General features: G+C 42.8%; 2 protein-coding genes across 2 annotated transcripts; both read left to right on the plus strand.

Moving 5' to 3' along the window:
• Positions 1-3,016: 3,016 nt before the first annotated feature.
• On the plus strand, positions 3,017-69,264 carry LOC112255785 (endoribonuclease Dicer-like). Its single transcript, XM_042326251.1, has 36 exons — positions 3,017-3,239; positions 24,486-24,543; positions 24,684-24,751; positions 25,584-25,787; positions 26,044-26,206; positions 26,511-26,641; positions 27,071-27,205; positions 27,557-27,717; positions 28,033-28,201; positions 28,753-28,911; positions 33,248-33,561; positions 33,771-33,903; positions 34,257-34,378; positions 34,569-34,689; positions 34,960-35,114; positions 35,281-35,413; positions 35,733-35,808; positions 36,091-36,230; positions 37,349-37,528; positions 38,986-39,199; positions 39,697-39,850; positions 40,191-40,373; positions 41,222-41,327; positions 41,523-41,698; positions 43,708-44,658; positions 44,716-45,133; positions 45,480-45,632; positions 45,988-46,140; positions 49,379-49,528; positions 51,559-51,809; positions 60,600-60,855; positions 61,184-61,436; positions 61,659-61,927; positions 63,714-63,876; positions 64,077-64,152; positions 66,987-69,264. The coding sequence occupies exons 4-36, from the start codon at positions 25,674-25,676 to the stop codon at positions 67,150-67,152; spliced, it is 6,498 nt and encodes a 2,165-aa protein (XP_042182185.1). The 5' UTR covers positions 3,017-3,239; positions 24,486-24,543; positions 24,684-24,751; positions 25,584-25,673; the 3' UTR covers positions 67,153-69,264.
• A 71,261-nt stretch (positions 69,265-140,525) lies between these two features.
• Positions 140,526-142,949, plus strand: LOC112256883 (homeobox protein goosecoid). Its single transcript, XM_024430438.2, has 3 exons — positions 140,526-141,063; positions 141,604-141,863; positions 142,206-142,949. The coding sequence occupies exons 1-3, from the start codon at positions 140,748-140,750 to the stop codon at positions 142,353-142,355; spliced, it is 726 nt and encodes a 241-aa protein (XP_024286206.1). The 5' UTR covers positions 140,526-140,747; the 3' UTR covers positions 142,356-142,949.
• The last annotated feature ends 1,230 nt before the right edge of the window (positions 142,950-144,179 follow it).

Here is a 144,179-nt window from a genome sequence, read left to right on the forward strand (position 1 = left end):
GGGGGGGAAGGCACCTTGGGAGTGTTTAGGCAAGATACCTGTAGTATGTACTCTGTCTATGCACACTAGGTTAGACCTGGGCGGTTCACCCCCTGTACTTTGGTTGGCGCGCCAGGTCGTAAGAATAGGTAAGTAGGACTCTGAAGCATTTATTTGTGCTGCAATTTGAGGTTGGTAACTAATTTATCCCCTGCAGAGCTAACTCTGGGTCTTCCTTTCTTGTGGAGCACCTCATGAGAGCCAGTTACATCATAGCACTTCGTTTCTGTGACTGCACTTGAAGAAACTTTCAAAGTTCTTTAATTTTCTGAATTGACTGACCATGTCTTAAGTTAATGGACTGACCATGTCTTAAGTTAATGGACTGCCATTTTCTCTTTCCTTATTTGAGCTGTTCTTGCCATATTATGGACTTGGTCTTTTACCAAATAGGGCTATTTTCTCTACCACCCCTACCTTGTCATAACTGATTGGCTCAAATGGAAAATTTGTGACACCTGTTAATTGAAATGCATTCCAGGTGACTACCTCATGAAGCTGGTTGAGAGCATGTCAAGGCAAAAGGTGGGAATTTTGAAGAATCTCAAATATATTGATTTGTGGAACACTTACTACATGATCCCATATGTGATATTTCATAGCTTTGTCTTCAATATTGTACAATAAAGAAACCCTGGAATGAGTAGCTGTTAACTTAACTGGTACTGTAAATGGTATCCTATTTCCTACGTAGTGCCCTACTTTTGACTAAGGCTCCGGTCAAACGTAGAGTACAACAAAGGAAATAAGTTGCCATAACCATGGTTACAGGACGTACCGTGTCTTCAAGATGGATTATTCTCAGGGTGTAGGTGTGCTTGACCTTGCTTCCTCCAGGTTGTGTTGGTCGAAGGAACTCATGTCGTACTCCCAGACCATCCTGCTGTGGCTCTCTACTGGACCATAAATTACGAACTTTACTACTAGGTAATGTCCCAAATGGCACCGTATTCCCCATTTAGTGCACAATGTTTGACCAGGACTCATAGGGTTCTACTCAAAAGTAATGCCTTTATATAGGTGTCACGTCTCCTCCCCGGTGCTCGACATAATCACATTTATTTATATAGCCCTTCGTACATCAGCTGATATCTCAAAATGCTGTACAGAAACCCAGCCTAAAACCAAGCAATGCAGGTGTAGAAGCTCGGTGGCTAGGAAAAACTCCCTAGAAAAGTCCAAACCTAGAGAGGAACCAGGCTATGAGGGGTGGCCAGTCTTCTTCTGGCTGTGCCGGGTGGCGACTATAACAGAACTTTTTTTTCTTATCAGGACATGTAAGGGTCTGCATTACCTTGGCATAGTGTTTGTCATGTTGGGTTTTCCAGTCCTCCCAGACACCATTTGTCTCAGAACTCACTGGTTTGTTCAGAGCTGGATTAGGGGCCATCGGCAACAGAGTCACCTTCAACATGCAGTGTGCATACAGATACATACATAGTAGTGGAGGCTTTTGAGGGTAGGACAGCTTATAATAATGGCTGGAGCGACTGGAATTGCAAATGCATGGAAACCGTATGTTTGATATATTTGATACCATTCTGCCCACCCATTATTACAAGCCCGTCTTCCCCAATTAAGATGATACACAGTAAATGGCAAAATAACAATGAGCATATTAATCAGGTAAGAACAGTTACTAAATGGTAATTATTGTGAGTTTCTGTAAGTGAAAACAACCTAGTGAATACTTGGAGAACAAAAACTAAATATTTTAAATTAAAAAAATAATCAAGTACCTGTCTGTTTCAATAAGCCAGTCGCAGTATCCTGAGTAATGGGACAAGACCAGATTTATCAATCACACCACTCAATGAAAATGTATTAAATGTGCATTGGAACTTCTGCTTTTGAGAGGTGGACCACACAGGAGGCTGAGGTTGTACTCAGGATACCTACAATCAGTGGTGCAACTTTCACTGTGGGTGGGGGGGACACCCCACATTCTGAAATTAGATGTTTGTCAGTTTTATACTTGGAATGTGATATAAAACGAGGCAATGGTGTGGTTTAGGATCATGTGGACGCCTCCGAGCGGCAGGTAGGCTGTTTGGAGTGTTTGTCCGGAAAAAAAAAGAATACTTCTAATACCAACGTTGCACTCCTGTCTCCAATCAACACCTTACCACAACACAGAGACTTGATAGATAACTGTGAAGGCACACTGCTATTGGTGTGGGACTATGGAGACAGCAGGTGCTCTGTCCTGTCTCTCCATCTCCAGGCTGGAGAATTAACCAGCATGGCAGTGAAAACAGGTAGATGTGTGGTGCATTACCCAGAGCGACAGCTATTAATTAAAATGGACTAATCAGCTCATATTGTACAACCGCATGGCTACCATAAATAATATAATTCATTTAATAGATGCACCTTTACCCTGTTACACTACCTATTTCAGGGACTGGCATACTCATACAGCATAGGTGTAAAATAAAAAATAAAAAAGGGATTTATGTGATACTCAGTTGATGGATATAATATTTAAATTGTTTAAGAAATAACAAGTCAGTTCCTCTTCAGGCCTTGGTCACACATCTATTCTTGTCAAACCACTGATACAGTTATAATGTATATAGTGCTATTTCTATTGCTATTTTTTATTACTATTTTCATGATTTTATTTCACTTAGTCCTGAATGATTTTCACTGTACCCTGCAATCACAACTGCAACCCTGTATATGTGACTATTAAACACTGAATCTCCAAATGTCCCTAGGTGGAACACTGCTGTTGCCCTTTTGCTTAAAAACATTTGTTTCAAGCAGGCTACAAAGTTGTGGAAACAAAATAACACGAATAAAGTTGGACAGCTCTTAAAGTTTCAGTCAATGTTATAGCTATTTTCCCGTTTCTTTGTTATGCACAAATCAGAATTTGACATTTACTTACTTTAACATGAGGGGCCAATGTTGGGAGTGGGGGAGTCGTTTTATTTGCGTAGTTGCTCTTTGGTTTTGAGGGGATTTGTATTCTCGACCACCACTCGCATGTCATCCAGGCTATGAAAAATATTTTTTTTACGTAGCTAGCTACTTTACGCAAAAGTGTTGCATTTCGAAGGCCCAGGTGAAAGGAAGTCTTGACGGTGGTGGATTAGTTCCTGACAGCAGCAGCAGGAGGGAATGGTGGAAAGGGGTATCAGACGAAATAACAGGACCATTTCCTATCAAGACGGCCCAATAAAAATATTTTATAGGTGAGGAAGTTTAACCGAAACACCCTGAATGCATGCTATTCCTTACTGGTGGCTATGTGCATGCCATGTCACATCCAACTATGTTAACTAGCAAGCTAAGCTAGTCAATAATGCTAGCAAACTAGCTAGTTAGCATGGCTAACTTTGTTTCCACATGATTATTGCAACTTTGCATGTAGCCATCTCCATTAGACGTGTCAGACAAAACAATTGTTAATACTTATCTGTATTGTATCTATATTGATTATATCTAGTCAATCAGCCAGTTACTAGCTACTTCGCTAGCCTGTTTCAAGTTCGGTAGCAAAGTTAGCTAGCTGCACGCGTGGGATTTTGACGTTTTGTTTGACTAGAACGCCATTGCATCAGCTATCAACTCCTTTACTAGTTATCAAACGACCAAATAATAAACATATTGTATGATTTGTCATGTATTTAGACATTTCCCAATGTATACACGTGTTCTCGTGGACGTGGTTGTTTGCCACCAGCTTGTTGTAGCTAGCTAGTTAGCCAGTAGCCACCTGTGCTTAGCTAGCTTGCTAAATGCTACTGCAACAGACAGTTTTGTTATCATTCACTCGCCAGTTAGCTATTTCCTTTCAATGAAAGGCCAAGGTCGCCTTGAGGCCTAATTTAGAATAGCTCGGTCGCTAGTGTTTTTCTAAATTATGTCCCTAATTTCTGGTCGTAGTTTGGAATGTGTTGGTTGATGATTCTAAACGAAAGTCGTCAGTTGCTAGTAAATTGTGCATAAATGTAGCTAACTATGTGCTATGTACACTTATGTTGATCAGTTAACTTTTGGAAAATCAGTGGACTGGTTATGATGGCTCATTCATTGATACAAATGTCCCCAGTCATATTGCCACAGTATGATTAGCTGGGGTTGTGGCATTGAGTAACACCGAATCAAGTCGTTTCACCACAGAGCTAGTTACCAGTATATTTGGTTTCACTGTCTGATCAAAGAGTTCAGTTGCTCATGTGAATTTGACTTGTTTAAAGTCAATTTTATATACCACAGGCCTATACCCACCCACCCCTGCTCAGTTTCAATATTAGCCCATGTTCCCGAATGTGAAAGCGGGTTTTGAGGTGGAGGGGGTTGTCACGTCACCATTTCCCCACATGTGCTTAGCAAATGTTTCTTCACACAAAACTGTTCTCTCTGTCACTAACCCCAAATGTGAGTTTCGGCAGAGTAACTTTTGACCAGGCCCCATTGGGTAGGGATGAGCTTTCCCAGGGTACTTAGGTACCAATACCATATGTTGGTAGTTGCCATATGGCCAAAACAAAAGTGAAAAAATAATTTCCTCTAAAATTAAAGTGAAAACACAACAAACTACATTTAGTCACAAACTGTCTCAACAATTCAAAATGTTACATGGCCACCTTCAATTTAGAATTTATATCCAATTTAATGAACCATTTCATATATTAGAGCCTTGAATTTGGCCTCTGGTGTGACAACAATTGTTAATATCAAGTTTTAATGATTCCCAAATAGACTAGATAATTATTTTTACTCATTAATTATATTATTGCATTTAAAATGAAAAACATTTCATTGGATAATAATGATAACCAAGTGTCTCACAATTACATTAAGATTCACTGGCATTAAACTAAACCTTGATTAAAAAAAACAATTATCATACTTGTGTATTATGTTACCTGCCCCATGCTTAACAATAATTAATGACACTTACAGAAGTTTCTGACACCTGTAAAAATGCTTCTAAACATCAGTAATGGATCCTCATTAAATCATTTGAAGTGTACTCATTCAAATTTAGGGCTGGCCCCGAGAAGAAGAAAAAATCAGGTCTTCTATTCTTTCGACCAATCGAAACAGGTGCTGTTAGATTACAATATAATTTTTTATGACCGTTTGGGACAATGTAAACAACACCAAATCAATTATAAGTGTACCAGAGTCTGTTGTAATGTTTTTTTGTTAAGCCTTTATTACAACAAAGACTAAAAACAGTCACATTCATTTGTGAATGGAATTACATAATGGAACGGTTTATTTATTGTGTAAGCTAATTATTCAAGACTCGCTTTATTTTAACACATAATGCTTGATTGCATTTCAAATCATGAATGACTTAGGCTGTGTGATTACATAAACGAATGATTGATACAGTAGCCTATATAAGTATTGAAATATAGGCCTAAGTTACGGTATTAAGACTAAACAGGATGCACTCTTAGGCCTACAGCTCAATGGTGATTATACTAGGCTGCTATACGAAGCCGATTAATGACATGTACTATTATAATGAACAAAATAATTGATGTAATAACAATAAGTAGATCAATAAAAAGTAGGGTTATTATTATAAATATAATTTATATATATATATTATATATTTTTTAATGACACGGAATCAGTAAGCTATTAAACACACACTCAAACAGGCCACAGAAGCGGGATATGTCGTATGTCTGTGTAAAAATTCCCTGTCTTCGGTCAGTTAGGATCACCACTTTATTTTAAGAATGTGAAATGTCAGAATAATAGTAGAGTGATTTATTTCAGCTTTTATTTCTTTCATCATATTCCCAGTGGGTCAGAAGTTTACATACACTCAATCAGTATTTGGTAGCATTGCCTTTAAATTGTTTAACTTGGGTCAAACGTGTTGGGTAGCCTTCCCACAATAAATTGGGGGAATTTTGGCCCATTCCTCCTGACAGAGCTGGTGTAACTGAGTCAGGCCTCCTTGCTCGCACACGCTTTTTCAGTTCTGCCTACACGTTTTTTTCTATGGGATTGAGGTCAGGGCTTTGTGATGGCCACTCCAATACCTCAACTTTGTTGACCTTAAGCCATTTTTCCACTACTTTGGAAGTATGCTTGGGGTCATTGTCCATTTGGAAGAACCATTTGCGACCAAGCTTTAACTTCCTGACTGATGTCTTGAGATGTTGCTTCAATTTAGCAACATAATTTTCCTTCTCATGATGCCATCTATTTTGTGAAGTGCACAAGTCCCTCCTGCAGCAAGGCGCTGCCACCTCCGTGCTTCACGGTCGAGATGGTGTTCTTCGGCTTGCAAGCCTCCCCCTTTTTCCTCCAAACATAACATTGGTCATTATAGCCAAACAGTTCTATTTTTGTTTCATCAGACCAGAGGATATTTTTCCAAAAAGCACTGTCTTTGTCCCCATGTGCAGTTGCAAACCGTAACCTGGCTTTTTTTATGGCAGTTTTGGAGCAGTGGCTTCTTCCTTGCTGAGCGGCCTTTCAGGTTATGTTGATATAGGACTTGTTGTACCCTGGATATGGATACATTTGTACCTGTTTCCTCCATCTTCACAAGGTCCTTTGCTGTTGTTCTGGGATTGATTTGCACTTTTCGCACCAATGTACGCTCATTTCTAGGAGACAGAACAGATCTCCTTCCTGAGTGGTATGATTGCTGCGTGGTCCCATGGGGTTTACACTTGCGGTGTGGTACCTTCAAGTGTTTGAAAATTGCTCCCAAGGATGAACCAGATTGTGGAGGTCTACATTTTTCTTTCTGAGGTCTTGGCTGATTTCTTTTGCTTTTCACCTGATGTCAAGCAAAGAGGCACTGAGTTTGAAGGGAGGCCTTGAAAGACATCCACAGGTACACCTCCAATTGACTCAAATTATGTCAATTAGCCCATCAGAAGCTTCTAAAGCCATGACATAATTTTCTGGAATTTTCCAAGCTGTTTAAAGGCACAGTCAACTTAGTGTATGTAAGCTTCTGACCCACTGGAATTGTGATACAGTGAATTATAAGTGAAATAATCTGTTTGTAAACAATTGTTTGAAAAATGACTTGTGTCATGCACAAAGTAGATGTCCTAACCCTCTTGCCAAAACTATAGTTTGTTAACAAGACATTTGTGGAGTGGTTGAAAAACAAGTGTTAATGACTCCAACCTAAGTGTATGTAAACTTCAGACGTCAACTATTTATATATATGGTTGATTTCTAAAGCCAGATACATTTAACAGTTAAGCTATTGATTAGACTTAAGTTGGGGTTTTCTCTCCTCAATTTTCTTAGACAATAAGACAAGGTCTCCTTATTCTGCTGCTATCTCCACCGCATTGTTCTCAACAATATGCTGGTTAACTTTGTTATTATGCACATGGTCTAGGCAAAGGCGTCAATTCAACAGCGCACTGATGTGTTTCAGAACCTCGGACAGTGACCGCTATCCAATGCGGGAGAAAGCGCGTTTGTTATATTATTTTTTATTCGTGTTGCACCATTGTTATGGAATATAACCATATACAATTTCAGAAACACATGTTTTAGGGTGATGGACAGTGTCATCCCCACGGCCTCCACGTTGGATCAGTCCACTCAGACAGGCGAGAATCAGTGTCTTGTATTTCCTCTGGTGTGACACGGTCTTCATGTCACACCAAGGGAAATAAAGCTGTCACACTGTTGGAAATCTCAGGCTGTATGGTCCAGTTTGGGCCTTATTGTTAACAGTAGGCCTTCAGTATGATTTCACCACATGTTTTTGTTGCTTTTTATACTTTAATTGTCAACAAATATTGTTTTCATATATACATTCAAAAAGCATCACACCAAAGAACTAAGAAACTGACACCTTTTATGGCAATGGCAGAAAAGTGCAATATTTTGGTACATGTTTCAGATACAATCTGTTCAGGCCATGTGCTCCAGCCATGTCTTCTGTACTTCCTCATTGCAAGAGAACCCTCCCCAGCGCAATGGTGTCCAAATGCTGGGTCGTTATCTAATCCCATAATTGTCCCACCAAGTGGACTTTGCTTTAGGGACAAAATGTAATCAATCAAAACTATTTGGAAATGTCATGAATAGACTTGGACTATTGTTAAAAAAAAAAAAAAAACTTCTGTGTATTCACTAAAAGCATAGGTAAAGGGAAGTGTTATTCATTTTTTCATGAATTTACTTAAGTTCAAAGTTCCATACCTTTACCTCAGACAGTCACACCATTGGACAATTGTCAAGTTTGGTTCAAAACTGTAAGAAAACATATAATACACTTCATGAATTTACTCGTGATCAAAGTAAAAAATCAAACCCATTTAAAAAGATGGAGAAAAAGCTATCAAGGCTAAATACTGGAGTTTTGGTGCAGGGTACTGCCAACTAGCGCAAAAATCATTTTCATATATTGTCAAAATGATACGATACAGTCAAAAATAATATCCCGAAATGTAACTGCAGTGTTGTGTTTGAGACCACCTAAAGTGAGACCAATTCAAGACCAGAGCGAATTGAGTCAGTCAAGACCAAGCCCGGAGGGGAGGCGATGGGTTCGAGACCAAGAGTCATAAGCAAGACCAGAAAAATGAGAGTCCAATTCAAGACCATGATTGTAATTTTGTCAAATTGCTATCATAATAAATGTCCAGTACTTCTGTGGTCATATGTCAGAAGAACATATGGGTTCTTTAGATATTTAGAAAAAAATGCATGCTGAGGGCAAGTAGGCATAGATATAAGGCAATTGCCATTCAACTGTATGACAGTGGAATCAACCAATCACATTTTGATTTGTCGTTTGTGGGAATGTTTTTACAAAAACGTATAGAAACTTCTCTTCTCGAAGGCCAACAGGTCACTGCGCAATAGCGAGCAGGAGTTTTACCACAGTTTTGCTAGCTAGCTTTTGTTGTAGTCTAGTTTGCTCCAGCTGCAGCAGGTGTTAGATGTTGTTGCCAATTTGTTAGCTTCAAGTGATCATCATCTGGTGAGTAGGACTGCTTTTTTTTTTATTGCAGCTCGCTTACTGTTAGCTATCTCTTCCAAAATAACTTATGTTGGTTTAGATCACCTAAAGTTTAAATTCATGTGATAGTTTTTTTTGTTGTACATTTCGATTGGGAAATGCTTAGCCTAATGGTTGTGTTTTTGTGTTCTTATCATTGGGACCTGCTGGCCTTTTATGTCTGAGTGAATGGGCTGCTTATCCTTTAACATCATGCTGCGTGTGATGGCTGTCTTTCTATCAGCCCTATGTGTTTTACAAAAAGTGCAGTCTCCAACATAGAGTGCGCTGGTATTACAGTCGCTGTCCTTTCAGAGTCACAAGCTTGTCACATCATTTTGATGTGTCACTCATAGTGTGATGGTGATGCTGTTAGGCTACCATAGGTTGTGTGGTTGTTGTCGTTGGTAGCGTTATCTGTGTGAGTGCTATTGATGTGAGTGGCAACCTGAAGCTCGTCTCAGTCTCAGGCTTGTTTGTTTCATTTGAGTGCATTTAAGTTATGCTATGTCAGGGCTTGACATTTTTTTGCCACTTGTCCTTCAGACATATAGGACTGACAAGTCCTGTGGTGTTGTGTGATGCAAGAAATCACGTCACAAAACAACAAATTATTATCATTGGTATTGACAAAGGATGGCTGCTGCTGTCTGATCCCATGTGTTATACAGTATCTTTTGCCTTTGTGGCCTTAAGCAAGGCACTTAAACCTCTACAAAGTAAAATATTGCACTGATAGGATACTGTATAAAACACGTGGTCCGTCAACCCTCTATCTGGAGAGCTACTGGGTGTTCAGGCTTTTGATCAAACCCTGCTTGAACACACCGTAGTCAGCTTAAGGTCCTGTTGAACAGCCGATTGTAAAAGAAATATATATATTTTTTTATAAATGTGGTGTATTTGCGCAGGGTTGGTTGGCTACCCTGCACGCCAGTAGCTCTCCTGGAATCTCCTGGAGGATGGTTGGCTAACCTGCACTCCCAGTAGCTCTACTGGAATCTCCTGGAGGATGGTTCGCTACCCTGCACTCCCAGTAGCTCTCCTGGAATCTCCTGGAGGATGGTATGCTACCCTGCACGCCCAGTAGCTCTCCTGGAGGATGGTTTGGAGGATGGTATGCTACCCTGCACGCCCAGTAGTTCTCCTGGAGGATGGTTTGCTACCCTGCACGCCCAGTAGTTCTCCTGGAATCTCCTGGAGGATGGTTGGCTACCCTGCACGCCCAGTAGCTCTCCTGGAATCTCCTGGAGGATGGTTGGCTACCCTGCACGCCCAGTAGCTCTCCTGGAGGATGGTTGGCTACCCTGCATGCCCAGTAGCTCTCCTGGAATCTCCTGGAGGATGGTTGGCTAACCTGCATGCCCAGTAGCTCTCCTGGAATCTCCTGGAGGATGGTTGCTACCCTGCACTCCCAGTAGCTCTGCTGGTATCTCCTGGAGGATGGTTTGCTACCCTGCACGCCCAGTAGCTCTCCTGGAGGATGGTTTGCTACCCTGCACGCCCAGTAGCTCTCCTGGAATCTCCTGGAGGATGGTTGGCTACCCTGCACACCCAGTAGCTCTCCTGGAATCTCCTGGAGGATGGTTGGCTACCCTGCACGCCCAGTAGCTCTCCTGGAATCTCCTGGAGGATGGTTGGCTAACCTGCACGCCCAGTAGCTCTCCTGGAATCTCCTGGAGGATGGTTGGCTAACCTGCACGCCCAGTAGCTCTCCTGGAATCTCCTGGAGGATGGTTGGCTAACCTGCACGCCCAGTAGCTCTCCTGGAATCTCCTGGAGGATGGTTGGCTACCCTGCACGCCCAGTAGCTCTCCTGGAATCTCCTGGAGGATGGTTGGCTAACCTGCACGCCCAGTAGCTCTCCTGGAATCTCCTGGAGGATGGTTGGCTAACCTGCACACCCAGTAGCTCTCCTGGAATCTCCTGGAGGATGGTTGGCTAACCTGCACTCCCAGTAGCTCTCCTGGAATCTCCTGGAGGATGGTTGGCTAACCTGCACACCCAGTAGCTCTCCTGGAATCTCCTGGAGGATGGTTGGCTAACCTGCATGCCCAGTAGCTCTCCTGGAATCTCCTGGAGGATGGTTGGCTAACCTGCACACCCAGTAGCTCTCCTGGAATCTCCTGGAGGATGGTTGGCTACCCTGCAACATTACAATTATAACCACATGTTTTTTTAATGTCTTTATAAAATATATTCCCTCATTCAATGAACCAGAGATCAAATGGCAACTGTTTGCGAGGTAGTTAATCTAAGATGTTTATCTATTTGTAAGGTTAAAATATTCAGTGTTCAGGGGAGATCTTGACAGCGTAGGAGTTACTTGTCAATTAGGCTATTCTAAGAACATATATATATATATGAACTTTGTCAGAATGTCATGGCAAGTATTGAATCCTAGCCAATTTTGAGCGTTTTACATCCGGAGTATGCAGCATTGGTTTCATCAACTCTGCACCTGTATCAACTGCGTTGGCTGTTTTCAGATTATACACGAGTACCAGTGGAAAGTTATTTTACGACATGGGACATGACAATGACATTAATACATGCTAATAGTTAACTAGCGAGAGAACCAGCCAAACTACACTATGTTTTGAATTGGCTATCTAGTTAGTTTGAATGTCATTATTATACCTACTGTGCGATGTCTCTCTCTTTCTCACTGCCTCTCTCTCTCCCCCCCTGGCAACGGCCTACTGGTACACACAGGTGATGCACACACCATGACTTTTCCAGGATTTTCATTGCTGCTCAAAAATGAGCTATAACTGTGCAAGTAACTCGCTAGCTAGCAATGAATATCAACAAATGAGGCTTTGATCTCAAAAAACGTGTCTAGCAACTGCATGATTGAAAGACCGCTTGTGCCTGTCAATGCAGGCCTACAATAATTCTACTCCATTACGCTCTGTAGAGATTGGGAGGACAGTGTGCAACACATTGCATCCGGAGGACACTGATTCAATTCGGATTGGAGTAACCTAATTGTTTGATATTGGGATTCTGGCAACTTAAATCTATATTTTTGTTGTCCGAGAATTTACACCCCCCCCCGGGCAAGCAGACAAGCGCTGATGTCGAGCTCTTTATATTTGTTATTTTTGAATTTGGTACAACTTGTTGGAAGATTTTTTTCCCCCACTGAAGGCCACGGTTCACCACTGAGCAAACATGTCTATAATAGATATAAAGACTGTTATAATCCCGTCCCCCCTTACCAATAGTGAGCGTGTAACTTTCAAACAACCCCCCCGTCTCCCCTTACTAATAGTGAGCGCGTAACTTTCAAACAATCCCCCGTCTCCCCTTACTAATAGTGAACGCGCAACTTTCAAACAATCCCCCCGTCCCCCTTACTAATAGTGAACGCGCAACTTTCAAACAATCCCCCCCCGTCTCCCTTTACTAATAGTGAGCGCGCAACTTTCAAACCATTCCCCCCACTCTCACCCCAATCTAGGAAATTCTGACGATCATGGCAAAGTTTAAAGATTGTTCTTCACTTTCATAAAAAAATGTAATGTTAAGAGTAAAGTAGGACGCCCAGGTTTCAACTAGGCGATAAGATAGTTTCATGAAAGGAGTGTATACAGTGCCTTGCAAAAGTATTCATCCCCCTTTGCGTTTTTCCTAGTTTGTTGCATTACAAGATGAAATTTAAATGGATTTTTATTTGGAATACAAGTAATGGACATACACAAAATAGTCCAAATTGGTGAATTGAAATGAAAAAACAAAAACAAAAGAGTGGTGTGTGCATATGTATTTGCCCCCTTTGCTAAGAAGCCCCTAAATAAGAGCGGGTGCAACCAATTACCTTCAGACGTCACATAATTAGTTTAAAGTCCACCTGTGTGCAATCTGTCACATGATCTCAGTATATATACACCAGTTCTGAAAGGCCCCAGAGTCTGCAACACCACTAAGCAAGGGGCACAGCCAAGCAAGCGGCACCATGAAGACCAAGGAGCTCTCCAAACAGGTCAGGGACAAAGTTGTGGAGATGTACAGATCAGGGTTGGGTTATAAAAAAATATCTGAAACTTTGAACATCCCACGGAGCACCATTAAATCCATTATTAAATAATGGAAAGAATATGGCACCACAATAAGCCTGCCAAGAGAGGGCCACCCACAAACTCACAGACCAGGCAAGGAGGGCATTAATCAGAGAGGCAACAAAGAGACTAAAGACAACCCTGAAGGAGCTGCAAAGCTCCACAGTGGAGATTGGCGTGTCTCTCCATAGGACCACTTTAGGCCGTGCACTCCACAGAGCTGGGCTTTACGGAAGAGTGGACAGAAAAAAGCCATTGCTTAAAGAAAAAAATAAGAGAACACGTTTGGTGTTTGCCAAAAGGCATGTGGAAGACTCCAAACATATGGAAGAAGGTACTCTGGTCAGATGAGACTAAAATTGAGCTTTTTGGCCATCAAGGAAAATGTTATGTATGGCGCAAACCCAACACCTCCATCACCCCGCGAAGACCATCCCCACAGTGAAGCATGGTGGTGGCGGCGACATCATGCTGTGGGGATATTTGTCATCGGCAGGGACTGGGAAACTGGTCAGAATTGAAGGAATGATGGATGGCGCTAAATACAGGGAAATTCTTGAGGGAAACCTGTTTATCTTCCAGAGATTTGAGACTGGGATGGAGCTTCTCCTTCCAGCAGGACAATGACCCTAAGCGTGATGTGCAAGTAAAGATACTGGGGTGCAAAAGAGCAAAACAAATAAAAAATAAAATAACAATATTGGGATGAGGTAGTTGGGTGGGCTATTTACAGATGGGCTGTGTACAGGTGCAGTAATCGGTAAGCTGCTCTGACAGCTGATGCTTATAGTTAGTGAGGGAGATATGTCTGCAGCTTCAGTGATTTTTGCAATTTGTTTGTCATTGGCAGCAGAGAACTGGAAGGAAAGGCGGCCGAAGAAGGTGTTGGCTTTGGGATGACCAGTGAAATATACCTGGAGTGTGTGCTACGGGTGGGTGTAGCTATGGTGACCAGTGGGCTAAGATAAGGCAGAGCTTTACCTAGCAAAGACTTTTATAGATGACCTGGAGCCAGTGGGTTTGACGACGGATCTGTAGCGAGGGCCAGCCAATGAGAGCATACAGGTCGCAGTGTTGGGTAGTATATGGGGCTTTATTGACAAAACGAATGGCACTATGATTGACTACATCCAATTTTCTGAGTAGGGTGTTGGCTATTTTGTAAATGACATCGACGAAGTCGAGGAATGGTAGGATAGTCAGTTTTACGAGGGTATGTTTGGCAGCATAAGCGAAGGAGGCTTTGTTTCGAAATAGGAAGCCGGTTCTAGATTTAATTTTGGATTGGAGATGCTTAATGTGAGTCTGGAAGGAGAGTTTACAGTCCACAGTCCGTAGCATTTGATATTTTTCCGCATTGACATTACCAGAGAATTTAAGACCTTTTTTGTAATAACATAGTATATGGGATTGATTTTATGAAATTTGGCTTAATTCATTTGATTAATATTATGTTTCTATTCAGAGAAAATCGAAACCCTCACGGTTTCTATGGCGCTGTACAATGTGACGTCAGGAGGATTCTAAATAGTTTGCCTTCATTAGCCAACTTTGTTCCAATATTTCTGTAAATCAGTGATATTTATTCCCATAGCAATTCGTTATGGAATGGATCCATAACTAAATCAACATCTGTATTTTGAAAGAGGATTTTTTTTTAACAAAATGTGTTTTTGTTTGTTAGGCTTCTGTGCAGTCGACAATAAATACTGTAGTAAACATGGGTAAGTGCCTAATTCCTTACATAAGGGAGAGCAGGCCATGTCTGTAATACAGAATGCAGGACATGCATTATTTCATAGTTCATAGTGATGTCTTCACTATTATTCTGCAATGTAGAAAATAGTAAAAATAAAGAAAAATCCTGGAATGAGTAGGTGAGTCTGAACGTTTGACTGGTACTTCCTTATATAATTTGATTCTTTCCATGAAAAAGAATGGAGAGGAAAATATGGCGTCCTACAATATGATTCCATATGTGTTATTTCATTGTTGTGATGTCTTCACAGCATAGTTGTGATGTCTACTACAGAATTATATATTAGACATTAATCAACACTAGTGAGACTCATTTCGCCTATGGTAGGCCTACAGTATATTGAAAAAAAAAAATTAAATGCCGCGACTCTCCGCCAATAATTACATTTAGAGGATTGGAGGACTCTATATTAATATCTAAGGGGCATTTTCCGTTAGGATCTGTGAGAATATCTGACAATATCTAAGGGTCTTTTATATAATTCTAAATTAATTTATTATAATAACCACTTTGTTAAAGGGTAATGATAGGAGAGTTTGTTTTCATTTAACCTAGAGTGAGCAAGAAAAAGGCTTCTATTCAGTCAACACACATCTCAGGAATATGGCATATTTGAACAAGTAATTCGTTATGGATCCATAACTAAATAAACATCAGCATTTGAAAGAGTATTTTTATCATTATTCTATTTACGAAAGCATAGTTGCTGATGAAGAAATACAATACTGTACAGTATTGGGGTGGCAAGGTGGCCTAGTGGTTAGAGCATTGGACTAGTAACTGGAAGGTTGCAAGTTCAAACCCCCGAGCTGACAAGGTAACATTTCTGTCGTTCTGCCCCTGAACAGGCAGTTAACCCACTGTTCCTAGGCCGTCATTGAAAATAAGAATTTGTTCTTAACTGACTTGCCTAGTTAAATAAATATGGATAGTACAGCATTTTGAAGATATAAGCCAGCTGCATTTGTTTTTTAGGCTACTGTGCAGTCTGACAAATAAACATAGAATACAGTACTGTAATTTCCGGACTATAAGCCTCTACTTTTTCCCCACGCTTTGAACCTCGCGGTTTATACAATGACAAGATTCATGCCGCCAATAAACTGAGCACCGTCACATAATGTGACGTAAATCGAGCGCGCTCAAACTTCCCATCATTCTGATTACGGTAGTCATTTTGTCACCCTCATCATGGCAAAGACACGGAGAAATGCATATGATGCAGCTTTCAAGTTGAAGGCGATCGATCTGGCTGTTGGAAAAGGAAATAGAGCTGCTGACAGCGTGGAGCATTGTCAAAAAATCCACTATCATCAACGGGTTTCGAAAGGCTGGACTGCTGCGTGTTGAAGAGGGCAGCGATCCAACATCGGATGAAGCAATTCTGAGGCTATTCATCTCCGACACCGAAGGAGATGACTTCAGTGGTTTCAGTGCACAGGAGGAGGAAGATAGTGACCAATGACTTTCTTGGTAGGCTACTGTTTACTGCTATTTTTTAAATTTTTGTTACAAGCCGTGTTTCGTTTAAAGGCTGTGTAAAGTTAATTTGTTTCAATGTACCGGTAGGCACCTGCGGCTTATAGACATGTGCGGCTTATTTATGTACAAAATGCATTTTTTTATTTTTTATTCAGTGGGTGCGGTTTATATTCAGGTGCGCTTAATAGTCCAGAAATTACGGTACATACTGTAGTAAACATGGGAAATGCCTAATTCCTTACATAAGGGAGAGCAGGCCATGTCCAGACTTTCTCGGTGACCACAAGTACTCATTAACTCTGTCTTTTAATGCTTTTTCGGGTTGCATCAGTCATGGAAGGAAACTCCTGAGACACAGTATTAACGATGATCACCCGGAGGTTCACTGGTAAGCTACATTTGCCTCGAGATCCATCCGTTTGTATTCTGTGCCCAGTCGAGGTAACTCTCTTCGATTACACATCCTTGGAATAGCAGAACAGCATAACGGTCTGGGCGGCCCTTGCTGTGCCTGGTGAGCAGTTGGTCAAGTTCTGTTGTCAGGGCTTTCAGCAGGAACGGAAAATCTACTGGAGACATTTAAAAAATACTGGTAGACTTGGGGATTTTGGTCACGGACAGTGCCATTCACAAACACTATCATCAGATGCCTGTTTTACGCCGAACTCGAAAGCCCAGGAAAATTCACAGGTACAGTAGACTACCATATTTTAATGTAGGCCTAATAATGCTAAAAAATAATGCTTAAATAAATCGACTGCTGATCTTTACTGTATGCTGCACATTTTCACATTGTATTTCATTTCCAGTGAGACTATTCAAGCCATCAACTCACTGTTGAATGAAAATGACGAGCGATCGGCAATCTGTAATCTGCTGGCATCACGGCACGACATCAACATCGCTCTAATTACAGTCAGAAGACAGTTGAAGAAACTTGGGTGGACTTACAGAAAGGCTTAGTAAGAAAATATATATATATATTCTTTTAATTATCAGAACATTAACCAGGTGTGTTCACTTGTTTTGTACTGTTCTGTAGTTTCGACCCAATGATTCGTCTGACAAAGAACTTTGCGCTCTGCAGGCCCAGGCATGGATCAAAGCTGCCGAGACGTTCAATAATGTCATCGTCACAGACTAATCAACCGTGGCCCTTGAGCAATTTGCTCAAAATTGCTACAAAAAAAAGGAAGATCAAACGAGCCGAGTCCCAAGCATCTGCTCAAACTCCATGTGTGAGGGGCAATTTCTCGCCAGGGACCAGGCCCATATTTGACTTTTGATGGTGAGTTTGGCTATTTACAAAGCAAAAGGTACATCAAATATTGTAGGCTACAACTCAGTCTGTTATGTGTTCCACAATAATTCACCTTGCCTCCTTTTTCAGGTATGGCTCAAGATTTATTTTTCTTTCTTTGAGGAAGAAAACCTTAGGAGATATGGACCCTATGTCAGAGAGGTGTTTCTGGGACCACATTGTTTCTTTCAAAGTAGGATTATAGCCATTTTTAATTACATTTAGGCCTATTTACATGTATATTTCTATTAATGTACCTAATTTTGGCTAAGGGCATAAACTAGGTCAGGACGCCAGCAGAGTAAGTAGTTCACAACACATGTAGTAAAATAAAGGTTAAATAAAAATGTAAAAATAAGACCTACAACACATTCGGTAGGCCTACAGTATATCTAAAAATATATTTTTCATCTCTACATGTAGGTCTCCTGATTTTTAAACCCGGTCAAACTGGTTTGGCATCAACTGAAAACATTCATCCGTAACTCTGCCAAGCCGACAAGCACAGATGAACTGGTCAAGGCCATCAAGATGTTTTTGGCTTGAGAAATTGACCATACAACAATGCAACAAATACATTGATAATCTCAGCAAGGTTTTACCTGTGGTTTTGGAGCTGGGTGGAAGTGCGACTAAAATGTAGTTTATATAAACATCCGCATTTGAATGTATTTTTCTCGTTTATTTTATTTTTATTAACAAAAGCATAAAGATGTTGCGGAATAAATACTGTACTGCTGTTTGTTAGAAATGTAACACTTTAGAGTACTTAAGCATCAAACGTTGATGGATTTTCACAACAGTAGCAGGTGGTTATAGGTTAGTAGGTTATACAAAGGTAGGTTATACAAAAAGTCTATTGTTCTGCTAATAGGAAACATTAGCATGATGGACATCACCTGCTACAGTTGTGAAAAACAAGTGTTTGCAAACCGGTTTTCAAAATGCCTCCAGTTGTCCATCACTACTGTAAATAAAAACACATTTTGTTTCCATTCTTTATTGTGTCACACATCATTTATCTACCTTTCCAATAACTTTTAGAGTTTGGGATTTACAAATGTGCGCTGTTTAATTATTTATTTATTTCACCTTTATTTAACCAGGTAGGCTAGTTGAGAACACGTTCTCATTTACAACTGTGACCTGTCCAAGAATAAAGCGAAGCAGTTTGACACATACCACAACACAGAATTACACACGGAATAAACTGAAATAGTCAAAAATACAGTAGAAAAAAAATCTATATACAGGCTTTTTTTTCTTTAAATTATTGTTTTACGTAGGATGCTACATTTTTGACCAATTGTAAGTAGGCCCAATAAAGCCTCATAGCCTCCCTCAGCCAGTTATGTTATTTTATATAGGTCTAGGCTCTGAAGAAATCGACTCTAATTAAGCACACTTGGTGTTTGTAAAGTCAAATTAAAATGAAGATTATTGTTGAAATGAATTGCTCGACTGGTGTAGATTTTTGTGTGCAACACTTGCATAACAAGCTGGCTATATTTTCAACACCAGCCTACCCCAACACCAGCCTACCCCGGCCAATGAAGCCCTACCCCGGCCAAACCCGCTGGGCCAATTGTGCGCTGCCCTATGGCACTCCAAATCACGGTCGGATATGATACAGCCTGAATTCAAACTATATTTCTATAAATATTTTTTGGGGTTCATAACAATAACCGTGTGTATGTAGTTGTGGAAAGATGGACACCAATTATTTGTTACAAGCTGGGGGGGTTCACACCTTGCTCGGCTATTAGACAATTCTTTAGTAAAGGTTGAATAGTCTATTGTTCAGCTAATAGCCCTCCTGCTATGCTTGTGAATAACGAATGATAATACTTTTCCCCCTTTCCACATGTCAAAGATTCCAATAGATAGTGTTTTTAGCACAATCGGCCCCAAACCCAGTTAATACCTTTGGGCACAGTTGATAGCGTGCTGGACTTCGGGCTTGAATGTTGAGGGTTCGAAACCTGCTCCCTGCTTGTTTCATTACATTATTATGCAGGTCTCAGAGCAAATAGCCTGGATTGTTACTCCCATCTCATTCCTAGCACGCGAACCAGCAGGTACATCTCAATGGTCACTACCAAAGCCAATTCTTCCTTTTGCCGGTCTTTCCTTCCAGTTCTCTGCTGACTGGAACGAACTGCAAACATCACTGAAGCTGGAGACTCATCTCTCCCTCACCAGCTTTAAGCACCAGCTGTCAGAGCAGCTCACAGATCACTGCTCCTGTACATAGCCCATCTGTAAATAGCCCATCCTACTACCTCATCCCCATACTGTATTTATTTATTTATCTTGCTCCTTTGCACCCCAGTATCTCTACTTGCACGTTCATCTTCTGCACATCTACCATTCCCGTGTTTAATTGCTATATTGTAATTACTTCGCCACCATGGCCTATTTATTGCCTTACCTCCCTTATCCTACCTCATTTGCACACACTGTGTATAGACTTTTTCTACTGTATTATTGACTGTATGTTTGTTTATTCCATGTGTAACTCTGTGCTGATGTATGTGTCGAACTGCTTAGCTTTATCTTGGCCAGGTCGCAGTTGTGAATGAGAACTGGTTCTCAACTAGCCTACCTGGTTAATTAAAGGTGAAATAAAAAATAAAAACACCTGGTATTGAATATGACAGAAAAAAAACTTTGCAATTTTCGTAAATTAACTTCATGACAAAAAAATATGCACAATTGTTTGTCTCTACAGTACATTAACTAACATATTCGTCTCAATTGTACATTTTTTGCTTGACTCGTTATGCCGTTAAAACTGCTTACATTTGCCTCCCCATAATGTTTTGTCAGCCATCTATGCTGAAGAAAGCCCCCAGGGAGGGGTGGCTCTGTGTGAAATTTGTCATTGGAATCACTCGATATGATTGTTCATATAAAAACCTTGGGACCCAAATGCATAATGAGTGCTCTAACTCCCCCTTGTGGTGCTCTGGAGCAATGAAGCCGTGACGTTGGGTACCTCTAAGTCCCGCAGCGTAAGCTCGCAACTTTTTAAAGGAGAAACCACTGTATTTGTAGTTGTTCACATATTCTAAGTCAGAACCAGCCAGAGTAGTGATGCTAGTCGGGCGGGCGGCAGCGATCAGTTGAAGAGCATGTATTTAGTTTTGCTAGCATTTAAGAGCAGCTGGAGGCCACGGAAGGAGTGTTGTATGGCATTGAAGCTCGTTTGTAGTTTTAACACAGTGTCCAAAGAAGGGCCAGATGTATACAGAATGGTGTCGTCTGCGTAGAGGTGAATCAGGGAATCACCAGCAGAGGGCCTCCCGGGTGGCGCAGTGGTTAATGGCGCTGTACTGCAGCGCCAGCTGTGCCACCAGAGACTCTGGGTTCCCACCCAGGCTATGTCGTAACCGGCCGCATCTGGAAGGTCCGTGGGGCGACGCACAATTGGCTTAGCGTCGTCTGGGTTAGGGAGTGTTTGGGCAGTAGGGATATCCTTGTCTCATCGCGCACCAGCGACTCCTGTGGCGGGCCGGGTGCAGTGCACGCTAGCCAAGGTTGCCAGGTGCACGGTGTTTCCTCCGACACATTGGTGCGGCTGGCTTCCGGGTTGGATGCGCACTGTGTTAAGAAGCAGTGTGGCTTGGTTGGGTTGTGTATCGGAGGACAAGTGACTTTCAACCTTTGTCTCTCCCGAGCCCGTACGGGAGTTGTAGCGATGAGACAAGATAGTAGCTACTAACAATTGGATGCCACGAAAAAGGGGTAAAATTTAAAAAAAGAAAAGAAAAAAAAAAGAATCACCAGCAGCAAGAGCGACGTCATTGATGTATACAGAGAAAACAGTCGGCCCGAGAATAGAACACTGTGGCACCCCCATCGAGACTGCCAGAGGAACTCTATCTGAGAAGTAGTTGGTGAACCAGACGAAGCAGTCATTTGACAAAAAAACAAGGCTGTTGAGTCTGCCGATAAGAGTGCGGTGATTGACATAGTCGAAAGCCTCGGCCAGGTCGATGACGAACGCTGCACAGTACTGTCTTTTATCGATGGAGGTTATGATATCGTTTAGGACCTTGAGCGTGGCTGAGGTGCACCCATGACCAGCTCAGAAACCAGATTGGATAGCGGAAAACGTACGGTGGGATTCGACATGGTCGGTGATCTGTTTGTTAACCTGGCTTTCGAAAGAGAAAGGCAGGGCAGGATGGATATAGGTCTGTAACAGTTTGGGTCTAGAGTGTCAGGGGTATGACCGCGGCAGCTTTCCAATCTTTAGGGATCTCAGACAATACGAAAGAGAGGTTGAACAGGCTAGTAATAGGGATTGCAACAATTGCGGTGGATAATTTTAGAAAGAGAGAGTCCAGATTGTCTAGCCCAGCTGATTTGTAGGGGTCCAGATTTTGCAGCTCTTTCAGAACATCAGCTATCTGGATTTGGGTGATGGAGAAGGGGGGGCTTCGGCAGGTTGCTACGGGGGGGTGCAGCGCTGTTGGCCTGGATAGGGGTAGCCAGGTGGAAAGTATGGCCGGCCGTAAGAAAAATGCTTATTGAAATTCTCGATTATCGTAGATTTATCGTGGTGACAGTGTTTCCTTGCCTCAGTGCAGTGGGCAGCCGGGAGGAGGGGCTCTTATTCTCCATAGACTTGTGTCCCAAAACGTTTTGGAATTAGTGCTGCAGGATTCAAATTTCTGTTTGAAAAAGCTACTCTTAGCTTTCCTAACTGACTGTATATTGGTTCCTGACTTCCCTGAAAAGTTGCATATCGCTGGGGCTATTTGACGCTGATGCAGTACGCCACAGGATGCCTGGTTCTATCAGCTTACTGTTTGATGAAATAACACACTTGACTCGAGGGAGCCAGAGATCTAGATAACCAGAAGAAAGAAAAAATAACGTACCCTGACCCAACCATTCTCCTCCTGCTGGCTTTCGCAGGTTCTGCCATTACTCTCCTGAAGTTGCCGGTAATAGGCTATACGGGGAGTCGGCAACCTTTTGTCATGTGGAATGCCAATTTATATTAACATTTCTACCGATCTGCGTGCCAGTTCTGGTTTTCATATGCACATTTTTGTGGAACAATTTCATTTAATTTATAATGTCTTATCTCAAAATCAATGTCACGTGGTTAATCAAATTTCTCTCCAAATCTAACTGAAAATGATAAACCTAAAAAGTAAATATGTAAAAATAGCCTACAAAAAGGCAACAAATAAAAACATTGTACAAAATATCCTGATAGTTACTTTTTAAAAATCCTATAAATAACAGGCTACACATGGCCTGTGTGCAAGGAACTTGAAACGTTGTATCAACGATCAACTTCAGTCGGCCTCAAGCTTGCACTAGCAAACTTCCATCATTGTATAAAGTATCCTGGGCCCTCACAGTTTCCTGCTCCAGTGAGCTCGGGACAGACACAGCTGGAGGCTATTTGCGCAAGGGATTAGAAGCAGATCTTGACATTGGCAAGGGCTCACCAGAGTGGAGCATCTCAAATGTTGTACTGTTTGAGCTCCTGTTCCTCTTATAGAATATTAGCACAGAAGTATTGTGGAGCTCCTACACCTATATATAAACAGTACCATCACCCAAGTCAAGCACTGATAAGAAGTAATCAGGTAGGCCTGTTTGATTACGTTTCCACTGGATCACGCTGAGTGGTTATGGAAAGGGAGGGGCCTGGAAAGATTTTTCCAATAAATTGAGGTACTATTGTCATTCTCAACGGATATAAAAACATTGTTTGTTTGCTTGCTTTTTGAGGTGAAGAAAACATTACTTTGAGAAGCTCCACAGCTTAACGTACCATTGGTGTGGTACGTTAAGCCAATCAAAAATACTATCAGATACCCAAATTGACACATTTTATATGCAAAGGTGTCATCCAAGGTAAAGGGTGGCTACTTTGATGAATCTCAAATATATAAAATATATTTTGATTTGTTTAACACTTTTTTGGTTACTACATGATTCCATATGTGTTATTTCATAGTTTTGATGTCTTCACTATTCTACAATGTAGAAAATAGTACAAATAAAGAAAAACCCTTGAATGAGTCGGTGTTCTCAAACTTTTGAGCGGTAGTGTACTTATGCGTAATCAGGTGCGTGTCCTTACTCAATATTGACAGGAGCACTCCAAACAAAAGACAATGACTAAATTGAATTTAATTGACAACTCAGAAATGGACTGAAATAAACAAAAACTTGTTTCTCACAAGTTTAGCATAGGTTGTGTGCTCTGCGAACAATGTGTCAATTCCGAGAATGAGAACGGTAAGACTGGAATAATAACATATTGAAAGCATTAACATAAATGACCATAACTGGTCGACCAAACAATCGACCAGTAGACTAATTGGGGTTAGGCCTAATATAATGGTTTGTATTTTATTTATATATGCATGTATGTTCTCTCTTGGCATGGCGTCAGAGAGACTGGCACACCATCCCATTCCCTAAGTAGTGTACTACCTTTGACCAGGGCCCATGGGGGCTCTGGTCAAAAGTAGTGCACTATATATGGAATAGAGTGCCATTTGTGATGCAGTCAGCGAGAGGCAGTCAACCGCCTTATAACCAGCAGCAAATGTGATCACTCAATAAAAATGAGGGCTTGTGCTGGCTGAGCTGAAATGACTGCTGGTATTGGTTGCAGCTGTGTTGAGCAGCGGTAGTCGGGGCAGACGTGGGGTCTTGATTTTAGGGCGGCAACAATGTGTTGAAAAGCTAGTGGCCATCCAGAATTTAGATTACCCTCCCATTCCACCGCCCTCCCTCCTCCACTCCCCTCCGGCCCACACCAGAACTCTCCCATTTCCTCCCATCAAGATGTCTGTGCTCTCATGTATTTTCCCTTTCTGTCTGTGATTTCTTTTTTAGGAAGGAAAAATCTTCAGCTTCTCATGCCCTGCCATTACAGCCAGTCAACTGCATAGAGGTAAAAATACATTTTACCATAAGCCTGACATATGATAGTTAGCCTTAATCTAGGAAACAACAGTTTCATTTGCTTTTGTGCAATAGGTCTGTCAATGGTTTTAATGTTAAGGGGGTTGTGTTGTGTGTTTCTCTGTACAGCTCCTCTAGTTGAGATGAAGCCTAGAAGAAGTCCTGCCTGGCCCATCACAGAGTCTATGCCGCTACCTGTAAGTATACATTTCACTTGTGTGAATATCATGTTTATTGTTGATCATGTCTTGTCAATAATATTAGTAATTATTGTATTACTGGTAACATCATGCTGTCTGTTACTTCCTGAACCTGTTAGCTTTAAGAGGAGGATAAATATTCAATGATTTATTATTGGTCATGTCATCCAATAATATTAGCAATTATTGTATTAGGGCAATTCCATGGTGACAGTGATGCTGAGACTCAGCCCTTTCATTATACGTTGTATGTCAAACAAAAACCATTTATTTCAAAGTTTAACAAACCATACAACTCTATGCACAAAGACCACTTTTAACCATTTCCACTGACATTTTTACAAAGACACGTTTATGTGAAGAACAGTGCAGATTTTATTTTTTATTTTTTATATTTTTTTAATTTTTTTATTTCACCTTTATTTAACCAGGTAGGCCAGTTGAGAACAAGTTCTCATTTGCAACTGCGACCTGGCCAAGATAAAGCATAGCAGTGTGAGCAGACAACACAGAGTTACACATGGAATAAACAATTAACAGGTAGTAGATGCAAAGTTTGCTAACAGAATGATGGCACAAACAGCACCAACTGTCATTCTGTTACCGAAGTTTTCATCTGCACTGAGTCTGCATCACTCTGTTACTGTGGAATTGCCCATAATTAGCAACATCATGCCTGCATGCTGTCTGTTTCTTTCTGAACCAGTTAGCTACAGAGGAGGAGATTGATTCAATTATTTATTATTGATCATGTCATTCAATAATATTAGCAATTCTTGTATTATTAGTAACATCATGTCTGCATGCTGTCCGTTTATTTCTGAACCAGTAAGCTTTAGAGGAGAGGAATGATGAAATTAGATAAAAAATAAAGTGGAAGAGTGGAGGACCGCACCCCCCAGCATCCCCCAAAAGCAGCATGGCAGGACTCCAGCTGGTCACCCCCGCCTCCAATCCCATGGGGCCTTTCTTTGGTCTCCCGTGGCAACAGGAGGCCATCCACGACAACATCTACACGCCTAGGAAATATCAGGTGAGGAATGAGCAAGTAGTCCAGCTAACAATTGAGAGAGGAGAGTGCAATGAGGAGAGTGCATTGCGTTGTATGTAGACATTGGTACATTCACCATTGATCTTTCGCTCAATAAACTGCGAACATTCGTCAGTGTGCAGCATCTATCTTTTATTTCACAAGTTTATTCATTTGTAACCACCAGTGCATTTATTTGCAACCAGTTATAGTGCACAAGGTTTGAAACTAATGACTGTGACCTCATCTGTCCTGCCAGGTTGAACTTCTTGAAGCAGCTCTTGAACACAATACTATTGTCTGCTTAAATACTGGCTCAGGGAAGACTTTTATTGCAGTGCTCCTAACTAAAGAGCTCTCCCACCAAATCCGGGGAGATTTAGTCGAACAGGGGAAGAGGACAGTTTTCCTGGTGAATGCAGGTAGCTACATTTAAAGACGCAGATAAATGTACTATTTGGTGCATCCCAGTTCTTCACACTTTTCCCAAAGTGTGCATGTGCACTCCCTGTCATGGATTTAAAAGCATTAGATTGGTGTAAGCATTGGTTGGAGGAAGTTTCACCATTGTTAAATCCATTTCAGGCAGAGTGGAAGTGCACACTTTAAGGGGAAGGGTGGAGAGTCACAATGCAGCCTAAGTATGAACTTCTAATAAGTGTACATCAATATGATTGAGACCATGATTCTTCTGTTTTCCCCTCTTCTGTTCCATGGTAAATAAAGCATCGTCTGTGATTCAGCAAGCAGCTAGTGTTAGGACCCACTCTGATCTCCAGGTTGGAGAATACATGTGTGTGGAGAAGACCTCATTATGGTCCAGGGAAAAGTGGAGCCAAGAAATGATTGAAAATCAGGTGCTGTTCATTGAACCAACTTTCTGGAAAATTACCAATTGTTATCAATTTTCATATAATTCTAAGCAATTGCCAGAATAAAGTACCAATTGTCATCAATGTTCATATAATCCTAAGCAATTGCCAGAAAAAAGTACCAATTGTCATCAATTTTCTTATAATCCTAAGCAATTGCCAGATTAAAGTACCAATTGTTCTTTCAGAGTTCTTTCATGATAAATACCAATGGTAATTCTACAAAATAAAACATTACCAAAGTTTTCTCCCCTCAATTTCAACAACTTAGAAAAAAAACACCCTCAGTGTTTTGTCCATAAGTTGGAGAAGTTATTAATTGTGTCCTTCACAGAATACTGTCTCACAACTATAATCTATTCTTCGAGGCAATATGCCATCCTCCACTCACTCTATCCATCGTTTCTGTTCTAGGTGCTCGTTATGACGTGCCATATCTTCCTGCATGTGCTGAAGAGTGGAGTGCTGCCACTATGGAAACTCAACCTGGTGGTGTTTGATGAGTGTCACCTGGCAATCACGGACCATCCCTACCGGGAGATAATGAAGGTACATTTACTATCTGTTCTACGTAGCAATGCATTCAACTGTCGCTTGAAAGCCAAGCACGTACTCTTCCTTCCCTGTATGGAGAAAGCCAAGGCCTTATGGAGATTGGAGATGATTCATTATATTGTTCCCCATTTTGTAGATGAGAAAAGTGTGGTCAGTCAGCCTTCATTATTGGACCCCATTGGAGGCTGGTCAATGTTTTTGGAGTTTCCTTGTTTTAGGCTGGCTCAGTCTTCCTGTCTCCCATTTCTTTGTTTCCAGTGATGTGATTGCTGTCTCTTCATCTCTGTTTCGTCTATCTCTCCTCTGTTTCAGTAATGTGTGGGCTGTGTCTATCTCCTGTTTCAGCTATGTGAGGGCTGTCCGTGCAGCCCTCGGATCCTGGGTCTCACTGCATCAATTTTGAATGGTAAATGTGACCCGTCTGAACTGGAACAGAAGATCCAGAACTTGGAGCGGATCCTGCGGAGCAATGCAGAGACAGCTACTGACCTTGTTGTCCTTGACAGGTAATTCTACACATCATGTATTCACAAAGCGTCTCAGTGGGACTGCTGATCTGGAACAGGTACCTCCTGTGCACATAATCTAAGGGCTCGATTCAATCCGTATCGTGTAAGTTCAGCTGTATAGCGCGATTGAAATGTTAAGGTCATTTGTGATTGAGCCGACATATGCAGTGTTTACCATGAATGCAATCTTGGCTAACGTGGGAACATTGCCTTTAGATTTAAATTGCACTGAACTTCTGGGTACCGATTGAATCGAGCCCTCACTTATTATGATTGAAAATGGAACAGTTAACTGTGTTGTGTGTGTCCCAGATATGCCTCCCAGCCCAGAGAGGTGGTACTGGACTGTGGACCCTACCTGGACAAGAGCGGCCTTTCAGAGCATCTACTGAGCGAGCTGGACGAGGCTCTCCACTTCCTCAACGACTGCAACATACCTGTGCCTCGAGAGGACAGAGACCCCACCTTCATATCCAAACAGGTCTGACCCCACCTTCATATCCAAACAGGTCTGACCCCACCTTCATATCCAAACAGGTAGCCTAGTGGTTAGAGCGTTGGACTAGTAACCGGAAGGTTGCAAGTTCAAACCCCCGAGCTGACAAGGTACAAATCTGTCGTTCTGCCCCTGAACAGGCAGTTAACCCACTGTTCCTAGGCCGTCATTGAAAATAAGAATTTGTTCTTAACTGACTTGCCAGGTAAAATAAATAAATAAAATATCCAAGCAGGTCTGCTAATGAGAATGTGTGCATAGTCCTAATCTACACCATAGAGTATTGAATAGCAAAAGTATGTTTTAAGGGAGAAGTGAGGCTGGTCTGAAGCTTTAAAAAAGAACGGAAATTCACATGAGCACCACAAGGCCTAACTTCACCCATGCACTACAAATGTTTTCTGGCATACAGCTTTGACCTATTACAGGAGCTATGTTGGCCTACTGTACCTCAAACAACATGTAGACTACTACACACATGTTTTTTAGGATTAAAACATTCTCAAAGATCCTCATTGAATGATCTCCTTCCCCAGGTGCTGAGTGACTGTCGGGCGGTGCTGTTGGTGCTGGGGCCGTGGTGTGCCGACAAGGTGGCTGGCATCATGGTGAGGGAGCTGCAGAAGTACATCAAACACGAACAGGAAGAGATCAACAGGAAGTTCCTGCTCTTCACCGACACCATCCTGAGGAAGGTATGTGTGTAACGACTTACTCTTGTGTATGTTCTTTGTGTGATTCCCGTTGAGTTTGGTCTCCTGTCTTACTATGTAGGCCTAGCTGAGTTCTGTAAAGCACTTGCGTGACATCCATTGCTGTAATAAGGGCATGGCATCCATTGTTGTACCTACATGTTAGAAGCAGACCACCATAGTCCCTGTGCTCAAGGAAGCGAAGGTAACCTGCCTAAATGATTACCACCCTGTAGCACTCACGTTAGTAACCATGAAGTGCTTTGAAATTCTGGTCATGGCTCACATCAACAGCATCCTCCCAGATACCCGAGACCCACTCCAATTCGCATACTGACCCAGCAGATCCACAGATGACGCAATCTCAATCGCACTCCAAACTGCCCTTTCCCACCTGGACAAAAGGAAAACCTATGTCAGAATGCCGTTCATTGACTACAGCTCAGCGTTCAACACCATAGTGCCCATGAAGTCCATCACTAAGCTAAGGACCCTGGAACTAAACACCTCCCTCTGCAACTGGATCCTGGACTTCCTGATGGGCCGCCCCCCAGGTGGTAAGGGTAGGCAACAACACATCCGCCACGCTGATCCTCAACACTTGGGCCCCTCAGGGGTGTGTACTTAGTCTCCTGTACTCCCTGTTCACCCACGACTCCAACACCATCATTAAATTTGCTGACGACACAGCAGTGGTAGGCTTGATCACCGACAACAATGAGACAGCCTATAGGGAGGAGGTCAGAGAACTGGCAGTCTGGTGCCAGGACAACAACCTCTGCCTCAACGTGATCAAGACAAAGGAGTTGATCGTGGACTACAGGAAAAGGCGGGCCGAACAGGTCCCCATTAACATTGACATGGCTGTAGTGGAGCTGGTCTAGAGTTTCAAGTTCCTTGGTGTCCACATCACCAACAAACTATCATGGTCCAAACTAGAGGTCGGCCGATTAATCGGAATGACCAATTAATTAGGGCCGATTTCATGTTTTTATAACAATTGGGAATCGGTATTTCCGGACACCGATTTGGCCGTTTTTTTTTACACCTTTATTTAATCTTTATTTAACTAGGCAAGTCAGTTAAGAACACATTCTTATTTTCAATGATGGCCTAGGAACGGTGGGTTAACTGCCTCGTTCAGGGGCAGAACGACAGATTTTCACCTTGTCAGCTCGGGGGATTCAATCTTGCAACCTTATAGTTAACAAGTCCAAAGCTCTAACCACCTGCCTCTCATTGCACTCCACGGGGAGACTGCCTGTTACCCGAATGCAGTAAGCCAAGGTAAGTTGCTATCTAGCATTAAACGTATCTTATAAAAAACAATCAATCAATCATAATCACTAGTTAACTACACATGGTTGATGATATTACTAGTTTATCTAGCGTGTCCTGCGTTACATATACAGTGCCTTGCGAAAGTATTCGCCCCCCTTGAACTTTGCGACCTTTTGCCACATTTCAGGCTTCAAACATAAAGATATAAAACTGTATTTTTTTGTGAAGAATCAACAACAAGTGGGACACAATCATGAAGTGGAACGACATTTATTGGATATTTCAAACTTTTTTAATAAATCAAAAACTGAAAAATTGGGCGTGCAAAATTATTCAGCCCCTTTACTTTCAGTGCAGCAAACTCTCTCCAGAAGTTCAGTGAGGATCTCTGAATGATCCAATGTTGACCTAAATGACTAATGATGATAAATACAATCCACCTGTGTGTAATCAAGTCTCCGTATAAATGCACCTGCACTGTGATAGTCTCAGAGGTTTGACGCCTGAAATGTGGCAAAAGGTCGCAAAGTTCAAGGGGGCCAAATACTTTCGCAAGGCACTGTAATTGATGCTTTACGTATCGTTGCTCCAATGTGTACCTAACCATGAACATCAATGCCTTTCTTAAAATCAATACACAGAAGTATATATTTTTAAACCTGCATATTTAGCTAAAAGAAATCCAGGTTAGCAGGCAATATTAACCAGGTGAAATTGTGTCACTTCTCTTGCGTTCATTGCGCGCAGAGTCAGTGTATATGCAACAGTTTGGGCCGCCTAATTATGTCATAACATTGAAGGTTGTGCAATGTAACAGGAATATTTAGACTAATGGATGCCACCCCTTAGATAAAATACGGAACGGTTCCGTATTTCACTGAAAGAATAAACGTCTTGTTTTCGAGATGATAGTTTCCGGATTCGACCATATTAATGACCTAAGGCTCGTATTTCTGTGTGTTATTATGTTATAACTAAGTCTATGATTTGATAGAGCAGTCTGACTGAGCGGTGGTAGGCAGCAGCAGGCTCGTAAGCATTCATGCAAACAGCACTTTTGTGCATTTTGCCAGCAGCTCTTCGTTGTGCATCAAGCATTGCGCTGTTTATGACTTCAAGCCTATCAACTCCCGAGATTAGGCTGGTGTAACCGATGTGAAATGGCTAGCTAGTTAGCGGGGTGCGCGCTAATAGCATTTCAAACGTCACTCGCTCTGAGACTTGGAGTGGTTGTTCCCCTTGCTCTGCATGGGTAACGCTGCTTCGAGGGTGGCTGTTGTCGTTGTGTTCCTGGTTCGAGCCCAGGGAGGAGCGAGGAGAGGGACAGAAGCTATACTGTTACACTGGCAATACTAAAGTGCCTATAAGAACATCCAATAGTCAAAGGTTAATGAAATACAAATGGTATAGAGAGAAATAGTCCTATAATTCCTACAATAACTACAACCTAAAACTTCTTACCTGGGAATATTGAAGACTCATATTAAAAGGAACCACTTTTAACCACTAGCTTTCTTACATAGCACATATTGCACTTTTACTTTTTGCATTATTTAAACCAAATTGAACATGTTTCATTATTTATTTGAGGCTAAATTTATTTTATTGATGTATTGTATTAAGTTAAAATAAGTGTTCATTCAGTATGTTTGTAATTGTCATTATTACAAATACATTTTAAAAAATTGTCCGATTAATCGGTATCGGCTTTTTTTTGGGTCCTCCAATAATCGGTATCGGCGTTGAAATATCATAGTCGGTCGACCTCTAGTCCAAACACACCAAGACAGTCGTGAAGAGGGCACAACAAAAAAATATATATATATTTGGCATGGGTCCCCAGATCCTCAAAAAGTTCTACAGCTGCACCATCGAGAGCATTCTGACCAGCTGCATCACCGCCTGGTATGGCAACTGCTCGGCATCTGACCATAAGGCACTACAGAGGGTAGTGTGTACGGCCCAGTACATCACTGGGGCCAAGCTTCCTGCCATCCAGGACCTATATACCAGGCGGTGTCAGGGGAAAGCCCATAAAATTGTCAGAGACTCCAGTCACCCAAGTCATAGACTATTTTCTGGAGTGCCAGGTCTCAGACCAAAAGGCTCCTTAACAGCTTCTACCCCCAAGCCATAAGACTGCTGCTGAACAATTAATCAATTGGCCACCGGACTATTACATTGACCCCCCTCATTTGTTTTGTACACTGCTGCTACTCGCTTTTTATTATCTATGCATAGTCACTTCACCCCTACCTACATGTACAAATGATCTCGACTAACCTGTACCACCGCACACTGACTCAGTACCGGTACCCCCTGTATAAAGCCTTGTTATTGTGTTACTTTTGATCATTTTTTACTTTAGTTTATTTAGTAAATATTTTCATAACTCTTCTTGAACCGCACAGTTGGTTAAGGGCTTGTAAGGAAGCATTTCACGGTAAGGTCTACACTTGTTGTATACCGGCGCATGTGACAAAGTTTGATTTGATTTGGCTACATGACATACATTATTGATTGCCTTTAGTATTTTGTGTTGCTGTGTGTGTGTGTGTCTTCCTGGTGTCCTAGGTCCACAGGGTTTATTATGAAGTTATTTCTTCCTGGTGTCCTAGGTCCACAGGGTTTATTATGAAGTTATTTCTTCCTGGTGTCCTAGGTCCACAGGGTTTATTATGAAGTTATTTCTTCCTGGTGTCCTAGGTCCACAGGGTTTATTATGAAGTTATTTCTTCCTGGTGTCCTAGGTCCACAGGGTTTATTATGAAGTTATTTCTTCCTGGTGTCCTAGGTCCACAGGGTTTATTATGAAGTTATTTCTTCCTGGTGTCCTAGGTCCACAGGGTTTATTATGAAGTTATTTCTTCCTGGTGTCCTAGGTCCACAGGGTTTATTATGAAGTTATTTCTTCCTGGTGTCCTAGGTCCACAGGGTTTATTATGAAGTTATTTCTTCCTGGTGTCCTAGGTCCACAGGGTTTATTATGAAGTTATTTCTTCCTGGTGACCTAGGTCCACAGGGTTTATTATGAAGTTATTTCTTCCTGGTGACCTAGGTCCACGCCCTGTGTGAGGAACTCTTCTCCCCGGCCTCTCTGGACCTGAAGTTTGTGACCCCGAAGGTCATCCGTCTCCTGGAGATCCTCCATGAGTACAAGCCCTTTGAGAGGCAACAGTTTGAGAGTGTGGAGTGGTACAACAACCGCAACGAGGACAACTACGTGTCGTGGAGTGACTCGGAAGACGAAGACGAGGATGAGGAGGTGGAGGTGAAGGAGAAACCCGAGGCTAACTTCCCCTCGCCGTTCACCAACATCCTGTGTGGGATCATCTTCGTAGAGAGGCGCTACACGGCCGTCGTCCTCAACCGGTACGCATCTGGTGTTCAATGCCATTTTGGCTCAATTGTGTGATACCTCTGCTACACTGGCTCCTTGGATTGTTTCTTGTTCACTGCTCAAAAGACTAGAAGAATGAATGAATTGTATTGATCTAACTTTGTGATTTAGCAGTATATTTTGGGGGGAGGATTTCGGTTGTCTAAATGCCATTTCCATGATTACTGTCCCTCTGTGTCAGGCTAATAAAGGAGGCAGGGAAACAGGACCCGGAGCTGGCCTACATCAGCAGTAACTTCATCACGGGACACAGCATCGGAAAGAACCAGCCACGCAACAAGCAGATGGAAGTGGAGTTCAGGAAACAGGAAGAGGTGGGAACACAACATCTTGGATTGTGACATTATCCCATCTGTTTACATTCAAATTGACCTACCCCTACATTAGTGTGTCTCTCTCTCTCTCTCTCTCTCTCTCTCTCTCTCTCTCTCTCTCTCTCTCTCTCTCTGCCTCTCTGCCTGCCTGTCTGTCTGCTTTCCTGCCTGTCTGTCTCTCATCCTCTCTCTCGCTCTCTGCCTCTCGCTCTCTCTGCCTCTCACTCTCTCTCACTCTGCCTCTTTCTCACTCTGCCTCCCTCCCTCTCTCACTCTCTGCCTCTCTCTCTTTCTGCCTCTCTCTCTCCCCTCCTTCCATTCAGACCTAACCATATTTCCTCATTATCTCTCAGGTTCTGCGTAAGTTCCGTGCCCACGAGACCAACCTGCTCATAGCGACCAGCATCGTGGAGGAAGGGGTAGATATTCCCAAGTGTAACCTGGTGGTGAGGTTTGACCTGCCCACTGAGTACAGGTACAGCACTGCTTGTCCATCCACTACCTTGTTGCTTCTTGCTCAATGGACTATTGGCTTCTCTTTTTGTTATGTTTTATATTGTTGATATTGTTCCCGTTCTACATTTTGTTCCTCTTTTTTTTAAGCATATAAAGAGTGTTGTGACCCCTGGTAAATACACTTTCAATAAACTTTGACTTGACTGTAGGTCCTACGTTCAGTCTAAAGGCCGAGCCAGAGCCCCTGTCTCCAACTACATCATGCTGGCTGAAAGTGAGAGGACCAAGACCTTCGAGGAAGACCTGAAGACCTACAAGGCCATAGAGAAGGTGTGGTTTTCAGAGCCTGTCCTCAAGGCCCCATTGTGTCTGTCTGAGGAACACAGGGATTCTCAGAGATTTGTTTAAGGATGCATCCCAAATGGCACCCTATAGAGTAGTGCACTGTACTGTATAGGGAACTATCTGCCTGTTTAATTGATTTGTGTGTCTGTCCACAAGGCCCGTCCTTGGATGATATGAGAGGTCTTTGGTGTTTCTCTGCTCGTATTGTGACAACCCTAATACTGATGACTGTAGGTCTTCTCTTGACGTCTTCAGATCCTGAGAAACAAGTGTTCCAAGGCAGCGGGGGTCGGCGACTTTGAGGTGGAACCGGTGCAGGATGATGACAACATCCTGCCTCCCTACGTGCTCCGCTCTGAGGAAGGAGGGCCCCGCGTCACCATCAACACGGCTATCGGACACATCAACAGGTAAAGAGAGAACCGCCAGCCCTGCTTTGAGTCTGTGAAAGATATATACAGTTTTAAAATGGTTCTCATTGGAAACAAGTCTCTAAATGGACTGAGAACAAAATATGTTTGATTTTGTTTTAATTTGGCTGTGGATGGTCTGGTGTGCTAATGACCCTCTCTCCAGATACTGTGCCCGTCTGCCCAGTGACCCGTTTACCCACCTGGCTCCTAAGTGTAAGACCAAGGAGCTGAAGGATGGGCGCTACCAGTCAACCCTCTACTTGCCCATCAATTCCCCTCTACGGGTGCCCGTCGCTGTGAGTCTCAGGCTTTCCTCATTGATTTGATTTGTAGGTCTGATTGATTTGATTTGTAGGTCTGATTCACAAATGGCCGTATTGCCTATATATTCTAGCGCTGGTCAAAAGTAGTGAACTATATAGGGAAAAGGGTGCCTTTTGGGACACTTATACAGTGCTTCCAGGTGCACAAATGGCTGTAGTAGGCTACATGGGGGTGAAATTCACAACATCCACCGCCAATGTGTAGCATCCACTTTTTCCATTTGAGACGTCAAGATTCAGTGTGTTTTATGGATGTCTTTGAGACCTATGTACACTTTTTTTGTCATTACAGGGGCCAATCATGAACTGTGCACGACTGGCAGAGAAGGCAGTGGCACTACTTTGTTGTGAAAATCTTCACAAAAAAGGTCAATAAAATTAAACTATTTGTTAGAATATCCTTCATCATGCAGTACTCTCTGCAGATAGTCCCTGATTGTTTCTCTCTCTTTCTGTCACCCTCCCTCAAATCTCCCTCTCTCTCTCTTCAAGCTTGTGGGAATGTAACTGAATTTTCTGGGGTGTGAGGGGGGTTCAGTATTAAGGGGGACCTGGTATTAACTGCTGTGCAGTGACATATTTAAGTTTTTGGGCATATTTTTTGCTATACTTCTACGGTAGTTAAATGGTTCTGCCTTTCTCTTCTCCAGGTGAGTTGGATGACCACTTGATGCCTGTGGGGAAAGAGACTGTGAAGTATGAGGAGGAGCTGGATCTCCATGACGAGGAGGAGACCAGTGTTCCAGGCAGACCAGGATCCACCAAGAGGAGGCAGTGCTACCCTAAAGCTGTGAGTAGTCACCACACTGAATGCTACCCTAAAGCTGTGAGTTGTCACCACACTGGATGCTTCCCTAAAGCTGTGAGTTGTCACCACACTGGATGCTTCCCTAAAGCTGTGAGTTGTCACCACACTGGATGCTACCCTAAAGCTGTGAGTTGTCACCACACTGGATGCTACCCTAAAGCTGTGAGTTGTCACCACACTGGATGCTTCCCTAAAGCTGTGAGTTGTCACCACACTGGATGCTTCCCTAAAGCTGTGAGTTGTCACCACACTGAATGCTACCCTAAAGCTGTGAGTTGTCACCACACTGAATTCTACCCTAAAGCTGTGAGTTGTCACCACACTGAATGCTACCCTAAAGCTGTGAGTTGTCACCACACTGGATGCTACCCTAAAGCTGTGAGTTGTCACCACACTGGATGCTACCCTAAAGCTGTGAGTTGTCACCACACTGGATGCTTCCCTAAAGCTGTGAGTTGTCACCACACTGGATGCTACCCTAAAGCTGTGAGTTGTCACCACACTGGATGCTTCCCTAAAGCTGTTAGATATCTCTACACTGGATGCTTCCCTAAAGCTGTGAGTTGTCACCACACTGGATGCTTCCCTAAAGCTGTGAGTGTCACCACACTGTCACTGTGAGTTGTCACCACACTGGATGCTTCCCTAAAGCTGTTAGATATCTCTACACTGGATGCTTCCCTAAAGCTGTGAGTTGTCACCACACTGGATGCTTCCCTAAAGCTGTGAGTTGTCACCACACTGGATGCTTCCCTAAAGCTGTTAGATATCTCTACACTGGATGCTTCCCTAAAGCTGTTAGATATCTCTACACTGGATGCTTCCCTAAAGCTGTTAGATATCTCTACACTGGATGCTTCCCTATAAAGCTGTTAGATAGCTCTACACTGGATGCTTCCCTAAAGCTGTTAGATATCTCTACACTGGATGCTTCCCTAAAGCTGTTAGATAGCTCTACACTGGATGCTTCCCTAATGGCACCCTATTACTTTGATACAACAATGGACTACTTTGACCAGAGCCCTATGGGCCGTCAGATCTGACTGTTTCTTCTGGAGCATCTAACAGCTAGATGACCTCTGTCTCTCTCTCCTGTCCAGATACCAGAGTGTCTTCGGGACAGTTACCCTGTACCGGAGCAGTCTTACTACCTGTATGTGATTGGCATGGTCCTCACCACCCCTCTGCCTGACGAACTCAACTTCCGCCGCAGGAAGCTCTACCCTCCAGAAGACACTACCAGGTGCTTCGGCATCCTGACTGCCAAACCTATACCTCGGGTAAGGAACACACCTATTTCAGTTTCCCATTGAGGACTTGCCAGGAAACAAATCAAATATTTAGGGATGCAAACAAGCAATTCCATTTCTATTGAAACTGATAGAGAACATATTTTTTTCTAGGAGGCAACAGCTAGACAGTAGGGCCCACCTTGCTTTTCCACAGTTAGAATGCCCTTTTATTTAAGTTTACTGTGATACTCACCTAACTAGAGGTCGACCGATTATGATTGTTCAACACCGATACCAATTATTGGAGGACCAAAGAAGCCGATACCGATTAATCGGCCAATTCTTTTATTTGTAATTATTAATCCGTTATTTTACCAGGTAAGTTGACTGAGAACACATTCTCATTTGCAGCAATGACCTGGGGAATAGTTACAGGGGAAAGGAGGGGGATGAAAGAGCCTATTTTAAACTGGGGATTATTAGGTGACCGTGATGGTTTGAGGGCCAGATTGGTTTAAATAATGCAAAAACAAAGTGTTGGAGAAGAAAGTAAAAGTGCAATATGTGCTATGTAAGAAAGCTAACGTTTCAGTTCCTTGCTCAGAACATGAGAACATATGAAAGCTGGTGGTTCCATTTAACATGAGTCTTTAATATTCCCAGGTAAGAAGTTTTAGGTTGTAGTTATTATAGGAATTATAGGACTATTTCCCTCTATACCATTTGTATTTCATTAACCTTTGACTATTAGATGTTCTTATAGGCACTTTAGTATTGCCAGTGTAACAGTATAGCTTCCGTCCCTCTCCTCGCTCCTCCCTGGGCTCGAACCAGCAACACAACGACAACAGCCACCAAGGGGAACAACTACTAGAAGGCCCAGAGCGAGTGACATTTGAAATGCTATTAGCGCGCGCTAACTAGCTAGCCATGTCACTTCGGTTACACCAGTCTCATCTCGGGAGTTCATAGGCTTGAAGTCATAAACAGCGCAATGCTTGATGCACAACGAAGAGCTGCTGGCAAAACGCACTAAAGTGCTGTTTGAATGAATGTTTACGTGCCTGCTTCTGCCGACCACCGCTCAATCAGATACTTAGATATTTGTATGCTTGTATGCTCAGTCAGATTATATGCAACGCAGGACACGCTAGATAATATCTAGTAATATCATCAACCATGTGTAGTTAACTAGTGATTATGATTGATTGTTTTTTATGAGATAAGTTTAATGCTAACTAGCAACTTACCTTGGCTTACTGCATTCGCGTAACAGGTAGTCTCCTTGTGGAGTGCAACGAGAGAGAGGCAGGTCATTATTGCGCTGGACTAGTTAACTGTTAGGTTGCAAGATGTATTAAAAAATATATATAAAATTGGCAAATCGGCGCCCAAAAATACTGATTTCCAATTGTTATGAAAACTTGAAATCGGCCCTAATTAATCAGCCATTCCGATTAATCGGTCGACCTCTACACCTAACCCCGTCCTCCTCCCTTTCCCAGATCCCCCACTTTCCTGTGTACACGCGGTCTGGTGAGGTGACCATCTCCATGGAGCTTCAGAAGGCTGGGTTCACTCTGAGTGCTGTCCAGCTGGACCTGATCACCAGACTACACCAGTACATCTTCTCTCACATCCTCCGCCTGGAGAAACCTGCTTTAGAGTTCAATCCCACGCAGGCCGACTCGGCCTACTGCGTTCTACCTCTCAATGTTGGTGAGTTAGTTAACCTACTGCGTTCTTCCTCTCAATGTTGGTGAGTTAGTTAACCTACTGCGTTCTTCCTCTCAATGTTGGTGAGTTAGTTAACCTACTGCGTTCTACCTCTCAATGTTGGTTAGTTAACCTACTGCGTTCTACCTCTCAATGTTAGGGAGTTGGTTAACCTACTGCGTTCTACCTCTCAATGTAGGTGAGTTAGTTAACCTACTGCGTTCTACTTCTCAATGTAGGTCAGTGAGACCCCAACATTACACATAATACTGTAGGCCCTGTTTTTTAAGGACAAAATACACTGCAACGGTGGTGATTCCGTATGTAGAATTGTTGGTAAATTAACAAAAATTGTCAGCCCATGTTGTCAGTCAGTAGTACTGCTACCCGCTGTTCTTAACGTTTCGTCGGCATGGCGTGTTTTGTCCTTTAGTCCTTCATGCCGTAACTAATGATTCCCTCGTCATATAAGATCAATAACACACTGTCTCCTCTTTCAGTTGAGGATTCCAACACTCTAGATTTGGATTTTAAATTCATGGAGGACATAGAGAAGTCCGAGGCTCGTGTTGGCATTCCTACCACCCAGTACACCAAGCAGAACCCCTTCACCTTCAAACTGGAAGACTACCAGGATGCTGTCATCATTCCACGGTACGCTGCTCACTACCTTCTCTGACGGAGGAGCCAATGGAGTTTTAGGTTCCAAATAACACCCTATTCCCTATATAGTGCACTTCTTTTGCCCAGGGTCCATAGGGAATAGGATGCCATTTGGGACACATCTTCACTTTTTTGAAGCAACATCCAATACATTTCATATGACCCACACGATAATAAGATTATTTAAAAAACTGAAACTAGCATGGTGCAGATTTGGATGTAAACATCTTGCAAGTTTTGAGTGGCGAATTTAAAGTATAGCTTCACTGTTCCATTATGCCAAACCTTGACCCCTGTCTCTCTAACCCCTGTCTCTCTCGCTCTCTCTCAGGTATCGTAACTTTGACCAGCCTCACCGTTTCTACGTGGCTGACGTTTACACAGACCTCACACCTCTCAGCAGGTTCCCGTCACCGGAGTACCAGACGTTTGCTGAGTACTACAAAACCAAGTACAACCTGGACCTGTCCAACGTAAACCAGCCACTACTGGACGTAGACCATACCTCCTCACGGTGAGAGAGAGAGAGAGAGGGCGAGAGAGAGAGGACGGGAGAGGACGAGAGAGGGAGAAGACGAGAGGGAGAGGGAGGGAGAAGACAATAGGGAGGGAGGGAGAGCACGGGGAGAGAGGACAAGAGAGAGGGAGAGGACAAGAAAGAGAGAGGATGAGAATGGTTGAGAGGGAGAGGATGAGGGAGAGGACACGAGGGAGAGGACGAGAGAGGGGGATGAGGGGGAGAGGATGAGAGAGGAAGAGGACGGGAGGGAGAGGACGGGAGAGAAAGGGGGGGGACACGAGGGAGAGGACGGGGAGAGAGGGAGGATGGGAGAGAGGGAGCAGACAAGAAAGGGAGGGAGATGGCTAGAGAGAGGGGTGAAGAGGATGAGAGGGGGAGAGGACTTAGAGGGGGAGAGGACAAGAGGGGAGAGAAGGGGGAGAGGACGAGAGAACGGGTGAGGACTTAGGGAGAGGACAAGAGGGGGGAGGACGAGAGGGAGAGTTTGGGGGAGGGGACAAGAGGGAGAGGAGTAGAGGACAGGAGAGAGGACGAAAGAACGGGTGAGGACTTAGGGGAGGGGAGAGGACGCGAGGGAGGGAGAGGGGTAGTGAGGATGGAGGGGGAGACAAGAGAGAGGGGGAGAGGACGAGAGGGAGGGGGAAGAAAATGTATCTCAATCAACTCTGCCATCATAAGGATGACCTCTGTCTAGTGGCTAGTGTGGGGAGCATAACCAACATCAAAATGAGTAAAGATATGGGGAGAACCCTTTCTCTGTTCCTTGACACCTATACAGGTTACTGTATCTGAGAGCTACTGTTAAACTCACCCAGTGTTTGACCTCTGACATCTCCCTGTAGCCTGAACCTGTTAACCCCTCGTCACCTGAACCAGAAGGGGAAAGCCCTGCCCCTCAGCAGTGCAGAGAAGAGGAAGGCCAAGTGGGAGAGTCTACAGAACAAACAGGTGATCTAGTGTACACACAGAGCCATGGCTCTATACCGGTTTATGGCTGAAGCTCTGAAAATGAACTAGATTAGAATATGTTGGAGAACAGCTGTACTCCTAGGGCCCTGGTCAAACATAGTGCACTGTATGGGGAAAAGGGTCTCATTTGGGACTTAACCAATGTCTAACTTTCCTCACTCTCCTCCCCTCCAGATCCTGGTCCCAGAGCTGTGTGCCATCCACCCCATCCCAGCCTCTCTGTGGAGGAAGGCTGTGTGTCTCCCCAGTATCCTGTATCGCCTTCACTGCCTGCTCACAGCCGAGGAGCTGAGGGCCCAGACAGCCAGCGACGCTGGAGTAGGAGCCCAGACCCTGCCCTCTGACTTCAGGTACGTCTCATCTCCATTTTCCTGGATTTCACTCCTTTTTTTTTTTATGGTGTAAATAAAGTGTGTGGCGGCTCACCGTGTGAAATAAACCGGACTGGACTTGGATGAACTATCTAGGGCTAACCCCATTTAGTCGACTGGTCGGTTGTTTGGTTGACATTTGGTCAGATGTTGTCGATCAGTCACCAAAACATTTTTGGGGTTCATGGGGCATAAGACTCCTGTCTGATTGGTGCCTGTCTCAGTGGACTGATCCATTGTGCAGGACACGGAGATGGCACAGTCCATCACTCTAAGACATGTGATACTGACATGGTGTATGATTGCTCATTATTTTTTAAATAATATAATCTAATATTTTATAACAAGTGCGCTTTCGGTCGCTGTCCTGAAACATAATCTTCAGTGTGCCATAGAATTGGCACCTTTCCCTGTGTTGCTACAGTTGTGGGGGTCTTAAGATTCTAGATTCTAAGATTTTCTCACTTGAAAATGGCATTCCTCACAGATGTTTCATTATTTATCCTGTACACCTGTGTTGTCCTAAAACAGTGGGTTGTGCAAGAAACGGAATTAAATAATTAATGGTTCCTAAAGTTGATGAATGAATTAGGAGGTTTGAAAAGGATTGTATGGTGTTATATTTAATAGATATACAGTTGAAGTCGGAAGTTTACATACACTTATGGCACATATTGCACTTTTACTTTCTTCTCCAACACTTTGTTTTTGCATTATTTAAATCAAATTGAACATGTTTCATTACTTATTTGAGGCTGATTTTATTGATGTATTATATTGTTAAAATAAGTGTTCATTCAGTTTTGTTGTAATTGTTATTATTACAAATACATCAAAAAATTGTCCGATTAATCGGTATCGGCTTTTTTGGTCCTCCAATAATCGGTATCGGCGTAGAAAAATCATAATCGGTCGACCTCTAGTATACACGCAGCTCTCCCTCCTATACCCTCCTCTTCTTTATCTCCTTATTGTTATTATTATTATTATGATCCTCATTATAATAATAAGTAATGTCATTATCATTAGTAGTCTTAGTATAGTTTCCTTGTATAACCACCATCGAGCTGTAGACCTAAGAGCGAATCCTATTTAGTCTTAATACCGTAACTGATTTAGGCCTATAATTCAATATTTAGGCTACTGTATCTATCAATCAATCATTCATGCTTTGAAATGCAATCAAGCATTTTAGTTTTAAAAATTAAATAACAACGGGAGCTTTTGAAGTCAATGTCTTCCACACATCTGACTTTCCCTTTCCCTCCTGAGCAACCAGTAAACATTAACCCGTTTCCAGTGTCTTTTTCACATCCTCCACATCAGTTTTACTGTCGACATTACTATGTTCGGAGTTAGTTATAACCAATTTATTGATGTGATTATGATCGGCTATAGCTCAGGCCCTATTGGTCACGCAATAGATGCTTACATGTTTTACGTAAAGAGAGTAAGGTTTCAGGGAATAGGGAATGTTTTTCCTAAACAAATTAAGGATTTCTTGAACAACTTTTCAGTCAGAAACAAGTAAGAAACTAAATTGCTGAATTTTGTTGCAGCTTCAGCACGGACAGCGCAATAAACACTTCCTGTGCTCTGGTGCCTTTTCTCTGTGTTAGGGAGAAGTGCGAGACAACGTGCGCCAGTCACACAGGCACTCACTGTCATTTTGTTTTAACACAGGATGACCATCGGGCTCTTTTTTGAGTAATTTCTGTTTCTTAATGTTTTTATCAAGCTGTATGCTTAAAGCATCAGACAAGCTCAGTGCATATGTAGTTGGTTTTATTCAAACACGCGGTGTCGGTCTAATATGGAAAAATAATCGATTGGTCGAAATAACAGGACAACTCTCAGTTGACAAATATTTTTTTGTCGGACAGCCCTAGAACTATCCTTTTAAATCTAATTGCTACTTGATGTTTGGCTGTTGGATAATAGCACTCCAACACTACATAATGTCCCTAAATCTCACACGGTCTTTATAGGTATCCAAACCTGGACTTTGGATGGAAGAAGTCCATCGACAGCAAGTCATTCATCTGTCTGCGTGATGAGGATGAGGAAGAGGAGGAGGAGGAAGAGGACAGCGGTGACGATAACTGTAAACAGCAGGGCCAGACTGTAGCCCCTGGACTTGCTGCTGCTGTTTCCCAGCAACCCTGTAGTGACTGTCATGTCTCTTCTCGGCCTGAGGGGTGCGACATCCACCAACGTCCCGAAGATGACAGACCAGAGGACGAGGAGCCCCAGCAGCCAGACTCCGCCTCCTGCACTAGCATCCTCGCTAACGGCACTGCCCCTATTGCCAATGACAACGGTGACCACGGCGACCATTCACACCTTCACGACGGACGTGACAACTGCCAATGTCTCCCGGCTGGTTCTGGTTTGCCACTGGAGAATGAAAAAGAAGTATCAACAACACAAACCACTACCTCAGTTCTTCCTGTGCAGCCCTCTCTTAGCATCGAGAACCAGAATCTAACCCCAACACCCCCTCAGCCCCAGCCAGGGACCCAGCCTCCACCCCCTCACCCCCAGGCAGGGACCCAGCCTCCAACCCCTCAGCCCGGGACCCAGCCTCCACCTCCTCCACCCTCTCAGCCCCAGCCAGGGACCCAGCCTCTACCCCCTCAGCCCCAGCCAGGTACCCAGCCTCCACCCCTCAGCCCGGGACCCATCCTCCAGCTCCTCCACCCTCTCAGCCCCAGCCAGGGACCCAGCCTCTATACCCTCAGCCCCAGCCAGGGACCCAACCTCCACCCCCCAGCCCCAGCCAGGGACCCGACCTCCACCCCCTCAGCCCCAGCCCCAGCCTGCACCCCTCAGCCCCAGCCAGGGACCCTGCCTGCACCCCCTCAGCCCCAGCCAGGGACCCAAACTCCTCCCCTCAGCCCCAGCCAGGGACCCAACCTCCACCCCCTCAGCCCCAGCCAGTGACCCAGCCTCCACCCCTCAGCCCCAGCCAGTGACCCAGCCTCCACCCCTCCCAGCCCCAGCCAGGGACCCAGCTTCCACCCCCCAGCCCCAGCCAGGGACCCAGCTTCCACCCCCCAGCCCCAGCCAGGGACCCAGCTTCCACCCCCCAGCCCCAGCCAGGGACCCAGCTTCCACCCCCAGCCCCAGCCAGGGACCCAGCTTCCACCCCCCCAGCCCCAGCCTAGCGATGAATGTAGACCAGGGGGGACCTCAGAGCTCCGTGAGGGCGACGGACACCACGTGAATCAAGCTACCTCAGACTGCTGCAGCCCAGCAACGATGACGGGGCCCGCCGGCACAGCTCCCATCACCACAACACCTTTACCTGACCCCCCGGAGACCCAGGAGATCACCACCAGCAGCTCTGTAGTGGGGGATACCCTTGGCCCCTGCTCCAAGACCCTGGGGCCCAACCCTGGGCTCATCCTTCAGGTATGGTTCAACAAGTTTTTCAGCGTTAGTTGATGGTTACTTAGGTCGTTTAATTGAAGTTTTGATTGTTGTAACGAATAAATATCAGATTTTCTATCAAAATATACTTAGATATTCACATATTCTTACTTGTCTGTTGTGGGGGAGAAAAACCACATATTTAGAATCAACACATCCCTCTTGTCCTCTTGTTTATTTGACTTAAATCTCTGTTCAGCAATTAAAAATATCACTTACACATGTTTTCATTGTTTGATTCCTACCTTCAAGCCCTCAACAAAAATTGATTCAGTCAAAAATGGAAAAAAAGACCAGCAATCACCTGAATCTTTGTTTGTTTCTGAAGGCCCTGACCCTGTCCAACGCCAGTGACGGCTTCAACCTGGAGCGTCTGGAGATGCTGGGAGACTCCTTCCTGAAGCACGCCATCACCACCTACCTGTTCTGTACCTACCCCGATGCACACGAGGGACGACTCTCCTACATGAGGAGCAAGAAGGTGAGCCTAGGGGAGGGGCGAGGGGAACGATCGACTTTTTGCTTACGTCCCAAACTACCCTATAGCCTTTATAGTGCACTACTTTTGATCAGGGCCTACATTAGGGCTCTGGTTAAAAGTGGCGCACTATATAGGGAATAGGGTGCCATTTGGTACGCATCCCGGGGGTTGGGGTTGAATGTTTGTCAGTGGAATTCTTTGTTTGCCTATTTGTATGAGAGTTTGTTTGTGGTTCTTTGTTTTACTGTACATTTTGTCACATAGGCCTACATTTCACCTAATGCATTCTTAGGAAGTTTACATATGATGTATGTGTGGAATGGTGTGAATTGAATAGCTATTTTGTGTTTAACAGGTGAGCAACTGTAACCTGTATCGTCTGGGAAAGAAGAAAGGTCTTCCTTGCAGGATGGTGGTGTCCATCTTTGACCCACCGGTCAACTGGCTGCCTCCTGGCTACGTGGTCAATCAGGACAAGAGCAGCGAAGACAAATGGGACGAGGATGAGGTACGTGATGCAGTGTGTGTGTGTGTGTGTGTTTGTGCTCATGCTTGTGTGTGTTTGTTCATTTGCCTTGTGAAGTTTGTCTTACATGAGCCTTCCTAGCCTGTTTCATCACTCACTGTCTAATCTTCTCTGCTCCTCTCCTGATTTGGCCACTAGAGGGCAGGCCTATACCTTATTGCAGGGGTTCCCAAACTTTTTATAGTCCGTACCCCTTCAAACATTCAACCTCCAGCTGCATACCCCCTCTAGCACCAGGGTCAGCGCACTCTCAAATGTTGTTTTTTGCCATCATTGTAGGCCTGCCACATACACACTATACAATACATTTATTAAACATAATAATGAGTGCGTTTTTGTCACAACCCGGCTCGTGGGAAGTGACAAAGAGGTGTTATAGGACCAGGGCACAAATAATAATATTATAATAATCTATAATTTTGCTCTTTATTTAGCCATCTTACATATAAAACTTCATTTGTTCATCAAAAATGGTGAATAACTCACCACAGGTTAATGAGAAGGGTGAGCTTGAAAGGATGCGCATCAAATCAAAGTTAATTTGTCACGTGCGCTGAAACCTTACAGTGAAATGCTTACTTACAGGCTCTAACCAATAGTGCAAAAAATGTATTAGGTGAATAATAGGTAGGTAAAGAAACAAAACAACAGTAAAAAGACAAGCTATATACAGTAGCGAGGCTACATACAGACACAGGTTAGTCAGGCTGATTGAGGTAGTATGTACATGTAGATATGGTTAAAGTGACTATACATGTATGATAAACAGAGAGTGGCAGTAACGTAAAGAGGGGTTGGCGGGTGGTGGGACACAATGCAGATGGCCCGGTTAGACAATGTGTGGGAGCACTGGTTGGTCGGGCCAATTGAGGTAGTATGTACATGAATGTATAGTTACAGTGACTATGCATATATGATAAACAGAGAGTAGCAGCAGCGTAAAAGAGGGGTTGGGGGGGTAAATGGCTTGGGGGTAAAAACACACAACTCTGCAATGTTGGGTTGTATTGGAGAGAGTCTCAGTCTGTGCCTGTATTTAGATTTCATGCTAGTGAGGGCCGAGAATCCACTCTCACATAGGTATGTGGTTGCAAAGGGCATTTTTACGCTGCTGCTACTCTCTGTTTATCGTATATGCATAGTCACTTTAACTATACATTCATATACATTACTGGTAGGCCTATATATTACTGGTAGGCCTATACGTTACTGGTATACATTACTGGTAGACCTATACATTACTGGTATACATTACTGGTAGGCCTATACATTACTGGTATACATTACTGGTAGACCTATACATTACTGGTAGACCTATACATTACTGGTAGACCTATACATTACTGGTAGGCCTATTCATTACTGGTATACATTACTGGTAGGCCTATACATTACTGGTAGACCTATACATTACTGGTAGACCTATACATTACTGGTAGACCTATACATTACTGGTAGGCCTATACATTACTGGTATACATTACTGGTAGACCTATACATTACTGGTAGACCTATACATTACTGGTATACATTACTGGTAGGCCTATACATTACTGGTATACATTACTGGTAGACCTATACATTACTGGTATACATTACTGGTAGGCCTATACATTACTGGTAGACCTATACATTACTGGTAGACCTATACATTACTGGTAGGCCTATATGTTACTGGTATACATTACTGGTAGACCTATACATTACTGGTATACATTACTGGTAGGCCTATACATTACTGGTATACATTACTGGTAGACCTATACATTACTGGTATACATTACTGGTAGGCCTATACATTACTGGTATACATTACTGGTAGACCTATACATTACTGGTATACATTACTGGTAGGCCTATTCATTACTGGTATACATTACTGGTAGGCCTATACATTACTGGTAGACCTATACATTACTGGTAGACCTATACATTACTGGTAGACCTATACATTACTGGTAGACCTATACATTACTGGTATACATTACTGGTAGACCTATACATTACTGGTATACATTACTGGTAGGCCTATACATTACTGGTATACATTACTGGTAGGCCTATACATTACTGGTATACATTACTGGTAGACCTATACATTACTGGTAGGCCTATACATTACTGGTAGACTTATACATTACTGGTATACATTACTGGTAGACCTATACATTACTGGTAGGCCTATTCATTACTGGTATTCATTACTGGTAGACCTATACATTACTGGTAGACCTATACATTACTGGTAGACCTATACATTACTGGTAGACCTATACATTACTGGTATACATTACTGGTAGACCTATACATTACTGGTAGACCTATACATTACTGGTATACATTACTGGTAGACCTATACATTACTGGTATACATTACTGGTAGACCTATACATTACTGGTATACATTACTGGTAGGCCTATACATTACTGGTATACATTACTGGTAGGCCTATACATTACTGGTAATGTATATCCGGGTTGGATGCGCGCTGTGTTAAGAAGCAGTGCGGCTTGCTTGGGTTGTGTATCGGAGGACGCATGACTTTCAACCTTTGTCTCTCCCGAGCCCATACGGGAGTTGTAGCGATGAGACAAGATAGTAGCTACTAAACAATTGGATACCATGAAATTGGGGAGAAAAAGGGGTAAAATTTAAAATAATAATAATAAAATACTGGTAGACCTATACATTACTGGTAGGCCTATACAATACTGGTATACATTACTGGTGTGCATAAGAGAGTGAGTGGTGTGTGCTCAGGGCCATTTTCAGCATCATGGTCTGACTATTATTATGTTACATGTCAGACAATTAGCATTTAATGAATATGCATAGAGAACTTCCCACATGGTAAACTTCATGAGTTATTAATGATTTATAAATGTACTATGTCAGATATTGAATTACATTAGGTCTGTAAGTCATTGAGTTGGATAGGGCTGCCTCCCGTCTCACATCCAAAGCTAATCTAATGCTGCGTTGAGAGTAAAACTTTGGGACGATAATCTGTATTAATCCTATTGTGGGATTTGACCACAGCTCCAGGAGTCAACTACAGGCCTGGAGGCACTACTGGATTAAAGAGAAATTGGATAATAAGACATTAAAACAATTCCCATAGTAATCCATCCACTTTTTCTCCTTTCCCTCTTTGTCTCTCCTCCTAACCTCTCCCTTGGCTTTCTTTCTCTCGTCACCCTCTCGCTTGCTCTCTCTCAGGCCAAAGAGGAGCTCCTGGCCAACGGTAGTGCTGGAGAGGAGTTGTGTGTGGAGGAACTAGGGGAGGAGGTTCTGGAGGAGGATGAAGATCTGATGTGGAAGGAGCCTAAAGACGAGGTCAACGTGGAGGATGACCTGGAGTACTACCAGGTAGGGAGGAGTTCAAGACGACCACAAATGGCACCCTATATCCTATATAGTGCACTACTTTAGACCTGGGCTCGTAGAGCGCTGGTCAAAAGTAGTGCACTACATAGGGAATATGGTGCCGTTTGGGATTGGTTGATGGTTGTTAGGGGTGATTAATCGAAAGTTGACTCTTGTGTTGTTAATATTGATATTGATTGATGTTCTGCTTTGAGGGAGCTAGCACACTGTGTATGTGACGAAATATGATTTGATTTGAGTTTTATATTCAACAAATACTATACAGTATTCAGACACCTTGACTTTTTCCACATTCTGTTAGGTTACAGCCTCATTCTAAAATTGATAAAATCGTTTTTTTTCCACTATCAATCTACACACAATACCCCACAATGACACTTTTTTCCCCCTGCTAATTTATATATTTTTAAATCCCTTAAAATATCACATTTACATAAGTATTCAGACCCATTACGCAGTACTTTGTTTGAGAACCTTTGGCAGCGATTACAGCCTGGAGTCTTCTTGGGTATGAATGACGCTACAAGGTTGGCACACCTGTATTTGTGGAGATCTCCCATTCTTCTCTGCAGATCCTCTCAAGCTTTGTCAGGTTGGATGAGAAGCGTCGCTGCAGAGCTATTTTCAGGTCTCTCCAAACATGTTAGATCGGGTTCAAGTCCGGGCTCTGGCTGCGCCACTCAAGGCCATTCAGAGACTTGTGCCAAAGCCTGTGTGCTTAGTGTCGTTGTCCTGTTGGAAAGGTGAACGAACCTTTGCCACATTCTGAGGTCCTGAGCGCTCTAGAGCAGGTTTTCATCAAGGATCTCTCTGTACTTTGCTCCGTTCATCTTTGCCTCGATCCTGACTAGTCTCCCAGTCCCTGCCGCTGAAATACATCCTTGCAGCATGATGCTGCTACCACCATGCTTCACCGTAGGGATGTTGCCAGGTTTCCTCCAGACGTGACTCTTGACATTCAGGCCAAAGAGTTCAATCTTGGTTTCATCAGACCAGAGAATCTTGTTTCTCAGAGACTTTGGCTGCCTTTTACTCCAAGCGGGCTGTCATGTGCCTTTTACTGAGGAGTGGCTTCCGCCTGGCCACTCTATCATAAAGGCCTGATTGGTGGAGTGCTGCAGAGATGTTTGTCCTTCTGGGAGGTTCTCCTATCTCCACAGAGGAACTCAAGAGCTCTGTCAGAGTGAACATCGGGTTCTTGGTCACCTCCCTGACCAAGGCCCTTCTCCCCCGAATGCTCAGTTTGGCCGGGCAGCCAGCTCTAGGAAGAGGACCTTCAATGCTGCAGAAATTTTTTGGTACCCTTCCCCAGATCTGTCCCTCGACACGATCCTGTCTCGGAGCTCTACGGACAATTCCTTCAACCTCATGGCTTGGTTTTTGCTCTGACATGCACTGTCAACTGTGAGACCTTATATAGACAGGTGTGTACCTTTCCAAATCATGTCCAATCATTTGAATTTACCGCAGGTGGACTCCAATCAAGTTGTAGAAACATCTCAAGGATAATCAGTGGAAACAGGATATACCTGAGCTCAATTTCGCATCTCATAATAAAGAGAATGAATACTTGTGTAAATAAGGTATCTTTGTTTTTTGTTTTTAATACATTTGCAAAAATGTCTCAACCTGTTTTTGCTTTGTCATTATGGGGTATTGTGTGTAGATTGCTGAGGAAATTGTTTAATTTAATCCATTTTAGAATAAGGCTGTAACGTAACAATACGTGGAAAAAGTCCAGGGGTCTGAATACTTTCCGAAGGCACTGTATGTGGTGTGTAGACCAATACAAGTTTCCATGTAATTACTCTATAGTAAGAGGTATGAATGCCTGCATACCAGACACATGCTTGCTTATCAATTACAGTGGGAAATGCTGTATCAAAACACAATGTAATTTATTTAAACACATTTTTATTTTCAGCTATGGAAAATTTAATTTAAATGTGTTAATTTCTAATCGATAAGGATGTCCTCGATCGACTAATTGATTAACTCATTCCTACTACCAGGAGCACATCAAGTTCATCGACAACATGCTCATTGGCTCCGGTGCCTTCGGCAAGAAGATTTCCCTCGGTACCTTCCCCCCTGCCCCCGCCACCCCTGGCCCAAGTCCTAGTCCCTCTGCCCGTTCCTCCTCCCCTGCAGCCGAGCCCAGCTACGGGGAGTGGAAACCCCCCAAGAAACCTGGCCCGGTCCCCACCCCCCACTACCCCTCAGAGCCTAGCGGTAGTGGCTCAGCAGATGAGTTTGACTACAGGTGAGTTTCCCCCAATCCCATGTGAAGTTGTACCTGAGCACCTAGGAGGCAAAGCGCTGTATTTGAGCAGTAAGGCCCGACCGGGTGTGGTATTTTTTATTTTTTAAATTGAACCTTTATTTAACTTGGCAAGTCAGTTAAGAACAAATTCTTAATTACAATGACGGCCTACCTAGGCCATACCAGCCCTTAGCCAATATACCATGGCTAAGGGCTGTTTTAGTAGTAAAATGGCGCCAGAGAAGAAGGTTGGTGTTCTACGTGTCCCCAACCGATATTTTTTTTTTGTTTGTTTATTTGAGTTGTTTGTAACTTAATTTTTTACTTATTTTGTACATAATGTTACCGCTACCGTCTCTTATGACCGAAAATAACTTCTGGACATCAGGACTGTGATTACTCACCACAGACTAGCAGACTCCTTTTTTTACTTTAATGAGTCTGACGAGCCCGACGCAAATTATATACTGCTTTCTCGGGAACAGGCCCAGATCCCCTTGATTTACGTGAAGAGGAGAAAAAGGGCCAGAGGGCAGGCTGCCTTATGAGAATTCGTAGGCGATCGAATAAACCCCCACTTCCTTCCATTCTGCTAGAAAACGTGCAATCTTTGGCGAATAAAATCGATAACCTATGTGGAAGATTGACCTACCAACGGGACATTCAAAACTGTAATGTCTTATGCTTCACGGAGTTGTGCCTGAATGACAACACTATCAAAATACAGCTGGCTGGTTATACGATGTACCGGCAGGATAGAACAGCAGCGTCTGGTTAGACAAGGGGCGGCGGACTATGTATTTTTGTACATAACAGCTGGTGCACGATATCTAAGGAAGTCTCGAGCTATTGCTCGCCTGAGGTAGAGTATCTCATGATCAAATCAAAATCAAATCAAATTTATTTATATAGTAATAATAATAATAATCACAGGCAGAATAGTTGAAACTGGAGCAGCAGCCCGGCCAGGTGGACTGGGGACAGCAAGGAGTCATCATGTCAGGTAGTCCTGAGGCATGGTCCAAGGGCTCAGGTCCTCAGAGAGAGAGAAAGAAAGAATTAGAGAGAGCATACTTAAATTCACACAGGACACTGGATAGGACAGGAGAAGTACTCCAGATATAACAAACTGACCCTAGACCCCCGACACAAACTACTGCAGCATAAATACTAGAGGCTGAGACAGGAGGGGTCAGGAGACACTGTGGCCCCATCCGATGACACCCCCAGACAGGGCCAAACAGGAAGGATATAACCCCACCCACTTTGCCAAAGTACAGCCCCCACACCACTAGAGGGATATCTTCAACCACCAACTTACCGTCCTGAGACAAGGCCGAGTATAGCCCACAAAGATCTCCGCCACGTCACAACCCATGGGGGGGGGGCGCCAACCCAGACAGGAAGATCACATCAGTGACTCAACCCACTCAAGTGACGCACCCCTCCTAGGGACGGTATGAAAGAGCCCTAGTAAGCCAGTGACTCAGCCCCTGTAATAGGGTTAGAGGCAGAGAATCCCAGTGGAAAGAGGGGAACCGGCCAGGCAGATACAGCAAGGGCGGTTCATTGCTCCAAAGCCTTTCCGTTCACCTTCACACTCCTGGGCCAGACTACACTCAATCATATGACCCACTGAAGAGATGAGTCTTCAGTAAAGACTTAAAGGTTGAGACCGAGTTTGCGTCTCTCACATGGGTAGGCAGACCAGATTGCATAAAAATGGAGCTCTGTAGGAGAAAGCCATGCCTCCAGCTGTTTGCTTAGGAATTCTAGGGACAATTAGGAGACCTGCGTCTTGTGACCGTAGCGTACGTGTAGGTATGTACGGCAGGACCAAATCAGAGAGATAGGTAGGAGCAAGCCCATGTAATGCTTTGTAGGTTAGCAGTAAAACCTTGAAATCAGCCCTTGCCTTGACAGGAAGCCAGTGTAGGGAGGCTAGCACTGGAGTAATATGATACATTTTTTTGGTTCTAGTCAGGATTCTAGCAGCCGTATTTAGCACTAACTGAAGTGTATTTAGTGCTTTATCCGGGTAGCCGGAAAGTAGAGCATTGCAGTAGTCTAACCTAGAAGTGACAAAAGCATGGATTAATCTTTCTGCATCATTTTTGGACAGAAAGTTTCTGATTTTTGCAATGTTACGTAGATGGAAAAAAGCTGTCCTTGAAACAGTCTTGATATGTTCTTCAAAAGAGAGATCAGGGTCCAGAGTAACGCCAAGGTCCTTCACAGTTTTATTTGAGACGACTGTAAAACCATTAAGATTAATTGTCAGATTCAACAGAAGATCTCTTTGTTTCTTGGGACCTAGAACAGGCATCTGTTTTGTCCGAGTTTAAAAGTAGAAAGTTAGCAGCCATCCACTTCCTTATGTCTGAAACACATGCTTCTAGCGAGGGCAATGTTGTGGCTTCACCATGTTTCATTGAAATGTACAGCTGTGTGTTATCCGCATAGCAGAGAAAGTTAACATTATGTTTTCGAATGACATCCCCAAGAGGTAAAATATATAGTGAAAACAATAGTGATCCTAAAACGGAACCTTGAGGAATACCGACATTTACAGTTGATTTGTCAGAGGACAAACCATTCACAGAGACAAACTGATATAGTTCCGACAGATAAGATCTAAACCAGGCCAGAACTTGTCCGTGTAGACCAATTTGGGTTTCCAATCTCTCCAAAAGAATGTGGTGATCGATGGTATCAAAAGCAGCACTAAGGTCTAGGAGCACGACGACGGATGCAGAGCCTCGGTCTGATGCCATTAAAAGGTCATTTACCACCTTCACAAGTGCAGTCTCAGTGCTATGATGGGGTCTAAAACCAGACTGAAGCATTTCGTATACATTGTTTGTCTTCAGGAAGGCAGTGAGTTGCTGCGCAACAGCCTTTTCAACAATTTTTGAGAGGAATAGAAGATTCGATATAGGCCGATTTTTAGTTTTTAGTTTTTTTTCGGGTCAAGGTTTGGCTTTTTCAAGAGAGGCTTTATTACTGCCACTTTTAGTGAGTTTGGTAGACATCTGGTGGATAGAGAGCTGTTTATTATGTTCAACATAGGAGGGCCAAGCACAGGAAGCAGCTCTTTCAGTAGTTTAGTTGGAATAGGGTCCAGTATGCAGCTTGAAGGTTTAGAGGCCATGATTATTTTCGTCATTGTGTCAAGAGATATAGTACTAAAACACTTGAGCGTCTCTCTTGATCCTAGGTCCTGTCAGAGTTGTGCAGACTCAGGACAACTGAGCTTTGAAGGAATACGCAGATTTAAAGAGGAGTCCGTAATTTGCTTTCTAATGATCATGATCTTTTCCTCAAAGAAGTTCATTAATTTATTACTGCTGAAGTGAAAGCCATCCTCTCTTGGGGAATGTTGCTTTTTAGTTAGCTTTGCGACAGTATCAAAAAGGAATTTCGGATTGTTCTTATTTTCCTCAATTAAGTTGGAAAAATAGGATGATCGAGCAGCAGTAAGGGCTCTTCGATACTGCACGGTACTGTCTTTCCAAGCTAGTCGGAAGACTTCCAGTTTGGTGTAGCACCATTTCCGTTCCAATTTTCTGGAAGCTTGCTTCAGAGCTCGGGTATTTTCTGTGTACCAGGGAGCTAGTTTCTTATGAGAAATGCTTTTAGTTTTTAGGGGTGCAACTGCATCTAGGGTATTGCACAAGGTTAAGTTGAGTTCCTCGGTTAGGATGTTAACTGATTTTTGTCCTTTGGCGTCCTTGGGTAGACAGAGGGATTCTGGGAGGACATCAAGGAATCTTTGTGTTGTCTGAATTTATAGCACAACTTTTGATGTTCCTTGGTTGGGGTCTGAGCAGATTATTTGTTGCAATTGCAAACGTAATAAAATGGTGGTCCAATAGTCCAGGATTATGTGGAAAAACATTAACATCCACAACATTTATTCCATGGGACAAAACTAGGTGCAGAGTATGACTGTGACAGTGAGTGGGTCCAGAGACATGTTGGACAAAACCCACTGAGTCGATGATGGCTCCGAAAGCCTTTTGTAGTGGGTCTGTGGACTTTTCCATGTGAATATTAAAGTCACCAAAGATTAGAATATTATCTGCTACGACTACAAGGTCCGATGGGAATTCAGGGAACTCAATGAGGAACGCTGTATATGGCCCAGGAGGCCTGTAAACAGTAGCTATAAAAAGTGATTGAGTAGGCTAAGCTGTAGACCACACTATCTACCTAGAGAGTTTTCATCTGTATTTTTCATAGCTGTTTACATACCACCACAGACTGATGCTGGCACTAAGACAGCACTGAATGAGCTTTATTCCCCCATAAGCAAACAAGAAAACGCTCACCCAGTAGCCAGTAGTGGTGCTCCTAGTTGCCGGGGACTTTAATGCAGGGAAACTTAAATCCGTTTTACCAAATTTCTATCAATATGTTAAATGTGCAACCATCGGGGGAAAAAACTCTGGACCACCTTTACTCCACACACTGAGACGCATACAAAAATCTCCCTTTCCCTCCATTTGGCAAATCTGACCATAATTCTATCCTCCTGATTCCTGCTTAGAAGCAAAAATGAAAGCAGGAAGCACCTGTGACTAGATCAATAAAAAAGTGGTCAGATGAAGCAGATGCTAAGCTACAGGACTGTTTTGCTAGCACAGACTGGAATATGTTCCTGGATTCCTCCGATGACATTGAGGAGTACACCACTTTAGTCATGGGCTTCATCAATAAGTGCATCGATGACGTCATCCCCACAGTGACTGTACGTACATACCCCAACCAGAAACCATGGATTACAGGCAGCATCCGCACTGAGCTAAAGGCTAGAGCTACCGCTTTCAACCCAGAAGTTTATAGGAAATCCTGCTATGGCCTCCGACAAACCATCAAACAGGCAAAGTGTCAATACAGGACTAAGATCGAATCATACTACACTGGCTTTGACGCTTGTCGGATGTGGCAAGGCTTGCAAACCATTACAGACTACAAAGGGAAGCACAGCCGAGAGCTGCCCAGTGAGACGAGCCTAGCAGACGAGCTGAACTACTTTTATCCTCGCTTCGAGGCAAATAACACTGAAACATGCATGAGAGCACCAGCTGTTCTGGACGACTGTGTGATCATGCTCGCCGCAGCTGATGTGAGTAAGACCTTTAAACAGGTTAACATTCACAAGGCAGCATGGCCAGATGGATTACCAGGATGTGTACTGCGAGCATGCGCTGACCGACTGGCATGTGTCTTAACTGACATTTCAACTTCTCCCTGTCCGAGTCTGTAATATCAACATGTTTTAAGCAGACCACCATAGTGCCTGTGCCCAAGAACACTAAGGTAACCTGCCTAAATGACTTCTGACCCATAGCACTCACATCTGTAGCCATGAAGTTCTTTCAAAGGCTGGTCATGGCTCACATCAACACCATTATCCCAGAAACCCTAGACCCACTCCAATTTGCATACCGCCCCAACAGATCCAAAGATGATACAATCTCTATTGCACTCTACACTGCCCTTTCTCACCTGGACAAAAGGAACACCTATGTGAGAATGTTTTTCATTGACTACAGCTCAGCGTTCAACACCATTAGTGTCCTCAAATCTCATCGATGAGCTAAAGACCCTGGGACTAAACACCTCCCTCTGCAACTGGATCCTGGACTTCCTGATGGAAGTGGTGTAAGGGTAGGTAACAACACATCCGCCACGCTGATCCTCAACACAGGGGCCCCTCGTGTGCGTGCTCAGTCCCCTACTGTACTCCCTGTTCACTCATGACTGCACGGCCAGGCACGACTCCAACACCATCATTAAGTTTGCTGATGTACACAACAGTGGTAGGCCTGATCACTGACAACGATGAGACAGCCTATATTGAGGAGGTCAGAGACCTGGCCGTGTGGTGCCAGGACAACTACCTCTCCCTTAATGTGATCAAGACAAAGGAGATGATTGTGGACTACAGGAAAAAGAGGACCGAGCACACCCCCTTTCTCGTAGACGGGGCTGTAGTAGAGCAGGTTGAGAGCTTGAAGTTCCTTGTCCACATCACCAACAATCTTACATGGTCCAAGCACACCAATCATGAAGATGGCACGACAAAACCTATTCCCCCTCAGGAGACTGAAAAGATGTGGCATGGGTCCTCAGATCCTTAAAAGTTTCTACAGCTGCACCATCGAGAGCATGGTTGCATCACTGCCTGGTATGGCAACTGCTCGGCCTCCGACCGCAAGGCACCACAGACGGTAGTGTGAACGGCCCCGTACATCATTGGGGCCAAGCTTCCTGCTATCCAGGACCTCTATACCAGGCGGTGTCAGAGGAAGGCCCTAAAATGGTCAAAGACTCCAGCCACCCTAGTCATAGACTGTTCTCTTTGCTACCACATGGCAAGCGGTACCGGAGCACCAAGTCTAGGTCCAAAACGCTTCTAAACAGCATCTACCCCCAAGCCATAATACCCCTGAACATCTAATCAAATGGCTACCCAGACTATTTGCATTGCCCCCCCCTTTACACCGCTTCTACTCTCTGTTGTTATCATCTATACATTGTCACTTTAATAACTCTACCTACATGTACATATTACCTCAACCAACCGGTGCCACCGCACGTTGACTCTGTACCAGTACCCCCCTGTATATAGTCTCGCTGTTGTTATTGTACTGCTGATCTTTAATTACTTGTTACTTTTATTTCTTATTATTATCCATATTTTTTAAAACTGCGTTGTTGGTGATGGGCTCGTAAATAAGCGTTTCACTGTAAGGTGAAAACTGTTGTATTCGGCGCATGTGACTAATACAATTTATTTGATTTGTTCTTAAGCATGACACAAAGCAGAGTGCCTGAATACAGTCTTTAACCGTGGTATATTGGCAATATACCGCAAACCCCCGAGGTGGCTTATTGCTATTATAAACTGGTTGAAATCAAATTGGCCTTACCGTTAAATGCTAACTTACAAGCTCCTAAACAACAATGCATTTCAAGAAATAAAAAATAGAATAAAAAGTAACACTATAACATTGTGTAACAATAATGAGGCTATATTCAGGGGGTACCGAGTCAATGTGCGGGGAAACAGGTTAGTCAAGGTTATTTGTACATGTAGGTAGGTGTAAGGTGACTATGCATAGATTACCACTGCAATTGTAGCAGTAAAAATAAATGTTTTGTCATACACGTGGTATACGGTCTGATATACCATGGCTTTCAGTCAATCAGCATTCAGGGCTCGAACTATTATAATACAATCAATTGTTTATTTGAACAACTTGGTACATATGCAGAATCATGCATGAAATGATATGTCATACAATATATAAAAAGAGGTAAAAATATACAGTACCAGTTAAGTTTGGATACATCTACACATTCAACGTTTTTTCTTTATTTGAACTATTTTCTACATTTTACAATAATTGTGAAGAGATCAAAACTATGAAATAACACATGGAATCATGTAGTAACCAAAAAACTGTTAAACAAATCCAAATATATTTGAGATTCTTCAAAGTAGCCACTCTTGGCATTCTCTCAACCAGTTTCATGAGGAATGCTTTTCCAACAGTCTTGAAGGAGTTCCCATGTTTGCTGAGCACTTCTTGGCTGCTTTTTTTTTTTTCTTCACTCTGTGGTCCAACTCATCCCAAACCATCTCAATTGGGTTGAGGTCAGGTTATTGTGGAGGCCAGGTCATCTGATGCAGCACTCCATCAATCTCCTTCTTGGTCAAATAGCCCTTACACAGCCTGGAGCTGGAGGTGTGTGTTGGGTCATTGTCCTGTTGAAAAACAAATGATAGCCCCACTAAGTGCAAACCCGATGGGATGGCATATTGCTGCAGAATGCTGTGGTAGCCATGCTGGTAAAGTGTGCCTTGAATTCTAACTAAATCACAGACCATTACACTTCCTCCTCCATGCTTCACGGTGGGAACCACACAGGCGGAGATCATCTGTTCACCTACTCTGCGTCTCACAAAGACACAGCGGTTGGAACCAAAAATCAGACAGATTTCCACCGGTCTAATGTCCATTGCTTGTGTTTCTTGGCCCAAGCAAGTCTTATCTTATTTTTGCTGTCCTTTAGTAGTGGTTTCTTTGCAGTAATTCGACCATGAATGCCTGATTCACATAGTCTCCTCTGAACAGTTGATGTTGAGCTGTGTCTGTTACTTGAACTCTGTGAAGCATTTATTTGGTCTGCAATTTCTGAGGTTGGTAACTCTAATGAACTTATCCTCTGCAGCAGAGGTAACTCTGGGTCTTCCTTTCCTGTGGCGGTATTCATGAGAGCCAGTTTGATCATAGCGCTTGATGTTTTTTTAGACTGCACAAGTTTTCCAGATTGACTGACCTTCATGTCTTAAAGTAATGATGGACTGTCGTTTCTCTTTGCTTATTTGAGCTGTTCTTGCCATAATATGGACTTGGTCTTTTACCAAATAGGGCTATCTTCTGTATACCACCCCTACCTTGTCATAACACAACTGATTGGCTCAAACGCATTAAGAAGGAAAGAAATTCCACAGGGGTGGCTACTTTGAAGAATCTTTGTTTAACACTTTTGATTACTACATGATCCCATATGTGTTATTTCATAGTTTTGGTGTTTTCACAATTATTCTACACTATAAAATAGTAGAAATAAATAAAAACCCTTGAATGAGGTGTGTTCAAACTTTTGACTGGTACTGTATATTCTACCTAAATGAATGGACAGTGCATTAATGACTGATTTGGCATACCACTTAATTAATAAGTAGACATATCAAATGATTGTGAATTATTCCAGCTCGTGGGATGCCATGTGTTACCTGGACCCTAGCAAGGCAGGGGAGGAGGATGATTTCGTGGTGGGTTTCTGGAACCCGTCGGAGGAGAACTGTGGGGCGGAGTTGGGGAAACAGTCTATCTCCTATGACCTGCACACAGAGCAATGCATCGCTGACAAGAGCATCGCTGACTGTGTGGAGGCATTGCTGGGCTGCTACCTCACCAGCTGTGGGGAGAGGGCTGCTCAGATGTTCCTCTGCTCACTGGGACTCAAGGTATGGCCTTAGATACACCACCTCTCTCTATCGTCTACCTCTGCTGTTATTCTTGTGTTAATGTAGACTCTAATCTATTAAAGTAACTCTACTGTTGTGTTAATGTAGACTAATATATTAAACTACCTCTACTGTTGTGTTAATGTTCACTCTAGTTATAATGTTCCTCAAGGTAATTGATGCCTGTGATAGTGTTTATTATAAATAGCAGATGCTTTTATCCAAAGCAACTATGTGACCTATGGGAAAATCAAATGTACAAGTTACATTCCTGAGCCATCACATGAAGCATGACTTAATAATACAACCTATCACTATCATGATCCAGGTGTTACCGGTTGAGAGGAGGAGGCTGAAGGAGAAGGACGGGGTCATAGAGGTCGTGAACCTTGACCTCCAGTATGGCTGGCTGAAGATCCCACCCCGCTGCATATTTGACCACCCGGACGCCGAGCTCACCCTCAACCACCTCATCTCTGGCTTTGAGAACTTTGAGAGGAAGATCAGCTACACCTTCCAGAACAAGGCCTACCTGCTGCAAGCCTTCACACACGCCTCCTACCATTACAACACCATTACTGGTAAGCATGAGTTTCCTACGGAATCTATTTCAAAATGGATGAATCCTAATGAAGGAATGCACATATTGCATAAGATTGCATTGTTTCTAAAATGTTGTAGTAATTCCAGCACGTTCTGTAGTGTGCCTTTAATATAATTTTGTTCCATTGTAGAATGATTGACACTTCCACTCCCTCATACTTCCTCTCCATTCTCCCTCCCTCGTTTTCTCTCTTTCCCAGATTGTTACCAGCGACTAGAGTTTCTTGGCGATGCAATTTTAGACTACCTCATAACGAAGCACCTTTATGAAGACCCGCGCCAACACTCTCCTGGCGTGCTCACAGACCTGCGCTCGGCGTTGGTCAACAACACTATCTTCGCCTCCCTGGCCGTCCAGTACGACTTCCACAAGTACTTCAAGGCTGTGTCGCCCGAGCTGTTTCATGTCATCGACGACTTTGTGCAATTCCAGCTGGAGAAGAACGAAATGCAAGGCATGGACTCTGAGGTGGGTTTAGGGTGGTCCCATCCCCGCAATTGTAAGGTTTGATTGCATCTCGAATGGCTCCCTGTAAGTGGTGCACTATATAGGGAACAGGGTGCCATTTGGGATGCATCCTTGTTGAAGAAGTGTGGTGTTTTGTTGTGGTAGTGTATTTACTTGTAGTTTATGGAAATGGAACAAAAGTTATGTGTGTTCTGGGGTGTTTGTTTGTTTGTTGTTGTGGGTGTACATCTGTTGTACTCTTGTTCTATTGTTCCACATTTTCCCAGCATACCCCAGTGTATATTTCTACCAAGAAATCTTTGCAGAGACCTAATGATAGCTTTTTGCCTTGTTGATAATTACTAACATTTAAACATGTTTTGTGGGACATACTCATGTTTTTTTCTGCCCCTAACATAAAAGTCCCAAAACATAGGCTGTCAGTTCATATGAATCTGTTTTAGATTTAGATTTTGGAATGTTCAGTATAAAATTACATTTATATTAAATCCAGTTGGATTTAATTTATTTTTAAGGGCCTATCTTGGCAGTGAATCGGATCTCGTTTGAGCAGAGCTTGTTTTATGCCAAAGGGATAACATTAAAACATTTTAAAGAAGAAAAACTAATTTAGGAAAATGTGTAAATATTTCCCCTTAATAGCTCAACTGGACGGCGGGGTCTCTGGGTCTCCAGTGTGTGTGAGGGTACAGCTGACTTTGTATTTGCTATTAAACTTAATACAGTAATAACTTTAAAGGCACAGTGCCGTAAAAAATGTGATTTGCCTGTGTTTTATATACATTTCCACACTGAGTTTGGAACAATACTGTGAAATTGAAAATGACAATTAAGCCCTTTTAGTATAAGAGCTGTTTGAAAAGATCATCTGAAATTTCAGCGTGTTTTGGTGAGATGGAGTTTTGGCCTGTCTGGTGACATCACCCGGTGGTAAGTTAGTTAATAGACCAATAAGAAATAGTTCCAAACCTCTCTGCCAATAACAGCTAATTTTCAGATTCCCCTTTCACTCAGGCCACTCCTTTCTTGAGAAATTGCTCTTTGAAGCTAAGTTTTGTTTCCTTTTCTACCATTTTATTTTAAAACATTCACTGTAAGGTACTTAGTTGTTAACCAGAAACAATTTAATATTGAGGTAAAAACAGTTGCATTGGACGTTAAATACAGTTCAATACTTGTATTACTTGAATTTAACACTTGGCCTCCCAAGTGGCGCAGCGGTCTAAGGCTGCAGTGCTAGAAGCGTCACTACAGATCCGGTTTAGATCCCGGGCTGTGTCACGACCGGGAGACCCATGAGGTGGTGCACAATTGGCCCAGCGTCGTCCGGGATAGGGGAGGATTTGGCCGGCCGAGATGTCCTTGTCCCGTCGCACTCCAGCGACTCCTGTGGCGGGCCGGGCGCATGCACACTGACACGGTCACCAGTTGGACTGTTTCTCCTCTGACACCTTGGCTGGCAGTGTGTCAAGAAGCAGTGCGGCTTCTTCGGGGGACTGTAACTACCAATTGAATATCTCGAAAAATGATCCTCAGATATTCATTTTCCACAGGAAAATGCTCAATTCACTCTATAGCAAACATTACTTTTTTCTTAGCACATTTGTTAGTAGATATGAATATGATATCACATGGGAGACCATGTTCAGTCTGAGTTATTAGAAAGATGCCGTACTAGAGCACAGACCAAAAAAACAACAACATTCAATCCACTCGTGAGAACATATTTTTTTCCACCTTAACAAAAACGACTTTTACGGCATCTGTTATTCCCCCTTTCCTTCAGCTTCGGCGCTCAGAGGAAGACGAGGCGAAAGAAGAGGACATTGAGGTCCCCAAGGCAATGGGAGACATATTTGAGTCACTAGCCGGAGCAATTTACATGGATAGCAGAATGTCACTGGAGACAGTGTGGCAAGTGTATTATCCAATGATGAGGCCACTTATAGGTAAGGAGGAGAGCGAGAAACTACTTCTTCCACCTTTTGATTTTCTCTTTTCTGATTGTTTGGCAGTTCATGCAGGGAGGCTTTTAGTTTCAATGATTTACTAACTATTAATGTTCTCATATGTCTGTCCCAGTGATCATCATATTGAGGAGTTAAAAAGATGAGGGTTCATGTTATAACTTTTTTCTTTTCCCCCGCAGAGAAATTCTCGGCTAATGTCCCTCGCTCTCCGGTGCGGGAGCTATTGGAGATGGAGCCTGAGACAGCCAAGTTCAGGTAGGAGGATTTCTGTTGTGTGTGTGTGTATACAGTGCATTTGGGAAGTATTCAGACCCCTTGGCTTTTTCCACATTTTGTTACGTTACAGCCTTAGTCTAAAATTGATTAAATTGTTAATTTTCCTCATCAATCTACACACAATACCCCATAATGACAATGTAAAACAGGTTTTTAGACTTTTTTGCAAATTGATCAAAATAAAAAAAACAGGGAAAATATTTATGTAAGTATTCTGACCCTTTACTCAGTACTTTGTTGAAGCACCTTTTGTCAGCGATTACAGCCTCTGTCAGGTTGGATGGGGAGCATCGCTGCACAGCTATTTTCAAGTCTCCCCAGAGATGTTTGATTGGGTTCAAGTCCAGACTCTGGCTGGGCCACTCAAGGACATTCAGAGACTTGTCCTGAAGCCGCTCCTGTGCTGTCTTGGCTGTGTGCTTAGGGTTGTTGTCCTGTTGGAAGGTGAACCTTCGCCCCAGTCTGCGGTCCTGAGTGCTCTAGAGCAGGTTTTCATCAAGGATCGCTCTGTACTTTGCTCTGTTCATCTTTCCCTCGATCCTGTCTAACCTCCCAGTCCCTGTTGCTGAAAAACATCCTCACAGCATGATTCTTCCACCACCATGCTTCACCGTAGAGATGGTGCCATGTTTCCTCCAGATATGACGCTTGGCATTCAGGCCAAAGAGTTCAATCTCTGTTTCTTCAGACCAGAGAATCTTGTTTCTCATGGTCTGAGAGTCCTTTAGGTGCCTTTTGGCAAACTCCAAGTGGGCTGTCATGTGCCTTTAACTGAGGAGTGGCTTCTGTCTGGCACTCTACCGTAAAGGCCTGATTGGTGGAATGCTGCAGAGATGGTTGTCCTTCTGGAAGGTTCTCCCGTCTCCACAGGGGAACTTTGGAGCTCTGTCAGAGTGACCATTAGGTTCCTGATCATCTCCTTGAACAAGGCCCATCTCCCCCAATTGCTTAGCTCTAGGAAGAGTCTTGGTGGTTCCAAATGAATAAGGCTATAAAGTAACAAAATGTGAAAGGATCTGAATACCCTCTGTGTAGGTGTAGTTGTGTGTGTGTGTGTGTGTGTGTGTGTGCATAGTACCAGTCAAAAGATTGGACACCTACTCATGCAATGGTTTTTCTTTATTTTTACTATTTTCTACATTGTAGAATAATAGTGAAGACATCAAAACTATGAAATAACACTTGGAATCATGTAGTAACCAAAAAAGTGTAAAACAAATCCTTCTTCAAAGTAGCCACCCTTTGCCTTGATGACAGCTTTGCACACTCCTGGCATTCTCTCAACCAGCGTCACCTGGAATGTTTTTCCAAACGTTTTGAATGAGTTCCCACATATGCTGAGCACTTCTTGGCTGCTTTTCCTTCACTCTGCGGTCCAACTCATCCCAAACCATCTCATTTTGGTCGAGGTCGGGTTATTGTGGAGGCCAGGTCATCTGATGCAGCACTCCATCACTCTCCTTCTTGGTCAAATACCCTTACACAAATGATAGTCCTGCTAAGCGCAAACCAGATTGGATGGTGTATTGCTGCAGAATACTGCGGTAGCCATGCTGGTTAAGTGTGCCTTGAATTCTAAATAAATGACTGACAGTGTCACCAGCAAAGCACCATCACACCTCCTCCCCCATGCTTCACAGTGGGAACCACACATGCGAAGATCATCCGTTCACCTACTCTGCTCCTCACAAAGACACACGGTTTGAATGAAAAATCTCATATTTGGACTCATCAGAACAAAGGACAGATTTCCACCGGTCTAATGTCCATTGCTTGTATTTCTTGGCCCAAGCAAGTCTTATCTTATTTTTGCTGTCCTTTAGTAGTGGTTTCTTTGCAGAAATTTGACCATGAAGGCCTGATTCACATAGTCTCCTCTGAACAGTTGATGTTGAGATGTGTCTGTTTCTTGAACTCTGTGAAGCGTTTATTTGGGCTGCAATCCGAGGTGCAGTTAACTCTAATGAACTTATCCTCTGCAGCAGAGGTAACTCTGGATCTTCCTTTCCTGTGGCGGTCCCCATGAGAGCCAGTTTCATCATCAGCGCTTGATGGTTTTTGCAACTATACTTGAAGAAACTTTCAAATTCTTGACATTTTCCGCATTGACTGACATTCATGTCTTAAAGTAATGATGGACTGTCGTTTCTCTTTGCTTATTTGAGCTGTTCTTGCCATAGTATGGACTTGGTCTTTTACCAAATAGGGCTATCTTCTGTATACCACCCCTACCTTGTCACAACACAACTGATTGGCTCAAACGCATTAAGAAGGAAAGACATTCCACAAATGAACTTTTAACAAGGCACACCTGTTATTTGAAATGCATTCCATGTGACTACCACATGAAGCTGGTTGAGAGAATGCCAAGAGTGTGCAAAGCTGTAATCAAGGCAAAGGGTGGCTATTTGAAAAGTCTCAAATATAAAATATAAAACTTTTTGGTTACTACATGATTCCTTATGTTTTATTTCGTAGTTTTGATGTCTTCACTATTATTCTACAATGTAAAAATTTGTAAAAAACAAAGAAAAACCATTGAATGACAAGGTGTCCAAACTTTTGACTGTTACTGTGTATATTTTTTTAACCGTTTTAGCTGGCTTGCTTACTTACTTGATTGCAATTATTATATTCTCTTTTCAATTAACTCACCCCCTACCCCATATATATTCTATAATTCACATATTATAGAATCTATATGCCTTGTACAATATTTAATTAGTTTCTCTAATGTAAGCTTTCCTGACCATGTTGCTAGGATGCCACTTCACTTTATTGTCCTGTATGTAATTCAATGCCCCCTTCCTCAGCCCTGCGGAGCGGACGTACGACGGGAAGGTCCGTGTGACAGTGGAGGTCGTGGGCAAGGGCAAGTTCAAAGGCGTGGGCCGCAGCTACCGGATCGCCAAGTCTGCTGCCGCGCGCCGGGCCCTGCGCAGCCTCAAAGCCAACCAACCTCAGGTCCCAAACAACTGAGCTTCACACGCTAACTAGCTAGCTACTGATGCTAGCTACTGATGCTAGCAACTGATGCTATCTACCTACAACTGTCGCTAGCCAGTAGCCACTGATGCTAGCTTGCTACTGATGTTAGCTAGTCGCCACTGATGCTAATTACTGACGCTAACCAGTAGCTACCAGTGCTAGCAACTGATGCTAGCTACCAACACAGTGCAGCATTAGTCCTGTATCTTCAGCCCTCAATGGCACAACCAAGGCAGCCAGGGAACGTTCTGTGGAGACATGGGGAAGTCACAATGAGAGCTGATCTAGTTGTAACGGATTTCACATTTTATTTTACATTTTTTTGCAAACACAATCTTTCCTTTCCTTCTGTTCTCTGCTTTGTGTAATCACAAGAGTGCTTTATTAACGTATAGCAAAGTGTTAAAAAGAAGAAAAAAAGGTCAGGTGTTGCTTTGTTAATTTCTCACTTTTATTTTTTTTTATTTTACTTTTTGTTTGTTTAACCTTTGCTTTGTGTCAGTGAGATGTTAGGCGTATGCGTATTATGAGTAGTATTAGATTTGTACATAGTTCAAATCAAAGGTGTAAATCTAAAAACGCTATACTCCTCAGTCTGTGCACTAGTGCCAGTTTTAAAGCGGTTTTTAAAATGCTATTGCTAAGGAAATGGCAAGCAGAGGCCAGACCACCAGTGAAGACGACCAGTGTGGCCCACCTCTGTCTGAACTCTGTCTTGAGATGCTATTCTTAGGATGCGTCTAAAATGGCACCCTATCCCCTATATAGGACCCTATGGCCCTGGTCAAAAGTAGTGGACTATAAAGGGAATAGGGTGCCATTTGGGACGTACCCTCAATCATTATTGCACTTATTCCATTAGGGTCTGTTATGTTCAGAATTGTGTGGTCGGATTGGACAACAAAATCCTATATGTAACAAAAATATATATATACATTTATGATGAAATATAAATATTATTTGCCTTACATACTAAGGCCCTCCCTCGTATCCTGAAAAAAAGAATAGGAATTCAACATTCCCGCTTACTGTAAATTTAAAAAATAGTTTTTAAACAGCACTCGAGGATGCATGTTTGTGTAGCTTATGTATTAATAACCATGGCAACTGGATGGCTTATATAAACATTTATAAATCTATCAATATATCTAGAGGGAAAGAGATATTAAATGTTTATTATTATGACATAAGTCGACAACTTTAGTCTCAAGTAATGTCTTTTGATACCAAGATTGATCATCTTTATTTTGTTGGTCATTTTGTAAGACTCAGAGCACCTTTTGAGTACAGTCTTTAGGACACAGGTTGTTCTTCTTTTTCAACAGAATCGTGGTTCACACATCCCTTCACTTTACCAAAGCTAATACAGATGTGACTCTACAGGGTTGCACATGTGAAGTCAGTTCCTAGGGATATGCACACCAGCCTTTTTGTTCAATTATTTACTTCAAACACATTGTGACATAGCGTCCACGTTATGTGACTACATAGCCTCTTAGACTAAATGTATTTTATTTTCTCTCAATAGTATCAATAAGCCCTCTTCACTTGAATACCTCAGTTGATTGCATGCATTTGTTTTTGGTGCTATGTTTTGTGTTGTATTAAGCTTGAATTTCTCATCCTTTTTGCACTGTAACTATAATACCTCTTTCTTTGACCTTTTTGAAATCTGTCAGTTGGGTTGGTTGTCCTGTTCTAGCAGCCTTCAAGCTGTAGTGGTTCAGTTGCATCGGTGTTTTCTTTGTTTTTCTTCTCTCCCTGCCCATTGATTTAATGCTTGATGATTTGGTGGGGTAAATCCAGAGGGTATTCTCATTCTGCACATACATGGGCCTAAACGAATGTCTTCCGTCTCTGTTGAGCATCAGTCCTCTTCAAAGGAAGAAGACATGAATTGGCCATGATCAGATGGAGGGGGCCTCCTGTACTGTAGCTTGTTGAAGTAAACCGATTGCACTCTATATCTCTCACCGTGTGTGGCCAGCGCAGTCTTAGTATATGTCGAAGGCCTTTGCAAGACTACTTCGGATTCAGCCTTTTACGATTGTCACATGTCACACTGTGCGATGTTACCAAATTAAAATCTTGATATCAACCTTGTCAGATTGTAAGATTTTCTTCAGTTCTGTCGTCACATTCTGCGATTTGACTTGAGGCTACGTCAACTACAGCAGTGTAAAAACTGAAAGTATGCATAGTTTTAACAAGCAACCTTTATATTTCCACTCAATCAAATCTGCTTCCCCAAAATAGCGTGGTCTCTGTGGTAGAACGTTTATTTTGATTGGCGATTTGGTGCATTTATCAAATTCCCATCAGGTAGCCCGATTTCAGCCTTGTCATGTAAACAAGAATATTAGGGAAATCATTCTTCTTGCACAGCATATAAATGTTTAAATTTAACTGTTATAATAATCTGACTATTCACAATAATCGTATTATTGTGTGCCGTGTTCCTATTGGTCAGTTACCGGATCAGCTCATACCACCAGCCACTCTACACCGAGCCTACGACCGTCAGCACGTAGCGGTACTTAATCGGCAGACGTGTCATACTGAACGAGCCAAGCCCTCAGACAATCGTTTACAACCTACAAATTTGCCCACGGTGTGAAAATGTCTGGAACAGCAAAATTGTGTCTTAAAACGGCTGGATTTGTACAGTCTGTGGGGGGCTTAAGATTCTAAGATACTTTCTCATCCGAAAATGGCATTCCTCACAGATGTTTCATTATTTATCCTGTACACCTGTGTTGTCCTAAAACAGTGGGTTGTGCAAGAAACTGAATTAAATAATTAATGGTTCCTAAAGTTGATGAATGAATTAGGAGGTTTGAAGAGGATTGTATGGTGTTATATTTAATAGATATACAGTTGAAGTCGGAAGTTTACATACACTTAGGTTGGAGTCATTAAAACTCATTTTTCAACCACTCCACACATTTCTTGTTAACAAACTATAGTTTTGGCTTGTCGGTTAGGACATCTAATTTGTGCATGACACAAGTCATTTTTCCAACAATTGTTAGACTTATTATTTCACTTATAATTCACTGTATCACAATTCCAGTGGGTCAGAAGTTTACATACACTAAGTTGACTGTGCCTTTAAACAGCTTGGAAAATTCCAGAAAATGATGTCATGGCTTTAGAAGCTTCTGATAGGCTAATTGACATAATTTGAGTCAATTGGAGGTGTACCTGTGGATGTGTTTCAAGGCCTAACTTCAAATTCAGTGCCTCTTTGCTTGGCATCATGGGAAAATCAAAAGAAATCAGCAAAACCATCAGAATTTTTTTTTGGAGACCTCCACATGTCTGGTTCATCCTTGGGATCAATTTCCAAACACCTCAAGGTACCACGTTCATCTGTACAAACAATAGTATGCGAGTATAAACACCATGGGACCACGCGGCCGTCATACCACTCAGGAAGGAGACGCGTTCTGTCTCCTAGAGTTGAACGTACATTGGTGCGAAAAGTGCAAATCAATCCCAGAACAACAGCAAAGGATGCTGGAGGAAACGGGTACGAAAATATCTATATCCACAGTAAAACGAGTCCTATATCGACATAACCTGAAAGGCTGCTCAGCAAGGAAGAAGCCACTGCTCCAAAACCGCCATACAAAAGCCAGACTACGGTTTGCAACTGCACATGGGGACAAAGATTGTGCTTTTTGGAGAAATGTCCTCCGGTCTGATGAAACAAAATAGAACTGTTTGGCCATAATGACCATCGTTATGTTTGGAGGAAAAAGGGGATGCTTGCAAGCCGAAGAACACCATCCCAACCGTGAAGCATGGGGGTGGCATCATCATGTTGTGGGGGTGCTTTTCTGCAGGAGGGACTGGTGCACTTCACAAAATGGATGGCATCATGAGGATGGAAAATTATGTGGATATATTGAAGCAACATCTCAAGACATCAGTCAGGAAGCTTGGTCGCAAATGGGTCTTCCAAATGGACAATGACCCCAAGAATACTTCCAAAGTTGTGGCAAAAAGGACAACAAAGTCAAGGTATTGGAGTGGCCATCACGAAGCCCTGACCTCAATCCTATAGAAAATTTGTGGGCAGAACTGAAAAAGCGTGTGTGAACAAGGAGGCCTACAAACCTGACTCAGTTACACCAGCTCTGTCAGGAGGAATGGGCCAAAATTCACCCATCTTATTGTGGGAGGCTTGTGTAAGGCTCCACCAAAACATTTGACCCAAGTTAAACCATTTAAAGGCAATGCTACCAAATACTGATCGAGTGAATGTAAACTTCTGACCCACTGAGAATGTGATGAAAGAAATAAAAGCTTGACACGAATCATTCTCTCTACTATTATTCTGACATTTCACATTCTTAAAATAAAGTGGTGTTACTAACTGACCTTAGACAGGGAATTTTTACAAGGATTAAATGTCAGGAATTGTGAAAAACTGAGTTTAAATGTATTTGGCTAAGGTGCATGTAAACTTCCGACTTTAACTGTACATCTCATGTATGCCTCTGAGGCTTTCCGTCAGCATGGCAACTCATAAAATCCTACCATAGGTAAACTACCTCAGAAGACACTGCACTCTGCTCATTGCCAGGCCCTATGTCTTATTTAAATATACCGTATATCAGTACAAATAAACTTGTTTTTTCTGGACAAGACCAATTTGATGAATATCTATGGCAGTGACATATATGCTTAAGTCGTTTTACTGTGACATCTGTACTTAGAACAATCTAATATACACTAGCGTTCAAAAATGTGGGATCACTTAGAAATGTCCTTGTTGTTGAAAGAAAAGGTTTTTTTTTGCCCTTTCAAATAACATCAAATTGATCAGAAATACAGTGTAGACATAGTTAATGTTGTAAATGACTATTGTAGCTGGAATCGGCAGATTTGTAATGGAATATCTACATAGGCATACAGAGGTCCATTTTCAGCAACTTTCACTCCTGTTTTCCAATGGTACTTTGTGTTAGCTAAACCAAGTTTGTCATTCTAAAATACTAATTGATCATTAGAAAACCCTTTTGCAATTATGTTAGCACAGCTGAAAACTGTTCTACTGATTAAAGAAGCAATAAACCTGGCCTTCTTTAGACTAGTTGAGTATAGAGATGACTCCGGGATGATGGCCTTCTAGGCAGAGTTCCTCTGTCCAATGTCTGTGCTCTTTTGCCCATCTTAATCTTTTCTTTTTATTGGCCAGTCTGAGATATGGCATTTTCTTTGCAACTCTGCCGAGAAGGCCAGCATCCCAGAGTCGCCTCTTCACTGTTGACGTTGAGACTGGTGTTTTGCGTGTACAATTTACTGAAGCTGCCAGTTGAGGACTTATGAAGTATCTGTTTCTCAAACTAGACACTAATGTACTTGTCCTCTTGCTCAGTTGTGCACTGGGGCCTCCCACTCCTCTTTCTATTCTGGTTAGAGCCCGTTTGCGCTGTTCTGTGAAGGGAGTAGTACACAGTGTTGTACGAGATCTTCAGTTTCTTGGCAATTTCTCACATGGAATAGCCTTCATTTCTCAGAACAAGAATGGCTTGACGAGTTTCAGCAGAAAGTTCTTTGTTTCCTGCCATTTTGAGCCTGTAATTGAACCCACAAATTCTGATGCTCCAGATACTCAACTAGGAAGGCCAGTTTTATTGCTTCTTTAATTAGCGCAACAGTTTTCAGCTGTGCTAACATAAAATTATTAGCTTGGATTAGCTAACACAACATGCCATTGGAACACAGGAGTGATGGTTGCTGATAATAGGCCTCTGTACGCCGATGTAGATATTCCATAAAAAATCTGATGTTTCCAGCTACAATAGTCATTTACAACATTAACAATGTCTACACTGTATTTCGGATCAATTTGATGTTATTTGAAAGGACAGAAAATGTGCTTTTCTTTAAAAAACAACCCCAAACTTTTGAACATAGTGTGTGTATGTGTATATATAGCTATATATATATATATATATATATATATATATCGTAATTATTTGCACTGATAAACAACATTCCCTCAGTTACTTGTATCTATTTGATGACGTATATCTTTGACAGACAAATAACGCAAACTAAAATGGTGCCTTTCAACTTATCGTATCCTAACCAAGCGAATACTGCAACTATTGTCTCGAAGGTTCAGAAAACTTGCCTACAGTAGCTGCAACGAGCCAAGCACTGTTTGTTCATAGTAGGGATGTGTATGTATGCATTACTATTAACCTGGTGCCATACATCATTTGGTTTCTGAACTTTGGTGTAGACATGTAAATATGTGAAAATATACTATACTTGCTAAATGTATACTTTATTGACAACATCATTCCACTCACGTGTGACTTAAAGGGGCGGGTTTTTACTAAAACTACAGTGGCAGATATTCTGACGGTTTTTGTTTTATATCATATAGTTTGACATCGTATAGAGTGCAATCTGGATTCACGCTCTCAAGCAACAGTTGTGTGACCCCGAACTACAACAGCAAATGTAACATTCTTCTATATATTTTTTTTTATATATCTTTTTTAAATTATCATTATTATTATTATGTGCATATTTTTAGTTTATAAAAATTTGTTCCCAAAATGTGGAATTTCAAAGTGCGCACACAATGTTTCATGTGGGGGAGATTACTTAACAAGAATGTGAAATCACTCATATGGTGCCACAACCACACCGCTTTTTTTTTGTCATGGATGAATTTACACCCCTAAGAAGTGATAATTCAAGCTAAATGTTGCAGCATGATGCATTGCCTCCAACCTGAGTCTTAGTAAAGGTGTTTTATGGAAGTGTAGTTATAAAATTGGCCTCAATCAATTGCAAACTGGCAGCGGATAATCATTTTTTGTTTTCTTTTTCTTTTTGTACATGTAGCACAATTGAGCATTGCACTTGGGCGCCATACTTTACCTCATGTCAGAGAAAGAGACAAAATGAAAAGTGTAAGTTATATATCATGGTTGTGTGACGAGGAGGGATAACTTGTGGTTTAGGCTTTGCTGGTATTTTACAATTGTATTTAAGAGGCAATGGATGAGAATTATACAATGTGCCTACAGCAGGATACCATCTGATGAAAGCACTGTAGTAAAAGATATCTACAATAGATCAGGGGCTAAAACGTATGTGTTGTGTATACCTTAAATGTAATTATTTGAATATTGAATTGTAATGTAACCCATAAACTACCATGTCCTCTGATAGGCATGACTTGAATTATGTTTAGTCCACTACCCCCCCCAGCTAGATTATGTTTGACTAGATCCACATGGTTTAGTGCATGTCCAATAGAAAGGTAACCCTACTCCACATTTTTTATTTTGCGTAATGTACTATTATGATTTCAATCTAAAAAAAAGTAAAATTTTCCAGACCCTATACATTTTTAACAAGGGCTGGTATATTGGACAAGGAGTAAAGTGTTGTTGTTGTTGTTTTTTAAAGAAAAAAATATATAACTTCTTGGATGACAAAATGTACATTAAATGAAATAAATCAAATGCACTCTTTATAGCAGCAAGTTGCTTGCTGGTGGGTAGCGAAGCCGGTGGATAGTCTGGACCGGCAGGGACTTTTAGGAATGAACTTGTGAGAATGTCATTGTCACCAAACAGCGGAACACCAGCAGAATGGAACGGAATGGAGTGGAACACTTGTTGATGCACTGATTTCAGTATGGGGAAATATGGGCCATTACAACCTGCAGCGGAATTTTAAGGGACATGGAAAAGAAAGAACCTTCACTCATGCTGTAATATCATGCTGCAGTGGGTTGAGGTCTGCACCTTATGGATCACAATTACCTTTTAATATTCATTTTTTGTTTTGGTTCTCTTTTGTAATAATTGTAGCTGAGTTTATCTACAATAAAGTTATGGTATGGTCGTTCATTCAGTTCTGTTGTTGTTGTTATTAGTGAGTTTCCCTCTGTGATTCTTTAAATGTTTGTTGTTTTTTGCATAATGTATTTTGTCCTATGTATTTTGCATCATGATGTTTCCGGTGACACTTTGCTTCTTGAAAGTCCAACATTTTGAAAAGTTGACTGCTGACATGCAAAATATTTGTGGATTGTATCAACACTGGACTAATGAAAAAGTTGTGGCGTTTCCCTTTAAGTCAAGTCAGTTTCATGATTCAGATCAAATAAGTTAATTGGTCGCGTACACAGTTTTGTAGATGTTATCACAGGTGCAGCGAAATGCTTGTTTCTAGCTCCAACAATGCAGAAAAAGAATAACACACACCTTTTTTAAAAATACATGAAAAATAACAAGAAATTAAGACATTAGAACGTGCAATGTCAGAGTTTGAAATGTAAATAAATATATATGTACAGTACAAGTCAAGTTTGGCCACACCTATAAGGGTTTTTCTTTATTTTAACTATTTTCTACATTTTACAATAATTGTGAAGACATCAAAACTATGAAATAACACATGGAATTATGTAGTAATCAAAAAAGTGTTAAACAAATCCTTCTTCAAAGTAGCCACCCTTTGCCTTGATGACAGCTTTGCACACTCCTGGCATTCTCTCAACCAGCTTCACCTGGAATGCTTTTCCAACAGTCTTGAAGGAGTTCCCACAAATGCTAAGCACTTGTTGGCTGCTTTTCCTTAACTCTGTGGTCCAACTCATCCCACACCATCCCAATTGGGTTGAGGTTGGTTGATTGTGGAGGCCAAGTCATCTGATGCAGCACTCCATCACTCTCCCTCTTGGTCAAATAGCCCTTGGTTATTGTCCTTTTAGAAAACAAATGATAGTCCCACTAAGCGCAAACCAGATTGGATGGAGTATTGCTGCAGAATGCTGTGGTAGCCACGCTGGTTATGTGTACCTTGAATTCTAAATAAATCACACGGTGTCACCAGCAAAGCACCGTCACACCTCCTCCTTCATGCTTCAGGGTGGGAACCACGCATGTGGAGATCATCCGTTCACCTACTCTTGTTCTTATTGGTGTGCTTTAGTAGTGGTTTCTTTGCAGAAATTCAACCACGTAGGCCTGATTCACGTGGTGAACAGTTGAGGTGTCTGTTACTTGAACTAAGTGAAGCATTTATTTGGGCTGTAATTTCTGAGGCTGGTAAATAAGAAACGTATCCTCTGCAGCAGAAGTAACTCTGGGTCTTTCATGGAGTGTTGGTCCTCATGAGAGCCAGTTTTATCATAGCGCTTAATGTTTTTGCAACTGCACTTGAAGAAACGTTCAAAGTTCTTGACATTTTCCAGATTGACTGACCTTCATGTCTTAAAGTAATGATGGACTCTCATTTCTCTTTGCTTATTTGAGCTGTTCTTGCCATAATATGGACTTGGTCTTTTACCAAGTTGGGCTGCCTTCTGTATACCTGATTGGCTCAACCAAATTAAAAGGAAAGAAATTCCACATGAACATTTAACAAGGCGCACCTGTTAATTGAAATGCATTCCAGGTGACTGTATGTGTGCGTGTTGCTCTGTGTTTGTGTGTTAGTGTGCGCAGCTGACCTCAGTACTACAACCCCGCTCTGGGAACTGTTCTGTCTACTCTTTATGGATGCTGTGAGGCTTCAGTCAGGCCAGCTCCCAAACCCCCCTTCCCCAGTTTATCACATCAGGGCCTATGGAATAGATTAAGTAGCTATTAACTATACATTCACCGGACAGTTCATTGGGTACACCCATCTCGCACTGGGTCGGACCCCCCTTTACCTCCAGAACAGCCTGCATTATTCAGGGCGTTCTATAAGGTGTCGGAAACGTTCCACAGGTATGTTGGTCCATGCCGACACGATGGCATCACGCAGTTGTTGCAGATTGGATGGTGGTACATTCATGCTGTGAACAGCCCGTTCCATCTCATCTCAAACATGCTCTATTGGGTTGAGGTCTGGGGACTGAACAGGCCGGTCAAGTCAACCGAACTCACTGTCATGTTCCAGGCAATGCTTTTCCACTCCTCAATTGTCTAGTGTTGGTGACCGTGTGCCCACTGGAGCCTCGTCTTGTTTTTAGCTGATAGGAGTGGAACCCGGTGTGGTCGTCTGCTGCAATAGCCCGTTCTGCACACCACTGTTGTACTGCACTGTTATCTGTCTGTCTGCAGCCCGCCTGTTAGCTTGCACCATTCTTGTCATTCTCCTTCATCAAGCAGTTTTCAACCACAGGACTGCCACTAACTGGAGTTTTTTTATTTGTTGCGTCATGATCGGTAAACCCTAGACACTTGTGTGTAAAAAGCCCAGGATGCCGGCTGTTTCTGAGATACTGGATCTGGCGCGCCTGTCACCGACGATCATACCACCCTCAAAGTTGCTCAGGTCACTCGTTTTGCCCATTCTAACGCTCAATCGACCGCCTCTCCCTGCTTTATGTAGCAAGCCACGGCCATGTGACTCACTGTAGGAGCGATCCATTTTCGTGAATGGGGTGGTGTACCTAAAACAGGCTAGTGAGTCTCTGTTTACTTTTACACTTTCTCTGGCCTCTTTATGGGGTTGTGTTCAGTTTTTGTGCTTACAATGTGATCCTGCTTAACAAGCTCAGGAAAAAAAGTGTTTTTCCTGCTTGGTGAGGAGAGAAATGACCTCATGTACAGACGTCTCACCAGACATTTTGATAAACACTTTATTGCACCTGCACAGTATTAATCCATGATATACATCTTACGTTTACTCTCAGAATTGTATTTTTATTATTTTTAACTGAGCAGTTATAGCTTTGGAGTTACTTTCTCTCGCTCCACAACAATGCACTTTTTGCTTAACGTAACATCAGATCAAATGTTTAAGGGTTATCTTAAGAACATGGCTCTTGAAGAGCCAGATCTCCCATTTCAAGGCAGTGCCTTTAGAAAATATTCACACCCCTTGACGTTTTCCACATTTTGTGTTACAGCCTGAATTTAAAATGTAAGTGTCACTGATCTACACACAATACCCCATAAAGTCAAAGTGGAATTTTGTTTTTAGAAAATATTAGAAATGAATAATAAATTAAAGGCTGAAATGTCTTGTCGATATTAAACCATTTTGCTATGGCAAGCCTAAATAAGTTCAGGAGTAGAAATGTGCTTAATAAATCACATAAGTTGCATGGAGTCATTCCGTGTTGAGTAATAGTGGTTAACAATTTTTGAATGACTACCCAATCTCTGCACCCCACACATGCAATTATTTCCAAGGTTCCTCAATCGAGTAGTGAATTGAGCATGGAGAAGTTATTAATTAGGCTTTGGATAGTGTGTCAATACACCCAGTCACTACAAAGATACAGGCGTCAACCTAACTCCGTTGCCGGAGAGGAATGAAAGTGCTCAGGGATTTCACCATGAGGCCAATGGTGACTTTAAAACAGTTACAGAGTTTAATGGCTGTGGTAGGAAAAAACTGAGGATGGATCAACAACATTGTAGTTAAGCCACAATATTAACCTAAATGACAGAGTGAAAAGAAGGAAGCCTGTACAAAATAAAAAATATTCCAAAACATGCATCTTATTTGCAACAAGGCAGTTAATTAAGCAATACTGCAAAAATGTGCAATTTACTTTTTGTCCTGAATACAAAGCGTTATGTTTAGGGCAAATCCATCACTTCACTGAGTACCACTCAAAATATTTTAAAGCACGGGGTTGGCTGCATCATGTTATGGGTATGCTTGTCATTGGCAAGGACTAGAGTGTTCTTTTTTGGGGGGGATAAAAAAAACAGAATACAGCTATAGGCACAGGCAAAATCCTAGAGAAACACCTGGTTGTCTGCTTTCTAACAGACACTGGGAGACTAATTCAGCTTTCAGCATGACAATATCCTAAAACACAAGGCCAAATTTACATTGGAGTTGCTTACCGAGACGACATTGTATGTTCCTTAGAGGCCTACAGTTTTGACTTAAATCGGCTTGAAAATCTACGGCAAGACTTGTAAATGTCTGTCTAGCAATTATCAACAATCAACTTGATAGAGCTTGAATAATTTTAAAAAGAATAATGTGCAAATATTGTACAATCAAGGTGTAGACACAGCTATAATCACCACTAAAGGTGCTTCTACAAAGTATTGACTCGGGTGTGAATACTTGTGTAAATCAGATTTCTGTATTTAATTTTCAATACATTTGCAAAAATGTCAACTATTTTTTTTTCACTTTGTCATTGTGGTATTGTGTGTAGATAACCAATTTTGAATTCAGGCTGTAACAAAACAAGATGTGGAATAAATCAAGGGGTACGAATACTTTCTGAAGGCACTTTAGATACTTTTCTAAGCCCACCATTTCCTGTGTCTATCCCTATTGAGGGTCTTCTATTTGAGGCATGATGCAATTATGCAGGACAGAATCCAGACCTCGTTCACCTAACCTTGATGCTCTGCGTTTACAGCAGATTAAAGGGACAATCTGTTTTTTCAAACAACAAAGCCTTCTAACTGCTAAAAATGTATGAACCAATCCCAGATTGCCTCTTTTTAAAGGGCCCTCTTTATCCTGTCCTCCCTCCTCTACCTTTCCTTCCCTCCGGCCTGCTTGATGTGCTGACGTCACTCTCTCACACCGGCCTGAGGCTCGTCACTAGCACCCTGTATATTGTACAGCCTACCCTCCCTGGGCCGTGAGGCCTAGCTGAGGTGCCTGCTGACACTATTTACTACAGCCCTAAACCTCGGAGCAGAGGTTGAATGCAGAGGCCACAAGGTACTGAATAAGTCTCAAATTGCACCCTATTCCCTATATAGTGCACTACTTTTAACTAGGGCCCATAGGGAATAGGGTGCCATTTGAGATGCACTCACTGATCTCTGCATAAGCCTGAAGGGTGTGTACTGCAGAACGAGGTTTCAGGCAAAGCTTTTTAAAATGTCTGAAATACTGCCGTGGATTTAACATCCATACTTGTCCTTTTGGAGTGTATATGTTGTTTATTTTCTGTGTCAGGAGTGAGTCCCAAATTGCACCCTATTCCCTATATAGTGCCCTACAGAGCCCTATGGGTGTCATTTAAGACTCACGATAGGCTACGTCTCTATGCTGCAGTCTACTCTGTGGTGTTATCCAAGGGCAGTGTGATTTGTTGAAAGGGCTGTGTGTGGGAATGAGAGGGTTATAGAGACTTATTACCTGTGTTGACAATGTGCAGGCTCTCGCCGCGTCATCTGACCCATTTATACTTTACGCTGTAAAAACAGATGAGGAATAAATATGCAGGGGGGGTTCGGGCGTGCATTGTTTCTACGCTCGCTCCTTTGCCAAAACCTTGCTCTGACCTCTGCAACGCGGGCCCCTTGCTAGTGCTGAACTGTGTCACTCAGCGAGCACGCGCTTTGCACAACTTGCCCTCCCGACCCCGGCATCTTGTTTTTCTCTCCTCGTCAAAGGCTGAGGTTGTGCTGCGACAACTGTATGCAAGAACGGCTCCAACATACACACTGTACACATATACATTAAATAGATACGAATAAACACAGACAGGACAGCCTTGCTCATTTTTCTGTCTTTGTTTCCCTCTCTTTGGAGGAAAACAGTAAATCGCAGTCTGACAAATACAATGCACATACCAGCAATGGGTTGTTAATTCCTAGGCTTACTGATGGCCCTTCAGTTATAGTAGGTCTGGCCTTCCTCACTGCTAACCACATCCAGACATGTGTGTTTCTCTCTCTCTCTGTGTGTGTGCGTGCGTGTGTGTGCGTGCGTGGGTATGTTTGCGTGGGTCTAGGGGGCAGGCAGAGATCAGCCTCTCAACAGTACTGTCATCCCACCATCTGTTCTGTGATTGGTTTAGTTTGTTATTGATCCAATCAGCCTATCAATCAACAACACACACTGTTTGTTGTCCTATAATAACAGCATGATCTATCATTAGACAACCTCATGTTGAGTGACACGTAAAGATATACACGGGATTGGAGAACAGCGTGTTTAGCAGCTTCATACTGTGCTCTTATAACTGGTTAGAACCTCAATTAAAAAGATGCCCATGAGATGTCATTAGTTGGCCAATCAGTTCAGGGGTAGCTGTGTGTACTGTGTTTGGGGGAGGGGGAGTTACAATCTGTAGAAAATCTTGAAGCCAGCAAATAGAATTGTCTTCATTTCAATGGGTGTGTTCCAAACGGCACCCTATTTTACAGTGCACTAGGGTGTCATTTGGAACACAGACAATGTGTTTGAAGATTGGGTGTCATTGTGGCTTTAGATTGTGACTGGAAGGGAGGGACTTTGACACTCTTAGAAATAAAGGGTTCTCCTTTTGCCCTCGGAACAGCCTCAGTTCGTCTGGGCATGGACTCTACAAGGTGTCAAGTATAGATAGAGGACTCATCTTAATATCTGTGACAGCATGGGCAGTGCCATTGAGGCTATCTCCATTTTAAAGTAGTTAATGTTATTCTTCATTGGCTGTTTGCTCCCAACTCATACAAATCTCTACCCAGTTGACTACTTTAAAATTGAGGAAGCCCTCAATGGCTATGTCCATGCTAAAACAGATTATACCCATGATGAGTCCTCTTACCTCTATGACAACTCTGATATGTTTTCATGAAAACATTTTAAGTTGACGAAATGCCGTGTTCATCCACATATCAGTGCATTCATAATTTTTTTATTTAACTAGGCAAGATCAGTTAAGAACAAATTCTTATTTTCAATGATGGCCTAGGAACAGTGGGTTAACTGCCTGTTCCGGGGCAGAATGACAGATTTGTACCTTGTCAGCTCAGGGGTTTGAACTTGCAACCTTCCGGTTACTAGTCCAACGCTGTAACCACTAGGCTACCCTGCCGCCACATAACAACAAAAAAACATGACCTAATTCGAGACTGTCTTATTGACCTTGACCAAAACTTCCTCACTTTGTGGGCTTCTTTTCGTGGACAGATTTTGGGCTGAGTAAAACCTCTCGCTTCATCTCTTCCTTTCTGTCTACGTCAGAGATGGTCACTGGAAATCCGGTGACACTTTTGCCCCAGCCTCTGCTAACACACCTAAGTGATCAACTAATCATGGCCTTCAGTTTAGAATGCAATTTGTTTAGTCAGGTGTGTTCGCTAAAGGGATGGGGAAATAGTGTGATAATTAACCACGTCCCCGAGAACTGTACGCACTTACCTACAGTAATAATAATCGTCTAAGAAAACGCTGAGGTATGAGAATAAACTATGTAACCGAAGCCTTAATTAGTGTTACTGTAGCTAGTAAATGAGAGAATGAGGTTGTTACTGTAGTTAGTCAATGAGAGAATGAGGTTGTTACTGTAGTCAGTAAATGAGAGAATGGGGTTATTACTCTAGCTAGTAAATGAGAGAATGAGGTTGTTACTGTAACTAGTAAATGAGAGAATGAGGTTGTTACTGTAAATAGTAAATGAGAGAATGAGGTTGTTACGGTAACTAGTAAATGAGAGAATGGGGTTGATGCTCTAGCTAGTAAATGAGAGAATGAGGTTGTTACTGTAACTAGTAAATGAGAGAATGAGGTTGTTACTGTAGTTAGTAAATGAGAGAATGAGGTTGCTGACTGTGTTTAGGAGATAATGTAGTCTGTTAGTGAGGCCTCAGCTGCTGGTGATTTGTTTAGCATCACAGTTGGTTTGTTTGAAGACAACCAATACCCCTTACATCTCTCCCTCATTCATCCCCTCTTCCCTCCTCGCTCCCCTCTTCCATTCCCTCGCTGCCCTGTTCCCCCCCTCCTCGCTCCCCTCTTCCCTTCCCTCGCTGCCCTGTTCCCCCCCCTCCTCGCTCCCCTCTTCCCTTCCCTCGCTGCCCTGTTCCCCCTCCTCGCTCCCCTCTTCCCTTCCCCCTGCCCTGTTCCCCCCTTCCCTTCCCTCGCTGCCCTGTTCCCCCCCTCCTCGCTCCCCTCTTCCCTTCCCTCGCTGCCCTGTTCTCCCCCTCCTCGCGCACCCCTCTTCCCTTCCCTCGCTGCCCTGTTCCCCCTCCTCGCTCCCCTCTTCCCTTCCCTCGCTGCCCTGTTCCCCCTTCCCTCGCTCCCCTGTTCCCCCTTCCTCGCTGCCCTGTTCCCCCTCCTCGCTCCCCTCTTCCCTTCCCTCGCTGCCCTGTTCCCCCTCCTCGCTCCCCTCTTCCCTTCCCTCGCTGCCCTGTTCCCCCCCCCCTCCTCTTCCCTTCCCCTCTTCCCTTCCCCCCCCTCGCTGCCCTGTTCCCCCCCTCCTCGCTCCCCTCTTCCCTTCCCTCGCTGCCCTGTTCCCCCTCGCTCGCTCCCCTCTTCCCTTCCCCTCGCTGCCCTGTTCCCCCCCTCACTCCCCTCTTCCCTTCCCTCGCTGCCCTGTTCCCCCCCGCTCCCCCCCTTCCTCGCTCCCCTTTTCCCCCTCCTCGCTCCCCTCTTCCCTTCCCTCGCTGCCCTGTTCCCCCCCCCTCCCTCCCCTCTCCCTTCCCTCGCTGGCCCTGTCCCCCTCCTCGCTCCCCTCTTCCCTTCCCTCGCTGCCCTGTTCCCCCCCCTTCCCTCTCCCCTTCCCTCGCTGCCCTGTCCCCCCCCCCGCTCCCCTCTTCCCTTCCCTCACTGCCCTGTTCCCCCCTCCTCGCTCCCCTCTCCCCTTCCCTCGCTGCCCTGTTCCCCCCCCTCCTCGCTCCCCTGTTCCCCCCCTCGCTGCCCTGTTCCCCCCTTCCCTTCCCTCGCTGCCCTGTCCCCCCCCTCGCTTCCCTCTTCCCTTCCCTCGCTGCCCTGTTCCCCCTCCTCGCTCCCCTCTTCCCTTCCCTCGCTGCCCTGTTCCCCCCCCTCACTCCCCTCTCCCCTTCCCTCGCTGCCCTGCCCCCCCCCCTCCTCGCTCCCCTCTTCCCTTCCCTCGCTGCCCTGTTCCCCCTCCTCGCTCCCCTTTTCCCCCTCTCCTCGCTCCCCTTTTCCCCCTCCTCGCTCCCCTCTTCCCTTCCCTCGCTGCCCTGTTCCCCCCCTCCCCTTCCCTCGCTGGCCTGTCCCCCTCCCCCGCTCCCCTCTTCCCTTCCCTCGCTGCCCTGTTCCCCCCTCCTCGCTCCCCTCTTCCCTTCCCTCGCTGCCCTGTTCCCCCCTCCTCGCTCCCCTCTTCCCTTCCCTCGCTGCCCTGTTTCCCCCCTCCTCGCTCCCCTCTCCCCTTCCCTCGCTGCCCTGTTCCCCCTCCTCGCTCCCCTCTTCCCTTCCCTCGCTGCCCTGTTCCCCCCCCACCCTCACTCCCCTCTCCCCTTCCCACGCTGCCCTGCCCCCTCCTCGCTCCCCTCTTCCCTTCCCTCGCTGCCCTGCCCCCTCCTCGCTCCCCTCTTCCCTTCCCTCGCTGCCCTGTTCCCCCCCTCCTCGCTCCCCTTTTCCCCCCCCTCCTCGCTCCCCTTTTCCCCCCCCCTCCTCGCTCCCCTCTTCCCTTCCCTCGCTGCCCTGTTCCCCCCTCCCCTTCCCTCGCTGGCCTGTCCCCCTCCCCCGCTCCCCTCTTCCCTTCCCTCGCTGCCCTGTTCCCCCTCCTCGCTCCCCTCTTCCCTTCCCTCGCTGCCCTGTTCCCCCCCCTCCTCGCTCCCCTCTTCCCTTCCCTCGCTGCCCTGTTTCCCCCCCCCCTCCTCGCTCCCCTCTCCCCTTCCCTCGCTGCCCTGTTCCCCCTCCTCGCTCCCCTCTTCCCTTCCCTCGCTGCCCTGTTCCCCCTCCTCGCTCCCCTCTTCCCTTCCCTCGCTGCCCTGTTCCCCCCTCACTCCCCTCTCCCCTTCCCTCGCTGCCCTGCCCCCCTCCTTGCTCCCCTCTTCCCTTCCCTCGCTGCCCTGCCCCCCCTCCTCGCTCCCCTCTTCCCTTCCCTCGCTGCCCTGTTCCCCCTCCTCGCTCCCCTCTTCCCCCCTCCTCGCTCCCCTCCCCTTCCCTCGCTGCCCTGTTCCCCCCCTCCTCGCTCCCCTCTCCCCTTCCCTCGCTGCCCTGTTCCCCCCCCCTCCTCGCTCCCCTCTCCCCTTCCCTTGCTGCCCTGTTCCCCCCCCTCCTCGCTCCCCTCTCCCCTTCCCTCGCTGCCCTGTTCCCCCCCCTCCTCCCTTCCACATCACCCCTTTCATTCCATCTTTGATGAAGCACAAATGCAATCTGAGAAATATTGAAATTAAGTTTTGGACACAAGGGGCTTTTTGAAATGTGGAGATGAAGGAGAGAGAGGCACAGAATAATAAATAAACACATTTTACCCCTGGTTGCCTTATTTCAATTTGCAGTTAGTGTTTTAAGATGGCCTGAGTTGAGCGGACCGTAAATTGCCCCCACCGTTCATCCCCAGATGACTAGTCTGTAATGACAGGTGTTTAGGTACGCAGACATGTCTCTCTCATTTGACTGGCTAGTGAATAACACAGTTTAAAATGATCAAATCCGTTTGGCTGATGGAGATTTGCATGCATATTCACTGGTGTGTGTGTGTTTTGAACCTTGCATTCCCTTCAGACATATCTTACTGTGTTGCTCAATTGTGAAAATCCAAGGACAAGGCTACACCTAACACTTGGGTACATGAATAGTTTGTAAGGTGTTTGAAACCAGTGCAGACTTTTTATTGCTTGTAGTCTGATAATTTGTGACACTGAACAGCCCACAGTTGAAAATCCAATGCCAGAAAATCTAACTGACTGATTGTCTATTGTCTATAGAGAGATGCAAAGGTCTGGACAGAGCTGAACAATTAAACCTTTAATAAATCCAGGAAGTCCAATTGAGATTAATAATGAATGGAAAGGAGTTTATTTTCTTGAAGATGTTATCCTTTCATGTCCTCCATCCCTTCTCTCTCATAGTGTCCAGTGTTGAGAGAATATACACACACACAGAACTACCAACCTGTGTCCTACTGTCGCTGGAATGGATCAGCATTAATGCCTAACATCAAGCCTCTGTGGTTAAGAGAGGTTCATAACACACCTTGGATGCACCCCAAATGGCATCCTGTTCCCTACACAGTGCTCTGGTCATAAATAGTGTATAGGGTGCAGTTTGGTATAAAGCCCAAGTCATTGTGATTGGATCTGAGAGGGGGAGGGGTACTTGGGTGTGAGGGGAAGGTCAGGGGTGGTATGATCAACCACTCAACCGCTCCTGGGAACTCTACAATATTCAGAATATCTCGAGAGGTATAGAAAGCAATTGCCAGAAGGCAGTTTTCAATTGTCATCCTCCTGTTCTGAAACCAATCCATGCAGGGATGGAACAAAACAACGTGGCCCTGCCTTGTCTGTTTTATTTGACTTTGACTGGAGCTGGCAGTCCATCATTTGGGATGGTGATCAGTTAGTCTGGATGGTTCTGCCCAGGGTTTCTGGACTGTATTCCAAATGACACCCTATTCCCTAAATATGGCACTACTTTAGGAAAAGTAGTACGCTATGTATGGAATAGGGTACCATTTGGGATGGAGCCTGGGCTTCAGTGACATGGATACCACAGTGATAAGCCACAACATCTCCTCCCTGGCAAGCAGAGGGAGAAAACCACCGCTGTCTAAGTATAGTTGTTGTGATTGGTAATGCAATACAGCTGTGACCATGAAATCAGGACTTAGTGTAATTAGCTACTTTGAAGCGGCGATTTAATACCAAAATCTCAATAATAACAAAATACCAGGGAATCTGGTGCTACTTGATGTTAATCTGATATCCTAGCCTCTCGTCTATGTGTTTTTCTCTTTAACAACCATGCATTTTTGTGGGAGAGAGTAGAGCGACCCAGCCTGGGATAGATTTAGGAGTGTCTGTGTGCCAGCCAGACACAGATACACATTCAAGTACCCTCACTGGGGGAGCCTAACACCACATATGCATTATTTGAAAGAAAGATATTTCCATGTATAAAATGACAGTATTATTAAGATGACATTTTCCCTTCTGTAAAGTGTTCCATGTTGGCCCGCACACACTGGGATATTGGATTGATTTGCTGTGGGTGGGTGCAGCACTTGCGTGAGGTCTCTGACTGTTGCTATGCAGGTTAGACCATCACTCAGGGTAGGAATTTGTTCCATTATTTCTGCTAATTTGATGAATCAAAGTGGAGTTCAGAATTACTAGAACTAAGAATGAGACCAGCAGAAATGTTTAGTACAATAATCATAATTCTAGAGCTTTTGGGGGATTGAAAAGTGCTTGCAGTGGCAGGGATTTGAATATGAAAGAAGATACTATTCCGAGTTCACACATACATTCATTTGAAAAGGATATTGTACACTGTAACAACAAAAACATAATACCAATTTAAAGCATTTTCCCTCAAACTATAGTATGTTTTTTCAATCCTCAGAGCTCAAACCAACTTTGAGTTTTCAAAACAGCAGGCCTCGTTTGGCCTTTTCAGTTAATCCCTCTAAACTCCCAATTGGTTGTTGATACAATACTCCTAAACTGTATCAAAGCTCATTTGGCTGACCGCTGCTCACCAACAACAATGTAAGCTGAGAGTGCACTAGTTGATTATCAGGCACAAACAAGCCAAATCAGACCCACTTTCAGCAAATTCACTCACCCCACTAGACTCTGGGGCCTCTCGACTCAGCTCACGACTTCAACTGTTTAAGGCCTGTTTGGAGCGGCCATAGGGGGAATGGGGGAAGCACGGCTGACGTGGCCCAGGGAGGCATTAATGAAGTGTTTTCAGATGGGATGGCTTTGCAGCCCTGAAACTCAATGGTCCCCCTACAACACCCATACTGAACACCACCACTACCACATCTGCACTCCAAATGGCACCCAGTTATTTATTATAGTGCACTATTAGGTGAAAATATAGGGAATAGGCTGCTTTTTGGGACCAGCTCATGGCTCGCTACAACCTACTGCTCTCCAAATAAAGAATAAGAGTATTAACTAAGCCATGTGTTTCACACGCACACACACACCTTCTTTGACTTGGACTGTCTCGTCCATTGTGCTGTGTGTTATGGTACAGTGTTGTCCTCTGTGGTGTTTTAATGAAGTTGTGCGATATTAATGGCTGGCTCAACCCCAGGCTAATGCTGCCCCTGATAATTCAGCTGTGCGTTAAATTCAGTAACTGTTTTGTTAAACATGTTTCACCAGGGCTGGCGAGGAACCAACAAGGCCATCGCTCTGTGTATATTACTGAGTAATCTAATTTGCACACGTTGTATTTAATGTATACTTATAAATGGAGGGAGGTTTATGTGGTGTCACCCTCAGAGTGTGGTGTCAGGAAAATAACCTCCCACTCAACGTCAACAAAACTAAGGAGATGATTGTGGACTTCAGGAAACAGCAGAGGGAACACCGACCTATCCACATCGATGGGACAGTAGTGGACAGGGTAGTAAGTTTTAAGTTCCTCGGCGTACACATCACAGACAAACTGAATTGGTCCACCCACACAGACAGCATCGTGAAGAAGGCGCAGCAGCGCCTCTTCAACCTCAGGAGGCTGAAGAAATTCGGCTTGTCACCAAAAGCACTCACAAACTTCTACAGATGCACAATCGAGAGCATCCTGTCGGGCTGTATCACCGCCTGGTACGGCAACTGCTCCACCCACAACCTTAAGGCTCTCCAGAGGGTAGTGAGGTCTGCACAACGCATCACCGGAGGCAAACTACCTGCCCTCCAGGACACCTACACCACCCGATGTTACAGGAAGGCCATAAAGATCATCAAGGACAACAACCACCCGAGCCACTGCCTGTTCACCCCGCTATCATCCAGAAGGCGAGGTCAGTACAGGTGCATCAAAGCTGGGACCGAGAGACTGAAAAACAGCTTCTATCTCAAGGCCATCAGACTGTTAAACAGCCACCACTAACATTGAGTGGCTGCTGCCAACACACTGACTCAACTCCAGCCACTTTAATAATGGGAATTGATGTAAAATATATCACTAGCAACTTTAAACAATGCTACTTAATATAATGTTTACATACCCTACATTATTAATCTCATATGTATACGTATATACTGTACTCTATATCATCTACTGCATCTTTATGGAATACATGTGTCACTAGCCACTTTAAACTATGCCACTTTGTTTACATACTCATCTCATATGTATATACTGTACTCGATACCATCTACTGCATCTTGCCTATGCCGCTCTGTACCATCACTCATTCATATATCTTTATGTAACCCTAAACTCTTCTAACCCTAAACCTAACACTAACCTTCTCTAAACCTAACCTCCTCTAAACCTAACACCAATCTCTGTCCATAACTTCCTCTAACACTAACCTCCTCTAACCCTAACCTCTTCTAACCCTAACCTCCTCTAACCCTAACCTCCTCTAACCCTAGCTGTTTTTCAGATTAGTATTAGAGGATGATAGGGATTGAGAAGGTTATGTTTTCGGATAGAGGAGGCTAGGATTAAAAAGGTTAGGGTTAGATGAGGATAGGGTTACGGATAGAGGATATTAGGTTTGGAAGAGATTATGGTTAGAAAGGGTTAGGTTTAGAGGAGGTTAGGGATAGAGCTTAGAATTAAAGGAGGTAGGGTTAGAGGAGGTTAGGGATAGAGCTTAGAATTAAAGGAGGTAGGGTTAGAGGAGGTTAGGGATAGAGCTTAGAATTAAAGGAGGTAGGGTTAGAGGAGGTTAGGGATAGAGCTTAGAATTAAAGGAGGTAGGGTTAGAGGAGGTTAGGGATAGAGCTTAGAATTAAAGGAGGTAGGGTTAGAGGAGGTTAGAGTTAGAGGTTTAGGGATGGAGATTACAGTTTGAGGAGATTAGGGTTAGAGAAGGTTATGGTTAGAGGAGTATAGTGTTAGTGTTATAGGAGGTTAGGGTTAGAGGAGATTATGGTTAGTTGAAGTTATGGACAGAGGAGGTTAGGTTTAGATGAGTTTAGGGTTAGAGCTGGTTAGGTTTAGAGGAGGTAAGCGTTAGAGGAGGTTAGGTTTAGAGAAGTTTAGGGTTAGGTTTAGGGTTAGAAGAGGATAGGTTTAGTGGAGGTTAGGGTTAGAGGAGGTTAGGTTTAGAGAAGTTTAGGGTTAGAAGAGGATAGGTTTAGTGGAGGTTAGGGTTAGAGGAGGTTAGGATTATGGTTTGATGAAGTTAGGGTTAGAGGAGGTTAGGGTCAGAGGAGATTATAATAAAAGGAGGTTAGGGTTAGAGGAGGTTAGGGTTAGAGGAGGTTAGGGATAGAGGAGGTCAGGGTTAGAGGAGGTTAAGGATAGAGGAGGTGAGGTTAACATAGGAGGTTAGGGTTAGGATTATGGTTTGATGAAGTTAGGGTTAGAGGAGGTTAGGGTCAGAGAAGATTATAATTAAAGGAGGTTAGGGATAGAGGAGGTGAGGTTTAGGGATAGAGGAGGCTAGTATTAAAAGAGGTTAAGGTTGTAGGGGGTCAGGGTTATGGATAGAGGATGTTAGGGTTGGAGGAGGTTAGGGATAGAGGTTAGTATTAGAGGGGGATAGGGATAGAGAATATTAGGTTTTGGGATAGAGGAGGCTAGGATAAAGGAGGTTAGGGTTAGATGATGATAGGGTTACGGCTAGAGGATGTTAGGTTTGGAGGAGTTTAGGGTTAGAAATGGTTAGGGTTACAGGAGGTTAGGTTTAGAGGAGATTAGGGTTAGAGGTTTAGGGTTAGAGATTACAGTTTGAGGAGATTACGATTACGGTTAGGGTTAGAGAAGGTTATGGTTAGAGGAGTATAGTGTTAGTGTTGTAGGAGGTTAGGGTTATGTTTAGGGTTAGTGGATGTTAGATTTAGCGGAGGTTTAGCTTAGAGGAGGTTAGGTTTAGGCGCAGTTGGGGTTTGAGGAGGTTAGGGTTAGACGAGGTTAGATTTAAAGGAGATTAGGGATAGAGATTACAGTTTGAGGAGATTAGGGTCAGAGAAGGATATGGTTAGAGGAGTATAGTGTTAGTGTTGTAGGAGGTTAGGTTTAGAGGAGATTATGGTTAGCGGAAGTTATGGACAGAGGAGGTTAGTGTTAGGTTTAGATGAGTTTAGAGTTAGAGCTGGTTAGGTGTAGAGGAGGTAAGGGTTAGAGGAGGTTAGGTTTAGGCAAAGGTTAGGGTTAGAGGAGGTTTAGCTTAGAGAAGGTTAGGTTTAGGCGAAGTAAGGGTTTGAGGAGGTTAGGTTTAGATGACGTGAGGGTTAGACGAGGTTAGGGATAGAGATTACAGTTTGAGGAGATTAGGGATAGAGGTTATGGACAGAGGAGGATAGTGTTAGGGTTAGAGGAGGTTAGGTTTAGAGAAGGTTAAGGTAGGAGGAGGTTAGGTTTAGAGGAAATTAGGGTTTGAGGAGGTTAGGGTTTGAGGAGGATACGGATAGAGGAGGTTGGATTTAGAGGAGGTTAAGGTTAGAGATTACAGTTTGAGGAGATTAAGGTTAGAGATTAGTGTTATATGAGGTTAGGGATATAGGAGATTAGGGTTATAGGAGGTAAGGGTTAGAGGAGGTTCTCGTTAGAAGAGGTTAGGGTTAGAGGAGGTTAGGTTTAGGTAAAGAGGAGGCTCGTATTAAAGGAGGTTTGGGTTAGAAGAGTTTAGTGTTACGGATAGGGGAGGTTAGCGTTGGAGGAGTTTAGGATTACAGCAGGTTAGGGTTAGAGGAGGTTCGGGTTAGAGGAGGTTTGGCTAAGTGGAGGTTAGGGTTAGGGTTAGAGGAGGTAAGGTATAGGGATAGAGGAGACTAGGATTAAAGGGGTTAGTGTTAGAGGAGGTTAGGTTTTTGTGGAGATTAGGTTAATGGTTGGATGAGGTTAAGGGATGGAGGAGATTAGTGTTAGACGATGTTAGGGATAGAGGAGGTTAGGGTTAGAGGAGGTTAGGGTTAGAAGAGGTCAGGAATAGAGGAGGTTAGGGTTATAGGTTACTGAATGAGGAGTTTAGTGACAGAGGTTAGTGTTAGAGGAGATTAGGTTAGAAGAGGTTAGGGTTAGAAGAGGTTAGGGTGAGAGGAGGTTAGTGTTAGAGGAAGTTATGGACAGAAATTGGTGTTAGGTTTTCGAGGAGGTTAGGGTTAGAGGTGGTTAGGGTTAGAAGAGGTTAGGGTTAGAAGAGGTTAGGGTTAGAAGAGGTTAGGGTTAGAGGAGGTTAGGGTTAGAGGAGGTTAGGGTTAGAGGAGGTTAGGGTTAGAAGAGGTTAAGGTTAGAGGAGGTTAGTGTTAGAGGAAGTTATGGACAGAGATTGGTGTTAGGTTTAGAGGAGGTTAGGTTTAGAGAAGGTTAGTGTTAGGTTTAGAAGAGTTTAGGGTTAGAGGAGTTTAGGGTTAGAGTAGGTTAGATTTATAGAAGGTTAGTGTTAGGTTTAGGGTTAGAAGAGTTTAGGGTTAGTGGAGGTTAGGGTTAGTGGAGGTTTGGGTTAGAGGAGTTTAGGGTTAGAGGAGTTTAGGTTTAGAGAAGATTAAAGGAAGGGTTACCTGAGATAGTTACAAGGTTTTGGGTTAGGGTCAGGGTTCGGGGGTAGGCTTAGTTTTAGGGGGTGCAGGTTTAAACGGAGGGTTACCTGAGGTAGTAAAGAGGTGTTGCTGGAGCCGTATTTTAGATTTGAATTACATCAGAACTCTTGAGAGCTGTTATAAACACAATAAACTGAATTATGGAAACCCAATATCTCTTATAAAGCCTTATGAAACTGCATATATACACTGTCTATTTCATACCCACTTTTACTGTCCTATTGGCAATGATAAGGAACATTTTAGTTGTATTCTTGCCACGCAACGCCAATCAAACAAGGAAAGCACATAATTATGTTATTGCAGTTCTTATTCCCAACTGGTAATTCGGCTACAGTAAGATTGGCTCTCCTTTAGTGTGTATAGAACTCCTCTGTTTCTGAGCTGGTGACCCAGTAGGACAGATCCTTTAAAGGTCAACTGCTCCTTAGAACCAACTTCTCTGGTTTTAAATGGCCTATGTGGCATCGATAGAAACATTGTGCTACAAAGTGTAAATAGGATCATTTTGATTTGTGAGTGAGTCACGATTTACAGGAAAGTTGGGTATGGATTACGATCTTGCCCAGTGCTCACTAACACGAGAGAAGCAGCAGTGCTGATTGCGTTCTATCAGCTGTGCATTCTCTATCCAATCATAGCATCCACAACCTCCCGACAGTGAGACAGACCTGCCAATTACGCAGCGCCTCAGACTAGTTTAGATAAGACAACATGTCGCCAGTGTTATGTTGAATAACCCTTGGCCCATAGCCATGTGGAACTTGTTTGTGGGTGTTGCGAATTATACATTGACAGCTGTATCGGTCCGCTAATACAGGAGTAGTAAAGGCCCAGTGCACTACTTTTCCAACCCTGGAGGCGGCTGTATCGGTCTGCTAATACAGGAGTAGTAAAGGCCCAGTGCACTACTTTTCCAACCCTGGAGGCGGCTGTATCGGTCCGCTAATACAGGAGTAGTAAAGGCCCAGTGCACTACTTTTCCAACGCTGGAGGCGGCTGTATCGGTCCGCTAATACAGGAGTAGTAAAGGCCCAGTGCACTACTTTTCCAACCCTGGAGGCGGCTGTATCGGTCCGCTAATACAGGAGTAGTAAAGGCCCAGTGCACTACTTTTCCAACCCTGGAGGCGGCTGTATCGGTCTGCTAATACAGGAGTAGTAAAGGCCCAGTGCACTACTTTTCCAACGCTGGAGGCGGCTGTATCGGTCTGCTAATACAGGAGTAGTAAAGGCCCAGTGCACTACTTTTCCAACGCTGGAGGCGGCTGTATCGGTCCGCTAATACAGGAGTAGTAAAGGCCCAGTGCACTACTTTTCCAACCCTGGAGGCGGCTGTATCGGTCCACTAATACAGGAGTAGTAAAGGCCCAGTGCACTACTTTTCCAACGCTGGAGGCGGCTTTATCGGTCTGCTAATACAGGAGTAGTAAAGGCCCAGTGCACTACTTTTCCAACGCTGGAGGCGGCTGTATCGGTCCGCTAATACAGGAGTAGTAAAGGCCCAGTGCACTACTTTTCCAACCCTGGAGGCGGCTGTATCGGTCCGCTAATACAGGAGTAGTAAAGGCCCAGTGCACTACTTTTCCAACGCTGGAGGCGGATGTATCGGTCCACTAATACAGGAGTAGTAAAGGCCCAGTGCACTACTTTTCCAACGCTGGAGGCGGCTGTATCGGTCTGCTAATACAGGAGTAGTAAAGGCCCAGTGCACTACTTTTCCAACGCTGCAGGCGGCTATATCGGTCCGCTAATAATTTTGTACAAATTTCAATTTATTTTATTTGTTACGGCAATCCCTTGGCCCTAAGCCCTTTATGGAGTGACAGCCTACTGGTGTGTTTGATGCTGTCAATCACTCAAATCTGTCTCAATTCTCATTTTGTCTAAAAAAGTGGCAATCAGAGCGCACTTGTATCCCAACTGCAACTTGTCAATATTCCAAAACCCATTCACAAGCATCTTGTGTCCCACCCAGTGACTTGATAAGCTAATTGTGCCCTGGCTGCTCAATGTGCCTGCTAGCTAGCTTCATTGACAAACACAGAGTTGGATCTCCGCTAGCTAGCGAATGATTTTGGGCACTGATAAACAGCGTGTAACTTCTGCTTGTTTTACGATAGTTTGACAGCTTGCAGATGATGACATAATAGACCACTCAAACTCAACTCTGGACCTTGAAGACAGTTTCCCTGCATTTTTTCATCGTTCCCATCTAATCAGGGACTGATTTAGACCTGGGACCCCAGGTGTGTACAATTAATTATCAGGTAGAACAAAAAAAAAACAGCAGGCTCCGGACCACATAGCGTAGGAGTTGAGTACCGCTGATGTAGACATTATTGTTCTCAGAAATCAGTCCTGAGCGTGCAGCCAAAATATTACAGATTTCTTGATTTATCTTAGATTCATTCTGACTTTGAGGAAGTGGCTATGTTGTTGCTATGGTGACTCAAGAGGGAAAAACAGCACCTGCCAGGGTACGATATGCGAACATAACACCCACATCAAACCACAACCCCAAGACAACTCTCTCTTCGCATCAGTCATGGCCAAATCAGGAAGTGCAGTTCCCCTTTAAAAGGCATACTTTAAAGTAACTGTCCAGTGAAGTGCAGTCCCCCTTTAAAAGGCATACTTTAAAGTAACTGTCCAGTGAAGTGCAGTCCCCTTTTAAAAGGCATACTTTAAAGTAACTGTCCAGTGAAGTGCAGTCCCCCTTTAAAAGGCATACTTTAAAGTAACTGTCCAGTGAAGTGCAGTCCCCCTTTAAAAGGCATACTTTAAAGTAACTGTCCAGTGAAGTGCAGTCCCCCTTTAAAAGGCATACTTTAAAGTAACTGTCCAGTGAAAACTTTTAAAAGTTAATATTCTGTTAACATAGTAAAAATAATGTTGACACATCCTATAATCTTATTTGTGGCCAAAGCATAAATTGGAGGGGGGGGGGGAAACCCTTCAAAAACCCTACCTCAAACTCTGACATTTCAAAAATGCTTCCTATTTCCTCATAGAGGATATCATCCTCCTGACGAGGATGAGCAGGCCAATCAGTGGATGACGCACATTAATATTTGTAATGACCGGTATACGCCCACATCATTCTGTTGTTTGGGTATGCCCACATCATTCTGTTGTTTCGGTATGCCCACATTCTGTTGTTTGGGTACGCCCACATCATTCTGTTGTTTGGGTACGCCCACATCATTCTGTTGTTTGGGTACACCCACATTCTGTTGTTTGGGTACACCCACATCATTCTGTTGTTTGGGTATGCCCACATCATTCTGTTGTTTGGGTACACCCACATCATTCTGTTGTTTGGGTATGCCCACATCATTCTGTTGTTTGGGTATGCCCACATCATTCTGTTGTTTGGGTATGCCCACATCATTCTGTTGTTTGGGTATGCCCACATCATTCTGTTGTTTGGGTACGCCCACATCATTCTGTTGTTTGGGTATGCCCACATCATTCTGTTGTTTGGGTATGCCCACATCATTCTGTTGTTTGGGTATGCCCACATCATTCTGTTGTTTGGGTATGCCCACATCATTCTGTTGTTTGGGTATGCCCACATCATTCTGTTGTTTGGGTACGCCCACATCATTCTTTTGTTTGGGTACGCCCACACCATTCTGTTGTTTGGGTACGCCCACATCATTCTGTTGTTTGGGTACGCCCACATCATTCTGTTTGGGTATGCCCACATTCTGTTGTTTGGGTACGCCCACATCATTCTGTTGTTTGGGTACGCCCACATCATTCTGTTGTTTGGGTACGCCCACATCATTCTGTTGTTTGGGTACGCCCACATCATTCTGTTGTTTGGGTACGCCCACATCATTCTGTTGTTTGGGTACGCCCACATCATTCTGTTGTTTGGGTACGCCCACATCATTCTGTTGTTTGGGTACGCCCACATCATTCTGTTGTTTGGGTATGCCCACATCATTCTGTTGTTTGGGTACGCCCACATCATTCTGTTGTTTGGGTACGCCCACATCATTCTGTTGTTTGGGTATGCCCACATCATTCTGTTGTTTGGGTATGCCCACATCATTCTGTTGTTTGGGTACGCCCACATCATTCTGTTGTTTGGGTACGCCCACATCATTCTGTTGTTTGGGTACGCCCACATCATTCTGTTGTTTGGGTACGCCCACATCATTCTGTTGTTTGGGTACGCCCACATCATTCTGTTGTTTGTGTACACCCACATCATTCTGTTGTTTGGGTACGCCCACATCATTCTGTTGTTTGTGTACACCCACATCATTCTGTTGTTTGGGTACGCCCACATCATTCTGTTGTTTGGGTACGCCCACATCATTCTGTTATTTGGGTACGCCCACATCATTCTGTTGTTTGGGTATGCCCACATCATTCTGTTGTTTGGGTACGCCCACATCATTCTGTTGTTTGGGTATGCCCACATCATTCTGTTGTTTGGGTATGCCCACATCATTCTGTTGTTTGGGTACGCCCACATCATTCTGTTGTTTGGGTACGCCCACATCATTCTGTTGTTTGTGTACGCCCACATCATTCTGTTGTTTGTGTATGCCCACATCATTCTGTTGTTTGTGTACACCCACATCATTCTGTTGTTTGGGTACGCCCACATCATTCTGTTGTTTGGGTACGCCCACATCATTCTGTTGTTTGTGTACGCCCACATCATTCTGTTGTTTGTGTATGCCCACATCATTCTGTTGTTTGTGTACGCCCACATCATTCTGTTGTTTGGGTACGCCCACATCATTCTGTTGTTTGTGTATGCCCACATCATTCTGTTGTTTGTGTACACCCACATCATTCTGTTGTTTGGGTATGCCCACATCATTCTGTTGTTTGTGTACACCCACATCATTCTGTTGTTTGGGTATGCCCACATCATTCTGTTGTTTGGGTATGCCCACATCATTCTGTTGTTTGGGTATGCCCACATCATTCTGTTGTTTGGGTACGCCCACATCATTCTGTTGTTTGGGTATGCCCACATCATTCTGTTGTTTGGGTATGCCCACATCATTCTGTTGTTTGGGTACGCCCACATCATTCTGTTGTTTGGGTACGCCCACATCATTCTGTTGTTTGGGTATGCCCACATCATTCTGTTGTTTGGGTATGCCCACATCATTCTGTTGTTTGGGTACGCCCACATCATTCTGTTGTTTGGGTACGCCCACATCATTCTGTTGTTTGGGTACGCCCACATCATTCTGTTGTTTGGGTACGCCCACATCATTCTGTTGTTTGGGTACGCCCACATCATTCTGTTGTTTGGGTATGCCCACATCATTCTAACACAGAAAAGCGGTGGGGGAGAGAGAGAAGATGTCTTCTTGCCAAAGAGGAACCTTTAACACCTGGGCTATCACTAGCGATGGAGGGAACATGAGAGCGAGAACGGGTCTAAACTGTGTCTCTGTTGGGAGTCCAGAGGCCTGATAATCTGCAGAGTCCGCTCTGGGATTGTTGATCCCTGCTCAGGCACATTGTTTATTTTCACCATTTCACACAAGAATTTTAATGTATTTCTTTGACCTTTCATTTTTCTGGGAGACTTTGACTGTTTAGGATACCTGCTTCTTCCCCCATAGTGTATAGCCCTGGGTCAATTAAGTTGTCATGGAGCTGGAGATTAAACATTTGTAGCTAGATGCTGAGTAGAGCCGAGGCAGAGTGATTTAGCTCCATCTTGAAAGATCTTCGCTTTGAGAGAGTTGTGTGTTGCTCTGTGTCACATAGCGAGGTAGTTTCTCGTCATGTCAGGACAGGAAGATGAAGGGGACAAGTTGTCCCAGTCTGGCAAAATTATGGTTCTGTTTTTTGTTATTATTTAATCTATAATTTAAATAATTGTTTAACTTTGTTGATATCCGTCAAATGAAGGCCATTTTGTTTTGTTTTCTTGTGTGTGTAGTGTTCATTAAATCAACTAACATGTTTTTGATTATACTAAAGACATGTTATTTCCCTCTTCCCCTCTTTTGCGTACTAAGATCAAAAGAAAAGTACCCGTCTCGTATTCAATGGAAAAGAACATTCAAATGTTTCAAAATTAAATAAAAAAATACTGTTCTTTAAAATCAAAACAGATTTTATTTTGTGAAAATCAAACTAATTCCATTTGCTTTTATCTTTAAAAAAAAAAAAAAAAATGTTCCACCAGGATTGTAAGGCCTATTTTCCAAGATAAAGCTGTGTGAGGATTAGGATTGTGAGCTGAGAAATACCTCTCTATTACCCTTTTACACAGTGACAATTTCAGGGGCTATGCCTTTGGAGTAGGAATTTGTTTAAGCTGTGGGCCTTCCTATAAGACCCGAGTCAGCTAAATGCACATGGGCAGTGTCAACCATAACGAGCTGTGACAGGGGCATTTAGTGGTTGTAATTCAAATCTAATTCAGAACATCTTCCCTGAAGTCTCTCAGGCCTCTGAAACGACCGCCGTCGATGGAACACTCATGGTCCCAATCAGGTCCTCCGCATAGCAGCACGCTGATGTGTCAACAAGCGTGGTTACAAAAACAGCTCTACCTTAACCAGAGAAAACACATTTACAATACACCGTCAGTCCAGGAGATAGAGACCCGAGCGGGCGGCGTTCAGGCGCAGCACCGAACCGTTCCATACGGGGAACGTGCACTGGGCTTGTAATTGGGCTGGCGCTGTTTAAAGTCACAAAGTAACGTAACATAAATAAGTGGAAATCTGCTTCACATTTGGCCCTTGCCACCATGGATACCGTTATGTAGGATCCCCTCATAGCATTGTACTTGACTGAGCCACCTTTTTGAACTGCTTCCAATAGGAATAACATCACCTAGAATTGTGGGTATGACTGATGAGGGGAAAGAAAACACACAGAGAACAGTTCAACGAAGAGCCAAAGGAAATCAGTGACGTTGTCCCAGAAGGTACTCTATTCCTGGGCACAGTAACTGAAAGGTCGCTGGCTCGAATCCCCTAACCGACTAGGTGTAAAATCTGCCGGGGCACTTTACCCTAATCGCTCATGTAAATCGCTCTGGATAAGAGCGCCTCCTAAATTACAAAAAAATTGGAACGCAGAAAATGGGACCACCATTTGCCCTGGTTTTGGTCATAGATGAGAGCAGAGTTAAAACCTTGAACAGCTATGATTCTAATAAACCCTTGAACTGCACACCGTTTACCTCACGTCTTTTCCCAGAGATGTACTTTCCTTCTGAATATGTTCAGCCTATTTATCTGTGTGTTTAGAAATGGCTAATGGGGCCATTTTCAATATTAGAAAAAAATCAGTACATGGCGAATTGGACGATTCTGGAGTCACCACACCTCAAAAGTAGCCAACTTTTCTTCACTCGTATCTTTTTCATAAAAGCGGGTCCTTACTTTTCTCGCTAGCTAACGTTAGCATATTCGCTAGCTAGCTACTAGGGTTTCTGTTAGGAAAATGTGGCACTAGACATTTTAATTTACCCATATGCATTGGGTGCATAACCTGATTAGGGCGTCCACCAACGGTGCTCAGAATGAAGGAAATCCCATTTCTATTATGGTAATTCATATTAACAGAACATGCAAGTCGAGGATGCAACGATGTGTGGTCCTTCATACCGAATTCCAATGCGCACTTTGAAAATATTAGAATAACTGCCAACAATTTACTTTTCCTCAGCCAACAAGACGAGTAACAAACAACAAAACCACGACCCTACAGTGTGTCGATCTACTATCCCCCATTGTTGAAAAGTTTACCTATTCTATTGGTCAGCTTGTTTTAAAAGAAATGGCCTATTCCAAACAGACTCTGGGACATGGGTTGCTAATATGACTAGGATTGTGCCTTTGGCTACTGGACAATGAAAGAAAGTCCATATAAAATAATTACCTCCCAAGGATATGGTTGTAAGAACCGACAGTGGAGATTAGAAGCAGGTACAGAGAGTGAACATTTAATTTACACAGACATGGCACAGGACAGGGACAGCGTCAGAACTGGGTAATACAACGACACATGGCAATTAATGCTGAAGCTGGGAACAGAGCTGGAGAACAGACAGATATAGGGGAGAAAATAAGACAAGTGATTGAGTCCAGGTGAGTGCAATGAATCACTGATGCCCGTGACGAGGGAAGCAGGTGTGCGTAATGATGGTGTCAGAAGTGCATAATGCAGGGCAGCCTGGCACCCTCGAGAGCCAGGTAGGGGGAGCAGGCGTGACAATGGTCTGATTTTGGCTAGGCTACTTTGAAGCAAGGTAAGACATGCCTCCTATATAGTAAAACGTTCAGGTTTCAAACCATCAAGTATATGTTTTCAGAATGCTTACAGTCTCCAGCTCATTGCAAAGTGTCTGTCTGACAGGTTTTCCGCTCAAAGCTTCTGTATCTGTATGCTGTACGTGTGTGATAAATAAGATTCATAACAAATATACTGTACACGAGCAAATTTAATTCCATAACATTTTGCAAATTGACTAATAGACTGATAACGTTGACCAGTCATGTATTTCCATCGACTGGTATTTCCATCAATGAATAGGCTAAAAAGTATTATTTCGCAATGGGATTTTTTTTCTTATTCTCTCAAATGGCCAGCGCCAATTGTATTTATCGGCTTTTAAAAAATGCTATTGGCCAATTGCCGGCTAACGGAAACCTTGCTAGCTAGCTAAGGACATCTAACACATGCAGCAGTTTCATGGAACTAATCCATTGTGATTTAATAATAATGTATAATGTCAATAGTAGCTACAGTGGCAGTGGTTAGCTAGCTTGGAGCAAGTATTTAGTGTTGTGTGCATTGCATCTGTGCACTTAGCTAGCTACCATCCCATAGCCATCATAGCATATATGAAGTGTGACTGGCACATGACATTTAATCGTGGAATGACAGAGAAAATGCTCTCTCTTTATTCCTTTTTAGTTGTCACTCCTGTTGGCTCTCCATTTGGGGGTTCATGCTCTCTGATTGGCTCAAAGTCAGCTGACAAGCATTTCGAATCTGCACTATAAAAAAGGAAGTGTTGAATCTACTTAATAAAATTAATAAAATGAAGGCAACAAATGTACACACAATATTATTAAGCAGATGTAATGTCCTATGTTTTTTAGCAAAATAAAACTTGAATAAGTTATTTGAATTTACGGATAATATGAGTTAATGTATCACAAATATTTTTTAAAGCCAAAATAGTGTATCATGACATTGTGTAATGTATTTCATAATTTTCCATTTAAGCCCACTTTGTTGAGCACAGTGCTTAATCCACCAGCAGTAACTGGAGACAAACTGCATGTATTGCATGGTGCTGCATTTGCCTCTGTCATTAAGAGGGGTGATGGTGGGAATGGATGGTATCATCATTGAACATAAATTTGCCTGACGATTTTGATATCCGTTCATCATGATCCATTACACCTCTTGGCACAACAAACTGCTTAACATTACCCACAATCCTCTAAAAAGGGAGCCATGTAGCAAGTTTTTGCAAGAACTTAAAATTGTAAGTAGAGAGAGAAATAATATAAAATGGAATTATACTGAATCCCTGTTACTTAGCATTTCTCCTTTGCCAATATAATTAATCCACCTGACAGATGTGACATCAAGAAGCTGATTAAACTGCAACCCCCGTCCAGGTCTCTGATAACTTTTCTTTTCTGTCTCCCTTTCCTTCAACCCTCCCACTACTCTCCTCTTCTATCCTATCATCTCTCCTTTCTGCAAAATCCTTCTCCCTCCTGATTATGTCTCTTTGACACTACTCTCCTCCCTTTCTGCATCCTATGACTCACACTGTCCTCTTTCCTCCCGGCCACTTCGGCCCTCCCCTCCTGCTGCGTAGCTGAGTGACTCATTGCGTGCTTACAGAACAGGGCTGCAGGCAGCTGTGTGAAAATGGAGTAAAAAATGTACTTCTGAAGGACCTATCATCCTTTCACTCCCTCTCTACCTTCTCTCCCTTTGTATCGACTGCTAAAGCCATCTCCCGTCTGGACTACTGCAACTCGTTGTTGGCTGGGCTCCACACTTGTGCCATCAAACCCCTGCAACTTATCCAGAAAGCTGCAGTCTGACTGGTTTTCAACCTTCCCAAGTTCTCTCATGTCGCCCCGCTCCTCCACACACTCCACTGGCTTCCAGTCGAAGCTCATATCCACTATAAGACCATGGTGCTTACCTATGGAGCATAAAGAGGAACTGCCCCTCCCTACCTTCAGGCTATGCTCAAACCCTACACCCCAACCCGAGCACTCTGTTCTGCCACCTCCAGTCTCTTGGCCCTCCCACCCCTACATGAGGGAAGCTCCCGCTCAGCCCAGTCCAAGCTCTTTTCTGTCCTGACACCCCAATGGTGGAACCAGCTACAACCTGATGCTAGGACAGCAGAGTCCCTGCCCATCTTCCCGAACACATCTGAAACCCTACCTTCAAAAAGTATAGTAAATAATCTTCCTCCTCACCCCAACCCCCCCGAAAAATAAAATAATTAACCAGCACTTGCACTTGACCTCCCCGCCATCTAATTCTGACTCTACTGATGGCGACGTTATTGAGGAAAAATGAATTTTCTATGCCTGTGATATGTGGCTGTAAATGACTAAAATGTAAATGTACAAATGTAAACATTATGATCACTACACAGGTGCACCGATTGTGCTGGGGACAATAATAGGCCACTCTAAAATGTGTAGTTTTGTCACACAACACAATGCCACAGATATTTTTCAGTTTTGAGAGAGCATGCAATTGGCATGCTAACTGCAGGAATGTTTGAATGTTAATTTCTCTACCATAAGCCTCCTCCAATGTCATTTTAGAGAATTTGGCAGTGCGTCCAACCGGCCTTACAACCGCAGACCATGTTTACCCACGCCAGCCCAGGACCTCCACGTAGTCTGAGACGAGCCACCCGGACAGCTGATGAAACTGTGGGTTTGCACAACCAAAGAATTTCTGCACAAACTGTCAGAAACCGTCTCAGTGAAGCTCATCCACGTGCTCATCGTCCACACCAGGGTCTTGACCTGACTGCAGTTTGGCGTTGTAACCAACTTCCGTGGGCACCTTCGATGTTAACACCTTCCGTTAACACCTTCGATGTTAACTGGCATGCTGGAGGTGTGCTCTTCACGGATGAATCCCGGTTTCAACTGTACCGGGCAGATGGCAGACCACATGTATGACGTGGGTTTGCTGATGTCAGCGTTGTGAACAGAGTGCCAGGGTTATGGTATTGGCAGGCATAAGCTATGGACAACGAACAAACTTGCATTTTATCGATGGCAATTTGAATGCACAGAGATACCGTGACGAGATCCTGAGGCCCATTGTTGTGCCATTTATCCGCCGCCATCACCTCATGTTTCAGCATGATAATTCACAACCCCGTCGCAAGGATCTGCACACAATCACTGGAAGCTGAAAATGTCCCATTTCCTCCATGGCCTGCATACTCACCAGACATGTCACCCATTGAGCACGTTTGGGATGGTCTGAATCGACGTGTATGACAAGGTTGAGATATTGAAAACAGGATATTTTTCCCCCAGTTTTACACTGTAATGTAGATGTCGTAACCAGCCATAAAGTAACTAAATTATATTTCACAAGTCTAAATGTATGTCATGGCAGTGTTATGACCATATTATAACAGGTTCGAACAACTTGTCAGCAAGTTGCTGGTTATGACCATGTCATAATGTGTAAAGTGTTACCATTTTATACAGTAGTTTTTGCTCATCTTTAAAGGGTGAGAATAATTTCACACCCCGCTGTATATATTTTTCTGCCATGGAATACCATTGCCAAGAAATATTTGCGCATTTGTTTTGTTGTCCACTCTGCTCCTTAAACATATTGTCCAGATAGATTTTCAGAATTTTTTTTACTCATAAAAAAAAAAAGAGGAAGAGCATTGTCTAATTTGTGGACCTTCTCAGACTTCTTGGCTAATCACAACATAAGCTATAAGAACCACCATAAATCAGAAGTTTTTCTTTTTTAAACTACACTGTCCTTTTCAATTACATACGTCTGAGAACTAGCATAATAACTGTTGTGCTTGGTGCTAATAATATCCTTCATGTCTGACTGGACAAGTCATGTACCAGAGGACTACTTGTAATTGTCTTCACACTGAAAACAGTAAGCAGGGATTCAGAGCCTGTCTAACTGGATCCATTCAAGGTCAGGCATATTTTCATTACGCCCATAATATAACACTTCTGTTAAGTGACAAATGATTGATGATGGGGAGCGGAGTGGCTTTTCTAACCCTTTAAGTGTTCCGAAAACAAATGAAAGCTTTCATGGTAACGGGTCCATTACAAGATAGTAGCCCCTCATTGTATGAAATTATTTGGGTCGCAAAAATAATTTTGAAAAAAATAACTATTAATCATTCAGGACACAGGCTGACAAAATATTGTGCAACAGGGCTGTCTTATTCATCATCTCCAGCACCAAACCAGTGTGTGTATATACAGTATGTGAAAACGGAGCGTTTCTATGATCTGTTTTAAAAAGATAAAGGTCTTTAAATGCTTCTCTCGTAACATCACAGGGAGAAGCAGTGATCTTCAAAACATGCAACGAGTTTCTAACGCAAGGGAAGATATCTTGGCTTCCCACGTCATGATGAATCGCATATTATTTGAAAATCACTTTCTCATGTTATTCAACTGTAACCATGCACCTGCAAAAAATAGCTCAGATGTGCGAGTGCCTTTTTGAATTTTCAAATCACTGTTTTTAAAATGTTTTAACTTTTGATAATGTCATCAGGTAGAACTTTTAATCTTTTTTTTCTCAAACATAGAAATGGTCCAAAATACGGGAGAGTTGTCTAACAAGTTTGTTTTGCTTTGGGGAGGGTAGTTAATTTTTCCCTGATTTTATATTTGCCATTTTGCAGGACTACACTGAACAAAATGCTACTTGCAAAGTGTTGTTTCATGCGCTGAAATAGAAAATCCCCGAACTGTTCCATACGCACAAAAAGTGTGTTTCTCTAAAATGTTCTGCACAAATTTGTTTACGTCCCTGTTGGTGAGCATTTCTCCTTTGCCAAGATAGTCCATCCTCCTGACAGGTGTGACATATCAAGAAGCTTATTAAACAGCATGGTGATTACACAGGTGCACCTTGTGCTGGGGACAATAAAAGGCCACATTAAAATGTGCAGTTTTTATCACACAACACAATGCCACAAATGTCTCAAGTTTTGAGGGAGTGTGCAATTGACATGCTGAATGCAGGAATGTCCACCAGAGCTGTTGCCAGAGAATGGACTGTTAATTTCTCTACCATAAGCTGCCTCCAATGTTGTTTTAGAGAATTTGGCAGTACGTCCAACCGGCCTCCAACCGCAGACCATATGTAACCACGCCAGCCCAAGACCTCCACATCCTGCTTCTTCACCTGCGGGATTGTCTGAGTGGGTGCTGAAGAGTATTTCTGTATGTAATAAAGCCCTTTTGTGGGGAAGAACTAATTCTGATTGGCTGGACCAGTGGGTGGGCTTACAGTGCATCAGGAATGTATTCAGACCCCTTCCCCTTTTCCACATTTTGTAACGGTACAGCCTTATTCTAAAATTGATTAACAAAAAATGTTGTCATCAATCTGCATATAATAGCCCATAATGAAAAAGCAGAAAGAGGTTTATATTTTTGGGTCCTTACTTTCTTCAGCCGTATCAATTTCATAACAAATGTTGGTCCTTTTCTTCAGTCGTACTACCATGTTTAGCTAGCTAACGTTAGCATATTCGCTAGCTAGCACAACATGGCTAGCTACTAGGGTTTCTGTTAGGAAAATGTGGCACTAGACATTTTAATTTACCCATACGCATTGGGTGCATAACCTGATTAGGGAGTCCACCAACGGTGCTCAGAATAAAGGAAATCCCATTTCAATTATGGTAATTCATATTAACAGAACATGCAAGTCGAGGATGCAACGATGTGTGGTCCTTCATACCAAATTCCAATGCGCGCTTTAAAAATATGCGCAATCTTTTTATTTATACAAATTTAAAACAAAAATACCTTATTGAGATGAGTATTCATACCCTTTGCTATGAGACTCAAAATTGCAGGGAGGTGAACAAGAACCCAACAGTCACTCTGACAGAACTCCAGAGTTCCTCTGTGGAGATGGAAGAACCTTCCAGAAGGACAACCATCTCTGAAGCACTCCACCAATCAGGACCTTATGGTAGAGTGGCCAGTCAGAAGCCACTCCTCAATAAAAGGTGCATGACAGCCTGCTTGGAGTTTGCCAAAAGCACCCAAAGAACTCTCAGACCATGTGAAACAAGTTTCTCTTTTCTGATGAAATCAAGATATAACTTTTTGCCCTGAATGCCAAGTGTTCCGTCTGGAGGAAACCTGGCACCATCCCTATAGTGAAGCATGGTGGTGGCGGCATCATGCTGTGGGGATGTTTTTCAGCGGCATGGACTGGGAGACTAGTCAGGATCGAGGGAAAGACGAATAGAGCAAAGTACAGAGAGATCATTGATGAAAACCTGCTCCATAGCCCTCAGGACCTCCGACTGGGGCGAGGGTTCACCTTCCAACAGGACAACTGCCTAAGCACACAGTCAAGACAACGCAGGAGTTGCTACGGGACAAGTCTCTGAAATTCCTTGAGTGGCCCAGCCAGAGCCTGGACTTGAACCTGATCATAATAGCTGTGCAGCGATGCTCCCCATCCAACTTGACAGAGCTTGAGAGGATCTGCAGAGAAGAATGGGAGGAAATCGCCAAATACAGGTGTGCCAAGATTGTAGTGTCATACCCAAGACTTGAGGCTGAAATCACTGCCAAAGGTGCATCAACAAAGTACTGAGTAAAGGGTCTGTATACTTATGTAAATTGCATTTTTTTTGTTTTTAATAAATTTGCTAACATTTCTAAACTGTTTTTGTTTTTCATTATGGGGTATTGTGTGTAGATGAGGGGAAAAAAACATTTTAATACACTTTAGAATACGGCTGTAACGTAACAAAATGTTGAAAAAGTCAAGGGTCTGAATACTTTCCGAATGCACTGCATGTCCTCCAAGGCCCCCACCCATGGCTGCACCCCTACCAAGTCATGTGAAACCAATACATTAGGGCCTAATGGATTTATTTCAATTGACTGATTTTCTTCTATGATGTGTAACTCAGTAAAATCTTTAAAATTGTTTATATTTAAAATTGTATATATGTCTTCCATATAGCCACATTTCCTCTTCTGATTGCAGGCTCCTCCCCTATCGAGGTTTTTTCGTACTTCCCTTATGCATGTTTATCCAGGTCTGCCATAGGTTAACTAGCAATCATACATACAATCATGAGAGTCCAGGTGTGTCATTACACATTAAAGAACAGTGAAGACACACAGCTCAAAAAGCTCCCCTTGTATTGTCCCCCCTTTTAGGGACAATACAATTATCCTACCTAGATTAGCCTACGACACAGCAATCCAATGAATATTTGCATTATCGTTTTCAAGTAAGTACAATTGAGTACAATTCTACTCTAGGCTGTTGTGGGTGTACTCTGGACAGATTACAGAAAGGCACAGTAGCAGGCCAGCCTGGCTGTAGTTTTGCTTCTGATACTGATGCGCTGTCTGTTGTTGATCATCATTCTCTCAAGTCGTCCTATATAGTGTGGCCACATAGGCCTGTGCTCCCAGCAGGCGCAGTTATTCAGGAAAGCTTAAAACACATTCTGCCTCCTTTCCGATCAGAGCGACCATTCCTCGACCTAGAACTTAACGCTTCAATATAGTCTAAATATTTGTCATTTAAGTTTTAAAACGTATTACCTTTTATGTGTGGCATAAACACATCTAGTCACAATGTTTTAATCTGATTAGGCTTCTTCAATAGTCTCCTGTAGGCTACCTGCTGACCCGCTCCTCTCTGACCCGCTCCTGCTGACCCGCTCCACTCTAATATACAGTAGTTCCAGCATTCAAACTACGCAACTGCCATTCGATGAATGGAAAGAGACATCTGTTACAAAACACTCAAGTTAAATGACATTTGGATATTGTCAAACCAAGCCTTCACTACTAAATAGGGAGGGATCTATTTTCTGTTTGAGATTGACTGTACTTGATGTGTTAAACACACAATGATGATGTGCTCAATTGGTTATCAGTTATGTGTTGCTTAATGGTTGTGTGTGATGTATTGGTGTAGAAACCTGCTGATGGAAAATGTTGCATATATTTTATATAATTATATATCGCACCAAAATGTTAAATTTCCCCCTGGCTGATCATTGTCTGTAGCCGGCTCTGATTGTAGTGCAATGAGACAGGCAGGGAGAGTGAGCTTGTCAGTGAACCCTTAACCTTCTGGCCCGTTAGCCCTGCATGGCATCAACTGTGCCACAAAACCATGCTGAAGTGGTAAAGTCGATATCCACATTTATAAACACATGGTTGCTGTAGTTATCATTATTTGTGAACATTATGAACATAAAACATTTTAATCTCTTTCTCCACTCTTATATAAAAAGTCCACAATTCCTCTTAGCATACTGTAATAAAATGTGTGTTTTATGAAGCTGATGTTCCAGCTTTGGAACATGCTTTATCCAGACAACTCAGTATTATCAAAAGTGAGGTTTTCTCTGGTGCACATGGCGCACCCAGTCAAACAGCAGACCTGACTTGTGTTAAAACAGAAGAAAAAAAAGTTCACACATGGAGCTAAGTGAAGGTGTCAGAGCACCGTGCGTTAGAACCTCTGATTCGTTCACGGGTAAAGAGAGCTCCCTCTCCGGCCCGCCGCCCGCCTGCCCAACCTACTCTTTGTTATTAAGCAGGTCCAACCAAAACACAAAGGGATACTGTTTTTTCTGTGAGTAATGCATTAACCTGCTGGGGAAAAGTTCATGTTAAAGTATAGGTTTGGACAGCACAAGATTTATGGCGATGGCTGCAGAAATTATGCCTCTTTCCCCCCAAAGGCACTTTAATTATGTAATTACAGCCAGCTGCTTTTCATTTGCGGCCGTCGTTAATTAGGGACAGGGGTCTGCAGTTCAAGTGCTCGGACTCTGCTCTGTGATAAGTCGAGTAATGTGCGGGGGGCTGCAGCCTAGGCAGGCAGGGCCCCGCCGGGATGATTAGCCAAATCCACAGCAACACTCATTTGTTATTCAAGCTTTACCCAGGAGCCTCGCTCCAGCCTCCTCGTGGGTCTAGAGAAAGAGAAAGAGCTTCAAGCGAGCACCATTTCCTCCCCGTTGTAACAATTGTCCTAAAATAAGAAGCAGCGATATGTGTGTTTGTTTCCCTATTAGGGGCAAATGCAGAGTAAATATATAGTGAGTTGGGGGCCCCGACACCAGAGAAAATATATAGTGAGTTGGGGACCCAGCACCAGAGTAAATATATAGTGAGTAGGGGCCCCAGCGTTTTTTCATTTTAAGTCATCTCCCCATCTCAGGTTATGGATAATTCCTTCAACCGAACAGCAGGGGGAAGGATGGAGGGAGGAAGAGGGGCAATGTGGATCTGCGTTCCATAGCTGTTGGATTGATATTCAAGTCAAGGGTGCGGTGCTCTCTAAAACTCAGCTGAAGACATTTTAGGAGATGTCATTTAGGGGCAACCGTGTCTGCATGTCTGGGATGAGGCTTGTCCTGCACTGTCACAACAGAGGATGTTTGGAAAGCAAAGCCTCCAAATCAATCAGAATAATTAACATGTTCCTGATAAAGCGTGTCTCTATGGAACTGCTATGTAGCCTTAAGGGAGCGTTAACATTGAACACGCAGTAGATATGTCACTAGACTGAGAAGGTCAAAGGTCAGGGATAAGGAAATGCATGCATTACTTGTATAAGAGGCCGTCTCAGTCGGTACTACTCTGTATACTTTGGGACTAGGCCTTTGGTTTGTCTGTAACGTTTCTCAAAGATTGCAAGCAGTAGAAATGTATGCATGCACCGTGTCTGTCGACAGTGATTATGAATCAAGATCTGTTTGGGTTTGGTAGAGACAGTCAAAACATCTGGGGAAAGAAAGTTGCTATTTGCATGAGAAATTAAAAAACATTTCTTCATAATTAATATCTGTCCTTCTTTCGTGTTAAATAAATAGGTATTCTGTAAAACTATCACAGCTTGCTCTTAGATTCATTTGGTTGTGGTCAACACACTCTGGATTAAATCCTTCTTCACACCTAGTTTTATGCATTGTACACAGATACTGATGGTCCCAAACGGCAACATATTCCCTTTATAGTGCACTACTTTTGACCAGAGCTCTATGATCAAAAGTAGTGCACTTATTTAGGGAATACGGTGCCATTTGGGGCGTAAAACTATCTGCTTTGGAAGGTGACTTTATAAACAGACAATCTGTAATCTGATTACATTTAATAACGGCCGAATTACCCAAACAACATGAAAGTCATTCAATTATTAGCTGTGTTGTCTTCAGTAAGCCACTCATCTCAAACGGCACTCCATTCCTCATTTAGTGCACTACTTTTGACCAGGACCCATAGGTTATTGGGATGACTCATGAATTTGTTTGGTAAAATCCCAAGGTCATCCTCTGAAAGAAGTGTACAGAATTAGAATTCGAACACAATGCTATGGTAATTCATTATGACATATGATAATGCTATGGTAATTCATTATGACACATGATAATGCTATGGTGATTCATTATGACACATGATAATGCTATGGTAATTCATTATGACACATGATAATGCTATGGTGATTCGGTATCACACATGATAATGCTATGGTAATTCATCATGACACATGATAATGCTATGGTAATTCATTATGACACATGACAATGCTATGGTAATTCATTATAATGCTATGGTAATTCATTGACATGTGATAATGCTAGGGTCATTCATTATGACACGTGATAATGCTATGGTCATTCATTATGACACGTGATAATGCTATGGTCATTCATTATGACGAGTCACTAATCATAGTTTAAAGATTTAACCTTAGATGAATTTATCCAGGTTTAAAATTAAGTGGTGCAACAGATCTCAGATTTCTTATAAACCATGTTGGTGCAACCCTATCCGTATTGATTGTTTTTATTACATAAAAATATATATTTGACCTTTTATTTAACCAGGCAAGTCAGTTGAGAAACAAATTCTTATTTTCAATGATGGCCTAGGAACAGTGGGTTAAATGCCTGTTCAGGGGCAGAACGACAGATTTGTATCTTGTCAGCTCGGGGGTTTGAACTTGCAACCTTCTGGTTACTAGTCCAACGCTCTAACCACTAGGCTACCCTGCCACCCCATATCAGCTTCTTCTCAGTGTTGTGGGTAGAGACTAACAGTCATTACAATGACCCACTGATGGTAACATACATATGTTTTGTGTCTCTGTATATAAAATGTATATTCTTCATATGGTCTTGATTTGAGCAAAAGCATGTTAAGACACCAAAAAACAAACACGTTTATGGGAAAAAAGTGAAAGATGAAATAGAGGCAATAACAAATAGAGGCAAATACATTTTTCTAACCAAACATATATGCTTGCGTTCCAAAGTACACCCTATTCCCTACATAATGCACTACTTTTGTCTAAAAAGGGAACAGGGCACTATTTGGGATGCAGACTTTAACACGTCGCCATCAACGTCAGTAAATGGTGCCAACTGCAATCCAAATGACTTGCAGTGGAGCAAAGTGCTGCCGTTTCTCTCTTGCCCTCAGCCAGCCAGCCGAGCCTCACCTGACACTGAGTGAAGACATGTCCACTTTGCATCCCGCTGCTTCCTTGATGTGTCGCAGATGTGAATAAGAGAATGCTTTCTTTCTTTCCACTTGAAACCAACATCCTATCGCCTTTAACAGCTAGGGAGACCACCATCCTATCGCCTTTAACAGCTAGGGAGACCACCATCCTATCCCCTTTAACAGCTAGGGAGACCACCATCCTATCCCCTTTAACAGCTAGGGAGACCACCATCCTATCCCCTTTAACAGCTAGGGAGTCCACCATCCTATCCCCTTTAACAGCTAGGGAGACCACCATCCTATCCCCTTTAACAGCTAGGGAGACCACCATCCTATCCCCTTTAACAGATAGGGAGACCACCATCCTATCCCCTTTAACAGATAGGGAGACCACCATCCTATCCACTTTAACAGATAGGGAGACCACCATCCTATCCACTTTAACAGCTGCATTTAAAAACAGAAACTTCTAGAATACTTGGAGACATGGGCAACTCTGAGCCTTTCCACCATGGTGTGTGTGTGTGTGTGTGTGTGCGCGCACTTGCGTCTGTGTTTGTATAGGATGACAGGTCTGACAGGAGGCTTGATATTTTAGTCATGGAAATGATCCCCTCAGCTCACCATCACTGTCACAGTATCTCCCTGTGTGTCTATCACAAGCCTCCTTTCACAGTGCAGCTTGCTGAAAGGAACAAAACACCATTTTGTAAAAGGGATGGTTTGGAGTCGACAGGCGATTGGGCTGTGTCACTGCGGAAGTGGTTACAGTGAATGATGAACGTATAGGCCCACTAGTGTAGAATCACTTGGAAAGGTGATGCTGCTGTGTCTGACACGTTAAATTACAAACATAATCTAGCAAAATCGGACTCCAATAAATGACAGTCAGTGATGTAGTGAGTGAAAACCTACGGGATGGTAGCTCTCCAGGAACAGGGTTGGAGTGAACCTACAGGATGGTAGCTCTCCAGGAACAGGGTTGGCTGGAACCTACGGTATGGTAGCTCTCCAGGAACAGGGTTAGAGTGAAAACCTACAGGATGGTAACTCTCCAGGAAAATCTACGGGATGGTAGCTCTCCAGGAAAACCTACGGGGTGGTAGCTCTCCAGGAACAGGGTTGGAGTGAAAACCTACGGTATGGTAGCTCTCCAGGAACAGGGTTGGAGTGAACCTACGGGATGGAACAGGGTTGGAGAGCCCTGGCCTAAGGTATATGGAGGGAACTTGTAGGAATGGCAACACTAGGTGTTAAATGGATTCTCTAATTGAACCCTGACTCAGCTCACAAGTTATTTTCATAGTCTGTGTTATATCCTTGATCACAAGTTACTTAAAACCTTTGGCACCAAAACTGTCTCTCAAATAAAGAAAGGAGAACATAAAGAGAACTCAAGGCAGGAGTCATGAAGTAGTCCCATAGCCTAATGGAAAAACAGGAATTAAGCTTAGCATTAAAAAAAGAAATGTTTTTCCAACAGATCTATTATCTCTCTGGGTTTTGTCTATCCTCTTAACGGTAAAGCTTTACAACAAGCTAAAGCTATTGCTAATGGACAGTACATCATACCCACTCTGTGTCCCAAAACACACCCTGTCCCCCTTATAGTGCACTACTTTTGACCCATAGGGGCTCTGGTCAAAAGTAGTTCACTACGTAGGGAATAGGAAGCCATTTGGGACATAACCCATGCATTGTTTGGTGAACCTGAGCTTTGGAAGGGGAAAATCATTAACCTCCTGCATTAATCATATAAATGTAGACATGGTTTTCATGGCTATTTCCAAATACCTCATTGAAATTCTTGGTTTCTGGAATAATTTGACTTGTTTCATATGTTTTTGCAAATTAGTTTTGTTCCCTGCGACTTTCGCCTGAAACCACAGTTCTTGTCACAGTTTTTCTAATTCAATTTTCGTAAAATGAGAAGTACTGTTTGAAACAGATATTGTACTTTATCTGTGTAGAAGCAAACTCTGTGTGTGTGAGCAGTCTCATTCAGGTTTATGTACTGTTATTTTATACTGTGGCCTATACTTGAATGAGCCAACTTACGTAAGTGTTAATGCTAAAATGTCACACAAGACATTCAGTTCAGGCAGACCCAGACCCAAGGCTGTAGTGCTTTTAGTCAAGACGTTTCCCTAGCAGACCCAGACCCAAGGCTGTAGTGCTTTTAGTCAAGACGTTTCCCTTCCAGACCCAGACCCAAGGCTGTAGTGCTTTTAGTCAAGACGTTTCCCTAGCAGACCCATTGGCCAGGTCATCAGTGGATCCCTCGCAGAAAAAATACTTAGCAAAGTCATTCCCCACCACGTGCTGAGTGAGCCTTGCCTTGCTCTGCTCTCACTCACATGAAAAGTACCACTGTTGAGAGAGAGAGGAAAGAAAAGAAAAAAGTAGGAACCAGACCTTGATTTTTACAAAATCCAGAGGTGGGAGAAATACCCTTGATACTTCATTTTATGAGGTTTTGAAGTCCCTCAGTCGTCTGTAGGGGAGCCATGGCCATGACCCAGGCATTTACAGACAGGCATCAACAGAGCCTTCCTTTAAGTCAGGGCCTGTCTGAATTCTCCTGACAGAGCATATTACTCTGCTGTTAAGCCAGGGCAACCACTGGCTTTGGGGCCAAAGCCTATAACTTGCTAATGCTTGGCTCTTTAGGAAACTGCAGAACCTTTTAAATCTAATATGTAGAAACACCTCAGCTTTAAATTGTGGCTTGTATGTCGTTGCTGTGTGTGTATATGAAGGGACATTTAGTGTGGAGTCAGGGGTTGTGTCCCAAATGGCACCCTTTTGGGCCCTGGTAAAAAGTAGTACACTATATAGAGGATAGGATGCCATTTGGGATGACGGCAGGATTAGGGCTGGAGGGAGAAGCCAGGGGTGTCAGCGTTGCAAATCTGACAGATTGTTCAGTTTGTTTGTACTGTACGCATGTCTCTCGTTTTCTATTCAATTAGTTAATTCAGCTAACACGCTCATGAAGCCATGATTTATACCAAGACAGACAGTTGTTTGCCAAGTTGGATGGTTTTAGTATTTGGCTTGGACTTTTCGTGCGGGTAACTGGTTAGATCCTTGACGTGATGCATACCAAATAGTCCTATTCCCTATATAGTGCACTACTGCACGTTAAATGGCGTCATTAGGGATGCGTACATGGACTTATTGACTGATGGAAACACTTATTTTCAGATCAGGGGTCAGAGGCCATTCTAAAAACCCATGTTGGGTCTGTCAGCTTCTCTGTGTGGTCAGTAGGCCCTACTTTTCAATCTCCACTCGTCCACCAAATAGCCCAGAGAAGACTGAGGACACAGCCGATTCAGTCTGACAGTAAATAGCCCAGAGAAGACTGAGGACACAGCCGATTCAGTCTGACAGTAAATAGCCCAGAGAAGACTGAGGACACAGCCGATTCCGTCTGACAGTAAATGCATGATCCCTTTTTGTTCAAGCCTAATCCTCCCAGGTTTGTCTGTGTCTTCTCCTTGTTCATGTTCTGGGTTGTTTCACCCCGTCCGTGCGGTGCAGGAACTCATAAAGGTTTTACGGGGTTCAACAGCCGTTTATTGGCCTTAGCTGCCAGAAACCATATACTTTTATGACATAGTCAGGATCTTCCTCCTGTCCTTAGAGCAGGTTCCTTACTGCAGCAGATGAATGCGTAGAAGGGTCAAGGCTTTTGGATGTGTCCCAAATGGCACTCTGTTCCCTATATAATGCACTACTTTTGACCAGAGCACTATGAGTCCTGGTCAAAAGTAGTGCACTATATAGGAAAGGAAAGCTATGGGTTATGTAACTGCTAAGGACAGCACACTTATAGGACACTTGTCATCTTGTCTTTTCTCAACCTCTGACCTTTCAAGGTGCACTGTAACCATCCACTGGAATGTAATAAAGAGGCCCAATTGTGTGTGTGTAGAGCAATGTTATACACACCCAGTCATTTTTACAAAATTATTTTAAGACTGTTTTTACTGCTCTAAGTACAGTGGAATGAGAAATGACAGTCCTTGTTACATTGTACTTAAAAGATCGTTATAATCATATAGTAATTTGAACTCTGTTACCAGAGATTGAGCTGAGATAATTACTACATTATGCCTAATTTATGTATGTTTTTGCCAGGTCTTTATTGTAAAATAATATGTTCTCAATAATCTACCCAGATCAATAATGCTAATATAAAAATATATTTGTGTAAATGAATTTCTGTTCAATCGTTCCGTCATTATCCACACATGTACTTGTTTTCTTCAGTTATGTATCTTTGCATACTGTGGATTACATCACACACTCCTGTGTTGCCCCAAGCCCGTTGACAGGGCCCAGGGCAGACTGACAGACAGCCTGCACTAATGACCTGTGAGCACTGGTTCCTGCTTTATGACTCCGAGGAACCACGGTAAACCAGTTTGACTTTGGGTGTCTGTCAGAGGGCAGCTGTGTTTACACATAACTCAAACAAGTGGTTCTGCACCCTGAGTGAGTGCTTCGGCCCTCTCTGTGACACTACCAAGGTCACCACCTACACACTACACTATGCTGAGTGGGTTAGAAGATGCGTCTCATATGGCACCCTTTTCCCTATATAGTGCAATACTTTTGACCACCAGGGCCCATTGGGATGTACCCCTACTCGAGTGCGTCACAAATGACCCCCTATTCCCTATATAGTGCACTACTTTTATTCAGGGCCGATAGGGCATATATTATATAAAGTAGGGGGTTAGTCAGAAAAGGCTGGTGGGAGGAGCTATAGGAGGACGGGCTCATTGTAATGGCTGGAATGGATTTAATGGAACGGTATCAAACACATGGAAACCACGTTGGACTCCACATGTTCCTATAGCCTCCACTGGGGCTGGTGTATTATATATGGAGTAGGTAGAACTGGAGTTGCCCTTAACCACAGATCTAGGATCAGATTGGACATTTTTCATTCCTAGCTTTAACCATTTGGTTGATTGAAAATATCTGACCCTGTATCAGTGATTGGGGGTGATTACTTCTACCTATTCTATAAACCAAGGTTAAGGGCTAATGCTAAATAGTAGGTTTTAAGTGGTGATGATCAGGCGGGTCTATTGGAAAGGAATGTTGACTATGCCAACACCACCAGTCTCGTCCTCCACCCTCTTAATGCACTGCCCGACTCCACCCCACCCTAGCCCCAAAAATGATTCAAATCAAGTGTTCTATTCTAAGCCTCTCTCCGTCCCCTCCCATCCCTATCCTACTGATTTGTAAGTAAATCATGGCTGTCAGTATAGTAGCAACCCTGATTAAAGTTCAGGGTTTAATAGATCATTTTAAATAACCCCAAATTACTCCCCTCTCCCCAGACGATCCACCTGGACCTCTGCCCTGGGTGCATGGCAGTTTTCAACTGACAGGCCGAGCCAAGTCCAGGCTCGCGGTTCCTGCCTTTTCCCAGAGGATGGCGCGCTGCAGGCCTACACCAACATTCTCAGCTGTACTTAATCTGCTCTGAGACAAGCTGGCTATGAGAAAATGCAAAAGGAAAGGGGGAAAAGGCACACACACACACAGGCGGAGGGAGACATGGAAAATCCTGGACAGTTGGTGTGCTTTGTTCACTTGGTTGGTGGAGCTGGAGTGTTTCCAGAAAATTGGGCCCCCAGCTTCCCCTGACGATAGGAGTCCGTTCCAATTAATCGTGTTTAACCATTCTAATCACACTTTAGCACATTAATCCTATTTTCAATCCAAAACACATCTGAGACGACCGGCATGTGGGCCCGGGATCTTTACGTTTTGTTTTATTTTATTGCCACCGCAAATCAGATGAAACCCAGACTGTGCTGGGCCCCCAGTTTATCCTGCACTCTCACTGAACTTGGACTTCATAAAACACGGTCCAACATTTAGGCTTTTTTTCCCCCCACTCCTCTAGCTGCGTCGCACGTAGGTAGAATTTATTGCATGAAGCTGATGTATTGACAAAGAAAAAGTCCCAGTAGAATCTTTAAAATGGCGTCTGATTAAGAGGCAGAATAACTGGTTTATGATAGAGAAGGGTCTACTTTTCATTTCCCCCCTCCTGATGATGTTTCACTATTACAAATATTAGGCATATATTTTCCCCTGTCACAGTATCTTATCAGTTTGACATCCTAAGTCATCAAGACTGCTCCAGTCTGAAAGGTTACTGGAGTATTCCCGGAGGCAGGTTGTGATATCTATGTTCTCATAAGGTCTTGGAATCCATCTGTACTGTATCTACCATTTAACTACCAATGTCCCTGGGGGAAGAGTTATCAAGGAAAGAGGAAGGTTGTCCTCTGGAAATTATGTCTCCGGAGTCCAGCAAACCGAAGTCTCCCATTTCTTGGGGAGTTGTGTGTTGGCTGGACTGAAGTGTCAAGCTCCCCCAAGGCTTCTCTTATAAAACTAAAGTAAAGTGACAGATTTAACCCCTAGGAGCTCTTAAACTTTGACAGCCAGGAGTCCTATAGAACATTCTGGTGTATTGTTAATTAAGACCTGCAGTGCAAACAAAGCATCCTAAACAGCAGTTTAACCGCTTCTATAAAAAAAACTAAAGTCACATTTAAACTGAGCGATAATACAGTTTGTCTACCTCTCAATTCAAGAAGCGAAAAAATGTGCATTTAAGAAGCTAATTGAGTTTAGAAAGATGTAAAACTGTAAGGATACTCAGAATTTTAAAAACAAACAAAAGGATGACTGATATGAAAACAAACCCTCTGGAAGTTGTCATGACCTCGCTGCTCAGCATGAGTAGAGGGTATGGCAGGCTGGCCTTCTAATGATGTACTGGGAAGGAGTTGGAGTAGCAAGCCTGGCTGCCAGTGACTTTTTTTAACCTTGAGCTAGCCCCTGGACATCTTTACCCACCCATCACCATGCTCAGGCAGCATTTAATTAATCACGCGTTCATTAGCATACAAATCTTTAGAAATTAGCTAAGGCTATTAGGCGGATGAAAACAGGGGTACTTGTAACATGGAAAGACGGGCCTGTTGTATGGGTTGTTACTTAGCATAATAGTGAACAAACACACATGAATCCCTCTCTGTGTAAGTGGGAAGACTATTTTAGAGCGTAGGGTGGAGCTCTTTGCGTAATCTCCTGTTAGCTAGCGCTAGCCCCATCTTCAGTCAGTCCCTCTGCGGACCAACATGAACCCACACCACTTAAACTCTGAATCACAGGTTCCCGGCCGGCAACTTAGTATTTCTCTGGTGTAATGTAACTGTCGACAGGCTCTGTGAACGTCCCAAATGGCACCCTATTCCCCTATCCACCCTGTAATGCACTGCTTTCGAACAGGGTGTTGCTTGGGACATAGCCCTCTAGTTTCCCCCAGCCCGACTGTAGAAATGAGAAGAGGCTGGGCCGGAGGCTAAAGTGGGGTTCTCTCTTGTCTTTTCCACGGGGGTTCCTCTGGGAGGGCGCCAGGGCATTTGGTTGGTGGAAGTCTATAGTGACCCGTCTCCACTTGAGCTTCGACCTACTACATACACACACATACACAAGCCCTTTGGTAATGCTACCAGGATTACCTCTGACGTATACTGTACTGAAAAAAATATAAACGCAACATGTAAAGTGTTGGTCCCATGTTTCATGAGCTGAAATAAAAGATCCCAGAAATGTTGCATATGCACAAGTTTTCCGCACAGATTTGTTTACATCCCTGTTTTTGAGCATTTTAATCCATCCACCTGACAGGTGCGGTTTATAAATAATCCGATTAAACAGCATGCTCATTACAAAGGTGCACCTTGTGCTGGGGACAATAAAAGGCCATTTTAAAATGTGCAGTGTTGTCACACAACACAATGCCACAGATGTTACAAATTTTGAGCGAGCGTGCAAGTGGCATGCTGGCTGCAGGAATTTCCAACAGAGTTGTTGCCAGATAATTGAATGATAATATCTCTACCATAAGCCGCCTACAACATCATTTTAGAAAATTTGGCAGTACGTCCAACCGGCCTCACAACCGCAGATCACGTGTAACCACGCCAGCCCAGGACCTCCACATCCAGCTTCTTCCCCTGACTGATTGTCTGAGATCAGACAGCTAATGAAACTGAGGAATATTTCTGTCTGCAATAAAGCCCTTTTGTGTGGAAAAACAAATCCTGATTGTCTGGGCCTGGCTCCCCAGTGGGTGTGCTTGACACCCAGACATGTGAAATCCATAGATCAGGGCCTAATTTATTTCCATTGACTGATTTCCTTACATCAACTGTAACATAGTGAAATTGTTGCATGTTGCATTTATATTTTTGTTCAGTATACAGTGCATTACATATAGGTATGGTACTGAAATATAAACAGGTCTGATAGCCTTTGTTTGGTACTTTGGGTGAGAAGGAAAGCTTTGTGGTTTGTTTTGACTATGCATATGTTATATTTCTTAAAGGAATCAATGGATTTTGACTCACTATTTTACGATTGGTCTTTGCTCTTTTAGATCAAACGTGGTCATTAGGGTTTCATATATTTTACTGAAATATGACTGCTTACTTTGGTGTAGTCTGATCTTTTTAAATCTATGATATAAAATGTCTGCACTTTCTCAATTCTGACTGAATGGAATATGTGTAAACTAAACGTGTTCTTTCCCACTCTGCACCGTTCGGGACAATGTGAAAAAAACATCCATGTTTACTTTCCACATGGTTTGAGAATGGCTCTTTTTTTCCCTACACTTAAAATGTGAAAAATAAATACGCTGGCAACACAAGGAAACACTGCGAACCAGACAGAGAGAGAATGTGTGCTATGGACGCGTGCCATGGCTTGGTTGTCAATGTGTTTGTAAGTAGGCCGCAAGTGTGAGCAATCACTGGAAATGATCCGCTTTTAGAGGGATTTGATATAAAGTATTAAGCCAGTCTGGGATGTTTGGCAGCTCAAATCAAAGAATTACATTCAGTAATGTGATGTGCACCACAAACACAGGTTTTGTCGGCCCGTCATATCGCATATTTTCCGACTGTAAGGAGCGTATGAATCGGATGCTGGCAGATTGCTTTAATAGGACACATAGAGGTGTGGAGTGGGCACCACATGTTAGGTGGGATGGAAACTCAACTCTATTCTTCAGGAAAGCTGGCTGGCTGGCTGTTCCAGAGCCTTCACTAAACCTCTCCAGCTACTAGTGTCACTGGAAACCTGAATAGCTATTCAGAGTCTTTCTGGTTGCACATTAAATCTCCAAAGCGACAAGATAAATTGTATAATTGAAATGTTGCTTTCATTTCAGTAGGAATGCACATGTGTATGTAGGTATGCACAAGTAACTGCCAAAATAAAGGAAACATCAACATGGTGTCTTAATTAAGGCATTGGGCCACCACGAGCCAGAACAGCTTGGCATGGATTCTACAAGTATCTGGGGCTCTATTGGAGGGATGCGACATCATTCTTCTAGGAGAAATTCCATAATTTGGTATTTTATTGATGGTGGTGGAAAACGCTGTCTCAGGCGCCACTCCAGAATCTCCAATAAGTGTTCAATTGGGTTAAGATCTGGTGACTGAGACACACACACACACACACTTTAAACCCCCTATGCTCCTTTGAGGCCACCCTTTCAAAGTCACTGAGATCTCTTCTAGCCATGGTAGCCAGAATAATGGGCAACTGGGAATTTATATACATGACCCTAAGCATGATGGGATGTTAATTGCATAATTAACTCAGGAACCACACCTGTGTGGAAGCACCTGCTTTCAATAAACTTTGTATCCCTCATCTACTCAAGTGTTTCTTTTATTTTGGCAGTTACATGTACAGTACCAGTCAACAGTTTGGACACACCTCATTCAAGGGGTTTTCTTTATTTTTTTACTATTTTCTACATTGTAGAATAAAAGTGAAAACATCCAAACTGTGAAGCTGGTTGAAATAATGCCAAGAGTTTGCAAAGCTGGTTACTTTGAAAAATGTAAAATATATTTTAATTTGTTTAACACTTTTGGTTACTACATCAAAATCAAATCAAATCAAATGTATTTATATAGCCCTTCGTACATCAGCTGATATCTCAAAGTGCTGTACAGAAACCCAGCCTAAAACCTCAAACAGCAAGCAATGCAGGTGTAGAAGCACAGTGGCTAGGAAAAACTCCCTAGAAATGCAAAAACCTAGGAAGAAACCTAGAGAGGAACTAGGCTATGTGGGGTGGCCAGTCCTCTTCTGGCTGTGCCGGGTGGAGATTATAACAGAACATGACCAAGATGTTCAAATGTTCATAAATGACCAGCATGGTCAAATAATAATAATCACAGGCAGAACAGTTGAAACTGGAGCAGCAGCACGGCCAGGTGGACTGGGGACAGCAAGGAGTCATCATATCAGGTAGTCCTGAGGATGGTCCTGAGGATGGTCCTAGGGCTCAGGTCCTCCGAGAGAGAGAAAGAAAGAGAGAATTAGAGAGGGCATACTTAAATTCACACAGGACACCAGATAGGACAGGAGAAGTACTCCAGATATAACAAACTGACCCTAGCCCCCCGACACAAACTACTGCAGCATGAATACTGGAGGCTGAGACACTGTGGCCCCATCCGATGACACCCCCGGACAGGGCCAAACAGGAAGGATATAACCCCACCCACTTTGCCAAAGCACAGCCTCCACACCACTAGAGGGATATCTTCAACCACCAATTTACCATCCTGAGACAAGGCCGAGTATAGCCCACAAAGATTTCCGCCACGGCACAACCCAAGGGGGGCGCCAACCCAGACAGGATTATAACACATGATTCCATATGTGTTATTTCATAGTTTTGATGGTTGTCACTTTTATTCTACAATGGTATTGTAGTGTGTATGTGTGTGCATATACAGTATAAGTATGATCATTTTATTTGGATAAAGCAAATACAGTGTCTTATAAGCCCATGTGGGCTGGGCATCATGAAGATGCATGACCCTGATAAAATCTGTCAAATCTCTAGTCAAGCCCTCTCTGGGAGGCTTGGGCGGGATGGGGTGGAGAGCAGAGCCACTTTAGACCTGAGTACAGGCTATATAGCGAATAGGGTGCCATTAGGGAAAGATCCCAGGGATGGGCCAGGACAGGCCAGCATCCATTAGGGACAGATCCCAGGGATGGGCCAGGACAGCATCCATTATGGACAGATCCCAGGGATGGGCCAGGACAGGCCAGCATACATTAGGGACAGATCCCAGGGATGGGCCAGGGGTAGCATCCTTTAGGGACAGATCCCAGGGATGGGCCAGGACAGGTCAGCATCCCTTAGGGACAGATCCCAGGGATGGGCCAGGACAGCATCCATTTGGGACAGATCCCAGGGATGGGCCAGGACAAGCCAGCATCAATTATAGGCCCATTGTTTTCTCAAAATATCCCTCCTTCTGAATTCACAAGTGAAAGAAAGAGCCATCAGGTTTAAACCAGAGCCTGCATATCAAATGGTTCCTATATATAAAAGTAGGTCAGTATGTAGGGAATAGGGTTTGGGATGTGCACAGTATAGATAAAGAGTCTAAATCATGTATCCTGTGTTTAGCGGGAGGGAGGGAGCGACGGACGGTGTTGTCCGTTCAGTCTACCATCAACTCAACAGTGTGGCGAATTGCAGCCGTCAGGCACTCTGCCACGCAATCAGGTCTGAATTTCAAGCTTGGTTTACTCTGACGTCTGACAGGAATTCTCGGCGTACACAGAGATGGTAACAGATATGAAGGCATTATGACGATAGATTTGCCTTTATCAGGTTGTAATGTGGCCCAGGACATATCGCACTGATGAGAACAACAAGGGAACGAGTCCCTGGATGCATCCCAAATGGCACCCTTTTCCCTATGCAGGGTACTACTTTTGACCTGGGTCCTATGTGCACTACATAGGGAATAGGATGTCATTTGGGACACATGCCTCTGTAGTAAGGTGAGGTCACTCTCTCTGTGCAGCTGTAGTTTGGGATCCAGCTTTGGATTCTGAGGTGGAAATGGAAAGGATCAAGCTGGGCTGGAAAATCTGATAGGCCTTCATTTGTTTCACAGGTCTTGATTTTAACCATTGGCATATTTTGGAAATACTAAATGTATCTCAATCAGCCTCTTTTGTTTTGAGCCAGTCACTCTTATTTTCTCCTGTTTAGGTTTTGCAAAAAGACAAATGAAGTTATATGGAATCCACATAGTGTTATCCAGTACCATCACTTTAGAGCTTAATCTATAAATGGTGTATTGTACTTATATAGTACCAAAGTAGTACCTTATATAATACCGTAGTATACAGTATATAGCATACTATAATATAGTATTTATCTTTTCACCACTCAATGTGTGCTCTATTTGGACTTTTTCCCTGTCATCGTACTATTCCTATAAAATGTAACACTGTGAGATCATTTTAAGTATCCAATTTCATGATTATTAAATGGTACCCACTACCCAGACAAACAAGTAATTTCTTCATTCTCAAAATCAAAAAATTCTTGACAAAATGAGGGCCTAATGCTTCAGGAAATGCTTGTAGAATTTATTCTAAACCAAATAAAAGGTTCTGTGGCACAGAATAATAACAGCCGCTGCAATGCAGTAACCAGGAACACATGTAATGAATGAGTATGAAAGAAATCAAGCTTTATGGCAGGAGGAACCCCATTAAATGTTTTATCTCCAATACATCTTCTCTTTCTCCCTATCGGTAGAATCTCATCTGAGCGAGGCCTAGCCAAGAATAACATTCACAAAATAGAGGATTGCATGTTTTGACAGACAACTGTATTCATGAGGTTTACAGCAAATGAATGAATTGATTTGGAAAGTTTGTAGTTTATCACTGACAAGCTGTTATTAAATTCTTACGTTTGTACCGTGAGTCTGTGATATGAGACAAAAGCTGAAATGCCTTTGAGTCATGCAGCTATTACATGAAACCCCTGTATAACGGATAGAGTGTGATGTGATGCGCACCTTGTACTTTTTCATTTGTCTGAGGGGAAAAAGGTTCTCCAGACATCCAAAAGGGATTAGAAGTTTTCTACGGGTTGTTTTGACGTATGGATGTGTTAAAATGACCTGCCATTGTAAAGCCATTTTTTCTTGTCTGTTTTCTCTCTTTTTTTAAATGTATTTTTCAGTTCAATTCCGGGGTCTGTTGTTACCATGCAGGGTCACTGGTATGTAATCTGGAAAGAGAAAAATTACCACTCCAGTTATTGAGCCAGCTTTTAATAACTATATTCATAATTCATACATTTTCCTCAAACATTCAAATATTCTAATAACACTATTCTTACGTTAAAACTATACATTTACAAACATTTTTTCATGCACAAAATATCCAAATAATGAATTCCATCAAAATGATCCAATAAAACAGATGAATTAGATCATAACAGAGTGATCAAAGGGAAAGACTATAAAAGTTTATATTTTCTATTCATAATACAATGCTTTGGTGGGTGCTTTTATTTGCCCTATTTCACACACACAAGTGTGTATTAATATGCATGTGTGAATTAGAAATGTGTTTTTCTTGCATATCCCAGCTCTCCCTGAGACATACACAGGTTTTATATAATGCTTTTCAATTACCCAAAGACTCTATTGATTATGTATTACCATTTCTTTCTTCTCTCTTCAAAAGCAGGCCTGTCATACTACTCCTGTAATTACTTTCATATGGACCATGTCGGCTGGTAGAGTGGACAGGTTTCATCAGTGAGGCTAGTCTGTGTGTCAGGTACTGAAATACAAATGGGGGTGTTGTTCATAAGCATGTACATTTATGCCTGTGTCATAGAAACACATGTATTAGGGCCACCTGGGTTCACTGCACGGTGAAGCTTAGCTTCCTGCACCCAAGATCACATTCACCTCTTTGATTTAGTATTGTAATGTGGTGAAAAAACGTGTCAAAACCATTTAGGGTTCAGGACTAACTAATGCGGGTTTTTTTCTTAGCTTTTTGGTTAATTTCATTACTAGGCCCTCCTATGCGTTTGGTATAAGATTTCATATGTGCTGGTCGGACAGCTTGAGGACATATTTTTACCCAATAGGCCTATCCTGTAAAGAAAGTGTATTAGTCTACCAATCAAGCAAAAAAGAGAAAACAGTTAGCTACATTTTAAAGGGGGAATATTGAATCCTCCAGGCTATAACCGCACATATTCCCTTTCCCTTTCAAAATAATTCCAATAGTTCTTCGTGGTACAGTTGAAATCCCCAAACCGAGTGTGGTGTGGAGAAGATATCCAGATCTGCGAGTCTGAGGTAAAGGGGGGAGAGCAGAGACCACCCGTTAAGATCAGATAACAGGAAAGTGTATGGCAAGCCTGGCCTGAATCAGCATGGCATTGGAAATTACACTGATGTTTGTAGTTGGAGAGCGGAGAGCGGGGGAGAATATAACGTTCCCCTTTGCTCTCCTCTCTTTCCCCACCATAACCGCACTGTTCCCGGTAATAGATTTCAGCAGGTTTTTTGCTCTCGTCTCCGCTTGTTTATTATTGTTCCAAATGACAGAGTGCAGAGATGGGGGAGGGGGGGGGGGCATTGAAAACAATCATCATCAAACTGGAGTACACCACCTGTCACTCCGTCCGTAAAGGAGCCAGCCTGGGGAGTGGCGGTGTAGCTACGGAGATTTACAGTTTCTTAAAAGCCACATTTTCCCAAAGCCACCCGTCCGTCTTCAGCCCTGTTGCCATGGCGCAGTATACTGAGTGCAGACTCCCCTGTTTAAAAACATCTCCCTTGGTTCAAACACTGCCAGGATGTTAAGAGTAGCTTTGATTATTTGTGACAAGCGAGCGGTGAGAAAGAGAGGTCTATGTATGTCCAACGATTATGGTCGGAGGGCGGATAGCGACGGCCTAACCACAAATCTTTGGCCTCACTCTCTCTCACTGTCCACTTGTGTTACACTGTCATCACACCCTTAGGATCAGTTATCCTTCTCCACACCTTCACAGCAGGCCTATACAGCCGCCCACCTTCTCAAAAACCCCCTTCTCCACACTTTCACAGCAGGCCTATACAGCCGCCCACCTTCTCAACAACCCCCCTTCTCCACACCAGGCCTATACAGCCTCCCACCTTCTCAACAACCCCCCCCGCTGCCCCCTCTCCAGCTGTAGACGAATAGTCCAAATAGGTTTAGTGCTTTAAGCAGTTTGTTCCCCAACTCTTTCCATTGTCAGATGAATTACCCAGGCTCTTTGGCCTTTTCTAATTGATAGGAGATTAGATTCGAGATTAGGGAACTCCATAGGGATTAGGTCCATAGAGGGCCCTGAATGGTTTTCCAGGGGGACCAGGATTATCATTGGTCTCTTGCTGCTTGGGTTATAACTGTTGTCTCATGCCAAACTATTTCATAGACTAATAACAGTAGGCTTGCTCTTGGGTTATACCGACTAGCTGTTGGCTCAAGCCAAACTATTTCATGGACTAATAATAGTAGCCTTGCTCTCGTTTGTGCTGTCTCTGTTATCTTAATTCAAAGGGTGAAATCTGTATTAGCTACTAAACGTCAACATCAACAGTACCTAAGTCTAATTTTAATACATTTATCTACTTGTCAAAAAGTCTGACAATACAGTAGGAAGAACAGTTAGACAATACAGTAGGAAGAACAGACAATACAGTAGGAAGAACAGACAATACAGTAGGAAGAACAGACAATACAGTAGGAAGAACAGACAATACAGTAGGAAGAACAGACAATACAGTAGGAAGAACAGTTAGACAATACAGTAGGAAGAACAGTTAGACAATACAGTAGGAAGAACAGTTAGACAACACAGTAGGAAAAACAGTTAGACAACACAGTAGGAAAAACAGTCAGACAATACAGTAGGAAGAACAGACAATACAGTAGGAAGAACAGTTAGACAATACAGTAGGAAGAACAGTTAGACAACACAGTAGGAAAAACAGTTAGACAACACAGTAGGAAAAACAGTTAGACAATACAGTAGGAAGAACAGTTAGACAATACAGTAGGAAGAACAGACAATACAGTAGGAAGAACAGTTAGACAATACAGTAGGAAGAACAGACAATACCGTAGGAAGAACAGTTAGACAATACAGTAGGAAGAACAGACAATACCGTAGGAAGAACAGACAATACAGTAGGATGAACAGTTAGACAATACAGTAGGAAGAACAGTTAGACAATACAGTAGGAAGAACAGTTAGACAATACAGTAGGAAGAACAGTTAGACAATACAGTAGGAAGAACAGTTAGACAATACAGTAGGAAGAACAGTTAGACAATACCGTAGGAAGAACAGTTAGACAATACAGTAGGAAGAACAGTTAGACAATACAGTAGGAAGAACAGTTAGACAATACAGTAGGAAGAACAGACAATACAGTAGGAAGAACAGAGACAATACAGTAGGAAGAACAGACAATACAGTAGGAAGAACAGACAACACAGTAGGAAGAACAGACAATACAGTAGGAAGAACAGACAATACAGTAGGAAGAACAGACAATACAGTAGGAAGAACAGACAATACAGTAGGAAGGACAATACAGTAGGAAGAACAGACAATACAGTAGGAAGAACAGACAATACAGTAGGAAGAACAGTTAGACAATACAGTAGGAAGAACAGACAATACCGTAGGAAGAACAGTTAGACAACAGTAGGAAGAACAGTTAGACAATACAGTAGGAAGAACAGTTAGACAATACAGTAGGAAGAACAGACAATACAGTAGGAAGAACAGACAATACAGTAGGAAGAACAGTTAGACAATACAGTAGGAAGAACAGTTAGACAATACAGTAGGAAGAACAGACAATACAGTAGGAAGAACAGACAATACAGTAGGAAGAACAGACAATACAGTAGGAAGAACAGACAATACAGTAGGAAGAACAGTTAGACAATGCAGTAGGAAGAACAGTTAGACAATACCGTAGGAAGAACAGTTAGACAATGCAGTAGGAAGAACAGTTAGACAATACCGTAGGAAGAACAGTTAGACAATGCAGTAGGAAGAACAGTTAGACAATACAGTAGGATGAACAGTTAGACAATACAGTAGGAAGAACAGTTAGACAATGCAGTAGGAAGAACAGTTAGACAATACCGTAGGAAGAACAGTTAGACAATACAGTAGGAAGAACAGTTAGACAATACAGTAGGAAGAACAGACAATACAGTAGGAAGAACAGACAATACAGTAGGAAGAACAGACAATACAGTAGGAAGAACAGACAATACAGTAGGAAGAACAGACAATACCGTAGGAAGAACAGTTAGACAATACAGTAGGAAGAACAGACAATACAGTAGGAAGAACAGACAATACAGTAGGAATATGGAATATGTCTCTTTTACTCAGAGCTGTGTTAGTAACTCACGCTATATTGAATAACTTGAACTCATTTATTTCTGGTCGAAATAGAAATGCAACGTGAGATGCTGACTTCAGCATCAATTGAATTTTCAATATAGCATCACTTCACCCGCCGCCATAATGTACTAGATCAGGTCTCTTTAGCTAAATGCCCAAAACATTATCCTCAAGTCCCCCTCCTTCGCCTCAGCCTGGCTGGGCCGGGTGGTTGAATTTCACTGCTGATTTAATAGAAATGAAACAGGATGGATTTGGGGATATTTCATTAATCTTCCTTCCCTTTCAGTGCAGAGGAAATTAAACCGAATTCGAGTTCAAACTTTTTTCCTCTAGAAATTGTTACTGGGGCCTGGGGGCTGCCAATGGCTATTCTCTCTGTGGCAAGTTACAGGCCAATTAGTCACACAAATCCCCCCTGGTTCTGGTTCCCCTTGCAGATAACTGTAGGATAGAGGTCTGACTGGATGTGTATTCCAGTCCATAGAGATGATCCCTGCGGCTGCTGCAGGTGCAGAGAACACTACAGCAGCTGATCCGTGGGGAACAACACTACGGTCCCAATTGACACCCTATTCCCTATCTGGTCAAAAGTAGTGCACTATATAGGAGATAGGGACCCATTTGGGATGCAAATATACTCTTTAGGAATATGTCATGATAAAATTATGACCATGATAGTGGAAAAGGGTGAGCCTTTAGCTGTCATTTTTTAAATTTATTTAAGCTTTATTTAACTAGGCAAGTCCGTTAAGAACAAATTCTTATTTACTACGATGGCCTAAGAACAGTGGGTTAACTGCCTTGTTCAGGGGCAGAATGACAGATTTGTACCTTGTCAGCTCAGGGATTCAATCCAGCAACCTTTTGGTTACTGGCCTAACGCTCTAACCACTAGGCTACCTGCCACCTCAACAACTGAGGACATTTACGGTATACAGTACACAAGGTGAAAAGTAAGGTTGTCCCATCCTTACAGTACAAGATACATATGGTAATAAAATAGGACATTCTATTTGCAGTCTTTCTTCCTTACTGAAAAAAACATATACATTCCCCATTATACTACTTTACATTTACCACAGAGTATCACAGCATTATAAACATGTGGCTGTGACAAAAAAATGATTTACTGAATTTAGTGCCAATAACAGCATAGTGAGAGTGCTCTAATTTGATAGGTCGTAGTATGGGTTGACTAACGGTTTAAAGCATTACCATGCATGGTTTATTACCACAGTTATGCTTGCCATCAGTGTTTATTGTAAGCATGAAGTGACTTTATCAAGTAAATATGGTGAGTGAATTCCACCCATTAGAAGGAAACAGTTGATTGATAGGATACGGCAAACGTCCATTCACTAAACAAGAGTAAATAAATACATATCCCCAGCACTGTAGTTTCTGATACTTTTTCATGTCAAGAACAACATTTGTCTTACTGATTATAATACATCACACTGATTATTTGAATTATTTCAAAACAAACTCTGTAACTCAATTTGATAGAGATTCCTTTCAGTGGAAGTCTTCGCCGTCTCTCTGAGTGGGGTTTTGAGTATGAGGGGGAAATGCGTAACTTAACCCTCTAAAACTTAGGAGAGACTGAGGGGCTTAATATCATTCAGTGAGCTAGAGGCCAAAATATTGACAGTTTAGAGCTATGGGAAATGTTTATATATTTCCAGGAATAATAAATTATGTATATTATAAACTCCCCTAAGAATGTACAGTAGGTTATGAGCAGGGGAGGGTTTCCTAAGCCAATCGTCCCTTAGCACTGCACTCCAGATACTGCTAATGATTGTCATTGTTACATATCTTAACTGCAATGCTGGATTGATTTTCAGGCTCCCGAATAACCCCTCTCGCTGGCATGCTGCATTGCTGCACCCTGCGGCTAAAAAAAAGGCACGTTGGTCTGAGCTCGTTATCGTACGCAGGCCAGGCCCCTGCACTGAGGCTCCATGGCCTCAGAGTGGAGTGGAGTGGAGAGGAGACGTCAAGTAGAGGAAGGGAGAGTAGAGGAAGGGAGAGTAGAGGAAGGGAGAGTAGAGGAAGGGAGAGTAGAGGAAGGGAGAGTAGAGGAAGGGAGAGTAGAGGAAGGGAGAGTAGAGGAAGGGAGAGTAGAGGAAGGGAGAGTAGAGGAAGGGAGAGAGTAGAGGAAGGAGAGTAGAGGAAGGGAGTGTAGAGGAAGTAGAGGAAAGTGTAGAGGAAGGGAGTGTAGAGGAAGGGAGGAAGGGAGTGTAGAGGAAGGGAGTGTAGAGGAAGGGAGTGTAGAGGAAGGGAGTGTAGAGGAAGGGAGTGTAGAGGAAGGGAGTGTAGAGGAAGGGAGTGTAGAGGAAGGGAGTGTAGAGGAAGGGAGTGTAGAGGAAGGGAGTGTAGAGGAAGGGAGTGTAGAGGAAGGGAGTGTAGAGGAAGGGAGAGGAGAGCAGCTGGCAGCAGCAGGAGCCTCAGCCTCAGTGTGGGTGTTTCAGTAGGGTTAGTACTGCAAGGCCATATAGCTCAACATGGGATTAAGGACTAGGTTTACACAACTAAGAAGAAAATGGAATGTTTGGAGAAAATATGGAGCTAATTCCATTCTTTATCAGTGGATATTAAAGATAATTAGCTAGCACTCAAATTATTTGTAAATCACTGTTGAAATTATCTTTGAATTTCCAGAGGCTAGAAGTGACCGTGGACTTGAGTGTGGTATCGTCTTATAGTAAGAGTTTGAGTGGGGTATCGTCTTATAGTAAGAGTTTGAGTGGGGTATCGTCTTATAGTAAGAGTTTGAGTGGGGTATCGTCTTCAAATAAGAGTTTGAGTGAGGTATCGTCTTATAGTAAGAGGGCTTTTTACGGATTTGTCTCCTTTTGTTGAATAAAATAAATAACCAATTAATTTTTTTCTGTTTTTTGAAATGCAATTCTTGAAGATTTTACAGTGATACAATGTTTTGCACACACACACACACACACACACACACACACACACACACACACACACACGAGACAGAGACAGAGAGCAGTAAATGTGTAATGTGTAAGATCACACACATATTCCGTCAAGAAAAGCTTTCTTACTCCATGAGCTCTTTAACAGAGAGACAAACAGAAACTAGTCGTGGACAAAGAGTTCTCCTCTGCAGGTATCTGGGTAGGGTACAGACCAGGCAGGGTCTTTGGCACCTCTACCAGTAGCAGACAGTTAAGATGGAACACTGAGTTAGGTGCTCAGCTCAGATCACAACAATATGGTTCTGTTTTAGAACTCTCTATGTCTCTCCTGGTCCTGAGGGTGTAGGGACACTATATGGGCTGACATTAGGGTGGTTGTTTCTGTCTGGATCTCTGTACCGTCTGTCTGTAGTCAGGTCTGTAGTCCAGGTCTGGTCTCACTAACTAGCATTGGCACAAGGAGATGAAGATAGGCTGTGCCCCAAATGGAAACATATTCCCTCCTATCCACTGATTGGTGGTGGATTCATTTGCTTTATGTCCTCAGCCCTTCTAACCTTACTCTGCTCGCTCTCTCTCTCTTTTTTTTCTCTCTCTCTGTGTGTGTGCACGTGCGTGCATGTGATCCTTTGGCCCTCTGGCTGATCAGTGTTTTGAGTGGTGTCTTGCTAGTAGACATTGCAGTGAGCCCTCTAGCACCCTCGTATGGCAGACAGACAGGCCTGTTGTACATCAGTCTCTGTTGCTGTCCATAGTGTTTTCCATTATGTATTTTCCAAGGTGTTAGCGGCAAATTAGTGACCCACAAGTTACCCAGACACAATCACATCTCCTAAAACTAAACGTGTCATAACTTAATTAAATTGATAAATCTCATCACACAACTGTGTAAAAGACAGTTCCTTCGAATAGTATTCAGACGCCTTGACTGACGGATGGGGCCACAGTGTCTCCTGACCCCTCCTGTCTCAGCCTCCAGTATTTATGCTGCAGTAGTTTGTGTCGGGGGGCTGGGGTCAGTTTGTTATATCTGGAGTACTTCTCCTGTCCTATTCGGTGTCCTGTGTGAATCTAAGTGTGCGTTCTCTAATTCTCTCCTTCTCTCTTTCTTTCTCTCTCTCGGAGGACCTGAGCCCTAGGACCTGAGCTCCAGGACTACCTGACATGATGACTCCTTGCTGTCCCCAGTCCACCTGGCCATGCTGCTGTTCCAGTTTCAACTGACCTGAGCCCTAGGACCATGCCCCAGGACTACCTGACATGATGACTCCTTGCTGTCCCCAGTCCACCTGGCCATGCTGCTGCTCCAGTTTCAACTTCCACCTGACTGTTCTGCCTTATTATTATTCGACCATGCTGGTCATTTATGAACATTTGAACATCTTGGCCATGTTCTGTTATAATCTCCACCCGGCACAGCCAGAAGAGGACTGGCCACCCCACAGCCTGGTTCCTCTCTAGGTTTCTTCCTAGGTTTTGGCCTTTTCTAGGGAGTTTTTCCTAGCCACCGTGCTTCTACACCTGCATTGCTTGCTGTTTGGGGTTTTAGGCTGGGTTTCTGTACAGCACTTTGAGATATCAGCTGATGTACGAAGGGCTATATAAATAAATTTGATTTGATTTGACTTTTCCACGTTTTGTTACGCTATAGCCTTATCCTAAAATGTTTACTAAACTCTGCAATCTAAACACAATACCCCATAATGACAAAGCAAAAACAGGTTGGTAGAAATTTTACATAAGTATACGGACCCATTACTATGAGACACAAAATTGAGCGCCCGCTTGGAGTTTGCCAAAAGGCACCTAAAGACTCTCAGACCATGAGAAACGAGATTATCTGGTCTGATGAAACCAAGATTGAACTATTTGGCCTGAATGCAAACAGTCACCTCTGGAGGAAACCTGGCACCATCCCAACGGTGAAGCATGGTGTTGGCAGAATCATGCTGTGGGGATGTTTTTCAGCGGCAGGGATTGGGAGACTAGTCAGGATCGAAGCAAAGATGAACAGAGCAAAGTACAGAGAAATCCTTGATGAAAACCTACTCCAGAGTGCCTAGGACCTCAGACTGTGGCAAAGGCTCACCTTCCAACAGGACAACAACCCTAAGCACACAGCCAAGACAGTGCAGGATTGGCTTCGGGACAAGTCTCTGAATTCCTTGAGTGGCCCAGCCATAACCCAGACTTGAACCCGATCTAACATCTCTTGAGAGAGCTGAAAATAGCTGTGCAGCAATGCTCCCCATCCATCTTGAGAGAGCCTGAGAGGATCTGCAGAGAAGAATGGGAGAAATTCCCCAAATACAGGTGTGTCAAGTTTGTAACGTCATACACAAGGCTGTACACGCTGCCAAAGGTGCTTCAACAAAGTACTGAGTAAAGGGTCTGAATACTTATGTAAATGTGATATTTCTGTTTTTTATTTTTAATATATTAGGAAACATTTCTAAAACCCCATTTTTGCTTTGTCATTGTGGGGTATTGTGTGTAGAGTGATAATTTGATGTTAGTAGTGAATGAAACTGTTTAAGTCGAAAATGACTGTGGAACGCAAGATGGAATGGCTCTCGGCTCTATGTGTCTACACTGCCATTTTGAAAATGAACAGGCTGGAGGGACTCTCTCATCGCAATGCAGTTGCTCTTCCATGTATATAGGCCGTTAGGCCAACATATTCATACAGGGCATTTTTGTACTCGGCCTCTGAATTCCTAATCTACCACAAGTGGATGGATACTGTTAAAATTCCTCCATACATCACTGGATCTGATACGTAAACATTGTATCAGAAGGATTGAAATCAGAGCAGCTCTTAGTATTATATCTAGATATGTATTTATTTCTAAATATTCCAAAGATGATTATGTGTAGTTTACAATTAAAATTACAGCTTACAATTACTACCAGGGTCTTATCATATATCGATGACTATATACTGTATTTGGTCTCTGATTCATTGTTACGTGCTCCTTAAGAAGCATATAGGCTATTTCATTAAGAATGATATGCATGGCCACAGGAAGATGTTTTGGGTAGGTGGTGCTATGAGTTGGGGGTGCTTATGTTTTTAATTTAGATTTATCAGGGGGTGCTGCTGCACCCCTATTTCCCGCGGTTATGATTATCTGTATCAATCCGTAGGCCTGTAAATTTAACTGAAATTGTGTCAATAATTTGTCAACACTAGTCATTTTACAGAAGACTGCAATGCTTCTTTGTGGCAGAATTGATTTTATTATAAATAAATAAAAATGGGGGGGGGGGGTGTTCAATACCCAGATGCTTTCGGGGTGTCCTTAAACTGTTCCCGGGCTTTCACATACACATGGGTTTAATATGGTTTCATCAGCGGTGACGTTGAACACAGCCCTCTGTGATCCAACAATAGGCACACTGTATAACTGTAAAGCAGGCACCCTGCACATGACAGCTCTGACACATATAATAAATATGGATTTCTCCTCGGCTGTATACATGAAATGATAGATGTGATTTAGAGAGAGCTCTGCTAGGGTTAATCCTTTGGCCAGGCTGGATCATGGCTGTGGGCCCTGCATACACACAAAAACACAAAACACACACACACACACATCCGTCTCTCCATCTGCCTGTACCCCTGTTGAAATACACAGGACATAAACACACAGACTAGCTTGGCACCCGAGCAAACATAAACAAAAATGTAATCATTGAATATTGTAAGAGCTTTCATTGTCTGTCTATATGCCCCCTTTATTTATCCTATGATTCTGACTTGGTGTACAGGGAGAAGACTGTAAAAACGGCCCTTGTTCTGTATTCTGTTGCTGTACATTTCAAAAGTGCTGATCAAATAGTTATACTGATTACATCAGTCCTAGCTCATCTTAATGTCTTAATTGAAATGATTGATTACCTCTTATCCACTTGTTGCCCCCCTATGCCATAGTTTGTACAGCTCAATTGTCAGTAGACACAAGATTTGTTTAGTAAGTCAGGCATATCAGCTATGTATTTTTTTAAAAAGGCAGTAAGTGAGAATTAATTAACTGTTTCACTGCCAGGCAAGGCTCCGCTGATGGCCAGGTGTAGCAGTGGTAAGATGTTGGGACTGCTGTTGGGACAGCTTTATGTAGGCCATAACAGTTTGTGGGCACCGTTTGTCACCGTTATAGTGCAATTAATGTATTGTTTAGTTTTGTGTAGTGTAATAAATGTGATTTGACACACACACAAAGGATTATCTGATTATCAGAGCCAATGTTGATGCAAAAGGGCATCTGTGCCGCAGTACAATGTGTTCTGCCTGTTTAAATCTTAATTCAGAGCTACAGGGTTTGGATTGTCAAGGGGTATTGGTAGGCCGACTCAGGTGCCTCTCAATCACTTGATGCCTACCTTAATTTTATTTTCCACTGTGTATTTCAGGATTGCTTTCACATTACATATGCCTATAGCGTTGGTGTAATATGTAGAAGACATTTTTGAAACACTGTCTCTCTTTTTTCACGTATCTCTCTTTTTTAAAGATGGCTGTCCCTATGCAGTGGCATGTCATCCAGCCACTCTAGTGACACTGACACGTGCTGTTAAAAGGCTCTTAATACATGATTCATACTCAGATGCTGAGAGCCTCGCTTTTCTCTGTCTTTTATTTATCCTAGCTTGAATGTGGTTGTATTACAAAGTCCCTTTTTGATTTGCTGTTTTCAAACAGGTTTTAGAGATCAGGCCCATGATATATAAAGATGCCGGCAAGAGGGACACCCATTGTGGGTGTATGTCTCCGGGCACCATTTACCGCCGTGTCTGACGCTATCTAAGTAAGTAAGTGGTGCCTACATACGTCTTTCGAGGCTTTTAATTTCAAATAGCCGTTTCGTTTTAGCAATTATTTTTACTCCCTCTTTTCACTGCCCCTTGGAAGTTGAAATGTAAGAAAAAGAGAGAAAATAATGGCATATCACTTTATTTCTTGCTTTGAATTACATTGTGACTGCAGAGCAGAGCCTATAAGTGCAAGTGCCATTAAATAACGCATAAAAAGGATGAATGTTTACATATCAAAAGGCTACAGGACAATTTCTGTCAAAATTATACGTGAAGTTAAGCAATACAAGCAATTCATTTAAACACATCGGAGGAAAATTCAAGACCACATGATCTTTTTTGGTATTCATTTCACTTAAAATAAGTTACATTTGAAACCATTAGCATACAATGGCTACAATACACAATCTACTTAATAAATATAAAGCCGTTTAACAATCGGGGGGAAAAAACCCGTCCTACAGTCAATGGAACCATCTTTGTCAATGATGTTACGTCTTATTTGCTCATGCAAGTGATTTATTCGAAGGTAAATAGACAACACACAATTCTTACCTCGGAATGATTCTCGGAAGCTGAGTCCCACGACCTATCGACAAAATAAGATCATTTAGGAGGGAGAAATTAACATCCGTTTCTCTTAAACGTTGACGTCAAAACAATGACTGTTTATAAGTTATTGGTTTTGCATTCTTAATTTTGCCCCTATGGAAAATATGTATTTTTTGATGTTTTGATTTTCAGAACTTTTCTATGTCAATTTTTTATGGAACAAGGTTAGACTAAGCTATGTGATCAATCATTTATATGTTGTTGTATTGGAATCGCCTATTGAATGTTTAGGCTGGAAAACGTCATAATCATAAAATTCTGTTAACTTAGAATGAAATATTAACACGGTTTTATTGAATTAGGCTATATGATACCTAAAAGCATTATGCACATGAATTAATACTTGTTTGCACTTTTTAAGACTGTACCTTTTTCAACTCAAATCAACCTTAAACATAAGTTGTGCATTAACATATTGTCAAAATGTGTGCAATATCATTACTGTATAATTGAGTTGTTTATCAATTCAATTGATCTAAGAAAATCTAAATGTATTCCCTGTGGCCGTATTTTACCAGAAATGTAAATGGTTCATGTTTATGTTTTTATAATGTAGGCAATTGTATTGTTTGTGTAGGCCTATTGTACAAATCGAATCAATATGCTTATTTATTACTACAACTTTTCTATGAAGTCCACCAAATCTATTAAATAAACACTTGATGAAATATGGATTTTATATCATGTTTCATTTAACCCAAATGATTTGATCATTTTCTACATAGGCGTAATTGTGTACAATGTTCATCAATATATATATATATTCTAGGTAAATCGTTTGCACAATACTTAAGTCTATCACTGATAGTTGGAATGCAATCAACACGCTCCTGACTGTAAAATCCATAACGCCTGAGTTGAATTACCAAGGTGGGTAACCCAGCGTCGAGGCTACACCACGTTCCCTCCTCCTCACTTCGCGCATTTCATTTGATTAGCCGTGTAATTGTAATACGTTTTCAATTCAGTTCAATTTCAGGGCTTTACTGGCATGGGAATCGTATGTTCACACTGCCAAATCAAGTAAAATCGAGAACAAACGTGAAATAAACAATAAAAAATGTGCAGTAAACATTGCTGTTCCAAAAGTTCCAAAATAATAAAGACACATCAAATGTCATATTATGTATATATACAGTGTTGTAATGATGTGCAAATAGTTAAAGTTCTCTAACTTGGAGAATAGAAGCGATAATGACCGTTATCTTATCACAGCGATAATAATATGTTCACTGAATGAGTAGTTAGCGGAGGTGTTTAAAGTTAATGATTTCCTACCCACGAGATAGCTCCGTTGATGTGGTAAACAGCGATAATCTCCTCTCGAACCCTCCTCTGGTGAGCTATGTAATGGTCGCTATGGTCGTGTCAGACCGACTGTTTCCCAACTAATATGCGGCAACAAAGACAGAGATCCGGATCCTCATAAGCAATGGAATATATTTGATTAAATGTTATAGACCTATATTTTGATATTCTTAGAAGGAGAGTGCGGAGGGGAGAGTGGGGCCTCTCCCATAATGGTTATTTGTGGTGTGTATTTTGGGATCTGGTGATAGAACATTTGGATTGTTTATGGACACCCATTTTGCATGTATGGTCTGTAAATAAAATTAAGATTATTAGAGACACATACACACACACAGTTTCACAAATAAATTGATGTAGTCCTATAGCCTAGACAGAAGTTACATTTATTAGTTTCACAAATTGATGTTTATTTATTATTTATTTATGTATTTATTTAAACTCTATATAACTTGGCAAGTCAGTTAAGAACCAATTCTTCTTCACAATGACGGCCTACCAAAAGGCATAAGGCTTCCATCCGGGACGGAGGCTGGGATTAAAAATTAAACATAAAATATAAATATAGGACAAAACACACATCACGACAAGAGAGACGACACTACATAAAGAGATACCTAAGACAACAACATAGCAAGGCAGCAACACATGGCAACACAGCAAGGTAGCAACACAAAACATGGCACTAACATTATTGGGCACAGACAACAGCACAAAGGGCAAGAAGGTAGACTCAACAATACATCACACAAAGAAGCCACAACTGTCAGTGAGTGTCCATGATTGAGTCTTTGAATGAAGAGATTGAGAAAAAACTGTCCAGTTTGAGTGTTTGTTGCAGCTCGTGCCATCTGCAGCGAACTGAAAACAGGTAGTCCTATAGTTACATTTATTAGTACAGATATATTTTACAGGAAGCAGCACCTGATTTTTCAGTAATAGGTTCACAGGAAATGTGTTTACGAATATAATTTAGCTGATTTAACTGATTAGCCTACATTGTACAATTAGCCCTCATGGCTGACATTGCACTGAGTTGTGTGGTTTGTTTCAAACGTCTGCAAACAGTACGGGTTCATTTAATTTCATTCCCAATACACAGATCTGTGCCTTTCACATTGTGCGCTAACCCTAAAACCAGCCTCTCTCTGCTCTTGGCTTGTCATCCGCTTCTCCAGCACAGGCTCAACTGGTCGGTGACGTCAGCCGAGTATATAACGGGGCTGGAGTTCAAGAGGACCACGAAAACAAGTTAGTGAAGCTTTAGTCTCAATGCACCCACCGGCCACCGGAGTTGGTCCAACAAGAGATAAACACGCCAATGTCAACAAACTCGATGTTATGACGCAGATTTAGGAACTTTCCACTGACTGTTTCCTGACCGAAACGAATTTCGGATTTTTAAAAGCAACGAGGTTTTTTATCATCCTTTCCACGTATCGGTGATGCCCGCTGGTATGTTTAGCATCGACAGTATCCTGGCCGGGAGACCCACTTGCAAGGACTCAGTGCTCCTCCATCGGAATGCCCCGGTGGTGTTCTCGAACCTCACGGATTCCATCTACACCACTGCCGATTATAATGGACTCTACTCGCACACTACTGGATCTTCTCCCTCGGCCATCGAGGCGGTGAACGGGACTAGAATAGGATATAATAACTATTATTATGGACAAATGCATGTGCAGGGCCCCAGTGGCCCTGCTTGCTGCAGCGCTATCCCAGCCCTCGGCTCGCAACAGTGCCCGTGTATTCCAACCGGTAGGTTGCCCTTTCCCACTTCTATCTGTAGCCAAAAGTAAACGTTTAAACTCTGCATGTTCCTTGGGTACTGGACAATGTAACGATGCATGTAATAACAAGCACAAGTTAAAACATTGTTAGGTTATAGAGGATGATCGATACAGGTCATTTGGTTGGTGTTTTAACTTGTGAATGCGCCCATTGCGCAACATTACACATGCAGTCATTTTGGTGGCACCTTTACCCTATTTAAGAAGTCTATCCATGGTATAGGCCTATTCTAATTCAGTTTTACTTTTACGCATTAACTAGAATACATTTTATGTTAAACTTTGTGTAGACATTTGCATGGGATGATGCGTGGTCTATATTATACATGCGTAAAGGTGTTGTTTTTGCTGTCTAAATAGCTTGATTTGTGCTGCGTTGTTTTTTGTTCTCATTGTTTTTCATTTGTGATGTCTTTTATAGGGCTATTGGGTGTGTTGCGAAATTAATTATTAATTGAGGACAAACAAATGTTTCTAATGAATCTAGTATGTTTATTGATCCATGCAGGTTATGACCGCACGGGCTCCGTGCTCATCTCTCCCATCCCGCACCAGATGATGTCCTATATGAACGTGGGCACCTTGTCTCGGACGGAGCTCCAGCTCCTGAACCAGCTCCACTGCCGACGCAAGAGGAGGCACCGGACTATCTTCACAGACGAGCAGCTCGAGGCCCTGGAAAATCTCTTTCGGGAGACCAAGTACCCTGACGTCGGCACACGGGAACAGCTCGCGCGAAGAGTGCACCTACGGGAAGAGAAGGTCGAGGTGAGTGTATGCACGGCCCTGTGTTGCTGGCTGTCTACCTCCCTATACACACATTAGGCTGCGTTGATTTTCAGAAAATATGTGAAGGATCTCTCCATATCACCAAAATAAAGGTATCAATACCTTCAACATCAGTTGAAAGGCCAAATATTCGATCCAAGCGTTACGCACATAATAATAGCAACCGTTTACGTCTTTATAGTGCCACATTTTTTTTGCTGCTCCCTGCGGTTTCATTACAACATGTTCTATTAAGCTCAAACGACTTTAGTATTACTCTACAACACGGTATAACAAATATTTCATACAAAGTAAACAAATGTATCTTTTATTTTCACATAGGTGTGGTTCAAAAACAGACGAGCGAAATGGAGAAGACAGAAAAGGTCGTCCTCGGAAGAGTCTGAAAACTCGCAGAAATGGAACAAATCGATGAAAACACCCACAGAGAAAACCGAGGAAAACAAAAGTGACGTGGATTCGGACAGCTGATAGGTAGAATATTAACACAAAACAATAGAACGGACCGTTGGTTGCATAGTGTATGGGTGGATGCGCAAATAGGCAATATACTCGATTGGGACTTCTTGTACATAGTGTAAATGTGATGTGGAATGAAGTAATGAAATATTTTGCCATGATGTTGCACAGTTGTATAGTAAATATTACTTTTATTATTGCAATGGGGTAAGCTATTTATATTTAATTTAAAGTTGTTGTTATGCATAACGTCCCGAAGATGTGGTGAGCAAGGAGCCTTGGTCAGTTTTCTGGCGTGGGTTAAAACTTCGCGAGCTGACATGACATCTCATATTTGAGTGGTGTATTCATCATCACGATTTACCTCAAATAATATTTTGAAACTACATCAATGGGGAGAATATATTTCATAGAGTTAAACAGAAATCACACTTAATATGAAACAGCGTTTTGTCACCTTTATAAGAAAAAAGGACAAGGCTATATTTATCAACTCATAACCATACAGACGTGTTTGGGGATTTGACTAAATTGATTTGTCAATATGTTGCAATGAATGATAATTACAGGAACAATGAATATACATTAAATCATATCTGAATCCTCTCTTTCATTTGTCACCTTTCACATTTGTTAATCTATTTCTAATCATATGATCTATGTTTATGAATTGGAAATTAATAAGCCTAGATTGACAGTAGGCTAAAAGTGTGTTGTTTTCCAGATGCAAGACAATTTTCTTGGAAATAGCGCTTGAATCGCATGTGGATAAATTCAGGAAAAGGGTCCTTAATGATAAAGTTGATAGGAAGCTTCTACTCTTCTTATAACGTTTTCTTGAACGCTTCAGGTAGGCTATTAAACACAAGAGTGGTACAGATTAAATTATTTCCGATTCATGCGCATATATGAAGCCTCTGATGTGCCAAAATAGACCGTGACAATAGTCTATATATGATTTACTGTCGAGATTGTTTTGCCACCTTCAATTAAAAGGAAACAAAAATGGTTATCAAAAGGACAATTATTTCGTTTAGAATTGGCAAAGCTCAGCCAATCACTTAAAAGCATTCAAAACAAACGTCATTTCAAAAAGATTCATTATGATACGTATTTATATGTGCCTAATTCCTGGTTAGCCTAATAGCCTATACACTAATTTAAAACTCTTTGGACAAATCAACGATTGCCTTTATAGCCTAATGATAATGGGATTATCTGTTATTGTTTATTATCTATCCTGTTGCCTAGTCACTTTATCCTTACCTATATGTACATATATACCTCAATTAGCCTACCTTGTAGCCTGCACATCGACTCCGTACTGGTACCCGGTGTATATATCCAAGTCATCGTTACTCATTATGTATTTTATCCCTCGCGTTATTTTTTGATGTATTATTTCGCTTTTTCTCTCTCTGCATTGTTGGCAAGGGCCCGTAAGCGTTTCACTGTTAATATATACCTGTTGTTTACGAAGAATGAGGGGAAAAAACAATTTGATTTGATTATTGTTGTTATGCAAATCATTCATAGTTCAGCAAGCAACTCAACACAATTGTCTTTCACAGCTGTAGGTTATTAAGGCGATTAAATAACAAAATTTTATCCACAATGAATCCCCAAAACTACCAATGGCTAAGAGTTTCAGACAACATATTGTACAAATGATGGGTCAGTCGCTCAAGTCATATTTTCTCACACGGAATAAGGGAGATAGATCTATTGCAATACAGAACCGTTGCAATAAACGGCCGAGGTAGCTCAATATGTATTAATTCATTATTAATTAATCAAACAGGCCTGGCCGCGCATCCGGCTGCCGCGCACAGAGAG

The sequence above is a fragment of the Oncorhynchus tshawytscha genome, linkage group LG08 (genome assembly GCF_018296145.1).
Source record: "Oncorhynchus tshawytscha isolate Ot180627B linkage group LG08, Otsh_v2.0, whole genome shotgun sequence".
Lineage (NCBI taxonomy): Eukaryota > Metazoa > Chordata > Actinopteri > Salmoniformes > Salmonidae > Oncorhynchus > Oncorhynchus tshawytscha.

Excerpts from the sequence above, each read along its gene's own strand:
- LOC112255785 (XM_042326251.1), top strand. The coding sequence starts at position 25,674 with ATGGCAGGACTCCAGCTGGTCACCCCCGCCTCCAATCCCATGGGGCCT. Across the intron at positions 36,231-37,348 it reads GGCAGTGCTACCCTAAAGCT|ATACCAGAGTGTCTTCGGGA; the intron begins GTGAGTAGTCAC and ends TCTCCTGTCCAG. Across the intron at positions 51,810-60,599 it reads GCAGATGAGTTTGACTACAG|CTCGTGGGATGCCATGTGTT; the intron begins GTGAGTTTCCCC and ends GAATTATTCCAG.
- LOC112256883 (XM_024430438.2), top strand. The coding sequence starts at position 140,748 with ATGCCCGCTGGTATGTTTAGCATCGACAGTATCCTGGCCGGGAGACCC. Across the intron at positions 141,064-141,603 it reads GTGCCCGTGTATTCCAACCG|GTTATGACCGCACGGGCTCC; the intron begins GTAGGTTGCCCT and ends TGATCCATGCAG. Across the intron at positions 141,864-142,205 it reads TACGGGAAGAGAAGGTCGAG|GTGTGGTTCAAAAACAGACG; the intron begins GTGAGTGTATGC and ends ATTTTCACATAG.